The sequence below is a fragment of the Akebia trifoliata genome, chromosome 3 (assembly GCF_017979445.1).
Source record: "Akebia trifoliata isolate Shusen 1 chromosome 3, ASM1797944v1, whole genome shotgun sequence".
In the NCBI taxonomy this organism is placed as follows: Eukaryota; Viridiplantae; Streptophyta; class Magnoliopsida; order Ranunculales; family Lardizabalaceae; genus Akebia; species Akebia trifoliata.
Window position 1 is genome coordinate 406,961 of NC_141377.1, and position 133,668 is coordinate 540,628.

Genomic DNA, 133,668 nt, shown 5'->3' on the forward strand with positions numbered 1-133,668 from the left:
TAATGGATGATGGGAGAAATCTGATGGCTCTAAGCCATCGAATTGGGGAACATAAAAATTTCAACAGCCATAGGCCATCGAAATTCGGTTTTTAAAATTTGTGAGCTTTGACCCATCGAATTTTCTTGTCAAAATCTTCAGTTTCACGTAATGGGAAGTCCACTCTGCAATATTTTTAGTAGGCATTCTTAATCTTGGGTGTCAATGCTAAATGTAAAGTCCACCTATATACTCAGCCTTAGCTATTATAAAGTCTGGAGACTTAGTCTCTCTCTCTCTCATTCTAATTTTGTGTACACAAGATTAGAATTATAAAGAGATTAGAATAAGTATACAACCAACACTAAGTTTGGGGAGCCATTGAACCTCCATTATGTTTGTTTGAACTTCCCTCTCCCTACTATTGATGCCATTCCTCCCACCTCAAAGGATGCCTTTTCATCAAAAAATCATCCAGCTTAATTAGCCCCTCCTGATTAGTAACAAATCCCATTCATTAAAGTGGGGATCCTCTTTTTAAATTCAAATTGTTTCTAATTCAGTTGGACTCCTTGCCCAACGGATCTTATGAGGTAACGACATAAAAATAAAAAATAAAAATAACTTTCCAATTAAGCATTTGGACTTTTGAAAATCCAGAAAGAAGGAAGTATATCTATAATGATTTTGCATATATTATGGTTTTCTTGGGATGTTTTTTCTTATTCATTTTTTTTTAATAATGTAAGGTACCACACATCCCTTTTTTTTTTTTTTTTTGATATGAGACTAGTCCCTATGGTTGCTTTCTCGTTTTAATCTCACAGAGCTTTTTCAACGTGCAATAGGGTGAATTAGGAGATCACCATCACGTGGTCTGAAAAAAAAAGGAATAAATTCAACATCAAGGCCCATTCAATTTGATTAAATTCAATTAAATTTGGTGGATTTTGTTAATGAATTTATCCCTTTTTTATGTAATGCACACAATTTCAAACACAAGATCAAAGGGTGCAAACCCCTCTCGCTTGTTTTACCAATGAGTTATTGATCGATCTAGCACTGAATAACTCCAGACACGCAATATTTGACACACATTACTTCCACACCTTAAATCATGCCAAATAGATCTCTTATGAGAAGAAAGGATTTTCTCCTTTTATTACATTAATTCAGTGATACTAATTCTTAGGCATTATAGATATATCCCCACCCTTCAAAAGGCCTCATCCCTATTGGTGACTAAATACCAATTTTTGACTCCCACAGTTCACTTCCAACAAAAGCACGTGTAAGAACATGGACACCACACAAAGCTCTAACAAAACATTTTGACTGAAAAGTGAATCTAGGCGTCCATGGGCCACGGCTTAGACCAGAAGCTAGTTGTTAGTGAGTGGGTTCCTCCCGCCTTGCACGGTGAATGAGTCACTCACGTGTGATTGTTTCTGTGTTTGACCCCTAATTTGTCTTTTTTCGACGTGAATCAGAGATGCCAGCTCTTACCAAATGCCAGGCCTAACTGACAACAAAGCCACCATCTTTGACCATCGTCAACCTCGACAAAAATCCACCTCAAGTTCAATCCCCATGTTTCAAAATATGGACAACTTCATGATATGTAAGTGGGTCCATGCAGATTGATTATTATCAGTCCGATTGCCTAGCCTGATCCAACCCAACCCCAACCCCAAAAGGTTTAGGGCTTTGATGTTTAACCTATGAAGGTAAGGTGAGGCTTCAAAAGTTTTCAATGATGCATTGGAATGGGTTGGGGTCTTAACATTTTTCATCCAATCTTATATTGATGTTAACATTCTTTCAACAATCTTTCGATCAAATTTTTTGTGTGAGGTTTTTGTAAAAATAATTTGACAATCAAATTAATTCAAAATTTTAATTAAACAACAATTAGAATGTTTAAAACTACATACCTTTGCCTTCGCCTAATATTCCATTTATAGATTTTTTTTTCCCTTCTTGATATCCTTTTAGGTTTGAATTTATCCCTTAATTGTTTGTTTCTCTTAAAACAACAATTTCTTATTATCTGAGATATAAAGTAATTATAATGCCACATGACCCAACAACTATTTTAACACCTTCTAATGTGTGCAAGATCACACCCTTGATTTTTAGATACAAGTACATGGTTTCTTCGAGTTTGGTCAAGGGCGAATGACGTTCTCTTGTCCAGATTATAGGTTTGAAGAAGTCAGGGGTTAAAGTGATTCTTAATCAGGATGTTTACCTTTATAATTTATTATATGTATAATATAAAATAATAACATTAAAAAAAAAACTTTGAAATATGTATGAATTCAATTTTTTTTAAAAATTTTGAGGTCAATGGAATCCATTAAAACTGGACTTGGGATTAGTTAACTTAGGCTTGAAGCTACCCATTGATAGCCCTACAATCCAGTCTTGATTTATATAAGAGAGCTAATATTAACACACCAACTTTTACTTGTAATAGATCAATCTAGATATATACAACTGCTTAATTTTCTTAGGATTGGTGGATTGTAAGTAAAAGTTGGTGTCAATAAAATCTCTCTTTATATATGTATGATAAAACACAATTCTAAGGCCCACTTTATTATAATTTTGTGAGGGGAGATAATCATCATACCTATTTTATTGTCTCTCCTCTCCTCTCCCTTCGTTTTTTTTTTTTTTTTTCTTTTCTCATTTATCCCATTTTTAATAATATTCTTATAATTTTATTATATTTTATATTTTACTAATTTCATTATCTCGTGTCTTGTCACTGTCTTTCTTAATAACACCTCTCCAATTTTATCATTTTTCCTTTTTTTATTTCATAAATTTAATATTTTTAATAATCTCTCTCAAATTTTATTATTTTTCTATTTTTACCTCAGTGAGGATGTCCAAACCAACGATCTCTGGTATAATTATAAAATAAAATACGAACAAAACACAATTTTGCTTCTTTGATCCGGTATCCGGAGATAGACATGCCCAGCACACCTCAATTGAAAATGCAGCACATGTCCCCTCCATTCTTTGTAACACTTTTAAAGCTAAAATATATATTTTTTTAACTTCATAAAAAAAATTAGAATAACAAATTTTGATGTTCTGCAAAAAATCATAACGGCTATGTGAAGAGTGTTTGAATGATCTTAATTCTATGTATCATCATTTGTATAACTTAACCAATTTTACAAACTACATCACATATCAGATTCATATAAGAACCAGAAAGAAAAGAAAACAAAACTATATATTTGAAAAACAACAACTCTTTAAATTTTAGAACCCTTTTTTTCCTTTGATCTTGATCTACTACTACTCTTTGATGATGGAGTTGATGTGGGTAGAAGCTTTTCGGATATATGACTCGTTTGCATAACTTTCGATTGAGATTTCTTTCTTCTCTTAATCCCAAACGAAGCAAGTTTTTTTCTCTTAGGCTCTCTTATTGTCTCCAACTTCGGTTTCCATTGACGAGATCCAGCAAGTTGGATGTAATCCTTCTGTAACTGAGGTGTAGTACATATTCTACCTCTAGATTCTTCCCATCTCTCTTCTTCTTCATCTTTAATGTTTCCTTCTTCTATCAACTTTGATATGAAATCATCTGAAACGCGTATTTGAAGAGACCCAGATGAAGTTTTCCTTATATCGAACGGTTGACAACTCGCTGCCTTCTTTAAAATAGCGTTTTTTGAATTTCTCAATGAAGAAGATGGAGAGGAAGCAAATGAGGCTATTGTGACAAAAGAAAGAACAGATTGGAAGAACTGTTTGGGGAGAAGAAAGTAGTTTTGGCCAAGTTGGAGTTGATCTTTTTCAGAGAGAGATGGTATCTTCTGTCCTATGTAGAACGAATCAGAGGAGCAAACAAGGTGTTTAGGGAACTCGATCATGAGATCAGAAGCGTTGATGGGTTTGTGATAGATCTTGACAAGGCCATCTGATTTGATGAGCTTGATGGTTTTAATGGGTTGATCTTGGTTGAGGTCATTTATACAGGAGGACACGTGGCACCCCATCAAGTGGAAGCACCATGGGAACATTTGGAGGGTTAAAGACTTGATGCCCATAATTACCTTCAAAGAAGCAAGAATGGGTTGAGAGATCTGATGATGAGAAAGAGATGATTTTATGTGTGTCGTATTTAAAAGAAAGAAATGAAGGAAGAAGAGAAAAGAAATGAAAAGGTGGAGAAACCCATATCATATATGGGAAATAACAGGTTAATGTTTCTGTTCTTAAGTATTGGAGAAGGAGAAACGAATTGTATTTGTTGTTTAAGAAGAAATTGACAATTTTTCTATGTTCGGCAAGAGTGCCATCTGAGTTATTAATGAAGAGAGAGATGGGGGAGGAGAAACATAGCTGATAGGAGAGGTTCAAACTCTATATTTCTAACCATGTATTTTTGTAAGCGATATATAAAGTTGGTGTGAAATGTACATGGATGAGAGAGAGAGAGAGAGAGAGGGTTTTGAAAGTTGAAAGTTTGACTCTATTTGACTACTCATCTCCGCCGCCAAATGAGGCCAATAATTTTGAAATACACACAGTTGTCATGAATTGGAGATTAAAAAAAATGTGGGGTGTATATGGGAATAAAGAGACAACCAATAAAGTATAAAATACTTTGTACTTAGAAAAAAATATACAGGATAAGAATATGAGTGTTTTGTTGAAGTATCTTGAGATGAACAGTACTTCTTAATAAGTTAATTTCCTAGAGTGTGATATTCAAAGGCAGCTGTCTATGTTCTATTTTTTTTTATCTTTTATTAATTAATTTGTGAGTAATCGTGTTACATCCAACTTCTGTACTTGAACACATAAAAGAATTAATATTTCTACTTTTTTTTTTTATCTTTCATGCATTGTTAGACTTGGTCAACTAAGGAGAATGTGACAACATCTACAGGTCCCCATGTTTGGAGTCACCCATGTGTGGTGGGACTGGGAGAACCCATTGTTAATTTGTTTGGGATATAGGGTTTCTTATATATTTAAATTGAAAGTTTGATTATAGGTCCCAAGGTTTCACACTACTCCATACCTTGATCCCTTCATTAACATGTTTAAAGTATATGTTAGATACCGTGAAAGCCAAGGTGCTTATCACCTGGTGCCATTGTTTATTTACTCCAAAGTTTTGCTACGGATATAAACAGGGGTTTAAATTATTTAACAATATATTCTATGATTCCTTCCTTCAGTCGCCTTATTTATTCCGTGATCAATGGCCATTTTTGTTTAAGAACAAAATTAATTCTAATGGAGACAATCTTTTACTTGGGAAAGCATATCCTAGCTTTGTAATCTCCATCAAAATGATGGATTCCCGGCCCATGTCACATGGATTCCATAACATGGCAACGGAAGTTATGTTGTACCAAAAGAACTAGCATCTTATTGTTTACGTTGCGTAAACAAGTGTAACACTCACATACGAGAGCGGACCCTCTACAGTACTTTTTCCCTGCAGTTCCGTGTAGTAGATTTTTTTAATTGAAAGAGTGCCACGTCATACAGCCATAAAAATGTGTTTGTTAAAAAACTCAAGTTTAGGGATTGTTTGTTTTCAAAGCTATTGATCAGATTCAAAATCTTATTTATTTTTTCAATTTTTTAAAAATCTGATGAACATGATCCTCAAATGTTTGAGGTGTTAAGTCTTTCTTTTCAACTTGTCTAACTCTCCCATTTAAAATCAATTACAGTGAACAACAAGACAAAGTACTAGAGAGGATCCTCTTCTCTCACATACATAGTCACAATGTGAAAGTAAGCCTATATTTGACGGTCCAATACCGTCGAATTTTATAAAATTTGATGGATCAAGGTGTCAAATTTTTTATTGTAAAAATATTTTTTTTAACAAATCGAAATCATCAAATTAATGAAGGATGATAGAAATTTGATGGTTCTAAGCCATCAAATTGGGAAACATCAAAATTTTCAATGACCATGGTCTGTTGAAATTTAGTTTCTAAAATTTGTGGGTTTTGTGGTCCGTCGAATTTTCTTGTCAAAATTTTCAGTTTTCACGTAGTGAGTGTCATGTAGTGGTATAAGTTAGGGAATTTACCCCTTCGTATCAAGAACTCCTGAGAGCAATCATGCACTCGTGCATATATGTGTGTCATTGTATGTGTATAGCATTGGGCTTCTTTTATCTGGTTTATCTCGTCTTTCAAGTCTAGTGTGTTTGGCCTCGAATTTTAATTAATTTTCCCTTCTAAAAAGGGTGAAAGACTTAGTATCCTCTTTAATGGAAAGGATAACGATACAAACCAAACTCTAGCATAAGCTTATGAGATTTTCTAGTTCTAAGCAAGTAAGAATGCCCTTTGTGTGAAGTGTTAAGGTATTGAGTTGCCTTGTAATGAGACATGTATAAATTGTACCATGTAAGTTACCATTATGTATCAATAGAAGATTTGATTTGTTTTTTTTTTAATATCGTGGGTATCTCCTCTATTTAGGTGGGAATAATCCCGAGATCACAAACTCATATGTACCTCCCCCTAAGAAAGAGTACATGCAACAGGATGAGTCAAGGGTCAACAGGACCCTAAAGGATGGCCTCAAGTAATTCATAGTTTTGTGGGATTTCAAACACTTGACCTACTCTTTGTTGAGGAGCTTATCAAAACTCGATATGTTTTAGAAAAATCATCTGTCGAGACCTTAACAAATTAAACATGCCCAAGGGTAGTCATTTACACATGTGTCCCTTAAACACTTGATCTTGTTTGTGAATAATATTCAATTATTTATATTGAGTAAGTACAAGTCTACGAAATAACCAGTCAACCAATTTTGTGATAAGCCTTCATTGACAAATGAAAAAAACTTGTACGAGTGAAGTAAACCTTCAAAAAAAGAAATAAAAAATCCACTCGTGCGTGCGCACGAGAAGAACACACACACACACAGACTAGAAAGAGAGACCCAAATCACTACTTGCCAAACAATCGGCACTCACATCTTTGTATCCATCTCATATTTTAAAAAAAAGGTCAGAACAGGCGTCTAGTGGTCTATATCATGGAATGTATGACAGAAGGCGTGACATGGTTTTTACAAGGTAGTTTTGGTCTTTTTAGTGCTATATTTCAAGTCCTTGTTTAAGCCCACTATGATTATAATAACATTCCGTCCAAAGTCCAAACGTGCGGGTTATCTAATATGGTATTTTTGATTTTGTCTTTTTCATTTTGTTGATAAGGTGACTAACTTGCACTGAAAAGATGTGAGGTTTCTACTTTCTATATGAATTATTTCTTGTTGTTCTGTCAATTGTGCATTTATTTCAAGCACACTTGATTACATATAGCATTTGAATTTTGAAAGAGAAGCTTCTACTTTGACCCAAATCTCTCTCTCTCTCCATACATCACGCGCTTCACATGTTGGCTTTTTCAGTCGTTTATCATCAAATAAAGTAGGAAAATGCTGAAATGACAAATAGAATTTATTGCAATTCTCACAAATATTTTCTCGTGATACAAATAAAAATTATTTATGATTATGTATGCATATCCACATCAGAATTGTGAGAATCACAGTAAATTCTGTATCACCCCAGCACGACTCAATAAAGTAAGTAAACTACTTTTTGGTTCGAAAACATTAATAAGGTTTTAAAAAAGTTGAGAGAGAAACGCCTACCAATAATACATAAAGTGAAGAATGTGAGACATATGAAACAAATCTACATGGAGAGAGGGAGAAAAAGAGGTAGGTATCTCAACATAATTGAGATTGGGTGGGAGTAGCTTTATATTAAATATTTACCTTTTCTAAGTTGGGAAATTGAGACACCAACGACGTACGTATACCATACATGTAGTACACTGCAGCTACCAAAGGCTTACGTTTTTTTTTTTTTGTTGAAAAGTATAATATATTGAAAAAGAAGGGGAAACAAATTACAAGGAGGCCGAGGAAGTCTCGCAAATAACAAAAACAAGAGAAATAAAATCAAAGATTATAAACAGAGTTCCATCTAAAAACAAAATCATCAAAAAATAACCCTGCAAATTCTATATGTTGTTTTGACCATAGGTATAAGGAACCCAAGATCTCCAAATAGCTTGTATGAGAACTTCTAACCTTACCGTTGAACACCTTATTATTTTTCTCATTTCACACCCTCCAAACAATCGCCGATGGAAGCATAGCCCACAGGAGTCTTTTTCTGGGGTAAAAATCATTACTGACCCATTCGATTAATAAAGAGGAGAACTTACTAGGAAGGACCCAACTAATACGAAAAAGACCAAAGAAGATAGACAAAATATTATGGGTAAAAGGGTAGTGAATTAAGATATGATCAATGGATTCCCCATCCCTTAAGCAAAGGGGACAACAATTGGGTGTGATCCAACCTCGAACAATTAAGTTATCCATCGTAAGAATCCTACCAAGGGAGGCCAATCAAACAAAAAACGAATTTTTTGAGGGAACTGATTTGGACCAAATGATAGATCCCGAAAAGGATCGCCCAACAAGAGGGATGAGCCACTCATGGAAGGACCTTATAGAGAATCTCGTGTCCTTAGCCCACTTCCATTCCCACCTATCCTGTTCGTTTTCATTGAGATGAACCGAATGTAGGAGATCAAGGAAAGATGTCACCTCAATTAGCTCCCAATTATTAAAATTTCTCCTGAACCCCAAATCCCAGTTAGGATTGGAATCGATGCGAATCAAACACTACTGGATAGAACGGTTCTTCTTAATAGAACAAGTGTACAATGTCGGAAATTGAGTTGCCAGAGGAGATGTGCCACACCAGCTATCTTCCCAAAATCTAATTCTGTCTCCCGTCCCTACTTTGAAATTAATCCCTTTGTTAAAATCCTCCCTCACTTTAAGAATCCCCTTCCAAACACCACACCCGTAAGACTCTTTAGCCTTTCCACTATACCAACCTAGCCTCCTCTCCCCATACTTTGCCTTAATGACCTTCCTCCATAGACTACTCCTCTCCTCTCCAAACCTCCAGATCCATTTTCCTAACAACGCTCTATTCGCTACTCTAAGTCCCCTAATCCCCTATCCCCTCGTTCTTCTTGGGCGTACAAATCACCTTCCATCTAACCAAAGGCTCACGTTAAGCTGCATTAAATACAACTTGAAAATAAGTGTTAAACTGCATTAAATACACCTTGAAAATAAGTATTTGAGAGTATTTTTAATAAAATAAAATCTTTTAAAGGTAATTTTGGTAGGAAATTCAATTTTCGAAGTGTATTAACTGCAATTTAACATGTGCCCTAAGGGAACCCGTTAACAGGACCCTTCCATATTTTCACAAATAAGAACAGTGAAAAACTATCTGGAACATATAATTGGATGACAATTCTGAAATTGTCCAGTGAGCCATCCATACAAATAAAGTTAAGGTGTGATAGGAGAGCATACCATCCCATATCATTGAAGGTCCATGGGTTTTCAATCTTGGTTTGACAATACCAAGATGACTCGGACAAGCCATCTCACTATTATTTTGGATGAAACGAGACATTTTTCCATTAGTGAACCAAAAAATAGAAGGAAATGGAAGAACAGACGAAGAAAAAGGAGAAGCGGAAATGGGATTCTCTATGTATTCCTGTCTCATCTAGGTCATGAATTCAACCAAGATATGATGATTTTCGAACCATGGAAACATAAAACAAGCTGTTAAACAATAACAAGGACACTTAAAAAGTAACCAATAAATAATCTACTCAGTTTCACTTCCACAAGAAAACCGTCTATGTTATCTCTGCAAGGATTTGGCAGAGAAGCGGAGTTCCACCTTATTAATAGATTATATCAGAAAACAAAATCCCTCATCTCAAAAGTCTAAAACAAAAAGAAAACAAAATATTTAACTCTCTCCCTACAAGTTTCAAACATGCATCCGTTCTATTTTCCTAACAGTATTTGTGATCGATGCCTATAGTTTAGCTCTTCTGAGGCTACTGGAGTTGTAGATTTAGCGGCGGCCACCAGCTTTTCTAACAGGTGGACCAGAGTCCTCATCATCCGACTGGATGTCTCCATATTGCCACATTTTCAGCCTCTCACGCTTCGCTTTGGCCTGGAATTCCTCCAATTGATCGATGGCCGACTGTCTTTCCTTGGTGTCCCACCTTTTCCTTCTTTCTAACCTCGCAAGTCCTTCCTGAAAGTAATATAATAAATAAAATGTGTTAAAAAAAAAAGGCAGACAAATTAATGAATATGAGTACCGACTTGTTCCCATCAAATGCATACTACCGTATTCCAAATCAATCAGTGAGTTCACAACTCTTCTTTTTTTTTTTTTTTTGGATGGGTAAGCTAGACTAGAACCCATGACCTCAAAGTTGCTTTGCAATGTGTCAAACCAACTGAGCTATGGGTCTAAGCCCAAAAGCCGGAATTCAAAGAGAGAAAAAGAAAAGCGACAAGAAACTTGATGAGGTGAGTGATGCTATTTGTAAAATATAAAGAAAGCTTCTCATGACAAATCGATGAAAGTACCCTTGTGTTCGAGGATATGGAGCAAGAGATTCAGCAGCCTTACTAATTTTGTGGTGATGGTATTTCGCAATGATAGTTTTCAGAAAGCAAGATTTTCTACCAGTAAAAAAAAATCATGAAGTAATGGGGACATCAAAGCTTGAAGAGTATATTTTAGTTTTTATTTAGATTTCTGTTTTAAGGCTTATTTTGATGTTTTATTGACCCACGATCTTAGTATAATATTTAAGAGCAGTTTAGTAATTTTAGTTTGAAACTTCTTATATAACAAAAAAAAAAACGAAGGATGAGTGCTCAAACCTCTAGCATGGAAGCATTGATACTGGAACCAGCTTTCACATCAACGAGAGTTACAATAAGGATGGTCCCAGTTCCCTGTCCTTTCACTTTGCCTCCCGAAGTATCCCTTTCTTCAATCATAACCCTCAGCTCTCTGGAACTATTTAGTGTGCACTCGCTTAGATACTCGGCTGCTTCTTGCCCGAAATCCTCCTCTAAGGTTGGAACCTTTATGTATGCAAGGCTGCATAGCTGAGCAAGGCCAGGTGCATAAGATACTGAAGGATCTAGTGGCCGCAACCGACTGTAAGGAACAACTTCTTGGTTCCCATAGTCAACGTAGAAGACTTCGAATTTGTCATCTCTGGATTCTACAGCTGCTCGTGGAGCATTTACAATCTTTATACAATAGATAAATAAGTTAGTCGTGATAAAGAATAATGGAAATGCTAATCAAAATGTAATTGAATAATATTTTATTTATTCTAAAAAACTGGAAAATTAACTTTTAAAAATTACTCACTTTTTTTTTTTTTAAATTTTGCAATGTGAAACTTCATCATTTTTCTCACTTGGATGTAATATTAGAAGAACAACAAATACACAGTAATCCTATTGGAAACCAGACAATAAACAAAAAATTTATGGTTGGTGATTCACAATGGATGGAGGGACCTATTTTCTATATGCATAAACAGATGGATGTGCTCGACAGACTGCCCAATTCAATCATTTATTATATAGACAATGCCAAGAATCTCACTGACAGGATAATCAACCTCAAATTCATAAGTTTATTAGTGGTCTCTCCACGTATTTTTATTTGACCATCCAGAGGCCATGGTCCAACCAAAATGTTATCCATCAATATGCTACAGTCCACATCAAAGGCCACATTCCTCGTCTCCACTAGAGAAGTAAGGCCCTAAGCCCCTAACTCATTGTGGGGAGCCCCCACAAGTGTATAACTATCCAAGAAAAATATATAATCAGGACTCAGGAGAGAGCTCAGAGAAGCCTATTGTTCAGCTATTTTCCTCAGTGGGTGAAGTGGAAATTGTTCATCAAATAGTGTACGTGATATTAAAATTAGCCAAAATTTTAACAAACTTAACCTAATTCATTTAGCATATCTACATGTAATATTTTGGACAATTGTATCATTGGCAATCAAAACTTACAAGTCTTCAAAAGCATATTTACCCCCCATGTGTTTTTTTTCCATTTACTGGCTCTCAGGAGGTTTGTAAGTGAGAAATCCCTCTATTCTATAAAGGGTTCTTGAATCAAAAGTATCACATAGATCAAGCACTCCTCAGCTGTGTATTTTGAAGTTGTTCGTAGGTGAAATTCAGTTTATCTGTAATTTCATGTTTCTTTCATACATCTAAGCTACAATAGTGTTAAAAATATGAAAATACAATAGATCTATGAATATATGCTACATCAACAAAAAATTTATTTGTTATCTTTGGACTCTAAGGGATAAGAGAAAAAAAATGTGTAGAAAACCCCAATATCCTCTAATCAATTATCTAATTAAACATCATTTACTTAAATGACATCATTTAAAAACAATTAAATACAAATTTTGGCTCTCAAATCCCAGACTTTCAAATAAAGCTTTTAGGTGTGGGAATCCCTTTAGTCGTCATGTATTATTCCAATGTCGTATTTGTGTTATATAATAATGAGTTTTGAATGTTGTCATGATGTCTGCTGTTGTATCATTTCCTACAATATCAGTGGGTTTCTCTACACTTTGCAATAATTTGCTAAACTTCTCTAAATTGGAGAATTTTTACAAAACTCCATCTAAAATTAAACTTCCTCGAACATTTGATTTGTTAGCTTCAGTGAAACATAGGGTGAAGACAAAGTTTAGTATATTGACATTCCTCTCTAAGAGCTACTCCAAGGGGAATATCTAAAATGACTAGCCGATAATGTCTTGCCATTCCATTATGGATAGTCATCTTGGATATTCAAGGGATATGCGCTCCAACTGTGATATCCAAATGACTATCCATAAATATTTTTTTAATGGAGATGGAGATGACTAGTGCATTGGAGACCCCTAAAATCTAAAATAACTCTCTAAAATAACAGTTGGGGGATTGGAGAGCCCAAACTTGCTAGCCAAAATGGATAGTGAAAATCTCACTCTTCATTTTGAGGAGAGAGATGGATAGTGCGTTGGAGACATGTTTTGGATTTGGCTCTCCAAAACGACAGTTGGAGAGTGCATTGGAGTTGCTCTTAATGCTTAGAGACTAGTTTTAAAAGTATAACAATGAACAATTGAAGTGAGGATCTTAAATGAGTCATTTTTACCATGGCACGATTCCAGGAATTGTCCGCACTGAACTGAGCAAGTACCATATCACCTTTCTTGGGATTAAAAGCACCAATTACAGGAGCATCTTGTAAGTTCAATGACGCAAGCTGCTGCTGTATGGTAGACACTTTCTGATCTCCAACCGTTTGGATATAGAACTTACCACCACCCAGAACTTCTGTAACCACAACCTGAATAAGAAAAATTCACAAAGAAAAAAAGTTACTCACTCAGCAATAACAGATTTAAAATACAGTCCTAGAGTCCTACATCATGCACTAGTTTCATTAAGTACCGTGAGCACTTCCTTCTGTTTGTTTTCAGCAGTTGAACCATTGGAAAGTTCTTCCCCTTCAACGTAATTCTCCCATATCTGCAATAATAAATATCTAATATGAAGATCTGTAAAAAGAACTATTAGTCCTACCCACGGTTATCTAATTCGTTAGTATGGAACCGAACCAGTACATGGTACAGTTTGCTCTGGGTTCATCAAATGCAGCGAATCAAAACGAATTCTATTTTACTTTTAACTTTTTTACATCCCCCTCCACATGTTCATAATATTTGAGATATCCTCCTAAAATTTCAAATTGATAGTATGCCCCTTTGACCTTGGTCTTTATTAATAGACTAATTAAAAATGACCAAATACCCTCATCTTTAACATATAAATAAAAAAATATTGGTTTTTTTAGTCCAAAATCTGATATCTTCAAACTTTTTTTACCCTACTCATCACTTCAAACTTCAATGCCGTCATCTCTGTCTAACCCTACGAACCGGGTTCATTCTCGAGTGAAGAACCCTAATTCGAACCAAGCAAACCCACAAATCAGGTAACATAGGTCCAACCCCAACGTAGATAGATTTACATACTTTCAAACCCTGCCGTTTTGCTGATTGCTCAGCCTGCGCAAGAAGGTGAGCATCTGCAATTCTGTCACCACCAAAGGAAGTTTGAAGCTTTGCCAGTCCAGCTTCCAGAAGCTTCACAGCCATGTTGGTCTTTGACTCCCACAATGATCCCAAGAAAGTTCCAGTTCTATCCACGGTTTCTACTTCAATCTGCGTAAAAATGTAAACTATTACAAGAAGTGAAAAAAAAAAAAAAAAAATGGAAAATCTCAGGTTAATAGAGGAATGTGATACCTCAACGTCTCTCTGCAGTATCTTCCTTCTCATGAAAGCAATTGCTTCATCTGAATAAGGCTCATCACGACCAGGGCATCTAACTCCTGAGAATGAGAAGGCAATGCTGCAGGTTTCCTTGGGAATTAGCAATTTAAATCGATGACCACTGAGGACATAATCCACAGTAGCAGGCAGCCTCCTACTTCGTTGCAAAAATGGCAAAAAATCTTTCGTTTTCTTCGCTGATGCCTGAGAGTGACAGTTTATCACAAAATAATGATCTCAATAAGTCTTATTTTTATGGTAAAAGAGAAGGAACTCCACATAAGGAACACATGTCTAACCGTTAGCAGATCCATTATGTGCATCACAGGAGGGTCCCTTGCAGAATGGATCCCTTTCTTCCCAACTATGGCACGTGATTCAGCGGCTAATAGGGCATCATAATAGTTTGATCGTTCTTCAAAATCTCGGTGTCTGATGACGGTACCAAAGCCACGGGCAATCACCAACTCAGCAACATTCACCCCAGTTGTTTGGCTATCTACAGAAGGTGGACCATCAGTAGTGTCATCACCCTCAACTTTGGTTGGTGAGACCAAGAAAACTGATCCAAAATCCATAACCCTAGAATCCGTTGAGCCAGCTACGGGTACAGGTCCATCAGCCATGCTGACCTTTCTAGAATATTCCATTGAAACATTTACCTGAAAATACATTAAATGCAACAAAAAATTAGGTCTACTCCAAATTGATGCAATTAATTAGCTGTATAGAGAATGGCGTGAAAAATAGTGACACATACTTGACGACCGATAAGACGTGTCCTTAGGAACTCCCTTGCCTCACGGGCATAAGGAGCAGGTTTTTCATCTCTGCGAGGATTTCCCATCTTGGGAGACCTTATACTTGAAAGATTGACTCTCCGTTCTGCTAAGGGACTACCATAAGGGATAGCATCATCAGCAATGATGATGCAGTCTCCACTTACAACCTCCACCACCTGAAAAAAAAAAAAAAACAAACATGGAGAAACACAAAGTACAAGCATATTTAATGGAGACATAAATATGCTTGTCAAAAGTAGGGTATAAAATGGGTTGGATTTTATCCAAAATTCAAGTGATCCGAATTTAGCGGGTTTGACCATTGGAGTAGATCCAAATAAATAAAATGGGTCAGCTACGGATTCATCCCTATATCCCCCTAGATCCAAATGATATATTGCTTTGAAAAGTATATTTTTATGTTTTTCAAAACATCTTTTATCTACTACTTTAATATAACATGAATTCTTATAAAATAAATGAATTATTATAGTAGAATAGAATAATATATCAATTAGAAAAGAAATATAGCAAAAAAAAATGTTGACCAGTCCAAAATTATCCGACACGAATCAAGTAATTCGGTCGGATCAATACGGATTTAGTGAAAGCAATATGGTTCAGATATGGTTTTAGCTAATAAGATCCGAGTCAGATACGGATCAGGATGTGGATATATTCATATCTGGCCCGAACCCGACCATTTTAAGCCCTTGTCAAAAGCATCGCTTGACATAGACACTTACCTTCCCTGTGAAATTCTGATCTTGAATTGCCTTTGAATTTGTTGCAGGTGGTACATAGTTTGTCCAAAGCCTTAGTCGGTCCTTCTTTGCTTGAAGTTCAGCATCCTTAAGCTGCCGCTTGGCATCCTTCTCCATCATATTTGCACTCCACTCCACATATTTAGCTAGCCCCTATATGGTGAGGGAATAATATTATGGTATCTTGGAAATTATGGGGAATACTCAGTTGATGATAAATATAATGACTGAGTGACAAGAATAAACATCAGATTTAACATTTGTCAAAGCATGGAAAAGATGTAATGGCATTAGAAAGAAATTGCATAGAATTTATAGCATTAAGTTGTGAGGAAGATTCCATGCAGAAGTAAATATAGTTACAAAAGAAGTAACAGGGGGGGTGAAAATACAATATTCCAAAAAGGCAAGAACAATCAAGAATTAACAGTCTCAGAAAAAATATAAGGAGTAATTAATAAATAAATAATATAAGGAGTTTACGAGAAAACAAGAACTGGAACACACGATAGAGATGATTATCATCAAACTCAAAAACAGAAAAGAAAAAATTGCATTATTTTCCAGAACTAATCAGGAGAAATGATAAGAGAGCAATATCACCCACGCCGACAGAAAATGTGCAGAAGAGTCTACTTACGGTGTTTTTTTTCTCCCAATAAGGCTCTGTTTAGTTTGCTGCATTTAGTATTCAAGAAAATACTTTTGGCCTTAAAGAAACGTCAATTAACACCAATTTTTTTATTTTTTTAAATGTTGTGAATCCAACAAGAACGAAAACTCTTTGTTTTGTATAAGTTTTTTTTATTAGTGGTCCATAGGCCTTCCTGCAAAAGATACCTGAAAATAGTTATAGTTTATAAAAATAAATTCAAGGAATAGAAACCTATACTCAATGAGAACGTAAAATTAAAATAAGGAAACCAACATTTTTCCAGGAAAATTATCTTCAAACTAATCTGTAACATAGGCTTTCTTTGATCTTAATCATGCTTTCACAAGGAAGAAACCAAGAACATACATTTTGTACAAGCTCTAATGCCAAATCCTTTGCTGAATCACCATCCGGATAATATACTGAACCAATTATATTGTTGAATTTGTCAACACCCTCCAGTACAATACGGACCTGCACGTTTCACCACAAAGCTTAGACCATACGCAGAACATGTGAATCAAAAGGCATAATCTGAAAAGAGTAAGCCACTCACATCTCGATTTAAAACACGAATCTCTGTGAAATGCTTAGCTTCCCTCCCAAATGGTTCCGGGGTCACTTCAGTAGAAGATGTCGTAGAGGCTGCCAGTCTCTGTGCTGAAGTTAGTGGGGGTCGAGGTTCAGCAGAAGCTTCTCCATTTGGTTCTTCAGAGGTAACTTCAGGTTCAACAACAGCTTCTACCACAGCCCTTCTTCCCATGGATGGGGACTAATTAAAAAACATGAGTTATGAACATATGAAGTTATACTCCAAGGTATGGCATGGATGAAATTATTTCAAGAAGTCATGAACTAACACATTCTGGTATAAATTGTACATGAACTAAAAGAATAGTGATCAAATACTGAGGTCTTTTACCTGGATTCCAGCCACAGATACTTGAACAAATTGAAACTCTGGGAGCAAGTAAACTCGAACAGTACTTCCATCACGAACCTGTTCAACAATTCCTTGCATAGGCCTGCCCTTGTTTGCATCTAACAGACCCATTGCATCGAAGTTACTAGCATCTCCAATGGCAGAAGGAGGTAAGTCCCTGATGGATGCCTCGGAAGCACCGGGTACCTGCTTTGGGATTAAAACAAATGCAGATAAGCTTGCAATGCTAGATTTGTGATTAGGCTAAAATCCTTTCAATAAGGTTCTGTTAAATATTCTGAAGAGTGAAGAACTTAGCCCGCTTTAGAAAGAGCCTAATGAATCCCATTCAGAGTACAAAGATGTATAACATGCAAACACGCAAATGCTGTCAATTTGCTTGATAGATACGAGACAAGAAAACCCCAAGAGTCAGAAAGGATGTCTGCCACTAAGAGCACATTTAAGCAAGCCCCTCAATGAAACACATCCTTTTTCTCAAAAGAAAATGGAGTTCATGGTCACTAGGGGTGTCAATGGGTCGGTTCCGGTTCGATTCCTAAGGAACTTATAACCATAACCATTAATATTAGTCCAGTTCCGGGTCTTGTCAGTTCCAGGTCTGGTTCCAAAATAAATGGAACTGGAACCGGAACCGTCAAAAATCACGGGTATCCATCGGTTCCGGTTCTCAAGAATCGAATGAGAAAAAAAGTATTTCAAATCATTATAACAAAAAATTTAATTAAAAAATTAACATATTATCATCAAAATTATTAACTTGTTAATAATTTGTTATTCTAAAGATACAAATTAATGATTTTTTTCAAAAGTAAAAAAATTTATCTTTGTTAAAAGTAATAAATTTTTAGAAGAATAACTCATTTAAGCTTCAATTGATAATTTATACGAAAAATTGAAGAATTGTATATACATTGCATTTATTTTGAAATAAAAAATACTTTAAATCTTCTATAATATGGAAATAAATGACAAAATTAATCGATTCCGGGTACCCGCGGTTCGGTTCCGGTTCTATTTATTTTGGAACCTAACGGTTCCGATTCCTATCAGTTCGGTTCCATTTTAGAGCCAGCTCTAATCGGTTCTAATAAAAAGGGATCCGGAACCGGGGTTTTCAATTCCGGTTAAATGGGTACCCATTGACACCCATAATGATCACCATATAGACGAAGGTGGGGTTTTAAAACTATTTCTAATTTACTTCCATTGAATGAGACCACAAACAGGAAATGTAGACTAGCCTTGCTCCAACGGCCTAAACCTTGCTCCTTAGCTTGCTCTTCAAGGTGCTGCAGCTCAGCTAAGAAAGGGCTCACTTCTCCTTTCCGTATGCCCTGCTCCCTAATCTGCATGAATGAGATTCGTTCAGCTCAAAAAAACCAAGTTATATTGTATTTGAAGGAAAGAAATCAAAAGATGAAGTTCATAAGATGTACAGAAAGAAAACAGGCAGGACCTTTGCCCAGCCTTCAGAAACAACCAGCACCGCAACATTCTTATCACCAAGGAAAACAGAACCAAATTCCCGGCCTATGGATGGTACAGTATAATCTACTCTGAAGGTGACCTCCTGTAGTAATCAAGAGAACATCATTACCGGAATTAAATGAGAGTGATCGCCTTGTTCTGGAATGAAGAATAGCAATAGTGCAACATGAAGATGGAAGTTTCAACACAAAGCACCTTCCCTATGCAGAGCTTCCTCAAATACTCTCTGCTATCCCATGCAAAAGGCTCATCAACACCACCTCTTCGGGCCTACGATGTGAGCAAACATTCAACTCAATTGAACAGTCAGCATTAGCAACAAGTATAAGGCAACTGTGCTGGGTAGAAAATCTCAAACGAACACTTGACGTAATGTTAAAATTGCGAATGAAAACAAAAATTTACAATGAGAAAATCCATGTAACTCTATACAACCAAGGTTTCTGTCTTAGTCAATCATATCAAATTGACTTACAAACATATTAAGAAAAAAGAGTTCAACTTTAAAATCTTAGTGGATGGTGGCACTAGCAATGCTACAAGCTAGCTTTGAGGGGGAACTTGGGTATTTCAGGAACTCTCAGGCATCAGGAATCTTGCTTTATCCATGAACATCTTATTGTTGCCCATCTTGAGGTCAGCTAATGATCAAGTGAATGGTTTAGCTAAAGGAGTACATAAAGGAGTTTTGGCTGTGGCATACAGTTTCCACTGTAATCCATGTTTCCTTAACCCTTTTATAATTTATTTTGCTCTCTTGAAATTTTTTTTTACTTGTTATATATATGAAACAAAAAAATAAATTAAGGGGGGGGGGGGGGACTGAGCATGAAGCCATGAATAGAGTACCATCAAAATGGAGTGAGCTACAAATACAAATGAAAGTTGAATGCACAATAAGAAATCAGATGATGGGTATTACAAAAAAGGACAAAAAATGCCACAGCACATAGCGCCAAAGAGGGGAAAAAAACAAAATATTGAAAGTAAACCATGTCCAGAAATAATTGAATTCGTATATGATGAATATATCTATGACAACTTAAGAAGTCTGAAATGAAAATTTTCAAATGATCATTCCTCAGCAAGTAACACATCAGTTTTTTTTTTTTTTTTTGTCTGTCATTTTTCTTTTTTCAACTTGTTGCAAGGTATAATAAACTTTTCATTAGAAATAATACAAAAGACGAAAAGATTTCATGAACAGTCTGGTGGAGAAACGAAGTATAACGAAAATACAATAAATTAAAGCATAGTCAGGTCAGTTGAAATTTGAGATAAAAGTTTTCTGGAATTAAACATACCAGTCTGGGAGCAATAAGAGAAGACAGTGTAATAGTCTTCTCCGGTGGGATCTCTGCTTTAGTCATTGCCATAATCACCAAGCAATCCCCAGAAGGCACAGCCTTCACTCTTCCTCTCAACCATCCTGAGGCCACAGTGGTTGATGCCATGCAAACAGCTACAATCCATGCAAAAAAGAACATCCAAATAAAATATTATCAAAATGTTAAAAAAGAAAAGGAGCAGAGAGGTCAACATGGTTAAAAGATGACTCAGACGAGAGTATCCTAGTTTTGAGCCAACGGAGCAAGATAGTCAATCTGAATAGTCCATTACACTAACTCCCCTGAGATCCAAGATGACTCATCCGATCTTCTAAAAATATCAGCTGAGACAAACAGGTTACGTATTTTTCGTTATAAAGTACTTAATTTTTAATTATTTAAACATTGTTATCTATACAAAAAATAAGATTTTGTGCCTAGCATCTGCCAATCCACCTTATAATAATAAAAGGCATAATTATTTAAATATGGACATCAATATAAATATGTATATATATTAATAGATAATTTTGAACACATTTAAATGATTTGATTTGTCCAAGATGAGATGACTTGGATGAATCAACTCTCATGAAAACCATGGTGCTCAGTAATCTTTTTGTGACCCTTTCTTCTTCCATTTTCCTTTTATTTACTTTTGCCTGATCCTTGAAAGAAAATAGTACAGCACAAAGGGAAATGCAGGAAATAAAAACTTCAAAATAGAGAATTAGATCTCAAACAGTTGGTACTAGAAGATTGACACATCGAGGCCACATCCAATAAAATATAAATTCTCAATATCTCTTTATTACCGTCATATATTCTCAAACTAACTTGATTAACATATCCGTCGCAAAGATGGTATCTTTCAGTAATCCGATCACAGGAAACAACAGTTTGAGAACAAAATAAAAATAACTCCATTTCACTAATAACTCCATTTCAATAAAGCATCAAGAACATAAAACAGAGAAAAGACATTAAAATCAATCAGAAGAGGAACATCAAACTGTTGAATTATCAGATCCATCGAACATGACTCTACCAAAAGAAAATTTCAAAACTTTACATAAATCTTAACGAAATCCTACAAACTGAGCCATTTTTAGGAATTTTTTCGATCAATCCCAGCTAAAGTAAGAAATCAAAATGATCTAGATCAATCTACTCTTCAACGCATATCAGAAAAGATCTAATTTTTAATAAAACAGAGACGGTGAGATCGAGCGGATCGATATACAGTGGCATGAAAACAAAAAAAATCAAAAACTAGAGAAGATCCAAACAAATGAGAAAAAACGCCTATTTTCTACACATGAGTTGCAGATCTGAAATTGTTTTGGTAGAAAAACAGATCTAAAAACGAATTACCTCGATTAGGTCGAGATGACACCCGAAGAAGCACGAGGAGTCTCTTTGATCGATCAGAGAAAACGAAAATGGATCAAAGCTCGGTCTGTTTTAGATCACCAAAATTAATATGAGAAGAAGAGATACTGGGAATTTAGTTGATTACTCATTACAATAAAAGACTAAAGATACCCTCTTCTTTCCGTAATATAACTTAAACTACCATCATAGTCAATCTAGTTATTTTACCTCAAATAAGGAAACAAACACAAAGGAAAATTACTTAATGCACACCTAGATGGACTTCTTTCAAAATAACACCAATTTTTTGAGTCATAACTTGATGGGTCTATTTAGTAAATTTTTGGCGTCTAACCCGTACCAAGGTGAAATTACAACCGTCAAGATCAAAGATTGTAGATCATCAATCTCGATGTTTTAATATGAATCGTCGAGATGCCGATGTAGATGTTTCAACATAAATCATAGAGATCAACAATTTAAAATTGAATGTTTCAATTTTCGAAAAGATGAATACTTGTTAAATACGCACTGATCCCTAGGAAATCTGTGTTTTTTATCACATAAAAGTGCGAAAAGACGTGGACTTTTTTATTTGACACTTGTTCAAAGTATGGATCTTGTATTACATAAAGTTGGATAACTATCCAACTTCAATTTTCTTTCATAGGACACGTTGCATATTATGTCAAAACATACCTTCCATTAGTTGAATTTTAAAAAGGGTGGAGGAAAGAAAGATTCATTAGGTGATCTCTAGATCTAGTAAGTGGGTCCTATGGCCATGATCCAAATACGAGACCTGGCGTTTGGAGCCGGGTCTAATGTGGATCCAAATCAATAGGAATGGAACCAATAAGTTCTATATGCTTCTCATAGGTATCCAGAATTGATTTATTTTTGCATTATACATGATTTAAGGTTTTCTATATTTTAAAATTAATTTACGTGGAGGTCATTTTACTCACACCATATGATAGGAACAATGTCAAGAAAATAGAAATTAAGGGCCCATTTAGAAAGACTTAAATCATGTAGTAGATTATCTCTTATCCTAGAAGCATAGAACACAATATCAACTGAAATACCTAGAGGACAAAGTAGGAAATAATTTTAGGTAGAGTAGAACAAAAAAATGACTCATCAACAGACTTAAAAATTATTCTACATAAATCGAGCTTAGATCACAATCCTTAAACACACTAATAATAAGGCATACAACACATAAATGAAACCAAGGTATCACCTAAGGATCAAGCACATTGAAGATAAACTCAAACAAAGATTTGATTCTAATTGATAGGATATTATAGGTCAAAGATATTTTGCTTTGCATTTAATAAACCTACAACATTTACACATCTAGTTCAATCCCATTAATAAGCAATGGGCTCATAGCCCAAAACACTCAAGTTTAAAACACTCGGGTTAGTTATGTAGTGACATATGTCCCTGAGTAATTGTCTATATAAACCAAATCATGAACAATAGAAAGGATTGATTGAGGAAGGGAGAAAAGAGACAAGAAAGATATTAATAATTTGCTCTATAATTATACTATTTGTCATCTTCTTTGTTTATCTATTGTCTTTCGTACATGACTGTATTGACAAGATCGTTGGAGGAACCTTGATATACCCCTCATTGAGGCCCCATCCTTCTATCTTCTCACCTTTTGTCACTATGGAAACCTAAAGGTAGCAAAAAGATTCTGATTCACAACCCAAAAAGAGGAAAAGTTGAAGGAATTAGGTTGAGCCCAATGGAAAATTGGTTCTGTCAAACCACCTTCAAACATGAGAGAAGCTCAACACAAAAGGCAAAAGGGAAGTGTCAAGTTAGGAAGGGATGAAGGGAGATCAACCAACCAAAGAAGGAAACAAAAGAATGCAATTTAAAGTCAAATCTTTCGATTATAGGGAGACATTTGACCCAAAACTAGCAAAGAAGGAGGACCGAGCTCGCCAGGAGAAGGGGGACTCTAGTCATTTTAGCAACAAGTTGAAAGTGAATCAAGACGTGACTAAGGATGAAAGTTGAAGATCAAAGACGAAAGTCGAAGACATCAACTAGAGAGGTCAATTATAACATCAAAGTATGAAAGAAAAAACACTTTGGGTCAGCAACCAAAGTGAACGACGACTTGTAGCCCGAGGTGTAGAAGGCCAGAAGATAGGAACAAAGTTACGTAAACAGAATATGAAACCATCTAACTTTTACATATGAGCCATTCTAGAGTGAATTCCTATGTGCTCAACATTGTATTGACATGGTAATTTATGGTTACGTGCACACTACCACATCAGCACAGTGTTGAGCGCAGTGTCATATGAAGTGACTCGAGGATTTTCTTTTACTTATTTTTTTCTTCTTTTCTACTAAAGTTACTAAGGAAAATGTTTCTCTTCTATAAATAGTCCAAGAAATTGAAGACAAGGGTAATTAGGAAGACAAGGGTAATTAGGTCATTTCAATTAGCAACCATATCATCAATCATAAAAGAGAGAATAAATGTGAACCCACCACTTGTCCTCATGACTCTTCTTTCTTGCTACTATTGAGAATTTGAGATAAAATCCAAATTCAATGGCTTCTCCTCCAACCCAACCAATCTCCATTTCAATTCTCCTCATCTCAATCTTCTCTCTCCTCATCCCATCAAATTCAACTCCGACTCCAACTCCAACTCCAACTTCATGGCCCCATCAATTCCACTCCATACTCGTCATGGAATACAACGGATCATACCAAATCATCGATCTTTGGTACGATTGGCCCAACGGTCGAAACTTCAACATCATCCAGAACCAACTCGGTAAGCTTCAATACGACCTTGAATGGAACAATGGAACCACTTTCCTCTACACTTTGGACTCCAATAAAGAGTGCAGTTCGAATCACATTGAAGTCGGGATCCTTCGGCCCAATTGGTTAGATGGCGCAAACTATCTCGGGCAACAGTACATCGATGGGTTCCTCTGCAATGTGTGGGAGAAGGTTGAATTCATTTGGTATTATGAGGACGTTCTCACCAACAGACCTGTCCATTGGGTTTTCTACACAGGTAAAATAAATAAATAAATAAATAATCAATTTGGTTTTGCTCAACCCACTGAGTTGACTCAGTTCTTGTTTCATGGTGTCTTTGTTGTGCTTAATATGTCTACTAGTTTTGTGAATTTGGAGATTCCTATTCAATACGATTACAAAGAAAATTAAGAAGCAAACCAAAGAACACTAAGATTTACATGGTTGGACAATAATGCCTATGTCCACGAACAGACACAATCTTCTTCGCTAAGAAATCAAAGGAGAACAATATAAGAAATAACCACTCAAGATTTTAATCACAAATTCAAACCCTAAAACCCTTGTACATAATCTTGAGTTGGGCTTTAAGAGACTAGATCAAGAAAGGAAGCCTCGGGAACTTATATGTATTTTCAGGTTAGGGTTTTGTTTATAGTAATGAAGTTTGGAGTACCTAATCATTCAGTGGAGCTTCAATTTTGTTAACTGAAAGTTTGGTGAGAAAGTAGGGAACTTTTTGAAAAATATAGAAATTGTCTTTTATGAAAATGCATCGTCATCAACCTCTCTAAAATCCCTATTTTGTATAATTATAGTTAGAATAATGTTGAAGTGACCTCAAGATTAGGCGGAAAAGCATCTATGGTTCCTATCCACTTTCATGTCAAGATGTGCGATATGAGATCCAATCTTGAGGTCACTCTAGCACAACGGTTGTAGTTAACATTTCAATGTAAAAGATCTTAAAATTTTGAAGGTGAAGGTAAAAATTATATATATTTTGGGATTAGTTAATGAATCACCAATTAATTCATTGATTCGTTGATTTCATTGGCTGGGCTCTTATTCGGAGAATTTTATGAATTTGTGCACAAAAAAAAAAAAAAAATTGTGAGAGAATTATTCCTTGATTGCTCTACGAGGTTTCTTATAGTTCAGAGAATTAAGAGGTTTGAGAGCTTGTAACTGATCTTTATCATTGATAGTGGATTGATCTCCCTCTCCTGTGTAGACATAGGCAATTGTTGAACCATGTAAATCCTTTGTTCTCTGTTTATGTTATTTTGATTCTCGCTCTTACACTTTCTGCAACACTTTCAACTAATTCTTCGTTGTTGTTTTTGTGATATTTGTAGGAAGGACCGCTCATGTGATGACATTTGAGGTGGGAGCAGTGCTTGACGATCCAAAATGGCAAGCCCCAGTATACTGTTTTGAGAAGAAGGAAGAAAAAAATAAGCAAAATCTCGAATCTGTAGTTAGTGGGGGTCATGAACATGAAGAGAGGGGTTTAATGGAGAAAGGTTTTAGAGCTTTAATGGGGTTTGGAGCAATTTAATGTGAACTCTTACTTTTCTCCTTTAATTTCCTATACGAGAAATAAAGAATTGGTTTTGCTTCTTTGTTATTTGAATAGGTCTTAAATCCCACTTCACCACTAAAGTTAGTGTTCCCATGATGATTCGATTCTAATTTTTTATTATTAATTTTGTTATTTTATTAGTGAATCTAAACCAAGTATTTACGACTCAATATGAAAGGAACTAAAGGAACAACAGTGTTCGATCACTATGAACATGAAAAAAGATACAAACATTTAAATAAGTCTTAATCCCACAATTTTAAAAAAAATTAATTTTAAATGTTAAATCAAATTTTTAATGTTATTTTATTAGTGGATCTAAACAAAGTATTTACCTTTTGAAGGACTAAAAACATCAAGGTGTACTTCACATGAGGGTATTATGATTTTTTTATCTAACAAGGGAAATTTATTTTTACCAAACAAAAATCCAAGCTTGTGTAAGCAGTTTAAGGGTGTCAATGGGTACCCATTTAATAAAAATCGAACCGAAACCTGTAGGGCAGTTCTGGACCCCATTTTATTGGAATTGAACCAATTGAGAACCAAAACCGATTGGAACTGATAAAAACCGAGAACCAAAGCCATTTTAAGAGAATTTTTTTTATAACAGAAGCCGAAATCAATATAAACCAGAGCTGAGAACAATCTTCAGTTCCAATCCATTGAAACCCATGGTACATACACACGATACTATTTCTCACTAAAATAAATAAAAATAGGGTTACAAAGAACTAACCAATACTGCCCTCATGGCGTTTTCCAGGTAAAAACACAAATAATCAGCATCTCACAATGTTACAGACATGCTCCCATGAAATATATTAGGAATTTAAGATAAACAACCTGAACTGCTGATGCAATTCTTGAGATGGCAAATCTTGAGGAGCCACAAAGTGCAATTAGTGCCTGTTTGACATTTTTAAGGATTATTCACTGTTTGAAAATGCTTAAAATACATATAGAAGAGGCATGAAGCTTACATTTGAACATGCCATCAAGAAGTTATAGTACCCTGCTCTGCCTTCATCACCATTTCCTCAGTGGTGAGGCCGATGATCTCATTAGCACGCTTTAAACTCACGCAGTAAAATCGTCCAATAGAATCCTGGATTCACAAATTAATCTTTTCTTGTCAAAAGAGAGATGAAGTCGGGAATGCCTTTGCTTTGAATGGGTTAGCTACATAGGATTCACTATTAATTTAATTTAGTTTTTTTCTTGGATCTCATTGGATTCAAAATCTGATCCTACTTCAAGACTGAATGTGTAATAGGCTCAAAAAATTGGTGGCCTAGAAATATCCCGAAGTGGGTCTATTATTATACATGAGGATGGAGAGATTAAGGAAGATGTTAAGCATAAAATCAGAGTTGAATGGTTAAAGTGGATATACACTTCTAAAATACTATGTGAGGTACCAATCATCAAATTAAAAGGAAAATTTTATTAGACGGAGGTTGAGACCATCTATGCTTAATTGAGCTGAATGTTGGGCTCTCAAGAAGATAGTTATAAATTGAGTGTAGGAAAGATGGGGATGTTAAGATGGATGAGTGGAAAGACTACAAAAGATAAATCAAAACTAAATGTATTTGAGAAAATGTAAGAATAGCTCTAACAGAGGAAAAATAATTGAAAGTCAACCGAGATGGTATTGTGTTCGATGAAAGTCAATTATCCTCCCAATTAGAAGAAATATTCAAGCTGAAGGTATTAAAAAAGTGAAAGTATACCCAAAAGAACGTGGATGGGGATGGTGAAAGCATGTATGTCCTTAGAATAATCAAAGACCTAGCCAAACTTGGTCTTTGAAGGATTTTTTTGTTATTGTAGGGAGTGCAGGGTGGGTGGTGAAAGGGGTGACACATGGGATTTGACCAGATCTTTCCAGCTACATTAAGATTAAAAAAAATAAAAATAAAAATTCTTCATAAACACTCCCTCGCACCTTCCTCTACATTGACTTGAAGATCACATAAAACACCAAACTCAGTTAAAACTGAGAAAGATAGTATTGACAAACACAATGTTGAGCTTCTGGAGGACGTAACTTTTTTGGGGGTGAGTAAGCCGGGGTTAGGTAAACCCCGCCAGATTTATCAATCACAAAAAGAAGAGAGTACCAAGTTTTTACAAGCTCACTTTAGCTCCAATAATATGAAACAGATCATTAGAGAAAAAAGAAAATGTTACCATTATTAATTTTTTCTTTTGTGAAAAAATATACATTTAAGAATTACAGTTGAGAGGTTTATGAATGTCTCCGCGGTGGATTGGATTTTACCAAGGATGATGAAAATGTGAACTCCCAATCATTTATGCATTGGAGAGACCGTTTCCTATTTTGTGCACAAAGCACAATTTGGTTTTATGCTGAGAAGTCAATTATTGACTTAGAGAAAGCAAATGACAAAGCACCTACGAAGTTAATTTTGAGGGTATTGGGAGAGAAGATAGACGTTGCAATTGGTTCACATAATTTTAGTCGAAGAGACCATAGGAATCAACACAAATCTATAAGTATGCAAAGCTAGCAAACTTAATAATCACACACATAAAGAGGCACAATTATGTCCAGGAAATAACCCAAAGCAATCATTTTCTTTACCTTGGTTCTATTATCCATGAAGATGGGAGGTCAAGGAAGGCTTTGCTATATAAATAGAGGTGAATGGCTAAAGTGGCAGCGTGCTTCTCGAATACAATGTGACCGAGGCATTACAATCAAATTAAACAGAACTTTTTATAAAGATGACAATAAGATTGATTACATTTTGTGGAGTTGAATATTGGGAAATCAAGAAACATACTCAGATTGAGCGTAGTTGAGATGGATGAGTAGAAATACTAAGAAAGGTAAAATTAGAAATGAATGAATTATGAAAATGAAGGAGTAGCCCCAATTAATGATAAACTACGGGAGTCAAATGAAATGGTTTGGTCATGTGCAACAACTGATGATAACACCAGTTAGAAAGAACGTGCAAGTTGAATGTTCTAAAAGAGCGAGAGAGGGGGGGGACGTGGATTGGGGTATTGATAGCTAATATGAACACACTTGATTAAACAAAATATGTGGGCTTTAGAAGAAAAAAAATAAAACTGAATGGAGAAGTAGGGCTCACAGTTGAGCCCAAGATTTGGGTTTTTTGCCCTAGCTTATTTTACCAACTTGGCTGGTAAAGTCTGCATGGTAACACCACATATCTAGGTTCAAAACTCACTGTCACCCACTTGCCTTCCAAATAAAACAACAATAGAAATTCTAGAATAGTATACATTAAAAGAAAAGAAGGGGGAGGGGGGGTGGTCAAGGTTAAGAATGGCCATTATATTATGAATATTATTTACACAAAGTGTAATGGAGTATGATAGAAGGCCGTCATTAATACTTTTAATACTTACGCAGCAGCCATTGTAGAACCCCTTTCAATGGGTAAAGCCCATGGGAGTAGCAATGCCAACAATTTATATGTATGTGATGATGATGTGTGTGAGTGTGACAAAGATGTCTGAAATTTTCAGGTCATTAACCAAATACATGAGATTTCATTTTAAATAAAAGAGGAAAAGAAATATATATGTGAAACTCACCCGAGCAACAATGCCTAGCTTCTCTAACTTTTGGACGGCATCGTCCACATCAAAATTACAGTTCTCACCAAACTCTTCTTTAATTAATTCTTCACACCGAAGGTCGAGATCCTATGTATCACACAATCATTAAAAGAAGAAAGTAAAGCTCCATACAATTCATATGTGAATTCTCTATAGAGACTAGCCAATTGAAAGAAGGAAACGGGAAAGATTGAGATATCCATACATGTGTCGTAGCTTTACCCTGTTCCATCAATATAAAGAAACAAATAATCACTTCTTTGACCTGCACATTCAATTATGAGAAATAGTAAGCATATGCCAGAAAGTTGAAGATTATACTGAGGTTGAAGTGCTTCACTTTATTCAAGAATATTATTTAATAAATTCTTTTTGGTGCTATGTCGGGATTGAACCCATAAACTCGTTAGTCATAGTGCAGCACATCATGCAATTGAAATAAGGGCTCAGGCCTTCAATTAAAATCAAACTAATTATAATATATTGTAAAGGAGCTTTTACATTTATTACCAAGCGAGTTTGCTGTAAAAATCATGTACAGTCCTACTTTGAGTTCAAATTGGTATGGAATTTGGCAAGTCATGTACAAGTTAAAAACAATAAAATGTTTCCTATAGATTGATATAGCAGTTAGCACAGTCCAATGTATCCTATAGAAGCTTTGTTCCAGCTTGGTACCTACTTCCTGTTGAATCACGTCGTCACACAGATGAAGAAGCGTGCCCTTCCCACTATCTAATTGTTTGTCATACATGGACTGTGTGATTAAATTCTGATATGCGGCCATGTTTGCCTGAAACCTACAACAGTGGATGGAACTTTATCCATGTTAGTAATTAGTAATTCAAGAACTTTGAATTAAAATAACAAACCAAAAGAAATTCTATGACATCGGGGCTACACCATTAGGACAGTCTACCAATTGCATCACAACACAGTACAAATGCAGAGGGAGGAGGTGGACCCACCAAACATTGTGTCTAACAAGGAGATGTCCCGCATAAAAAAATTCTGATCTAATGATTGCAACCCGTCCTATATATACCATTAAAGGACAGAAAAAGTATTAAGGTGCCAACTTAGCTAAGTTGGTAGGGTTTGTGAGTGTTGATATCATGACCCAGGTTCAAAATCCACCTTCGTCCATTAATTGCTGACCACTAACCTGCATGCCTAGAAAGAAAAAAAAGATAAAGAGTATGGCAAATTCCCTTAAAGGACTCCAAAATGGATATTACAATCATTAGATATGGGGAGTTTGTGGCAACTCCTCCAACATGTGTGTAATGAGTATTGGTCGGTAAACTAGCTGTAGAAGTATACCAAATCCATCCTAAAAAAATAAACAATACTTAACGTGAAGTAGATTTTAGCACAATAGCCAATCAGTCCAGTGAAGATGGCCATAATGACCCAAATATCAGCTTTAGGCATCTCAAGTGAACCAACAAGAGCAACCTGGAAAGACAAGCCATGGCAGGTGCACCATCATAAGTTGCCAAAAAAAAAAAAAAAAAAAAAACTTAGGATTTCAAGGATATTAGACACTGACCATGCCAAGTACAGCAGAAACAAGGAGCTTGACCCAGTCCATCGGGGTTAAGCTCGGATTTTTCTTCTCTGGCTATCAGAATGTTCCAACATCAGGTGCTCAGTTAACATAAAATGTACGACAGAATCTGCAGAAAAGTTTGCATGCATAACAGACAAAAAGGAAGTAGCCAATAACTCACTAGAACTATTTCCATATCAGCCATGGGTATGTTTCTAAAATGTTTCACAGATATTCCTCGCTCTGTCTTGGATTTGGTACTTGCTTGCCTGTATAATTACCATTCTAGTCAGACATCATTGAAATTACTTTCATAATCTTCTGTATATGCGAAGCGCAAACTGAGGATCAGGACCCATCATTCAATAAATACTAGCAAGGAAATATCCGAGGTCAAAAATCAGCCAAGATGATCATAACCATCTAATCTACAGGTAACTTTGAATATCTTGAAATGTTTCTGCATCAAAAAATAACACTTGGATGATTATAACTATTTGATAGCTGGTTTTGGCTTAAAAGATCCTAGGTAGACCCATCGAATGGTGAACATGACCCAGCCTACACATGTGCAGCACTTATATAGAGTAGCTAGGGAAAACCGTGCTGAAAACCATTTACCCCAAAAGATTGATCTGACGAGGAAGGTGCAATTATGAATATAAGAGGGTCACAGGTCAAATTGCGGCACAATACGTGAGTACGTGACACCCGAGAGCAGAGGCGGATAACACAAAATTCAACACTCCCTCTCACCCACATAAGGGTGGAAAATTCCTTCGAGGAGACTTGAACTCGTGACCTATACGAACCTAGCACTCTGATACCATGTTGACAACCATTTACCCCAAAAGATCAATCTGATGAAGAAGGCAGAACTATGAATATAAAAGGGTCACGGGTCGAATTTGGGCACGATATGTGAGTACATGACTCCTGAGAGCGGAGGCAGATAACACAAAATTCAACAAACCGAACTCCTTTCTTCTCAAAAAGTCCTAGTTTCCTCAGGCAGAAAATGCTCTTTTATTTACATCAAGTTAAAAAAAAAACAAAAAATTGTGCATCGTTTAAAGTTCTTTTTTCACCAAACAACATCACATATTGTCAATCTCCATGGTAAAATACTACGGTATGTGTTATAAATTATTATTTTTCAGTGAAACCATTCATTGAATGTCAAAAATGATAATTAAAGAAAAGAGCCTGTACCTGTATACCACAATAATCCTGTCAAAGGTTGGTTCTTGTATTGTGATGTTGCTAAGCAGATTAGAAACACTGGAGGAACATAAAATATGGATGTCATAAGAATTCATTCCACTCAGTATCCAATTGTTTTCATAAGCAAATATTTCCAAATACAATAAGCACTGGACAATATGTACCACATTTTTGGACTGGAACATGAAACCACAAAGCAGCATATGGGTGTCACCTTCCATGATGCATGCTTATATAGAAGAATGCCTACTTCACTCAAGCTTTCTACCATACATACAAGAGGTGCATTTGATGAATGATCCAGACCACCCAAATTATGGCCTCACTTAGTGGATAGCATATCCAAAAACAGAATAATTGGATGTTTCTACCATCCAAAATTAACTTTTTTTTATATGATCTGTAGGAAGAAAACAAAATCATGTTTTGCTCCATGTGATCATGAGATGGAAGACATAATTTGGTCCATTAGATTGGCAAGCACGTGCCCCATGATATGGTACAGGTTTGAAGAAATTATTTGCACACATTCATGTCACTTGTTTAGAATGGTGAAACAAGAGACATGTAGCCTACCCCCAATAGATGGGACAAGATTTTCTGTTAGATTGAATGATCAATGTATCTATACAATTTCACTAGCGCGCTAGCGCACACACTAATGATTCAATTCTATGGAAAAACATTTCTCCACAAATATGATCCCATGCCTTTCATTTGACGTTGATGACTGATAAATGCCCCAACATTCAATCCTTGAGTATCATGAAGAATATGAGTTAATATAGTAATTTATTAAGAACTCAATCATTGAGATGCAAATGAGAACCTGAGTTCCATATTTTCTATTCTAATTCTTTCGACGTATAGATCTTCTGCATCTGCATCTGCATCGGTGCATATTTCGTCATTTTTCTTTGGATCGTTCCGGCGTCGTGTACTCTGTTTTCTAGACAGAACTCGTTGCAGTCTGAAAGCACCATAACCACACAAAAGAGGGGGTAAGTTGAACTTGCTTAAGAAGTTTTCATCAATAAAAATATAGTTCTAACAGGATTCAGTATAAAATCAAGTAACAGTTATGAGAAATATTATCCAGTTCATGACATCTTAATCTCTATTTTGGGACTGTTATTTCTTTGGAGCAAACTTTTCATTGAGTTTAAAAGGATATTTTTTGAAAAGTTTCTATTTAGGTGGGATTCTATATGTTCCTCTTGAGCTGTACTTGTTATTACTTTACTTCCAGGTAGTTCTTCTCAACTACCTTTGTAAATATCATTTTAATCAATAAATTTATACTTATAAAAAAATCCATTTACCTTCTAAAGTAAGACCTAATTTATAAATATATAGTTTGGTTATGACTTATGAGAGAACATTTATATATCCCAATATAGAACCTAGGGATTGAACCTTTGGCTCAATTATTGGACGGTGGTGTCACAACCATAAATTACAGGTTCAATACAAGATAAATAATTACCATATTGTAAGTGTAACATTTCAAATTTTAACTAATTTTAGAATGAATATCTTATGCTCTCTCTTTTTTTTGGGTAACAAGCAAGGTTATGAACACTTCAAATATGTAAAACTACTCTAATATAATCCCAAGAAAAATAACCTTTCATTAATATCCCGAGAAGAATTAATATTCTATTGTACAAACTAAGTAGTAACGTACCTAGTCACTCTAAGAAGCCATGCCCATAAACGTGCAATGATCATATCCACTTTCTCCATGAAAAAGTAATCGGTTGTGCGATCAATTCCAATGCCTCGACGGAAGATTATGTACTTTTCATGTACCATGCATCCATATTAGTATATGGTTTCAAAGATATAATATGAAATAATACCTTTAAAGTTACACAAAAAGTAGAAAGAAAGATCACAGAAGTATTTTAATATAAAAATAATATCAGATGAATCGAATGGGCTTAGACCCATAGCTCAGTTGGTTTGACACATTGCAAAGCAACTCTGAGGTCGTGGATTCAAGTCCATTTTATCCATCCAAAAAATTAAAATAGAAGAAGAAGATCAGATGGCACAATCATCAACATTGAGAAATTTGTTGCATTGCACTGTTTGTAACTGATGTTATAACATGATTCAAGTGTTTTACTATTTTATTCATAAAGATGAGCAAGCCTTTTTCTATTTTTCTTCTTTCCCTCCCCACATATGTTACATGAAGTCGAAAGGACAATTCAGCACTACTTTAAATTAGTAAAAAAGGAACCTGTAAGTTGCAAGGAACCTGTAGGATAGATCATAATAAAGGCCTAATATCTGCTTAATCAATATGTGTGACACACAGAGAACACGGACCCACAATTTTATGGGCCCCACCATGGAGATATCTCATGTTAGAAACATTCCAATTGGTTGATCAAAAGTTGAGAGATGTAGCAAAGAGCTCAAGTACTACTTACAGGTGTTGTAGGTTAGATGCCATCAACCAAATACCTGGACTGCTATACTCAGGTGCATAAAACTATTTTTCTGGCAATGATCGGTGGGGCCATAGAATGGGGTGGAGAGAAGAATGTTTGATGGTGATGAGGAATTTCTAATGTTGTGAACCCCTCTGTGAGTGAATGTGCACTCTAGAGGAAGGAAGGTGTTGCAGCCAACCCTATGTTGTAAGCAAGGATTTGCATGGATGTTTTTTGGTTTTGATTATTTATATTCTTAGAAATATGTAGCAGAGAATTCAGTACAAATGGTAATTATGGTCACCTGCTCAGTTAAATTTTTTGGCTTAGGATAACTCTTAGCTGATGGAATCAAATGTGCCAGCACTTCTTTTTTTTTTTTTTTGGAGGGGAGGTAAGTAAAGATATTTCATTAAAATAGTGATCGAGATGACCGGCTAAGCATACAAAGCAACACCCACAAACTTTACTACAAGGATGAGATACAGCAGACCCTATCCCATGTTACCAAGAAATCCTCAATAAGTACCCCTCTAAAATCCTTGAATACCTTACACCAGATAAACAAGAGACTCAAAAAATGTTATATTAGCCTCCTAAAGAGACTCGATGTAGGGCAGGTGTAATCTTAAGTGAGATAGATATCCTTATGGCAGGCCCAACAAGCACCTCATAACCCGTTTATGCCAAAAGCAATCAAACATCATGATGCTACAAGCTTCTAAAATCAGTTTTAAAGGAATACCTTATCGGCAAAATCAGGGAGATCTTCCCGAGGATGCTCCGCAAAATACCTCTTCAAAAGCTTGTTGTCAAGCTACACAAAATAGTAGGGTTACTTTGAGGAACATAATAAAACATCTCATGTCAAAATGGAAATTCTCATATATGCATTTAACAACAACGATATGTGTGTTTGTTCCCTGTAATTGGGATAAGATGTAGAGGATGATGATAATGCACCCATACATGTGCACAATGGAGTACTACAGATATATTGTATATTGTATACACCTTGGATTCATCTACTGTGATAGGAAGATTTAGGAGATATTGTGCGGCGTGTGCAACTTCAATCTCATCACGAGTAGTTATTTTGAAATTGCTCTTATCCATCACCTGCATTTAAAAAGAAACAAAAAAACAACATTTAACATTTAAAAAGAAAGACCAATAAGAAATCCATCCCGATAATTTTCCAAAAAACAAATGAGAAAACATAACTGATTCTATGGTGATGGATGGGGCAACAAAAGAAAATGAGGTGAACTGCAATACATAATTTATTGTGCGTCATTCATATTGACCTACTATATGGTTTTTTTTATTTTTTATTATCAGTAAGCTAAGGCTATAAAGGACCTACTATAGGTTATGTGAATCTAAATGTGTAGATAAGTCAATTTACATTCATTCGCAATAATTTTGATGGAGTAATGACACATCTTAGGTAGAAAGTGGTAGGATATTTGATTGAGAAACATTTTCCTTACTAACTTAGTAAGATTTTAAGCCTTACTAAGGGTCATTATGCTCCAATAGATTACCAAATCAGCAATCCAACACCACAGCCCTCTAAGTTTCTTCAAAAAACTCAGATAAAAAAAAAAATATTTCAATAAGCAATTTCTTTTGATCTTGATCCAAGGTTTTGAAAATAGACGGCTACCGAACTTCCACATAACTCCCAAACTTAAAATTGAAATTCAACAGTGAAAATAAACTTTTTTGGAAGAAGAAAAAATTCAAAGTTCATAGAATTTTGCCCTTTACAACCATGAAGAATCAAATCATGTTTTTGGATGCCAAAAGGTAAGCCCAAGGACCCTTAGTGAGGATAAAATCCGTACTAACTTAGTAAGGCTAGAAGGATAGAATCCCAATTGTAAAAGTTGGCGAGGGATTTTTTATGGAATGACAGATGTGGTAACCGAAAGTTTCATTTGATGAACTAGAAGTTGGTGTGTCAACCTAGGAAATTGAGTGGTCCGGGAATTAGAAGGTTTAGGTCTATTAATAAAGCTTTGTTGGGTAAGTGATTGCGGTATTTTTGCATTGAAAATGAGGAACTTTGGAGGAAGATTGTTAATGCAAAGTTTGGTGAGGATCCGCTTGGTTGGGGGTGTCGGCCAAGTAGATTACCATTTAGTTGTAGTGTTTAGAGAGGTATTTCAACCATGGGAGATGTTTTGGGGGAGCATGTTAGGTTTAAAGTGGGAAGAGGTGATCACATTCGTTTCTGGGAGGATAGATGGTGCAATGATACTCCTCGTTATTTTTTATTTCCCAGGTTGTATGCGTTTTCCTTGAGGAAAAGAATGCTTGTCTCTACCTTTTTGGTTCTTTATGAGAGGGGTGAGTCGTCGGATCTTGGTCTTAGAAAAAGATTGAATGATTGGGAGATTGCGGACGCTATCTCTATCTCGGATCTGCTAATTTCCATGGGAACTTTGCTGGATCGTCGAATTTTAAAAGACAATAAATAAGGTCATTTTTCTGTCAAATCTTTATATTCGATTTTGGAAGATAACAATGAGGTTTTTTTCCATCTTTCTTGATTTGGAACTCCAAGGTGCCTACAAAAGTGTCATTTTTCATGTGATTGGCGGCTTTTAATAAGCTTCCAACGATTAACTCTCATCTTGATTGATTTTTATTGCTTGTGCAAATCGAGTGGTGAATCTGTGGATCGTGTTTTTATTCATTGTGAGGTTGCCTTTGGTGTTTGGTCCAATTTTCTTTAATTGTTTGAGGTTCCATGGTGCCTTACGAGTTCGGTTCTCTCCATCCTATTTAGTTGGAAGGCCCCTTCTTCTTTTGGCAGGTGGAAGATTTTGTGGAAGCTAACTTCCTTTGCAATTTGTTGGGGTTTGTGAAAGGAAAGGAAACATGCGCACTTTTGAAGGGAATGAGAGTAACATGCAAGAACTTATTTTTAGTATTCTCGTTTTGTTATTCTTTTGGTGTAAGTAATTTAAGGAGTTTAAGGGTTTGTTTTTCGAAGATTTTCTGTTAAGATGGGAGAGTGTAATTAGGGAGTATTCTTTTTGTTTGTTTTCTTTGCTTGTCTGTTGTGCTCTCATTTGTGGACATCTTGTCTTCTTCTCAACAAAATTTAACTTATCAAAAATATATATATATATATATATAGTAAGGCTAGTCGGACTCTATTTGATTGGACAAAGTCTCCAACACCTGTAAATTGAAGACTCTCATAGTCTATGACAAAAAATTAGGTTCCCCTATATGTGATTGAGTGCTATATACACAACTAAAATAGAAGTTGCAATAATGTAGTGTCCCTTCTGCAAAAAAAACCTGAAAATGGAATGCAAAGAACCACATAAATTTTTTAAGTCTTGGTCAAATTGGCATCCTAGAATCAAAACTTGGACAACTTAAGTTAGATTTTCCTAGTACACACCAATTAACTCGAGAGCTAATTTGAAGTGTCAAACATATTGATCCTACAAACTCCAAAAGATAACATGCCCACTTCATACAGCTGATCCCATGTAGTAGGAGATAATTTTTAGTTCATAGATGTACATAACATAGAAAACATGTAAGTAGATAAGATGTACGTACCAAGATTATAAAAACAGCACAATAAATATAGCTGAAAGCATGCCGTTTGATAACTTAATATCAACTCTAAAAATGATTAAAATAGCATAAATGCAAGCAGACTGATAACTTAATATCAATTCAAAGGCAAGTGTCTTTGTGTCCAACATGCATAATGACACAGATGGATGAAGTGGAAATATTTTCAAAAAGAAGTCTACTTGTCACATCAGTAAACAAGTTGTCTTTTTTTCTTTTCTTTTTTGAGTGTGGGTGGGGGCCCGCCGGGGGCGGGGGGGTGGGGGGGGGGGGTGGGTTTGTTGTAGGGGTAAGAAAGTGGGTTAGTAGCTAGTAATTAGTAGGTGAAGGTGGGCTTTGAACCCAAGTTGTAGTATCTACACTCAAACTTTAACCAACTTAGCAAGCAGTCACCTTAGGAAAGTCCATTTTCTATGATATTGCTGTGTCACACACCATGTTGCACCCATGTATGATGAACCACACACATGCCTATATTTTACCAAAGAAATATTTAATTTATTCAAATATTTTTTTCAGCTATTATCTATATACTTTTATATGATTAGTGTGTATAAGCACATCTTAATACAAACTTTCTAATCGTATGCTAACATGAATCAAATTATTCAAAAGAATATGTCTCTTCAACATATGATATGAACTACAAGGATGTGTCAACATATAGAGCTTGTGGGCGTTAGTGTGTCCCACACTTTGTACCCACCCATGTCAGATACCGATACATGTCCCTCTCTTTGTTCCATAAACTCTTATAGATATGGTACACAGTTTGCTAACGTAGACAACTGACCTCAAATAAGTGCATCATGAAATTTTGTTCAAGAACGTCAATCTCTTGGGGAGATAGGTTCTGTTGCTCCAATTTTTTAGCTCCATGGATTGGATCGAAGAGGGAGTACAATTGCTACAAACACAATATGCACACAGTTCATAATTAAACACCAAACAGGAAGGAATCAATCACGAAACGTTTTTAACCATAGTTAAATATATGGATTAAAGAAAATGTAGGATTCAACCCATACCATCAGATCCTCAAATTGTAGAAGATACCAAGATCGAATTATGTACTCAACTCTCTTGCAGAGTTTCAGAAATTCGGCCCGGTCAGAACCATGTTCTGTAAGATAACCGAGAACTTTTAAACATCAACATCCAATTACCCAATTATGAGTAAAATGAGAAACATAAATCACAAACTGAACAAGTAAATCTTCACTTCAACATAGAAATTCTCAAGAAACTATTTCGAGTTTTAAATAAATAGTATCAATGGCCCTCATGATCACAAAGAAAAATGCATAAATTCCAACCCTATAGGGTGAAAATTTCTAAATTGAGGATTGCTTCAAGGGCGTGAAGGCTAAAACAATTGAAAAGCAGAATACCAAAATCAAACAGAAGCCACAATTCAAAAAAAAGGGTTATAATCTCAACAACTCATTTCGAAACTAAATAAATCTTCACTTCAACATAGAAATTCTCAAGAAACTATTTCCAGTTTTAAATAATATAGTATCGATGGCCCTCATGATCACAAAGAAAAATGCATAAATTCCAACCCTTTAGGGTGAAAAATTCTAAATTGAGGATTGCTTTAAGGGCGTGAAGGCTAAAACAATTGAAAAGCAGAATACCAAAATCAAACAGAAGCCACAATTCGAAAAAAAGGGTTATAATCTCAACAACCCATTTCGAAACTAAGAAAATCAAACAGAAATTGGCTCAAGAAGCCGATTTTGAATTTAAGAAAACTGAAAAAAAGTCTGCAAATAGAAACAATTCAAGATGAGAGTGGAGAAATCAGAATAGAATAAAACATAAGACACACATCTCAGAATCAACTAAATGATTGAAAATTCCAGACAATAAATTTAAATTTCAAAAGAAAGAAATAAATAGAGAGATCTGTACCAACAAGGTTAGCCAAGGTCATAACAAGCTTTGGCTTCATAATTGGAATAACGGATTCCCGCTCCAAACGAATCACATCTTTGTTCTTTTTATTCATCTCTGCAACAACTCTCTCTCTCTCTCTCTTAGACTACAGTAGAGTAACAAAGAGACAGATCAAACGAAGGGTTTTATTTTGAAATTTAAGGATTTCACGCTTAAAAATAACGCCCACAGACGGTGAAACGCACACTTGATTTAAACGAGAGACGTTTGTTTAGTTTCAGATTTTACATTCTGCCGACACGTTTTCCTGATAGATTAACACACCAAACAACCCCTCTGCATTTTGCATTTTAGATGAATAATGCTGAAGTGACTTCAAGCTAGGACCTCACATCACACACACATTGATGTGAAAATAGGAACCATAGATTCTTTTCCTCGAGAAATAAGTGAAAAATATCTATGATTCGTATCCACTTTCACATCAAGGTGTGTGATATGAAGTCCAATCTTAAGGTTACTCCAATACGACTCATTTTAGATTTATGCCTGAAAATGCCGGCTCTAAAGTTGATCTTTTGTTGGAATTATTGAATTATAATTTTTAATCAGCCATATCAACCATGGTTTTTAAAAACGTAATTAGGGGCACCAACCATATTAATAAGGCTACTCCAAACAATTGAAAACTAAACTCTTTTACTTAAATTTTACAATGATTAGAGCACCCCACCATGTTGACACACCTCCAAAAGTTTTTTTGGCCCATATCGACATGTCAACCAAAAAAAAATAAAAAATAGGGTATTTTGATTATTTGGGATGCCTGATCGTCAAAACAATTTATTGGGGTGCCTCGGGTTAAGGAGGTGCCCTAATTGATAATTGGCGTGCTTTCCATCAATGTTGAGTTGACTCATTTAAGATTTTAAAAATATCATCTCAATCATTTTGATCTTAAACAATATTTGTAATTATAATGCCATTCATAATTTTAAAATTTGTTCGAGGGACCAGTGTAAAATTGTAATTCATACATCATATTGATTCATTTGATTCGAGATGACTCATCCCAATTAATACGGATTGAATCAATTGGATTTGTTATTGTTTAATATAAAATAATTAATATTTTTATAAATCAAATGTTTAAAATCTATATAAAAAAATTTAAAAAAAAATATTGAGACTGAGTCCATATTAATTTATTGTAATTTTATTTAATAAATAAATATATAAATAGTTTTGAATTAATTTAATTGTGTAGTTTCAACCATAGAATGATCAGCTAATTAAGAAGTCAAAGCCATTATTGAGTGTCCCTGAAGCCACAAGTGTCGAGACTCTCATAGTTATCTAGTACTTTAAGCATAGGATTGGGTGCACACATCTATCCCATCTGTAGCGACACGTGGATTGTAAATTGTACATTGTGGACGTACCCTACAAGACCTATATGGGCTCTGTAAAGTGGGAACAAGAACCTAAAAGTAACTGTAAACTATAGTTTGAAAAATGGGAGAATTACTTACCAAACATGGATCAAGGGATGTTCAAATTGTGAAGATCGACAAATCGAATCATTGGGCACCAATCATCAGGGTCTAGCCGGGGTCTATATTTTACAATCATTGATCTCGACGTTTAAACTTTGAACATGAATTATAGAGATCAATGATACAATTTGCCGAGATGAGGAAATTTGAATCTTGATCTTGACTATTCGAGTTAACCATTTGTAGGCGTGAGGAGGCATTAAGAAATAAAGATTTTTACAAAGCGTGTCATTAAGATAATAAAAAAATAAAAAAGAATTATCAACGTATTTAGAAGCCTTTTGAAAATTGTTCAATACTGAGATGGTGCATTCTAGTATTCAAAAGCAAAGCCAGGATTTTCCTATTGAGGGGGGCAAATTATTGTTGTTCGATAGGGTTGAAGAGCATGAATTTGAGAAGAAAATTCAATGATTTTTATTAAAGGTTGAAGAAAAAGGTATTTAGGTCACTTATCATTAGTCTATGATAGAAGACCTGAGTAAAGGAGCAACAATCATCTTTCCGGATTAAGAGGGACTCTCTCTTATTTATTCTCGACACACAATTATCTATGAGTTAAAAGTACTTCTAAATGCCGAGGGCGTTGTCATGTAAGTTGTATATGCATGTACGTGAGACATTTGGGAGTATCACACATATCTTGCATGTTTATGTTTAAAAAAAATGAGATAATATATTTATTAGGTACTTGTTTACACATTATTAAAGAGTTTGATAATTCTTATGAAGTTAACTTGTTCTAAAGTGACAAGTTTAGCAAGGACAACTAGGAGCACCATAGTGGAGTACTTCCTCATATTCCGGGAGGCATTTAGGAATAACAACACCACGGAAATCTAAGATGGCGTTTGGATAGGATTCCTTTGTTACTTTTGACTCTTGCGGGGAGTTAGAAGTCGTTTGGATAATTTAGATAAACAACTCTTTCGAAAAATTACTCCGCGCAAGAACAAAAAATTGCTCTTTATGAAAAAGTCGTTAAAACCTACTTCTCAATTTCGCATCTTGCGGGGAGTAATATTCTAACAGCTTATTTTATCGAAATACCCCTAACTTTATTAAATTTTCTACGAAAATACCCCCATTTTATTTTCGCCCTAAATCAGACGAAGAAGGGTAACTCGCCCCCTTCTTCTTCTTTTTTCTTTGTTCTTCTTCTTCGTTCTTGCTTGCAGTCATTCGGCCAAGATAACAGGTGCTTCGCCCTCCCTCTCTCTCTCTCCCCAAATCAACTATCTGATTATGCTCTCCTCCTCTCATTCTTCCGATTTTTCTATTTTTTTTTTCACATATTTTTCTTTATTTCATCGTAGATTTTTTTAAATAAATAAATTATTTAAATTGTCTGAAAATTTACAGAGGGAGCTAAAGATCGATTCGTCTCCTCACCAATCTTGTTTCTCTTCAATCCCTGTAAGTTCATCTTTTTTTTTCTCTCTACCTTTTTATTCTTTAATTTGTTTTTTTTTTTTTTATAAAAAAAATTGTGATCTTTTATTTATTTAAACGATTTATTTGTTTCAATCATCTTTTGTGTGTGTGTGTGTGTGAATGAACTTTAGTTCTCTTGGGTGAAAATGAAGAAAAGATGATGTTGAAGAAAAAAAATTCTAGTCCTGTGAAGTGAGATTCAATTTTAATTGATTAACTGTAAGATCTAGAAAACTGGATTCAGGCTATATGCAGCAGTTGCATTAATCTTGTGGCTATGATTGAATGCCATTACTTTTGTTTGTTTACCCATAGCTCAGTTGGTTTGACACATTGCAAAGCAACTTTGAGGTTGTGAGTTCAAGTCCAGCTTTACTCATAAAAAAATGCCTTTACTGAAGTGAGAAGTAGTTTGTTTTTGTCTGTTCAAGAAAAAATATGCTATTTTTTAATTTTCAATTTGTATGTTTCAGATCAAGTCACCTAAGAAGAGCTTGAGGATGGCTTGGTGATAAACTTGCTTGACAGGCCAAGTGTTCTATTTCAGGTATATCTGCCACATATAATTAGTTGCTAGCTTCATCATTCACTACTTGCACTCGTGAGTTCTTTCCGAGAGGCAGATTATGAGAGAAATATTTTTGTTGTTGGTGATAGTTCTACTATTCCTCATGAGCTTGTGAAAATTATTTTCAATGAAGTAACATGTAACTATATACCCGAGTAATTGGTTTTCAGTAAAGATAATGATTAAGAGAATTATATCGATATAAATTACCTGAATATCAACATTAGATTCATAAACTTTTCGTAATTAGTATCACGGTGGCATTTTACATTTCCCCACATTCAACAATGACACATGCGAGTTTAGGACGGTTGGTAGGGAAAAGTGAGAGTATGTTGTTATATGACATGTTTTCCCTCAGTCTTCTCTTAGATTGAATCTAACAGTATTCTTGTGAGTTGTGAAGGATTGTACTTTGGGGAGGGCAAAAGAATTGGACCGGCTCTCCTAACCAGGACCCTAACACTTAGGTGTTAAAAGCACTGGCCTAGGCGTTGCACACAATATAGTGTTTTTCAATACACAAGTGAAACTCATAGATCCTTAAATAACTCCAATAAATTATTTTCAACTGATTCCCTTCTTTCATTCAGGTTAATCTTCAATATAAATAGCCTCAATAAATTATCTTCAACCAATTTCTCTCATTTATTCATGCTTGAAGCCATAACTATCCCATTTATCTATTTTCAGGAAGGATTGTCAGTAAAACATATCTCACTCCTTTCCAAGAGTGGGAACTATGTCCTTGAAACACAAAATATATCCTGTCTTTTTCTTGTTAGCATTCTATGGCAATGCTTATTATTACATTTTTTTTTTTTAAATTCTCGTCTACATATTATTTTTATTATTTAATTCGTCTGCAATATATAAACAAATAAATAAATCGATCAATTGCTCCTTAAACATTGTCTAGGCATCATCTAACGCTTTTGACTACACTGGCTTACTTATAATGTCATGTCCAAGTGAAGTGGGGATAATTCATTTCTGTCGCCATAGCTTTGTTAGAGAAGTGTGGAGCATCCTTTTTCCGTCCCGTTGGGAATATTTTGGACTATTCCTTATGTGATAAGGAAGCTTCACTCATGGAAAGAGAAAAAAAACATATTTTTCAAGGAATAGAAAAGGACACTGAGCCAATTGGGTAGAAAACAAAGCCCCTTCAATTTTTCTGGTCTTCTGTTTCATAAGAATGTAGAGTTCTTCATTTTAAGAACTTCCTTTTGATGATGGTTGTTGTAAGGCGACAAGGTTTGCACGTATTGTACTAAACACCAATGATGTCAGAACAATGTTAACCAAGAATATTGAGTTAAGCATTGACCTTGTACTTGACCACAATATGAACACTACAATTTTAAACTTTAACTGAATGTAATATTGTGACACTAATTTGTGGTTCCATCATAAAGGGAACTCCTAGTGTTACAAAGAAGACAAAGGGGGTACATAATTAATGCAATATAACCTGAAAATAGTAGAGAACTTACAAATAACTCACCTTCTTTATTGCTAGCCAACCTTGTTTCCATCTCTCATCACCATCATCTTCAGGCCAATGTATTCTTGAACTTTTCATTTTGCTCCTAAGTTCATTTATCTATCACAAAATAAAATAAATAATACCAAAATCAGAACCCAAGACTTCGTATCGCCGTATTTAATGTACCCAGGACTTTGCATTACCCTAATTAATGTGCCCTACTACTTGATGGACTTTGTAGTTAGTTGCTTTTTTATATAAGCTTAGGACTCATTGTATGTAATCAAATCTATTAACACTTGTGTTCATTTTTATCTTCCATAGTTATGTGTTCTAATTTATATTTCTTGATGAAAAGTTAGTTCTTCAAGTGTTGTGTAATATGAAGTTTTACTTGTTGGGATGAACAAGGACTTCTGATTTTTCAAGAAATCCTTATTATAACATGGGCTTGTGATTTACCAACAATGGATGAAGAAGGCACTCTAACCATATCCGTAGTTAGAAATCTCAGTATTATTTAGCAGTAAGATGATAGAAAATTATAGTGTGATACACTTGGAAAGGTAGAAAATGCTTCAGTATGCTTCAATTCAAAGATACATCATACTAACCCATGTTCAATATTGAAATGTTAAAAATAACATGTCGGTGACATAATAAAATAATAAAAGTTGAGGATATGATAAACCATCAAATACGAGACCTTAGAATATATATATATATATATATATATATATATATATATATATATATATATATATATATATTACCAATGGGGAAGGAGCTTTCATTTGTAAGATAGTTCCTTGTATTGCTTGGAGTTTTGAAAGGTCGCCGCCATTTACAAGCCTATTGAAAGAAGAAACCTTGTTTGCTAGATCCTATGAAAGACCAAATTAATATTCATAAAAGTCAACAGAAAGCCCATAATTAGAAAGTTGATCACATGACAATGCCAAATCAAGATGAGACAATCACATATAAAACGATTGATTTTTTTTATGTGCGTATAAAGGGTTCATATAAATGAGTGGAGCTAGCCCCTAATGATGTTGAAGGCACTCATAATTCTTGTTCTTGGAACCTTTGATATGGACTAAAAGAGTTTTATTTCATTATTTTTCATTTATGTGATTTCCCAGGCAAGGACAAACCCAATAAAATATTCAAAGGGAGCTAAAGATCGATTCGTCTCCTCACTAATCTTGTGTTCTCTTCAATCCCTGTAAGTTCATCTTTTTCTTTTTTTTCTCTCTATAGCTTTTTATTCTTTAATTTGTTTTTTTTTTTTTTTAAATTGTGATCTTTTATTTATTTAAACGATTTATTTGTTTCAATTCGTAATCTTTCTGTTATTTGTTTGAATTTAGTTTGGTAGAATAATTTGTGTATATATATATATATATATATATATATATTTTAAATTAAATCTTTTTTGTTGAAAAAGAGATCGAATTAAATTAAGTCCTGCTACACTTTCTATTAAGTTGTCCTTGCATTTATTTGAACATTGCATTTGTTTGTGGTCATATGATGAGTTCATCTGGACACTGACTCATTCCATCTCAGTTGAGGCAAGGGGTCGAAATGAGAAATTTTGATTTTTGTCTCGAGCTCATCTTATCATTGTCTCAATTTCTTCACTATTAGTCTATTATGAAACTACCTCCACCAAGAACATGTTGATCCACAGTTACCATTATGGAGGTGAGACTTGCATAGCCAGCAACTCAACCAAGATAAACAACTCTTATTGTACCTATGTTTCACTCCAACACCAACACCACCTTAGCAACCTCATCATTGTATTTAATTACTATGCAGACTGCAACGCATCACGAGGCACAATGACATGCGATTCCACACCCTTTTCAAACATCCAAGAGTACTCCAATTCATGTGATAAACCCGACATATCTATCATTTCTCTTCTTTTTTTCTTCAAATCTTTATGTTTTAAATTTATTTTGATTAGTTTTCCTGGTTGTTTTTCTGCCATATCTCTTCATAGATTTTTGATTTGCCCTTAAAAATCTCATTGTTGTAATAGGAAAAAAAAGTGTCCCTGAATTTATTATCGTCCAAGTTTTGTCAATTTACTTTAATTGTTAACAGAAAATATCTGAAAACCAACGTAAGAGAAAAGAGTTGACTACTGAATCAGACAAAGCAAAATTTGTTTGGACTCGAGAAATTCACAAGACATTTATCGATATATGTCTTGAATTTGTCCAACAAGGTCGTAGAAATGGCCCTACTTTGGAGAAACAAAGTCGGAAAGACCTTTGACAGGAGCTTAAGAATAGAGCAAATGTACACGTTGAATTGAAACTACTTAAAAACCATTGGAATAAAACCAAGCTTGATTGGAAGAGTTGGAATGGTTTGATGAATATGAGTGGTATTGGATATGACAGAGTAAGGAATGTCATTGTTATGGACGATGCTTGGTGGGCTGATAAGTTGAAGGTAATACTCTAACCTAGTTTATCAAATTGTAATTATTCTATCAAATATTTATATTAATATTTATTCTTTTTTATAGACCCATTCAACTGAGAGTAAATTTCGTTCCAAGGGACTCGAATTTGTTCATGAGCTGGACCTTATATTCGGTGGGACTACATCTACTAGTTCTCATGCCCGATCTCCTGTAATGAATTATGAGTTTATTGAAGAGAATTTGGATGATGATAGTCCTAATTTGGTTTCTGAGACTCAATCAGAAGTGCAATCCGAGACCCAACTTCCACCAAATATATCTCAAAATACAGATAATCTTCAAAGTGAGAACATAACTCGTGCACCTTTAAGAAGAACATCATCTGGTAGGGAATCCCAGTTACGAAAGAAGAAGGCAACCAAAAATAATTATATATTTGAAGAACAGTTTGGTCAACTTGTTTAGGCTATTAAGGATAAGGGAAAGACTAATATCGCAGATTGCGTTGCGTTATTAGATGAATTATCAAATGATATTTCATCCATGAGTGAATTATATGGTTGGGCATGCGATAACTTTGAAAAAAAGAAAGGATTCAGAGATATGTTCTGTTGTTTTAAGATGAAAGAGGCGCGCCTACAGTGGTTAATGGGTAGAAGGCAAAGGGCAATTGGTGGTAGTTCTGGTGGTCATAGCGATATGAAGGATTTATCTATGTCGGATGTTTTTCATCTTTATCTATGTCAGATGTAATGGAGATATTTATGTTTTTTTTATTGGATGTTTTTTATCTTTATCTATGTCGGATGTAATGGATATAGTTATGTTTTTTGTTTGATGTTTTTTGTCTTTACTTATGTCGGATATTTTTTATTTTTATCTATATCAGATGTAATAGAGATATTTATGTTACGTTTAAATCCGTATTGATTATTGGTAGATCATGGTATTTTGGTTATTTATAAGTTTGATTTTTGATATTTTATAATATATTTGAAAACAAACAGACTTGATGGATTCATCGTCGGATGCATTTTTTATGTATTCATCATCAGATGAAGAGGTGATGGATTTATCGCTAGCTGAGAAAGATTCATTTTCGGATGATGATTTTGAACTATTAGCAATTGGTATGGTAGTAAGCCAGATTTTACCTCAACGAGAACATATTTTAAATAAACAACCAAAGGCAAATTGTGATTTTACTGGGGAAGATTATATAAAATATGTTTTATCAGGAAATAATTCTATATGTCATAAACAATTTAGAATGGAGAAACACGTTTTTCACAAATTATTATCATTTTTCGCGACGAGGCAAACCTAAAAAGCACGAGACGCGTTTCTTTACAAGTCTCTTTGACAATGTTCCAATGATATTAGGACAAAATGCAAGTATGAGATTGACTGCTAATCGATTTCAACATTCAGAAGAGATTGTAAGCAGACATTTTCATAGAATTTTGGAGGCGGTTCTACGTTTATGTAGGACTCTTATCGTACCCCGATATTTGAATGAGATCCCTCCTGAAATTCAGACTAGTCGAAGATACTAGCCTTTATTTAAGGTAATTTATTACATTTTTTATTATTAACATCAATATATATTTTTTTAATTGATGCATTGTCTTATACATTATTATTTCAACATGAAGGATTGCGTGGGAGTGATAGATGGTACTCATATAGGAGCACGTGTTCTTGCAGTAGATCAACTTCGTTTCTTAGGTCGAAAGGGCATAATATAGAATGTGTTGGTTATATGCTCTTTCGACATGTTTTTTTCGTATGTCATGACTGGTTGGGAAGGACAAGCAAATGACTCAAATATATTGTTGAAAACTATCACTAATCTCAATTCAGGATTTCCACACCCACTAGAAGGTCGGTATTTAAAGTATTAATCTAAATAGTACTTTATTTACTTAAATAAGTTTATAATGATTATAGTTGTTCATTTTGATTGTTAGGTAAGTATTATCTAGTTGACTCTGGATATCCATTGATGGACGGGTATTTTGCACCATATAAAGGTATTTGTTATCATCTACAAGATTTTCGGAGAGGGGCATGGGAGAAAGGGAAGAAAGAATTGTTCAATCATCTACATTCTTTCCTACGCAATGTCATTGAAAGATGTTTTGGTGTTTTGAAGGCGCGATGGACAATTTTACGTGACATACATTCATATTCATTTGATACGCAACGAGATATTGTGATTGCCTGTATGAGATTACACAATTTTATTCGAAAAGAAGGTTTATCAGATGTAAAATTTGCCCAATATGATCAAGATGATTTTATAGAAGAAGGATTCACATCTTTAGATCATAGAAATCCAATTGTGCATTCACATCGTCAAACAAATAGGGTTATGGAACAAAAAAGAGAAGTCATAATAGAAGCTATAAAAGAGGCCTATAATCGGCATGATATTAATGTATAAGAATGACTTGTCTTAAATTTAGTACTTTAATTTAAACGCTGTTAAACATTTGACTTGTTATTCTTGTAAGTTGTTTTAAATTTATCTATTTTGATTTTTTTATGCATTTGAAATCTTTGATTGTAGTTTTAATGACACTTTGTTGTTCGTGTGGTTGAGAGTTGGTTATTATTACTGCTAGAAATAAAGAAAATAAAGGTAGAAAATTTTATCGGTATCCATCTTGGAAGGTAATAATTGTCAATAAGACATATGAATTTATCATATTTCTTTTACAATATATATATTTTTATTATAACCTAATGAAATTTATTTATTCTTTAATTCTATAATCATACTGGAGGATTTTTATGGACTGATGAAGTTGAATCTATTGACGAAGTTGATGTAACTGATATACTTGTGAAGAAAAATAGACAACAAAAGACCATGAATGATTTATTTTTTATGCATCAATAAGATGTAATATATTGCAGTTTATAACAATTTTAATTTTAATAGCTGTGTTAGTTATAATGTTATTTCTTAAATAGATATATGTAGATTGTATGTATGAGATTTGTTTAAGTATGAATATATATATATATATATATATATATATATATAAGGATTTGGTATGTTTGAGACATCTTTTATATATATGGTAATTCAACAGGTGATAGGTTAAACCATCCAATTTTTAAGGGAGGTGTTGTCAATTATTTTTTTAAAATTTGAGTATAATGGATTTAAACACATTATATTAATATTTAATATTTAAAATATTATATTATATTATATTAATATTTATAGTTAAAATGTCAAAAACAATATAGTTTGAAGGCATATTATGATACTAAAAAACAAAAAAACAGTAACTGGTATAATATAAGGGTATTCTGATTTTTTTTTTCTAGAAGTCATGAGAAGTCAGTATGGTTCCCAAACAGACTTCCAGCACAAAAGTACTTCTGCCAGTACTTCATAGAGTTGATTGCCAAACGCCCTTTCTGCACAGAATTACTTTTCCAGCTCCTCCACAGAGTACCCCAGCTCTTACTTTTTGGAACAGTAGTTCTACTCCTGGTATCCAAACACACCCCTAGGGTAATTCCTTCAATCTCTAATGATGGAATAACCATTCCCAAGATGGTAACTTCTGCTTCAACGATGCAAATTTCCCTCGGATTTACAATATTAATATGCGGCAAGAACTTCTCCCAACCTTTACTATCGTCCCATGTTGTGAACCAATTAGTAGCTGCAATATAAAAACAATAAACTTCTAAGCATACATCCATCCCAACAAAAAAACATAAATTGAATATATATATATATATATATATATATATATATATATATATATATATAGGGTCACGTTCAATGGCTAACTTTTTGGCAAAACATTTTTCAAAACATGAGTTAAAAGTTTTGGAATGGGCTGGTTTTTGGTGAGCATGATCTCTACAGTGAGGAGATCATCCTCACCAAAAATCAGCCCATTCCAAAACTTCTAACCCATGTTTACAAGTTGAAAAATCGTGGATCGTCCATTTTTTGTGAACTGTTTTTGATGGGATTAGAAGTTGTGGAATGGGCTGATTTTTGGTGATGATGATCTCCTCACTGTAGAGATCATCCTCACCAAAAACCAGCCCATTCCAAAACTTTTAACCCATGTTTTGAAAAATGTTTTGCCAAAAAGTTTGCCATTGAACGCTACCCATATATATATAGGGTCCCGTTCAGCAACAAACATTTTGGCAAAACATTTTTCAACACATGGGTTAGAGGTTGTGGAATGGGCTGATTTTTGGTGATGATGATCTCCTCACCGTAGAGATCATCCTCACCAAAAATCAGCCCATTCCACAACCTCTAACCCATGTTTTGAAAAATGTTTTGCCAAAATGTTTGTTGCTGAACATTTCCCTATATATATATATATATAAACCGGGGCAAGAAGTTTTGGAATGGGCTGATTTTTTGTGAGGATGATCTCCTCACCGTAGAGAACATCCTCATAAAAAATCAGCACATTCCAAAGCCTCTAACCCATGTTTTGAAAAATGTTTTGCCAAAATGTTTGTTGCTGAACGGGACCCATGCCATATATATATGAAAAAACAATTTAACATTAATAAATTTTCAAAATATGGGTTAGAAATTTTGGATTGAACTGATTTTTTGTGAGGATGCTCTCTATGATGGGAAGATCACCCGAAAAAAAAAAATCAGTTGAATCTGAAACTTCTAACCCCATTAAAAGTGATTTAGAATGTGGACCGTCGATTTTTTACCAATTTTTGTCAATAATTTGTAAATCACTTTTGATGGATTTAGAGACTTTGGATTGAGCTGATTTTTTGTGAGGATGATCTTCTCATCATAGTGACCATCCTCGCAAAAAATCAGCTCAATCCAAAACCTCTAACTCATATTTTGAAAGACCATTGTTTTTACATATGTTTTTACATATGTCCCTTGAACCACCCTCATATATATACCTCATGTGCCATAAGCTTATTAACAAGCTCGGGTATGAGATTCTAATCTACATTTTAAAGTTTATAAAGTCACTAAATAAAACTCAAGCCAAGTTGATTCAGTGCTCAAATTCATTTGAACCAACTCACTACGTAGATTAAAAACTTCATGTTATATGTTATATTCTTTGATTTAAAAAGAGGAATTAAAATAGAATAATTATTAATTTTAAAAAGATTAATTTTACAAACTTAATTTATTTGACTCATAAAAATCAACTTGTGACTTGACTCAACTCAGATCGATGAATTTTAAAACATGGGATCTATGCATATTGTTACCACTAGCTTGTTGTTTCTTGAGGTTTCGGTCCATTAGGCTCAAGGTGAAATCCACAAGCAGTTTTGTACCAACAGAATGTCTTGATGAATCAGCCAAAGCTAAAAACATAGAAACACTATTTCCATTTCCCTCCCCACGTCCATTTGGATAGAGCTCAATCTTCCTACAAAATATATACCAATTAATTGCCAACAAATTAAATTAACTAGTACTAATATGTATGTATGTATGTATGTATACCATTCGTGATTTCCAGCCATGAATACTTCAGACTCCGAACGACATTGCTTAAATCTTCTTTCATATAAAAGGTTATCAATCTTCCAAGTGTGCTTACTAGTGCTTGCTCCCTTTATCATTGAAAGACACTCGCCTACGCCTCTACTTCTTTCCTTGCAGACAAACACCTCCGCTCCAAACACACACACATCATCTACAAGGTATCCATTAGAAGGATCATTGAAAGTTCTAAGTGGGATGAATTTGTCGAAACCCCATTCAGTCTTCGTCGCATGGAAGCATCTTCCTGTCTCCTTGGTATCTAGGTAAGGTAATACCGATTAAAGAATATTTCCAAAAGAACCAAAGCACATCACCATGTCATCAGGTTTTTAAAACTTTGTCCGAGTCAATCGGTTAGGATTAGTTTCAATAATAAAAAAAATCATTTATATAAATAATTATTAAGAGCTTAATGTGTGATTTTCTTGGTGTCATATAATTTTATTTGATTTGCTTTCACTCAAAAGTTCAATCTTTTATAATATTCCTTTAGTATCCTGGCTCTTAAAGATCTTTCACCAAGTTAACATGGTTTTTGATTTTCCTAAAACTTAAAAATCATTATGATTGGTACAAAATGATATTTGGTGGAAGAGGATAGATACCTTGGACGGTTAAATACCATTCTCGAACTTGATTGATCAAAAATAACCTGAAAACCACGTTGACATCCCAATCAGGGGGTAGGGATTTTGTCTCTGATATTACCAAGTAAAGTGAGATATAGTCCCTAGCATTTTTCTTCTCATTTCCTTTTGGGTAGAGACACAAACTCCTGTAATTAAACACTAAATATATTTACCAAATATAATCTAATAGAAATTAAGATCCAAAAATATAATGAAACTTACTTCAATGATTCTGTCAGGTGCAAAAATAATTTAGTGCAGGATTGCTCTATTTGCACCTACCATTCAACGTAAGTACACCAACTTTATAACTGCACCTTAAATAATTATAACACTTTAACATACACATCTACACTATTAAGTGCACCTACTCAATTTATCTACCTGATTTCTTCTTCCTACCATCTTCATCTCCCTCTCATCCCATTGTTCTTTCTTCTCTCCTAACAAATGAACCAATCCCTTTCTTTGCTACAAATTCTTCTAGTTTTCTACTTTTTACCATGTATTGTAATGGTAAAGGGGTAGAAATTTATTTGAGATAAGATTTTACGGTTTTCCTTATTCTTCTCCTCTACTTTCAATTTTATCAGTTTTAAAATATAATTGAAAGTTTTAGTTATTTCATGTCAATAGTTCAGTGCATAGTTCGCAATTTGGTGGACGGAAAAAAATGATAAGGAAATAAATCGGGTACCATTTAGAATAGTGATGCACCGGCCGGTTCGTTGGAAAATTTGGCGAAAAAATGTAGCACGGTGAAAATACAATACGGAAAAAAGTTCGAGAATGATTCGGATACAACAACTTTTAAAACTTTCAAAAATTCGGATATATATATCATATCATATGAACTAATAATTTTAATCTACTAATAAAATTATCAATATTTAAATTAAAAATACCTTAAGTAAACAAATAAATAATCCACAATCACGTGCATCCAATAAAATTTATATTCACAATTAAAGATTTAGTTGTAATCCATCTAATAATTAATGTAAATGAAAAGTATAAAACATGATAGACTAATAAATGCCAAAATCATCATATCCCATGACCGAATTAAATTTAAAAAAAAAAAAAAAAAAAAAATTCTTGTCGTTTTTAAAAAGTTTTTACTGCGAAGTAGACAGAAATTTCACCATACGACGGACGGTCAACGAGTAAATTCCACGATGGGTCGATGGGGGCGATTTTCAACTTAAGATTTTTTTTCCCTTCTCTTGAGTCTTGAGTTTTGAAGTGAGAATAGGGAAATACAACGTGTTTTAATAAAACACTTATGGAATATATGTACAAATCACGATTTAGTCGTTGGAATTCAAAGGTCCGCGAATTAATCTGAATCTTTGAATCCAATGGCAGTTTTGATCGAGAAGAGTAATATACGTCTAATTTGTGTTTAATTCATGAATCAACCGCAAATTTACTAACTATGGTCCAATGTCGACATGGACTAAGCCATGAATCATGTATCTCAGGTAGTTTGACCCAAATAAATGAAAAAATTAAAATGATTGTGAGTCACATTATACAAATTATATAGTTTTAATGAGGAGTGAACCAACTTGATCAACCTGACTGACCCGTCGGGTTGAGGATTTCATACCCGAGGTCAGGTTAGGCGTGGGCACAGGTTGATACTCAACTCGGCCCAACCACCTGAGTTGCAACCCTACTATCTAATCAGTCAGCAAGGAAAATTGTACCACATGGCACAATAAAGAGATCTGGAATTGGGTATCCACACCCAACTTCCTCGAGTATAGGATATCATTATTGTAAACGCTAGTCAACAGCCATCATCAAACAAGAAAGAACATAAGAAACTGTACCATTTGTAACCACCAGCATCAAAAGTAGTTGTGTTGTATCTCTCTATAGAAGCCTTTGAGAGTAACAAAAATGACTCAATTTTGAATTTGTAGTGAGTTGGTAAAGCATCTCTAAACGATTTTGCTACTCCTGCCAAATAATAAATTAGATGTGTAAGTTGCATCTTGATTTTTTATGCGATGGACTTGAGTTCAAATCCCCACTTAGGGTCACCCTTAGGGATTTATCTCGAAAATTATCTGGCGCAGCTGGGTGGGGGACTGCATATGCCCGAAGTATTAGTCAGTTTCAAAAGAAAAAAAATTGAGAGGAATTCACTCGATCAGGCGAGTCAATCCAAGTACCGGTTCCTGCAACCTCCTACGAAATAAAATAAAATAAATATACCTTCTCCGTCGTCGGAAATAAATTCGGTGTTCATCATAGTGTTCCAGCACATGACCTCAATCAGAATGTTTATGTTGTTCTTATAAAGAAAATGGAAAGCCTTTTATTCTGCCTTGTGCTAATAAAAGCTTTCATTCTTTCTATATTCTTCCCTTCCTTAGCAAAGTTTTTCATTCTATCCTTGAGATTTAAGAAAAACTTTTATTCTATGTTAGGCTGAGTTGGACTGTACCTACCTTCTGATCATAAATAAAGAACTGAATTAATTTTGAATGGCTCAGGTCCCTTCACAACTCAATTTCTTTTCTAAAATAACGTCACCTTTGGATTCATGCATATATTATAATAGAAAAATCAATTAATTTTAGAAATCTGATAATATTTTAAATGGAAAGTAGAATTAATTTAATCAGGTGCATCCATATAGAACCATGATTTCCAAGTCAATTTGTGAGTTTTAGATTGACTCTATATAGGGGTGTCAATGGGTAGTCCAAAATTCGGATATTGGATTCGAATTTGGAGAGTTTTATATATTCAAATCCTTACCGGGTACGGATTCTAATATTAACATATCAAATCCGATTCGAAATAATATATAATATATATTATTTGATTTATTTATTTTTTATATATATATATATATATATATATAAAATAGGATTTTTTGAAATAATGAAAAATCAGTTGGATAAGGAAAAATTGTGTTTTTTATTTTATTTTATTTTAATGTTCAAATTATTCGAATTCTAATCGGATATTATCCAATATCCGATATCCGATAGGATAATCGGATTTGAATTCGGATGGAGTTTTAGACAATTCGTCGGTGTCAAATTCAAATTCGGATATTAGATAAAAATTTCGGATTCAGTTTTGGATATTACTATATGCGAACCGATAAACATCCGTTGACAACCCTAACTCTATAGGCATTTGAGTCAAAAAAATAAATAGGGTTGGTGTGCTGACTCCTTCCTTGTACCAACTAAGTTTGAATCCCCAACCAATCCTAACAAGTCTACTCATCATTTTTTTTTTTTCTTGTAGCTCCTTATAGTACTTTTGGTACAGTTGAGAGAATGCCACATTGAACATAAAATACCACCACAACCATCTTGGGTTCGTGCTTTGGATGAGATTTAGAAGTAAAAGAATCAACGGCCACTAAACTTTCAAATTTAAATGATTAGATTTAGTTTGTCTGTCGATGTGGTGCTCTTTCAACCATTCAAAACACTACGTCATATTGTGTGTTTTGTGACCGCACGATTGCGCTAAAAACGACTGCTAAAGGCTGTCGTTAATTGCGACAGTTTATAGCAGTCGTTTAACCGTCATTTCTACTCACATATAAATTATTAGCTATATATCAAGTATACTATATCAAATCTCTCTCTCTCACAGCTCGATCGTTATCTGTCTCTCGCTCTCGGACTCCTCTCTCTCTCTCTCTCTCTCAAATCGCTCGATCATATTCTCTCTCTCTCTCTCGCTCTCACTTTCCCACACTCATCTCTGTCTCTCACTCATCTCTGCCTCTCTCGATCACACTCGATCTCTCGTTCTCGCTTTCGATCTCTCACTCTCTCGCACTCTCTCGATCTCTGTCTTTGTATTTGTCTCTCGCATGCACTCTCTCTCTGCAACATCCAAGATCTAGGGTTTGTGAACTCGCTCCTAGATGTATCTCAAATCTACGAATCTTAAGTTGAAATTAGATCTAGGGCTTACGCACTCGGGTTGGTTTTAAGGTCTGATTTGCTTATTTTTCTATTGGTGGAGCTTTATATATGGTTTGATTGTTTTCAATTAGTGAAAAGAGATAGAATCGTACTTTAGTATTTGGGGCTTTGTTCTAGTTTTCACGTTTTTTTCCTTTCCTTTATTAGATTACTGTTTAGATAGCTAAAGTATTGATATAATGACCTGATGCTTGTTGTTCTTTTATTTTTCTGTCTAAATTTATCTTTTCCTTTTTTGTTTATCTATTTTATTCAAAGGTTGCATATTTTGTATGGTTCTTTTTGAATTGAGAAACATCTGTAACTTGCATCCATTGCAGAATGGGGGTTTCTCCAATCACCAGAGACTTAGTTTATTACTATTCAAAATTTAAATATGTTGAGGATGTTTTAATATTTTATATAGAGGTGACATGTGGGTGCACAAACCATATTTTGAGTTGGTTAAAAGGCCACTTTTTTATGAGTATTGTGGGATCAAACCCAGTGCATTATTGTCCATAGTTATGGCCATAAGATAACATCCTTGGTTTTTAGTTTTTTTTATTCAAGAGGTTCTGATATTTCTGTTTCCAGTATAGAAGAAAATTTAGAATAATGCAGGATAATTAATGATTTAAATTGTACTTTTGAACCCAAAAAAAAGACATGGAGTCCAACATTAGGTATCTGATAAGCGCCTTTGAGAACTCTACAATGCCAACACATCTATAATTCAAATTTATTAAACTATGAAGGTGATTTTTTTTTTCCTTTTAATTTGATCAATAATAAAAAGCAATATAAGAAAAGTAAAGCTTGATCGTGATTAACGACATAATAAATTAGCGTATTAATATCGATCAAAAAAATAAATAAATTAGCGTATTAAGGATGTTTTATGATAATTGTATGTATGAAGTCATTTTTCCCCAGAAAATCATCAAAATAAAATGTTGACACTACCTTTCTGGTTAGGATGTGTTTGTTGTTGATATGTAACCAACAACAAGAATCTTAAAAAGTGCCATTTACTTGTTATGAAGGTTGTGTCTTGTTTCTTGTTTTGGGTTTCTCTAGAATGAGCTGCTATGAGTGCTTGAGGGTTCATGTGCTCTAGGCAAAAGCCTTAGCAATGTAATGCGCTGCGTAATTATTCAACTTGACTTTCTTTCCTATTAGTTTCATTGTGCCTCAGGTTCTCGTCACAATTCATTGACGAGGTTGTTAACATATGTTTTTATTTAGAGGTGATTCCCTCTTTGGTGCTAATGTTATTGGTTATTTTTTTCCTCTCTTTTTTTTATTTTATCAGATACCATTTTGTTAGGTAACTTGAAGGTTAATGTAACTGTTACAAGTTTACCCTTGACTATACTGTACATTGCCTGGCTATAATTTGATGAATAGGAAGGCTTTGTGCCATTTGTTTTTTATTTATGATGCATGTTTTCTTCCTTTTTTCATAATGAAGGTCTCAAGGATTCAGGTAGACGTTTTGAAGAATTAAAGAGTACTTTACCAATATAGATATGCCTACTGATATTTTAATATTTAAGCAGAAATAGTGTATTTCAAATTTTATTGTTTCCATCAATAACTCTTCACTTATATGAAAACTTAGTTGTAGCAATCCTAACAGAACATTTGGAACATAGAAATACAGCACACATCTAATAAATTAGAAGCAACGTGTTTGTACGAAACCATAAATTGAAATGGTAAAAAATGGTTGAGGTGGAAAATTACCAACTTGAACATTTGACACATATTCAGTCCTCTAAATTGGAAAATTCCAATTTTATTATAAAACCTTATTTACTTCTAGTAGTATTGGCAGTTCAGAGTGAAAATGCTAAGAAAGTGTTAATTGTTGATTGGGTATCACCAATAACTCATCTTAACTATCATTGTTCTGTTCTGCTTTATGTATAATGTACTTGTTGTTTGTCACTAATGTTTATTTACATGTATGATTGAATTAGCTGAAATATGATGGGCAACCTTGATTCTATAAGTAATACTGAAAACTAGATGTATAGCTTGAGTTGCTTTAGTAATTTCTATTTCGTTTATAGGTAGCATTGAGTGTGGGCACAATGTATTTTCCTCCCTACAAAACAACATAAATTGTTGATCAGGCTTGGATAAATTTAGTTTTTCTCTTTGTTTACATTTTTCTGGAGGAAATTATATATATTTGTTTAAAAGAACTTCAGATTGTGCACTATTCTCATAGTTCTCCTTGTTTTTGCATTGCCTCCTAGCACATGAAATCTAAATGTTTTTGAATGTCTTATGCCACATCGAAATCTAATGGAGCTGTCCATAACAAGGTACAAGGGAAACAATGGTAATGATTTCCAAACAAGGAAAGGTATCTTATAACTTACGAAAACTATGATTTGAAATGCTGCCAAATTGAATAAAAAAGAGGACCCACTTGGTATCTATAACCATTAAATGGTCTCTTAGTGCTCCTCTTTATCCTGCACTTTGTCCATGTTTTGTTCCTTTTTTTAGGTTGGCCAAACTGGAAAGATTGTTGCTCCGGAATTGTACATGCCATTTGGTGTTTCTGGGGCTATCCAACACTTGGCAAGAATGAGAGATTCTCGTTCGTAAATTTTATGAATTGTAATCTTTGTACAAGTGTAGTGTCTTTAACTTAACTTTTACCATGCTCATATCAATTATAATTATTTTCCCCATTGTTCTCTTTATCAATTCATTGTCATTGAATCTGATTACATTTCTTCTTGTTTTTTAACTAGATTTTCTGTCAAACATATAACCATTATGGTTGAGTCAGAACTACAAGATTAAATTGGGCATCCCTGGATATCTACTTCATTTCATGATTTCAGTTTCAGTTTTATTGCTTTTTGAACTACCGAATCTTTCAATTAATACTATAAATAGAGAAATTAAGATTCCTATTATATTTGATTGTAGCACTATGGATCAATTTAGTGGAGAAAGCACACATGGTACTTTCTTTGGATGATAATCATGTCAGTTCTGTCATGAACACCATTACAATCTCATGTTTTTATCCATTCGGATTCATGTTTCTCACATTTAATTTTGTTTGATTTTGTGTAGGGGTCACATCTAATACAGATGCAGCTCAGCTTGCCAAGACATTTGCAGATGCAAAATGCAAAACAAAGGTACTTAATATATTTCAGATTAAGATTTCTCTTCCAACTTATGTTGGCTTATGGACAATGGAAACCTTGTATTGTATTGATTTGAACAAAATGATGTTCTCATTTGTTTCATAGGTGGTTGGTGTTCATGTTACCTTATGTGGGGATCTGAAAAACCAGTTTGTTGAAGCTAATGTTGGATTCGATACAATATGCAAGGTATATGATGATTATTGTCACTCACTTTGTTGTTATCTTATTAATTAGACTATATTAGAGATGTTGACTATGGAATGATTTTTGTCTTTCTTTTTAAATTGTAATAAAGGTCTAAGAACAATAACAAAAACAAAAGCCTTAACCGAAGATTTGGGGTTGGCTAAACAAATCATGTTCCTCCATTTTGTTCTGTCTAAATTCAAGTCTTCTATTATCGTTAGACATCTGTATATAAATTAATTACTTAAGATAAATTTTCTGAGGTTCATTGAAAATGTCACCAAAACAGTAGCATTAGGTTGAACATCAGCATCGATTGTCTTCGAGTTTACAATTAATCTCCAGTGTAAAGTTGTAATTCATACATCATATTGATTCATTTGATTCGAGATGACTCATCCCAATTAATACGGATTGAATCAATTGGATTTGTTATTGTTTAATATAAAATAATTAATATTTTTATAAATCAAATGTTTAAAATCTATATAAAAAAAATTTTAAAAAAAAATATTGAGACTGAGTCCATATTAATTTATTGTAATTTTATTTAATAAATAAATATATAAATAGTTTTGAATTAATTTAATTGTGTAGTTTCAACCATAGAATGATCAGCTAATTAAGAAGTCAAAGCCATTATTGAGTGTCCCTGAAGCCACAAGTGTCGAGACTCTGATAGTTATCTAGTACTTTAAGCATAGGATTGGGTGCACACATCTATCCCATCTGTAGCGACACGTGGATTGTAAATTGTACATTGTGGACGTGCCCTACAAGACCTATATGGGCTCTTTAAAGTGGGAACAAGAACCTAAAAGTAACTGTAAACTATAGTTTTGAAAAATGGGAAAATTACTTACCAAACATGGATCAAGGGATGTTCAAATTGTGAAGATCGACAAATCGAATCATTGGGCACCAATCGTCAAGGTCTAGCCGGGGTCTATATTTTACAATCATTGATCACGACGTTTAAACTTTGAACATGAATTATAGAGATCAATGATACAATTTGCCGAGATGAGGAAATTTGAATCTTGATCTTGACCATTCGAGTTAACCATTTGTAAGGGTGAGGAGGCATTAAGAAATAAAGATTTTTACTAAGCGTGTCATTAAGATAATAAAAAAATAAAAAAGAATTCTAAACGTATTTAGAAGCCTTTTGAAAATTGTTCAATACTGAGATGGTGCATTCTAGTATTCAAAAGCAAAGCCAGGATTTTCCTATTGAGGGGGGCAAATTATTGTTGTTCGATAGGGTTGAAGAGCATGAATTTGAGAAGAAAATTCAATGATTTTTATTAAAGGTTGAAGAAAGAGGTATTTAGGTCACTTATTATTAGTCTATGATAGAAGACTTGAGTAAAGGAGCAACAATCATCTTTCCTGATTAAGAGGGACTCTCTCTTATTTATTCTCGACACACAATTATCTGTGAGTTAAAAGTACTTCTAAATGCCGAGGCTGCGCTGTCACGTAAGTTGTATATGTATGTACGTGAGACATTTGGGAATATCACACATATCTTGCATGTTTATGTTTAAAAAAAAATGAGATAATATATTTATTAGATACTTGTTTACACATTATTCAAGAGTTTGATAATTCTTATAAAGTTAACTTGTTCTAAAGTGACAGGTTTAGCAAGAACAACTAGGAGCACCATAGTGGAGTACTTCCTCGCATTCTGGGAGGCATTTAGGAATAGCAACACCACGGAAATCTAGGGTAATTCCTTCAATCTCTAATGATGGAATAACCACTCCCAAGATGGTAACTTCTGCTTCAGCGATGCAAATTTCCCTCGGATTTACAATATTAATATGCGGCAAGAACTTCTCCCAACCTTTACTATCGTCCCGTGTTGTGAACCAATTAGTAGCTGCAATATAAAAAACATAAACTTCTAAGCATACATCCATCCCAACAAAAAAACATAAATTGAATATATATATATATATATATATATATGGGAAATGTTCAGCAATAAACATTTTGGCAAAACATTTTTCAAAACATGGGTTAGAGGTTTTGGAATGGGCTGATTTTTGGTGATGATGATTTCTACAGTGAGGAGATCATCCTCACCAAAAATCAGCCCATTCCAAAACTTCTAACCCCATCAAAAATGGTTTACAAAAAAATGGATGGTCCATGATTTTTCAACTTGTAAACTGGGGCTAGAAGTTTTGGAATGAGCTGATTTTTGGTGAGGATGATCTCCTCACCGTAGAGATCATCCTCACCAAAAATCAGCCCATTCCAAAACCTCTAACCCATGTTTTGAAAAATGTTTTGCCAAAATGTTTGTTGCTGAACATTTCCCATATATATATATATATACCTCATGTGCCATAAGCTTATTAACAAGCTCAGGTATGAGATTCTAATCTACATTTTAAAGTTTATAAAGTCACTAAATAAAACTCAAGCCAAGTTGATTCAGTGCTCAAATTCATTTGAACCAACTCACTAAGTAGATAAAAAACTTCATGTTATATGTTATATTCTTTGATTTAAAAAGAGGAATTAAAATAGAATAATTATTAATTTTAAAAAGATTAATTTTACAAACTTAATTTATTTGACTCATAAAAATCAACTTGTGACTTGACTCAACTCAGATTGATGAATTTTAAAACATGGGATCTATGCATATTGTTACCACTAGCTTGTCGTTTCTTGAGGTTTCGGTCCATTAGGCTCAAGGTGAAATCCACAAGCAGTTTTGTACCAACAGAATGTCTTGATGAATCAGCCAAAGCTAAAAACATAGAAACACTATTTCCATTTCCCTCCCCACGTCCATTTGAATAGAGCTCAATCTTCCTACAAAATATATACCAATTAATTGCCAACAAATTAAATTAAATAGTACTAATATGTATGTATGTATACCATTCGTGATTTCCAGCCATGAATACTTCAGACTCCGAACGACATTGCTTAAATCTTCTTTCATATAAAAGGTTATCAATCTTCCAAGTGTGCTTACTAGTTCTAGCTCCCTTTATCATCGAGAGACACTCTCCTATGCCTCTACTTCTTTCCTTGCAGACAAAAACCTCCGCTCCAAACACACACACATCATCTACAAGGTATCCATTAGAAGGATCATTGAAAGTTCTAAGTGGGATGAATTTGTCGAAACCCCATTCAGTCTTCGTCGCATGGAAGCGTCTTCCTGTCTCCTTGGTATCTAGGTAAGGTAATACGGATTAAAGAATATTTCCAAAAGAATCAAAGCACATCATCATGTCATCAGGTTTTTAAAACTTGGTCCGAGTCAATCGGTTACGATTAGTTTCAGTAATAAAAAAAATCATTTAAATAAATAATTATTAAGAGCATAATGTGTGATTTTCTTGGTGTCATATAATTTTAGGCAGATTTACCAAAACATGCACAACATTTCGAATATTTACCAAATCGGTACACTATAGCAATTAATTTTGAAAACGGTAAATTTACCATTTTCGGAATTAATTTTTTTACCAAAACAGTAAAATGTATTTTTTTTAATACCGAAAAATGCCCTTTTTTATTTTTTGACTGAAATTACGAAAATAAAATTGATTCGGTAAAAAAAAAATTGTAAATACATATGATTGTTGGATTACGGAAAGTGAATCTTTTTAGTTGGAATTTAATTTTTTTAAGGTTAAAATTGTAAATATATTTGTAAAACAAAAAAAGGGTATTTTCGGTATAAAAAAATTATATTTTACTCTTTTTACCATTTTGGTAAAAAATATTAATTCTGAAAACGGTAAATTTACCGTTTTCGGAATTAATTGCTACAGTGTACCGTTTTGGTAAATTATTCTATTTGATTTGCTTTTACTCAAAAGTTCAATCTTTTATAATATTCCTTTAGTATCCTGGCTCTTAAAGATCTTTCACCAAGTTGCCCTGGTTTTTGATTTTCCTAACACTTAAAAATCATTATAATTGTACAAAATGATATTTTGGTGGAAGAGGATAGATACCTTGGACGGTTAAATACCTGCCTCGAACTTGATCGAACAAAAATAACCTGAAAACCACGTTGACATCCCAATCAGGGGGTAGGGATTTTGTCTCTGATATTACCAAGTAAAGTGAGATATAGTCCCTAGCATTTTTCTTCTCATTTCCTTTTGGGTAGAGACACAAACTCCTGTAATTAAACACTAAATATATTTACCAAATATAATCTAATAGAAATTAAGATCCAAAAATATAATGAAACATACTTTAATGATTCTGTCAGGTGCAAAAATAATTTAGTGCAGGATTGCTCTATTTGCACCTACCATTCAACGTAAGTACACCAACTTTATAAGTGCACCTAAAATAATTATAACACTTTAATATACACATCTACACTATTAAGTGCACCTACTCAATTTATCTATCTGATTTCTTCTTCCCACCATCTTCATCTCCCTCTCATCCCATTGTTCTGTCTTCTCTCCTAACAAATGAACCAATCCCTTTCTTTGCTACAAATTCTTCTAGTTTTCTACTTTTTATCATGTACCGTAATGGTAAAGGGGTAGAAATTTATTTGAGATAAGATTTTACGGTTTTCCTTATTCTTCTCCTCTACTTTCAATTTTATCAGTTTTAAAATATAATTGAAAGTTTTAGTTATTTCATGTCAATAGTTCAGTGCATAGTTAGCAATTTGGTGGATGGAAAAAAATGGTACGGAAATAAATCGGGTACCATTTAGAATAGTGATGCACCGGCCGGTTCGTTGGAAAATTCGACAAAAAAATGTAGCATGGTAAAAATACAATACGGAAAAAAGTTAGAGAATGATTCGGATACAATAACTTTTAAAACTTTCAAAAATTCGGATATATATAACATATCATATGAACTAATAATTTTAATCTACTAATAAAATTATCAATATTTAAATTAAAAATACCTTAAGTAAACAAATAAATAATCCACAATCACGTGCATCCAATAAAATATATATTCCTAATTGAAGATTTAGTTGTAATCCATCTAATAATTAATGTAAATGAAAAGTATAAAACATGATAGACTAATAAATGCCAAAATCATCATATCCCATGACCTAATTAAATTAAAAAAAAAAAAAAAAAATCTTGTCGTTTTTAAAAAGTTTTTACTGCGAAGTAGACAGAAATTTCACCATATGACGGACGGTCAACGAGTAAATTCCACGATGGGTCGGTGGGGGCGATTTTCAACTTAAGATTTTTTTTCCCTTCTCTTGAGTCTTAAGTTTTGAAGTGAGAACAGGGAAATACAATGTGTTTTAATAAAATACTTATGGAATATATGTACAAATCACGATTTAGTCGTTGGGATTCAAAGATCCGCAAATTAATCAGAATCTTTGAATCCAATGGCAGTTTTTAACGAGAAGAGTAATATACGTCTAATTCGTGTTTAATTCGCGAATCAACCACAAATTTACTAACTATGGTCCAATGTCGACATGGACTAAGCCATGAATCATGTATCTCTGGTAGTTTGGCCCAAATAAATGAAAAAATTAAAATGATTAGGATTCACATTATACAAATTATATAGTTTTAATGAGGAGTGAACCAACTTGATCAACCTGACTGACCCGTCGGGTTGAGGATTTCATACCCGAGGTCAGGTTAGGCGTGGGCACAGGTTGATACTCAACTCGGCCCAACCCACCTGAGTTGCAACCCTACTATCTAATCAGTCAGCAAGGAAAATTGTACCACATGGCACAATAAAGAGATCTGGAATTGGGTATCCACACCCAACTTCCTCGAGTATAGGATATCATTATTGTAAACGCTAGTCAACAGCCATCATCAAACAAGAAAGAACATAAGAAACTGTACCATTTGTAACCACCAGCATCAAAAGTAGTTGTGTTGTATCTCTCTATAGAAGCCTTTGAGAGTAACGAAAATGACTCAATTTTGAATTTGTAGTGAGTTGGTAAAGCATCTCTAAACGATTTTGCTACTCCTGCCAAATAATAAATTAGATGTGTAAGTTGCATCTTGATTTTTTATGCGACGGACTTGAGTTCAAATCCCCACTTAGGGTCACCCTTAGGGATTTATCTCGAAAATTATCTGGCGCAGCTGTGTGGGGGACTGCATATGCCCCAAGAATTAGTCAGGTGGTCCAAGAGCATATATCTCAGTTTCAAAAGAAAAAAAATTGAGAGGAATTCACTCGATCAGGCGAGTCAATCCAAGTACCGGTTCCTGCAACCTCCTACGAAATAAAATAAAATAAATATACCTTCTCCGTCGTCGGAAATAAATTCGGTGTTCATCATAGTGTTCCAGCACATGACCTCAATCAGAATGTTTATGTTGTTCTTATAAAGAAAATGGAAAGCCTTTTATTCTGCCTTGTGCTAATAAAAGCTTTCATTCTTTCTATATTCTTCCCTTCCTTAGCAAAGTTTTTCATTCTATCCTTGAGATTTAAGAAAAGCTTTTATTCTATGGTTAGGCTGAGTCGGACTGTACCTACCTTCTGATCATAAATAAAGAACTGAATTAATTTTGAATTGCTCAAGTCCCTTCACAACTCAATTTCTTTTCTAAAATAACGTCACCTTTGGATTCATGCATATACTATAATAGAAAAATCAATTAATTTTAGAAATCTGATAATATTTTAAATGGAAAGTAGAATTACTTTAATCACGTGCATCCATATAGAACCATGATATCCAAGTCAATTTGTGAGTTTTAGATTGACTCTATATAGGGGTGTCAATGGATAGTCCAAAATTCGGATATTGAATTCGAATTCGGAGGGTTTTATATATTGAAATCCTTACCAGGTACGGATTCCAATATTAACATATCAAATCCGATTCGAAATAATATATTATATATATTATTTGATTTATTATATATATATATATATATATATATATATATATATATATATATATATATATATATATATATATATATATAATATGATTTTTTTAAATAATGAAAAATCAGTTGGATAAGGAAAAATTGTGTTTTTTATTTTATTTTATTTCAATGTTCAAATTATTCGAATTCTAATTGGATATTATCCAATATCCGATATCTGATAGGATAATCGGATTTGAATTCGGATGGGAGTTTCAGACCATTCGTCGGATTCAAATTCAAATTCGGATATTTGATAAAAATTTCGGATTCCGTTTCGGATATTACTATATGCGAACCGATAAACATTCGTTGACAACCCTAACTCTATAGACATTTGAGTCAAAAAAATAAATAGGGTTGGTGTGCTGACTCCTTCCTTGTACCAACTAAGTTTGAATCCCCAACCAATCCTAACAAGTCTACTCATCATTTTTTTTTTCTTGTAGCTCCTTATAGTACTTTTGGTACAGTTGAGAGAATGCCACATTGAACATAAAATACCACCACAACCATCTTGGGTTCGTGCTTTGGATGAGATTTAGAAGTAAAAGAATCAACGGCCACTAAACTTTTGAATTTAAACGATTAGATTTAGTTTGTCTGTCGATGTGGTGCTCTGTCAACCATTCAAAACACTACGTCATATTGTGTGTTTTGCGACCGCACGATTGCGCTAAAAACGACTGCTAAAGGCTGTCGTTAATTGCGACAGTTTATAGCAGTCGTTTAACCGTCATTTCTACTCACATATAAATTATTAGTTATATATCAAGTTTACTATATCAAATCTCTCTCTCTCTCTCTCTCTCTCTCACACAGCTCGGTCGGTATCTGTCTCTCGCACTCTCGGACTCCTCTCTCTCAAATTGCTCGATCATATTCTCTCTCTCTCTCTCTCTCTCTCTCGCTCTCGCTTTCCCACACTCATCTCTGTCTCTCTGTCTCTCACTCATCTCTGCCTCTCTCGATCACACTCGATCTCTCGTTCTCGCTTTCGATCTCTCACTCTCTCGCACTCTCTCGATCTCTGTCTTTGTATTTGTCTCTCGCATGCACTCTCTCTCTGCAACATCCAAGATCTAGGGTTTGTGAACTCGCTCCTAGATGTATCTCAAATCTACGAATCTTAAGCTGAAATTAGATCTAGGGCTTACGCATTCGGGTTGGTTTTAAGGTCTGATTTGCTTATTTTTCTATTGGTGGAGCTTTATATATGGTTTGATTGTTTTCAATTAGTGAAAAGAGATAGAATCGTACTTTAGTATTTGGGGCTTTGTTCTGGTTTTCACGTTTTTTTCCTTTCCTTTATTAGATTACTGTTTAGATAGCTAAAGTATTGATATAATGACCTGATGCTTGTTGTTCTTTTATTTTTCTGTCTAAATTTATCTTTTCCTTTTTTGTTTATCTATTTTATTCAGAGGTTGCATATTTTGTATGGTTCTTTTTGAATTGAGAAACATCTGTAACTTGCATCCATTGCAGAATGGGGGTTTCTCCAATCACCAGAGACTTAGTTTATTACTATTCAAAATTTAAATATGTTGAGGATGTTTTAATATTTTATATAGAGGTGACATGTGGGTGCACAAACCATATTCTGAGTTGGTTAAAAGGCCACTTTTTTATGGGTATTGTGGGATCAAACCCAATGCATTATTGTTTATAGTTATGGCCATAAGATAACATCCTTGGTTTTTAGTTTTTTCTATTCAAGAGGTTCTGATATTTCTGTTTCCAGTATAGAAGAAAATTTAGAATAATGCAGGATAATTAATGATTTAAATTGTCCTTTTGAACCCAAAAAAAAGACATGGAGTCCAACATTAGGTATCTAATAAGCGCCTTTGAGAACTCTACATTGCCAACACATCTATAATTCAAATTTATTAAACTATGAAGGTGATTTTTTTTTCCTTTTAATTTGATCAATAATAAAAAGCAATATAAGAAAAGTAAAGCTTGATCGTGATTAACGACATAATAAATTAGCGTATTAATATCGATCAAAAAAATAAATAAATTAGCGTATTAAGGATGTTTTATGATAATTGTATGTATGAAGTCGTTTTTCCCCAGAAAATCATCAAAATAAAATGTTGACACTACCTTTCTGGTTAGGATGTGTTTGTTGTTGATATGTAACCAACAACAAGAATCTTAAAAAGTGCCATTTACTTGTTATGAAGGTTGTGTCTTGTTTCTTGTTTTGGGTTTCTCTAGAATGAGCTGCTATGAGTGCTTGAGGGTTCATGTGCTCTAGGCAAAAGTCTTAGCAATGCAATGCGCTGCGTAATTATTCAACTTGACTTTCTTTCCTATTAGTTTCATTGTGCCTCAGGTTCTCGCCACAATTCATTGACGAGGTTGTTAACATATGTTCTTATTTAGAGGTGATTCCCTCTTTGGTGCTAATGTTATTGGTTATTTTTTCCCCTCTTTTTTTATTTTATCAGATACCATTTGGTTAGGTAACTTGAAGGTTAATGTAACTGTTACAAGTTTATCCTTGACTATACTGTACATTGCCTGGCTATAATTTGATGAATAGGAAGGCTTTGTGCCATTTGTTTTTTTATTTATGATGCATGTTTTCTTCCTTTTTTCATAATGAAGGTCTCAAGGATTCAGGCAGACGTTTTGGAGAATTAAAGAGTACTTTACCAATATAGATATGCCTACTGATATTTTAATATTTAAGCAGAAATAGTGTATTTCAAATTTTATTGTTTCCATCAATAACTCTTCACTTATATGAAAACTTAGTTGTAGCAATCCTAACAGAACATTTGGAACATAGAAATACAGCACACATCTAATAAGTTAGAAGCAACGTGTTTGTACGAAACCATAAATTGAAATGGTAAAAAATGGTTGAGGTGGAAAATTACCAACTTGAACATTTGACACATATTCAGTCCTCTAAATTGGAAAATTCCAATTTTATTATAAAACCTTATTTACTTCTAGTAGTATTGGCAGTTCAGAGTGAAAATGCTAAGAAAGTGTTAATTGTTGATTGGGTATCACCAATAACTCATCTTAACTATCATTGTTCTGTTCTGCTTTATGTATAATGTACTTGTTGTTTGTCACTAATGTTTATTTACATGTATGATTGAATTAGCTGAAATATGATGGGCAACCTTGATTCTATAAGTAATACTGAAAACTAGATGTATAGCTTGAGTTGCTTTAGTAATTTCTATTTCGTTTATAGGTAGCATTGAGTGTGGGCACAATGTATTTTCCTCCCTACAGAACAACATAAATTGTTGATCAGGCTTGGATAAATTTAGTTTTTCTCTTTGTTTACATTTTTCTAGAGGAAATTATATATATTTGTTTAAAAGAACTTCAGATTGTGCACTATTCTCATAGTTCTCTTTGTTTTTGCATTGCCTCCTAGCACATGAAATCTAAATGTTTTTGAATGTCTTATGTCACATCAAAATCTAATGGAGCTGTCCATAACAGGGTACAAGGGAAACAATGGTAATGATTTCCAAACAAGGAAAGGTATCTTATAACTTACGAAAACTATGATTTGAAATGCTGCCAAATTGAATAAAAAAGAGGACCCACTTGGTATCTATAACCATTAAATGGTCTCTTAGTGCTCCTCTTTATCCTGCACTTTGTCCATGTTTTGTTCCTTTTTTTAGGTTGGCCAAACTGGAAAGATTGTTGCTCCGGAATTGTACATGGCATTTGGTGTTTCAGGGGCTATCCAACACTTGGCAAGAATGAGAGATTCTCGTTCGTAAATTTTATGAATTGTAATCTTTGTACAAGTGTAGTGTTTTTAACTTAACTTTTACCATGCTCATGTCAATTATAATTATTTTCCCCATTGTTCTCTTTATCAATTCATTGTCATTGAATCTGATTACATTTCTTCTTGTTTTTTAACTAGATTTTCTGTCAAACATATAACCATTATGGTTGAGTCAGAACTACAAGATTAAATTGGGCATCCCTGGATATCTACTTCATTTCATGATTTCAGTTTCAGTTTTATTGCTTTTTGAACTACCGAATCTTTCAATTTATACTATAAATAGAGAAATTAAGATTCCTATTATATTTCATTGTAGTACTATGGATCAATTTAGTGGAGAAAGCACACGTGGTACTTTCTTTGGATGATAATCATGTCAGTTCTGTCATGAACACCATTACAATCTCATGTTTTTATCCATTCGGATTCATGTTTCTCACATTTAATTTTGTTTGATTTTGTGTAGGGGTCACATCTAATACAGATGCAGCTCAGCTTGCCAAGACATCTGCAGATGCAAAATGCAAAACAAAGGTACTTAATATATTTCAAATTAAGATTTCTCTTCCAACTTCTGTTGGCTTATGGACAATGGAAACCTTGTATTGTATTGATTTGAACAAAATGATGTTCTCATTTGTTTCATAGGTGGTTGGTGTTCATGTTACCTTATGTGGGGATTTGAAAAATCAGTTTGTTGAAGCTAATGTTGGATTCGATACAATATGCAAGGTATATGATGATTTTTGTCACTCACTTTGTAGTTATCTTATTAATTAGACTATATTTGAGATGTTGACTATGGAATGATTTTTGTCTTTCTTTTTAAATTGTAATAAAGGTCTAAGAACAATAACAAAAACAAAAGCCTTAACCGAAGATTTGGGGTTGGCTAAACAAATCATGTTCCTCCATTCTGTTCTGTCTAAATTCAAGTCTTCTGTTATCGTTAGACATCTGTATATAAATTAATTACTTGAGATAAATTTTCTGAGGTTCATTGAAAATGTCACCAAAACAGTAGCATTAGGTTGAACATCAGCATCGATTGTCTTCGAGTTTACAATGAATCTCTAGAGGAGTATAACTGTTTAATTAACAAATAATTGGCTTGTGATATGATCCCAGACGAGTAATACCCCTAGGATAAGGATATGTGCAACAAGAATAAGCATCCTTACTGCTAAGCATGATTTAAAGTTTCGTACCATTTCAAAATGGTTTCTGCCAAGGAAGTAATATGGCAGCCACAAATGAAGTAGCTTCTGAATATTGTAAAAAGGGTCAGTCATTTTTGGTAGTTGCTTTCTGTATACAACCAAAACTTAGACGACAAAGGAATTGTGTATCTTCTATTAGAAGCTTTGGTTTTAATTCTTTGTACTTGTAATTATATCCTATTGAGAAATTGGAAATTATGTTTTTAGCAATTAGGTGTTGAGATCTTTCTTCTCTCTTTTTTAGCGATTTATGTTTGTAGCTTACAATTTATTTATTTCTTTTTTTGTTTTACCACTTAAATGGGTTGTTAAAGTTGTTACTTTTATGAATGCCTGGGCTATCTAATTAATTCATGATTCTCTTATTGCAATTGCCTGCTTGAAATTTATATACACTTTTATGCCCTTCAATAATTGGAGAAAATATGGTTCATATTTTCTTACGCTTTTCTTTAGGTGAACTCTCAACTTGTCAGCAATTTATGTACTGATGCGCTCTCTGCGGAAAAGGTATAACTTCACATTTCATTCATGTGCTTATAGTTAGATTTTGTTTCTACAGATTTTACTCTCTCTATCTCTCTCTTTCGTGGTCTTCTGCTCTTTTTTTTTTCCCCGTGTGCCATGATTTTGAAAATCTACATACAAGGGGAAGACCCCAGTAAGGACTCTAAAATGTAACCATATATTACTTCACCCACTTGCACCCAAATTGTATAAATGATGTGTTATAACATTAACTATGTTATTCCCTGAAACATCAAGAAGTTTAGCATACCACTCCTCCTCAAAGGACCCTCCCGGTGCTAAAAGAAACGGTTTTTTGTGAAAGTTTTTGTTGTACCATCTTATGCTCCTTAGGTGGACTAATCCTTGGATAAAATTAATTTATCCAACACTGCTATAGAAAGTACTCTTCCTATCACTCTTGATATTGGTAGTTCACAAATCACAACTCAAAGTGATCACTTTTTGCCTACAGATGAAGTAGCTACTGTATATAACGTTGTTCCTATCACTCCTGCTTGTGGTAGTTCATCAATTATGACTCAAAATGATCATTTTTTGCATACAGATGAAGTAGTACCACACGTGCACACACACTGATTTTATAATTGAAGGTATGGATTAAATGAAATCATTTTTAGAATAAGAATGTTATTATCCTTGTTAATTGTTATTGTAAGTTTGGTTATTTTAAGTGAAAGCTCTTGCTTTGTTAGGAGATTAAGATGTGATCCTCTTGATCGGAAAAAAAATCCAATTGATCACTTTTTGTTTCTTGAATTTTTTTTCTTTTTCTCTATTTGAGTTTAGGAGACTTATGGTCCTTTATTGCAGTGCAAACTTGAATTGCTTTGTATTTTACTTCAACACATAAAGCAAGCAAATGGGTGGTGGTTGATATGAGATTGATTCCCAAATAAGTAAATGCCATTGTTCACCCAATATTTGTATGGAGTATAGATGATGTTGATGCAGTTTTCAAAATTCAATTCACTATGTTTTATGTAGGTAATTGCCTTCTACTAGGAAGAACTATATATATTCTTCCTGAAACTAAGGTAACTTGCCCCTCTCTCTCTCTTGTCCTTTTTGTGTCTCCCATTTGATACAAGTTGTCCCAATGGACTTTGTGATGTGGGATTCTGCAGTCCCTGATCTCTTATATATTTCCTTTTAGAAGTGGATTAGTCATATGAAGCCAGCATCTATTTAATAAATCTTCTTTGTTTCAGTACTTTTAATTGTATTTTTTCCTATCAAAGATAGTGTTCAAGTACCTAAACCAATATGCCAAATGGTCTAGACCTGTTGAAATGATGTCAAATGTAAGCTCTTAATGGACGTTCGTATGTCATACAAGGAGTTCCCTCTGTAATTTGTGGTTGGTTTGTGTTAGGTTGGTGCGAGCGGTTACAAGAGAGGAGTAGTGGAAGCAAAGCTGAAAGTGGCAACGGGTTTGGGAGGAATTTCTTGAGCATGCCAAGCAAAATGCTCTCTCATTCCAAGAGGTGCATGCATACAAATAAAGACATGTTAGTAGAGTCGAGCTAACAACATTCAACTTTCACTAGAACTGACTAGTATTTGGTCTTTTCTTCCTCTATAAGCATCCTCTTTATGATTGGCATGAGTAATCCAGATTCTTACAGCCGGATGTTGAACTAATGTTTAATTATTTTGTGCAAGAAAATCTTAGTACTTTAATTACATATTTAATTGATTCTTTCTAGAAACAATTAGCCGAATTTGAGTGCCTATCGACTATCCATGGACTAAAAGTTAAATATGAGCAGGTCTCTCCTCTCTCTCTCTCTCTCTCACACACACACACACACACACACACACGAGAGGCATAAAAAAGAGACAATATCAAGTTTTTAAGACTAGAACCACTGACAATTGTTGGGTTTTCAATTATTTTCAAGTGTGATTTATAAATTATTAATTCCCCATTTACCGTATAATCATGACTTAACTTTTGTGATATTAGTGGTTCTATCTTTAATGGCATTATTCGGGTGCTAAGGGAAAATGTTGTATTGACTAGAAATATTCAAATTGTACTTTTTGATTGTCTACTTTTTGTATAATTAGATCTGCATCTCTTTTGATTTGGCAGGAATCCAAGCTAAAAGCATCAATAATGCACATCTATATTGGAAGAGGTGGTCCAAACTATCATACTGGTTTATCTAAAATGCGTGCATTGGGAGAGGAACTTGGTGTACCCCTTGAGGTATGAGATGACATTCTTCTTTTTGACAGGAAAGCATTTTAATTGGGCTCAACTTGTAAGAATTATTTTTATATTTGACACCATAATTGCAAGATTCGTAACTATTTTTATCCCACCTCTGTTTAATTGTGATTTGAGCTTACTATTTGTTGATAGTATTTCATAAAGATTAATTCATTGGCTAGGTATAGTTCACCATTTTGTATCAGTGTGACATTCATGGGCCCATTGGCTTATGGATACTTGGTTCACTTTTGGTACACTATAGAACAAAAAGTTGAATAATTGCTAGCCATTGTTGGAACCATTAAAAAGACAATAAATTAAGAGAAAACTGATAGAAATGGTTTGGACACATTTTATTAAGGCTGATTGCAACTTCAGTTAGAAGCATTATACAAGAAGGTTATAAAGTAGTGAGAAGAAGATCCACAATAACAAAGACGTGGCTTTGAACATATTTGAAGGGAGGAAAATGATCGGTTTAGCTGACCCTAAACAATTTACATAGCTTTATTATTGGGTGATAAAAAAATTGTTTTTTATTTTTATTTTATTAAGTTCCATTTTAATGCATTTGGTTCAATGAGATGGGTGAGCAAATGGACATTAATTATCTTTTAATAATGAAAAGCCTAAAAATATGGGATTAGAAATTTTTATTGTAAAATGCAATGATGCTTTTCTTTAGTGGATTTGTAACTTTTCTTTGTAGTATTTTGATTCTTTCGTCTCCTTTTTTGGAGATCATACTATTTTGGATTTGTTTCTTGAGTTGCGATTTAGTAGTAATATTGTGAATTTGGACTTTTTATAGTTCTGATGTTGATTTAGATCTCATAAACTTTGTGATTAAGACATTTGTCATGTAGGAAAAATCTATAGACAAAGCACCAACTTTGTAGCTATGATTTTCTGTTTCTTTTACCTTCTTATCTTGTTTTTTTTGTTGAAATTTTACTATTTCTTTGTGTTTGAAATCGATCTGTCATATCTTGTTAATGTGGTTTGTTGTGTTGTAGATGATCAATCTGGCTGCTATTTGTACTCCAATGGATTACAATACGCGTCCTCTTGATACGATTTACAGCTATTTCAATGATGCACTCCCTTTGGTAAGCTTTTAGATCATCTGCTTTACTGGATTCATGTGTGTGTGTGGAAATTGATGAATATGGATGTGTGTGTGGAAATTACTTCCATTTGTTTTGTGGCGTTGAACACCTCATACGTGAGAACCGCTAACTTCAGTTCCTTTATTCAAATTCCATTTGTTTTGTGGTGGTAGTGATGCTTTTGGCAGAGTAACTCATACCTCAATGGGCAGAGTCTCTCCTTCCAAGTCATCACTAGCGATGGCAGGACCGTCACCAGCTACTATGTGGTACCTTTTGGTTGGCAGTTTGGACAGACTTTCAAGGGGGCCAATTCTAGAGTTCCAACTACAAGAGATATAGTACTAGGTTGATATGGAAGCTAGTGGCTGTATGCTGTGGTAGCACCCGCTAGGACTTTATATACAAAAGGTTGTGGTTGTTAATTGTTTGACAAAGTTAAATTTGCATAATTGTTTGACTTTACTTTCTAAAAATAGATAATTTACAGTATGTGGTTCCGAAAATAGTTAGATTTATGAAAGTTGAAGATGAGGGGCATTTGGGTCTTTTCATGTTGTTAGTTGGGGTCTAGGTCATCAATGTCAAAACATAGGGGTACCTCCAACATTCAGCAACATGTGAGGGGGTCAGGTGTAAAATAAATTTTTTTTAAAAACAAAATACCCTATAGCGACGGTCGGCGACCGTCGCTATATCCCTATTTTACTGTCGTTTTTTCTGACTATCTTGGACAGTCGTTTTTAAAAAACCACTCCTTTTAAAACGACTCGTTTTGCGACTGTAGGGGTAGTCATTTTTTTAAAAAACGACTGTCCAAGACAGTCGTTTTGAAATTGCTCTTATCCATCACCTGCATTTAAAAAGAAACAAAAAAACAACATTTAACATTTAAAAAGAAAGACCAATAATAAATCCATCCCGATAATTTTCCAAAAAACAAATGAGAAAACATAACTAATTCTATGGTGATGGATGGGGCAACAAAAGAAAATGAGGTGAACTGCAATAAATAATTTATTGTGCGTCATTCATATTGACCTACTATATGGTTTTTTTATTTTATTTATTTATCAGTAAGCTGAGGCTATAAAGGACCTACTATAGGTTATGTGAATCTAAATGCGTAGATAAGTCTATTTACATTCATCCACAATAATTTTGATGGAGTAATGACACATCTCAGGTAGAAAGTGGTAGGATATTTGATTGAGAAACATTTTCCTTACTAACTTAGTAAGATTTTAAGTCTTACTAAGGTCATTATGCTCCAATGGATTACCACATCAGCAATCCAACACCACAGCCCTCTAAGTTTCTTCAAAAAACTCAGATCCAAAAAAAATATTTCAATAAGCAATTTCTTTTGAGCTTGATCCAAGGTTTTGAAAATGGACGGCTATCGAACTTCCACATAACTCCCAAACTTAAAATTGAAATTCAACAGTAAGAATAAACTTTTTTGGAAGAAGAAAAAATTCAAAGTTCATAGAATTTTGCCCTTTACAACCATGAAGAATCAAATCATGTTTTTCGATACCAAAAGGTAAGCCCAAGGACCCTTAGTGAGGATAAAATCCATAGTAACTTAGTAAGGCTAGAAGGATAGAATCCCAATTGTAAAAGTTGGCAAGGGATTTTTTATGGAATGACAGATGTGGTAACCGAAAGTTTCATTTGATGAACTGGAAGTTGGTGTGTCAACCTAGGAAATTGAGTGGTCCGGGAATTAGAAGGTTTAGGTCTGTTAATAAAGCTTTGTTGGGTAAGTGATTGCGGTATTTTTGCATTGAAAATGAGGAACTTTGGAGGAAGATTGTTACCGCAAAGTTTGGTGAGGATCCACTTGGTTGGGGGTGTCGGCCAAGTAGATTACCATTTAGTTGTAGTGTTTGGAAAGGTATTTCCACCATAGGAGATGTTTGGGGGAGCATATTAGGTTTAAAGTGGGAAGAGGTGATCACATTCGTTTCTGGGAGGATAGATGGTGCAATGATACTCCTCTTTATTTTTTATTTCCCAGGTTGTGTGCGTTTTCCTCGAGGAAAAGAATGCTTGTCTCTACCTTTTTGGATCCTTACGAGAGAGGTGAGTCTTGGGATCTTGGTCTTAGAAAAAGATTGAATGATTGGGAGATTGTGGACGCTATCTCTATCTCGGATCTGCTAATTTCCACGGGTACTTTGCTGGATCGTCGAATTTGAAAGACAATAAATAAGGTCATTTTTCTGTCAAATCTTTATATTCGATTTTGGAAGATAACAACGAGGTTTTTTTTCCATCTTTCTCGATTTGGAACTCCAAGGTGCCTACAAAAGTGTCATTTTTCTTGTGATTAGCGGCTTTGAATAAGCTTCCAACGATTTACTCTCATAGGCAAAGGGTCTCATCTTGATTGATTTTTATTGCTTGTGCAAATTGAGTGGTGAATCTGTGGATTACGTTTTTATTCATTGTGAGGTTGCCTTTGGTGTTTGGCCCAATTTCCTTTAATTGTTTGAGGTTCCATGGTGCCTTACGAGTTCGGTTCTCTCCATCCTATTTAGTTGGAAGGCCCCTTCTTCTTCTTTTGGCAGGTGGAAGATATTGTGGAAGCTAACTCCCTTTGCAATTTGTCGGGGTATGTGGAAGGAAAGAAAACATGTGCACTTTTGAAGGGAATGAGAGTAACATGCAAAAATTTATTTTCAGTATTCTCAGTTTGTTATTCTTTTGGTGTAAGTAATTTAAGGAGTTTAAGGGTTTGTTTTTCGAATATTTTCTGTTTAGATGGGAGAATGTAGTTAGGGAGTATTCTTTTTGTTTGTTCTCTTTGCTTGTCTATTGTGCTCTCATTTGTGGACATCTTGCTCTCTTCTCAACCAAATTTAACTTATAAAAAATAAAAATAAAAAATACACACACACACACACACATATATATATATATATATATAGTAAGGCTAGTCGGACTCTATTTGATTGGACAAAGTCTCCAACACCTGTAAATTGAAGACTCTCATAGTCTATGACAAGAAATTAGGTTCCCCTATATGTGATTGAAAAGTGCTATATACACAACTAAAATAGAAGTTGCAATAATGTAGTGTCCCTTCTTCAAAGAAAACCTTAAAATGGAATGCAAAGAACCACATAAATTTTTTTAAGTGTTGGTCAAATTGGCATCCTAGAATCAAAACTTGGACAGCTTAAGTTAGATTTTCCTAGTACACACCAATTAACTCGAGAGCTAATTTGAAGTGTCAAACATATTGATCCTATAAACTCCAAAAGATAACATGCCCACTTCATACAGCTGATCCAATATAGTAGGACATAGTTTTTAGTTCATAGATGTACATAACATAGAAAACATGTAAGTAGATAAGATGTACATACCAAGATTATAAAAACAGCACAATAAATATAGCTGAAAGCATGCCGTTTGATAACTTAATATCAACTCTAAAAATGATTAAAATAGCATAAATGCAAGCAGACTGATAACTTAATATCAATTCAAAGGCAAGTGTCTTTGTGTCCAACATGCATAATGACACAGATGGATGAAGTGGAAATATTTTCAAAAAGAAGTCTACTTGTCACATCAGTAAACAAGTTGTCTTTTTTTTTTTTTTGAGTGTGGGTGTTGGGGGGGGGGGGGGGGGGGGGGGGTTGTAGGGGTAAGAAAGTGGGTTAGTAGCTAGTAATTAGTAGGTGAAGGTGGGTTTTGAACCCAAGTTGTAGTATCAACACTCAAACTTTAACCAACTTAGCAAGCAGTCACCTTAGGAAAGTCCATTTTCTATGATATTGCTGTGTCACACACCATGTTGCACCCATGTATGATGAACCACACACATGCCTATATTTTACCAAAGAAATATTTAATTTATTCAAATATTTTTTTCAGCTATTATCTATATACTTTTATATGATTAGTGTGTATAAGCACATCTTAATACAAACTTCCTAATCGTATGCTAACATGAATCAAATTATTCAAAAGAATATGTCTCTTCAACATATGAAATGAACTACAAGGATGTGTCAACATATAGAGCTTGTGGGCGTTAGTGCGTCCCACACTTTGCACCCACCCATGTCAGATACCGATACATGTCCCTCTCTTTGTTCCATAGGCTCTTATAGATATGGCACACAGTTTGCTAATGTAGACAACTGACCTCAAATAAGTGCATCATGAAATTTTGTTCAAGAACGTCAATCTCTTGGGGAGATAGGTTCTGTTGCTCCAATTTTTTAGCACCATGGATTGGATCGAAGAGGGAGTACAATTGCTACAAACACAATATCCACACAGTTCATAATTAAACACCAAACAGGAAGGAATCAATCACGAAACGTTATTAACCATAGTTAAATATATGGATTAAAGAAAATGTAGGATTCAACCCATACCATCAGATCCTCAAATTGTAGAAGATACCAAGATCGAATAATGTACTCAACTCTCTTGCAGAGTTTCAGAAATTCGGCCCAGTCAGAACCATGTTCTGTAAGATAACCGAGAACTTTTAAACATCGACTTCCAATTACCCGATTATGAGTAAAATGGGAAACATAAATCACAAACTGGACAAGTAAATCTTCACTTCAGCATAGAAATTCTCAAGAAACTATTTCGAGTTTTAAATAAAATAGTATCGATGGCCCTCATGATCACAAAGAAAAATGCATAAATTCCAACCCTATAGGGTGAAAAATTCTAAATTGAGGATTGCTTTAAGGGCGTGAAGGCTAAAACAATTGAAAAGCAGAATACCAAAATCAAACAGAAGCCACAATTCGAAAAAAGGGTTATAATCTCAACAACCCATTTCGAAACTAAGAAAATCAGACAGAAATTGGCTCAAGAAGCCGATTTTGAATTTAAGAAAACTGAAAAAAAGTCTACAAATAGAAACAAGTCAAGATGAGAGTGGAAAAATCAGAATAGAATAAAACATAAGACACACATCTCAGAATCAACTAAATGATTGAAAATTCCAGACAATAAATTTAAATTTCAAAAGAAAGAAATAAATAGAGAGATCTGTACCAACAAGGTTAGCCAAGGTCATAACAAGCTTTGGCTTCAAAATTGGAATAACGGATTCCCGCTCCAAACGAATCACATCTTTGTTCTTTTTATTCATCTCTGCTACAACTCTCTCTCAATATCAAACGAAGGGTTTTATTTTGAAATTTAAGGATTTCACGCTTAAAAATAACGCCCATAAACAGTGAAACGCACGCTTGATTTAAACGAGAGACTTTTGTTTAGTTTCAGATTTTACATTCTGCCGACATGTTTTCCTACACTTCTTCGCCTTGTAAATCTCCGCTCTGTACTAGGTCCACGTGTGCCCCAACTTTGTACTTTGGTTGCACTTATAACAACCCCTCTGCATTTTACATGAATAATGCTGACGTGACTTCAGGCTAGGACCTCACATCACACATACATTGATGTGAAAATAGGAACCATAGATTCTTTTCCTCGAGAAATAAGTGAAAAATATCTATAATTCGTATCTACTTTCACGTCAAGGTATGTGATATGAGGTCCAATCTTGAGGTCACTCCAATACGACTCATTTTAGATTTATGCCTGAAAATGCTGGCACTAAAGTTGATCTTTTGTTGGAATTATTGAATTATAATTTTTAATCAGCCATATCAACCATGGTCTTTAAAAGTGTGCTTAGGGGCGCCCACCATATTAATAAGGCTACTCCAAACAATTGAAAACTAAACTCTTTTACTTGAATTTTACAATTATTAGAGCACCCCACCATGTTGACACACCTCCAAAAGATTTTTTGGCCCATATCGACATGTCAACCAAAAAAAATAAAAATAGGGTGTTTTGATCATTTGGGATGCCCCTGTTCGTCAAAACAATTTATTGGGGTGCCTCGGGTTAATGAGGTGCCCTAATTGATAATTGGCGTGCTTTCCATCAATGTTGAGTTGACTCATTTAAGATTTTAAAAATATCATCTCAATCATTTTGGTTTCAAACAATATTTGAAATTATAATGCCATTCATAATTTTAAAATTTGTTCGAGAGACCAGTGTAAAGTTGTAATTCATACATCATATTGATTCATTTGATTCGAGATGACTCATCCCAATTAATACGGATTGAATCAATTGGATTTGTTATTGTTTAATATAAAATAATTAATATTTTTATAAATCAAATGTTTAAAATCTATATAAAAAAGATTTTAAAAAAAATATTGAGACTGAGTCCATATTAATTTATTGTAATTTAATTTAATAAATAAATATATAAATAGTTTTGAATTAATTTAATTGTGTAGTTTCAACCATAGAATGATCAGCTAATTAAGAAGTCAAAGCCATTATTGAGTGTCCCTGAAGCCACAAGGGTCGAGACTCTGATAGTTATCTAGTACTTTAAGCATAGGATTGGGTGCACACATCTATCCCATCTGTAGCGACACGCGGATTGTAAATGGGAAAATTACTTACCAAACATGGATCAAGGGATGTTCAAATTGTGAAGATCGACAAATCGAATCATTGGGCACCAATCGTTGATCTCGATGTTTAAACTTTGAACATGAATTATAGAGATCAATGATACAATTTGCCGAGATGAGGAAATTTGAATCTTGATCTTGACTATTCGAGTTAACCATTTGTAAGGGTGAGGAGGCATTAAGAAATAAAGATTTTTACAAAGCGTGTCATTAAGATAATAAAAAAATAAAAAAGAATTCTAAACGTATTTAGAAGCCTTTTGAAAATTGTTCAATACTGAGATGGTGCATTCTAGTATTCAAAAGCAAAGCCAGGATTTTCCTATTGAGGGGGGCAAATTATTGTTGTTCCATAGGGTTGAAGAGCATGAATTTGAAAAGAAAATTCAATGATTTTTATTAAAGGTTGAAGAAAAAGGTATTTAGGTCACCTATTATTAGTCTATGATAGAAGACCTGAGTAAAGGAGCAACAATCATCTTTCCTGATTAAGAGGGACTTTCTCTTATTTATTCTCGACACACAATTATCTGTGAGTTAAAAGTACTTCTAAATGCTGAGGGCGCTGTCACGTAAGTTGTATATGCATGTACGTGAGATGTTTGGGAGTATCACACATGAGATAATATATTTATTAGATACTTGTTTACACATTATTAAAGAGTTTGATAATTCTTATAAAGTTAACTTGTTCTAAAGTGACAAGTTTAGCAAGAACAACTAGTAGCACCATAGTGGAGTAGTTCCTCGCATTCCGGGAGGCATTTAGGAATAGCAACACCACGGAAATCTAGGGTAATTCCTTCAATCTCTAATGATGGAATAACCACTCCCAAGATGGTAACTTCTGCTTCAGCGATGCAAATTTCCCTCGGATTTACAATATTAATATGCGGCAAGAACTTCTCCCAACCTTTACTATCGTCCCATGTTGTGAACCAATTAGTAGCTGCAATATAAAAAACATAAACTTCTAAGCATACATCCATCCCAACAAAAAAACATAAATTGAATATATATATATGGGAAATGTTCAGCAACAAACATTTTGGCAAAACATTTTTGAAAATATGGGTTACAGGTTTTGGAATGGGCTGATTTTTGGTGAGGATAATCTCTACAAGGAATAGATCATCATCACCAAAAATCAGCCCATTCCAAAACTTCTAACCCATCAAAAATGGTTTACAAAAAATGGACGGTTCACAATTTTTCAACCTGTTAACATGGGGCTAGAAGTTTTGGAATGGGCTGATTTTTGATGAGGATGATCTCCTCACCGTAGAGATCATCCTCACCAAAAATCAGCCCATTTCAAAACCTCTAACCCATGTTTTGAAAAATGTTTTGCCAAAATGTTTGTCAAAATGTTTGTTGTAGAAAGGGACCCTATATATATATATATATATATGAAAAAACATACGTAAAAACAATGTAACATTAATAAATTTTCAAAATATGGGTTAGAAATTTTGGATTGAACTGATTTTTTGTGACGATGATCTCTATGATGGGAAGATCATCCGAAAAAAAAATCAGTCCAATCTGAAACTTTTAACCCCATTAAAAGTGATTTAGAATGTGGACCGTCGATTTTTTACCAATTTTCATCAATAATTTGTAAATCACTTTTGATGGGTTTAGAGACTTTGGATTGAGCTGATTTTTTGTGAGGATGATCTTCTCATCATGGTGACCATCCTAGCAAAAAATCAGCTCAATCCAAAACCTCTAACTCATATTTTGAAAGACCATTGTTTTTACATGTCCCTCGAACCACCCCAATATATATATACCTCATGTGCCATAAGCTTATTAACAAGCTCAGGTATGAGATTCTAATCTACATTTTAAAGTTTATAAAGTCACTAAATAAAACTCAAGCCAAGTTGATTCAGTGCTCAAATTCATTTGAACCAACTCACTAAGTAGATTAAAAACTTCATGTTATATGTTATATTCGTTGATTTAAAAAGGGGAAGTAAAATAGAATAATTATAAATTTTAAAAAGATTAATTTTACAAACTTAATTTATTTGACTCATAAAAATCAACTTGTGACTTGACTCAACTCAGATCGATGAATTTTAAAACATGGGATCTATGCATATTGTTACCACTAGCTTGTCGTTTCTTGAGGTTTCGGTCCTTTAGGCTCAAGGTGAAATCCACAAGCAGTTTTGTACCAACAGTATGTCTTGATGAATCAGCCAAAGCTAAAAACATAGAAACACTATTTCCATTTCCCTCCCCACGTCCATTTGGATAGACCTCAATCTTCCTACAAAATATATACCAATTAATTGCCAACAAATTAAAGTAACTAGTACTAATATGTATGTATGTATGTATGTATACCATTCGTGATTTCCAGCCATGAATACTTCAGACTCCGAACGACATTGCTTAAATCTTCTTTCATATAAAAGGTTATCAATTTTCCAAGTGTGCTTACTAGTGCTTGCTCCCTTTATCATTGAAAGACACTCGCCTACGCCTCTACTTCTTTCCTTGCAGACAAACACCTCCGCTCCAAACACACACACATCATCTACAAGGTATCCATTAGAAGGATCATTGAAAGTTCTAAGTGGGATGAATTTGTCGAAACCCCATTCAGTCTTCGTCGCATGGAAGCGTCTTCCTGTCTCCTTGGTATCTAGGTAAGGTAATACGGATTAAAGAATATTTCCAAAAGGATTAGTTTCAATAATAAAAAAAATCATTTATATAAATTATTCTTAAGAGCTTAATGTGTGATTTTCTTGGTGTCATATAATTTTATTTGATTTGCTTTTACTCAAAAGTTCAATCTTTTATAATATTCCTTTAGTATCCTGGCTCTTAAAGATCTTTCACCAAGTCGTCCTGGTTTTTGATTTTCCTAACACTTAAAAATCATTATAATTGGTACAAAATGATATTTGGTGGAAGAGGATAGATACCTTGGACGGTTAAATACCTGTCTCGAACTTGATCGAACAAAAATAACCTGAAAACCACGTTGACATCCCAATCAGGGGGTAGGGATTTTGTCTCTGATATTACCAAGTAAAGTGAGATGTAGTCCCTAGCATTTTTCTTCTCATTTCCTTTTGGGTAGAGACACAAACTCCTGTAATTAAACACTAAATATATTTACCACATATAATCTAATAGAAATTAAGATCCAAAAATATAATGAAACATACTTTAATGATTCTGTCAGGTGCAAAAATAATTTAGCACATTATTCAGAAGGATTGCTCTATTTGCACCTACCTTTCGACGTAAGTACACCAACTTTATAAGTGCACCTTAAATAATTATAACACTTCAATATACACATCTACACTATTAAGTGCACCTACTCAATTTATCTACCTGATTTCTTCTTCCTACCATCTTCATCTCCCTCTCATCCCATTATTCTTTCTTCTCTCCTAACAAATGAACCAATCCCTTTCTTTGCTACAAATTCTTCTTGTTTTCTACTTTTTATCATGTATTGTAATGGTAAAGGGGTAGAAATTTATTTGAGATAAGATTTTACGGTTTTCCTTATTCTTCTCCTCTACTTTCAATTTTATCAGTTTTAAAATATAATTGAAAGTTTTAGTTATTTCATGTCAATAGTTCAGTGCATAGTTAGCAATTTGGTGGATGGAAAAAAAACAGTACGGAAATAAATCGGGTACCATTTAGAATAGTGATGCACCGGCCGGTTCGTTGGAAAATTTGGTGAAAAAATGTAGTATGGTAAAAATACAATACGGAAAAAAGTTCGAGAATGATTCGGATACAACAACTTTTAAAACTTTTAAAAATTCGGATATATATAACATATCATATGAACTAATAATTTTAATCTACTAATAAAATTATCAATATTTAAATTAAAAATACCTTAATAAACAAATAAATAATCCATAATCACGTGCATCCAATAAAATATATATTCACAATTAAAGATTTAGTTGTAATCCATCTAATAATTAATGTAAATGAAAAGTATAAAACATGATAGACTAATAAATGTCAAAATCATCATATCCCATGACCTAATTAATTAAAAAAAAAAAAAAAAAAAAAATTCTTGTCGTTTTTAAAAAGTTTTTAATGTGAAGTAGACAGAAATTTCACCATACGACGGACGGTCAACGAGTAAATTCCACGATGGGTCGGGTTGAGGATTTCATACCCGAGGTCAGGTTAGGCGTGGGCACAGGTTGATACTCAACTCGGCCCAACCCACCTGAGTTGGAACCCTACTATCTAATCAGTCAGCAAGGAAAATTGTACCACATGGCACAATAAAGAGATCTGGAATTGGGTATCCACACCCAACTTCCTCGAGTATAGGATATCATTATTGTAAAAGCTAGTCAACAGCCATCATCCAACAAGAAAGAACATAAGAAACTGTACCATTTGTAACCACCAGCATCAAAAGTAGTTGTGTTGTATCTCTCTATGGAAGCCTTTGAGAGTAACGAAAATGACTCAATTTTGAATTTGTAGTGAGTTGGTAAAGCATCTCTAAACGATTTTGCTACTCCTGCCAAATAATAAATTAGATGTGTAAGTTGCATCTTGATTTTTTATGCGACGGTCTTGAGTTCAAATCCCCACTTAGGGTCACCCTTAGGGATTTGTCTCGAAAATTATCTGGCGCAGCTGGGTGGGGGACTGCATATGCCCCAAGTATTAGTCAGGTGGTCCAAGAGCATATATCTCAGTTTCAAAAGAAAAAAAATTGAGAGGAATTCACTCGATCAGGCGAGTCAATCCAAGTACCGGTTCCTGCAACCTCCTACGAAATAAAATAAAATAAATATACCTTCTCCGTCGTCGGAAATAAATTCGGTGTTCATCATAGTGTTCCAGCACATGACCTCAATCAGAATGTTTATGTTGTTCTTATAAAGAAAATGGAAAGCCTTTTATTCTGCCTTGTGCTAATAAAAGCTTTCATTCTTTCTATATTCTTCCCTTCCTTAGCAAAGTTTTTCATTCTATCCTTGAGATTTAAGAAAAGCTTTTATTCTATGGTTAGGCTGAGTCGGACTGTACCTACCTTCTGATCATAAATAAAGAACTGAATTAATTTTGAATGGCTCAAGTCCCTTCACAACTCAATTTCTTTTCTAAAATAACGTCACCTTTGGATTCATGCATATACTATAATAGAAAAATCAATTAATTTTAGAAATCTGATAATATTTTAAATGGAAAGTAGAATTACTTTAATAACGTGCATCCATATAGAACCATGATATCCAAGTCAATTTGTGAGTTTTAGATTGACTCTATATAGGGGTGTCAATGGATAGTCCAAAATTCGGATATTGAATTTGAATTCGGAGGGTTTTATATATTCAAATCCTTACCAGGTACGGATTCCAATATTAACATATCCAATCTGATTCGAAATAATATATAATATATATTATTTGATTTATTATATATATATATATAATAGGATTTTTTTAAATAATGAAAAATCAGTTGGATAAGGAAAAAATGTGTTTTTTATTTTATTTTATTTTAATGTTCAAATTATTCGAATTCTAATCGGATATTATCCAATATCCGATATCCAATAGGATAATCGGATTTGAATTCGGATGGAGTTTTAGACCATTCATCTGATTCAAATTCAAATTCGTATATTAGATAAAAATTTTGGATTCAATTTCGGATATTACTATATGCGAACCGATAAACATCCGTTGACAGCCCCAACTCTATAGACATTTGAGTCAAAAAAATAAATAGGGTTGGCATGCTGACTCTTGTACCAACTAAGTTTGAATCCCCAACCAATCCTAACAAGTCTACTCATCATTTTTTTTTTCTTGTAGCTCCTTATAGTACTTTTGGTACAGTTGAGAGAATGCCACATTGAACATAAAATACCACCACAACCATCTTGGGTTCGTGCTTTGGATGAGATTTAGAAGTAAAAGAATCAACGGCCACTAAACTTTCGAATTTAAACGATTAGATTTAGTTTGTCTGTCGATGTGGTGCTCTTTCAACCATTCAAAAGTGATACATCTCCCTATAGGAAAAAAAACGCTACCATCTAATAGTTGAACCTAATGTAATGCTCTTTCAACCATTCAAAAGGGATACATGGAGCTATAGGAAGAAAAACGCTACCATCTAATAGTTGAACCTAATGTAATCTATCTCATGAATGCAACTTATTAAAATCCCATCCCTACCACATAAGACCTTTGAGATCGGTTAATACATATTAATCATAGTTAAAGACATAACATTAGTTAGCATACCGGCATCCATACAGGCGACATTGATAACCTATAGAAATGACATCAGTTTATAATTGATGTAAAAAATGACGTCCATATTAAATATAAGAATCGGTCATGTCTTATACAATAGTCATATAATGATGATTATTATTATCATCATGATGAATATACAATGATGCTAATAATGACTATCTTTACATGAATATTATCATCCTTATGGTAATTATCATCGTCATGATTGTAACGCCTCAAGTCCACAATAGTACAATATTGCCTGTTTTGGGCCAAAGCCCACATAATTTTAAAGTATGTTGTACTATGTAGGGTTTAGTTTGTCCTTATAAACTAAGATTTGAAGGTTTTTGGGACCGATGTGGGACTAATCGCACTCCTCCCTACCATTCCACCTTGTCACGTGACGACTCCACTTTGACCCCCCAATCTTCACAGTCCTTTCCACATCTAATTAGTAGTACACCGACGAGGCCTTGACAATGGTATAAGAGCTGAGGATGACTTTTCTTGTGTTGGTGAGGATATTGTCATGGCCTCGCCTGTATGCCATTGGTTGGACGTGGAAAGGGCTACAGAGACCAAAGGGTCAAAGTAGAGCCGCCACGTGACAAAAACGGAATGACAGAAAGGAGTATGATTTGTCCGGCATCGAACAAGAGAATGTTTAGATCTTGGTCTATAAGGACAAACAAAATCTACATTATACAACACGTTCTACCTGAGGGTAAGACCTGCCAGTGAAAAACAAAACCTTGAGGAAATGGTTGCCTTTGAGATATGTGGAGTCGCGATAGAGGGCAATAATATGAGTAGGGCCCAGGCTGTTATGTAACTCTAATACAACGTGTTCTACCTAGGGGCAAGACCTGGCAGTGGGAAATAAAACCTTGAGGAGAAGGTTGTTTGTGAAATAGGTAGAGCAACCAAAGAGGACAATATTGTGAGTGGGGCCCAATCCATTGTGTAACTTTGACATGACACGTTTTAAATTCGTTCGGACTTCAGCCCAAAGCAAATAATATTATACTATTGTGAGCCTATAGTGTTACAATGATCATTATAAACAACCTCATCACAAGTATTATCATGAACATGGTCATCAATGCGATCATCATTATCATGCTTATTATGATGATGATCATCATGACTTGAACCCATGACCTCAAAGTTGAGGTTGTAACATATCGTTATCATGATGAACATACATGATCTAATAATGATGGTCATATGGTGATAATGATGAGTCACCCAATATACTATTGATTAAAGAACCGAAGTCAAAGTCACAGAAAAAATCCTATAGATAACTTATAGTTATATTGCTCAAGATGGATTTGAATGGAAAGAACAATACTCACATTGCAGATCCCAAAATGGTTGGACTGGGTTCAAGCCTTCCCCCATAGAAAAATACAATCTCTGATCTTGGTTGAATATTCGATTCTAAATCGTTTATGAACCTGTTTGAATCTTCCATTCTTCCAACTGTTAATATATCAATAAATGGTAATAATGGTAACAATGGTAACAAGTCTACTCATCATTTTTTTTTCTCGTGTAGCTTTTTATAGCACTTTTGGTACGGTTGAGAGAATGCCACATTGAGAATAAAATACCACCACAACCATCTAGGGTTCGTGCCTTGGATGAGATTTAGAAGTAAAAAATCAACTGCCACTAAAAACTCAAACCATACACACACTGCACCCATAGACCAACTCCAGATCATAATCCTCGGTTACTGAAATGGAAGGAATTAGCTTAGGGGCAAAGGTCAATTTTATTTTGATTATATATGATTGAAATCTGCCTAAAAAATTCGAGATCCTAGTTGGATTTTTTTAATATGAAATTTAAAGCCCTTAACTTAAAAATTAATAAAGGTATTATAAAATAATTTAGGGGGGAGTATAGTTGAAGTTGAAAGTGATATAGCTCTTATTATAAAAAATAAAAAATAAAAATTATGGGAACATTCATTAACACAGGACTAAACTTAGAATAAATGCTTTTCTTAATCCCAAGGATAGAATGAAAAACTTGGTTAAGGAATGGAAGAATATACACAAGACTAAGCATAGAATCAATGCTTTTCTTAATCCCAAGGACAGGATGAAATACTTGATCAAGGAATGGAAGAATATAGAAAGAATGAAAGCTTTTGGGTGACTAAAAGCTTTCCATTTTCCTTATAAAAACGGCAAAAAAATCTGATTGTGGCCATGTGCAGTAACATTATGAGTTCCCAATTTATTTCCGACCGAGAAGAAGGTATAATTCTACTTTATTTTATTTTGTAGGTGTTTTCAAGAACTAGTTCTTGGATCGACACTAGTTGCGAGAATTCATCGATCTCAAATTGATTTTGATTTCAAGAAATAATTGTTTCTTTTTTTTTCCTGGTAAAATCACTCTCCCACTTTACATACTAGATAATAAATTGTTAAATTCTTTACAATCATTACTCGACCGAGTTTCACAAAAATGGCTGAGTGAAACCATGATTTTAGAACTCATCCCAAGTCGACTCGTGTGAAAAGGAATGAAATTTATCATTGGGATACGTATCCTAAAGATATGTGTTTTTATCGAAAATGGAAGAATACATATAGAAAGAACGAAAGCTTTTGACACTTTAAGACAGAATCAAAGATTTCCATATTCGTTTGTAATAAAAGTAGCAAAACCAATATCACACACATCATGAATGACGGGAAAGACGCTAATAAGTTCTTTTGAGTCTGAAACTTGCAGACAACAACACAACCAAATTATGGCAATAAAGATGAAACTTAACAACATTTGATTTATTATTTTAATAATAATTTTGCAGAAGTTATAAAGTCGTTTAGAGATGCTCAACCAACTCACTACACATTCAAAATTGAGTCATTTTCGTTACTCTCCAAGTCTTCTATAGAGAGACACGAAACAGCTACTTTTGAAGTTTCGGGCTACAATTGGTATGATTGTTTAATTCTTCTGAATTATTTTTTATGTTTTTTTGTTTAAGTTTTTCCATGAAATAGAGGGTTATGGTGTTGGATTGCCAATTCAATAATCCGTTTGATATGGATTTAAAATCATACTAGCGTAGTAAGGAAAGTGTATCTCTTAATTAATTTTAACTGTTGAGTTGATCATCCAACCCAATTACACACGGAAGCCTATCCTCTGTAGCACACTTTAGAATGTGACATGTTACTTATTTTATTGTTAATTATATATTTGATCTTAATATCGTTGAGCATTTAAATGTTTAATTACAGGAAATTGTGTTTCCACCCAAAAGGAAACAAGAGGAAAAATGTGAGGGAGCATATCTCATTCTACTTGGTAATATCAGAGACAAATTCCCGACCACGAAGTTGGGATGTTAATGTGATTTTCAGATTATTTTTATTTGATCAGGTTCGAGACAGGTATTTAACCGTCCAAGGTATAACCCTCCCTCTTCCACAAGATATCTTTTAATATTACTTAGTAGATTTACGTGGCAAACCTAACTGTTGTATTTTTATTAAAAAGCTGCCTTATTAATTAGTAATTATAATTAGAGAGGTTTAACTGACAGACCTAAACGTTGCATTTTTATTACAAAAACTCCCTTGGAGTTCTAACAATTCCAAGGGAACCTTACATTATGAAGTTTGTTACCCAACAAACCTTGAAGTCACTACGTGAAAATTGGAAAATTCAACATAAAAACTTGACGGGCCAAGGCTCACAAATTTTAGAAACTAAATTTTGACGGTCTAGGACCGTCGAAATTCTTGATGTTCCCAAATTTGATGGCTTAGAACTGTTGAATTTCTCTCATCCCTCATTAATTTGACATTTTCAACCTGTCAAAAAAAAAATTAAATAAATAAAATTTGACAATGAAAAATTCGACCTCTTGATCCATCAAATTTTATGAAATTTGACAGCCCAAGACCGTCAAATTTAGGATTTTTTCACATTGTGAGTGGGGATCTACATCATAAAATTCAAATTGATGTGGTTAATTTGTTACTTGACATGTCTGGGAGTGGATCCTAAGCACATCAATTTGTGGCATTCAAAAACATGATTTAATGCCAGTGTTATAGGGACAAAGGTATGAGAACTTCGAAAACAATATTGAAAAAAAAAAAAAAAAAAATTAGTTCCAATGTTGAATTTTAGTTTAAAATTTGGGAGTTCTATAGCTATCATTTTCAACACATTTGACCAAGCTCAAAAAGGATTTATTTTTTTATTTTTTAAATCTTTTTCATCTAAGTTTTTTTAAATCTTTTTTGTAATAAAATTGCAACAAATAGGTTTGCCTGGTAAATCTCTCTTATAGTTATTTATATAAATAGAAAATTTTTCTTTTATTGAAACTCATCATTACCGATTGTCTCAGACCTAGTTTTTTTTTTCTTTATATATATATAACACCAAGAAAAATTCAGTTATTTCTTGATCGTGTCCAGCTAAAGTTACATTTCCATTAAAGAGCCATAATAAGTACTGATTTGAGTTTAGTAGTTCCTCATAAAATATTATTGACTATTTAGTTGAGTGAAAAATGGGGTCCCATTTATTCGTATTATCCTTTGTAAGTTAAAGGTTGGAGTCGTCTCTTAAAGTTGTACGATTTTTATTTTTATTTTTTCTAATTTTAGTGACCTCCCTATAATCAAGTGAAGAAATGTTTCATGGTTGATCATTTCTTGTTACCGAACCTTAAATGTATTTTTAAGGTTTAGTTTCTCATGTAAATTTTTATAATACATACTTTGCTTATTTTACCCAAAAAAAAAAAAAAATGTTGTATGTTAGTAATGAGTATTACTTTGCTTAGATACCAATGAGACAGGAAGACGCTTCCATTGGATGAAGACTGAATGGGGTTTTGACCAATTCATCGATCTTAAAACTTTCAATGATCCTTCTAATGGATACCTTGTTGATGATGTATGCGTATTTGGAGCGGAGGTGTTTGTCTGCAAAGAAAGAAGCAGATGCATAGGCGAGTGTCTTTCGATGATAAAGGGAGTTAGTACTTGTAAGCACACTTGGAAGATCGATAACACTTTAGATGATGATAGTTTGAAGGAATGTCTTTTGGAGTCTGAAGCATTCATGGCTGGAAATTACAAATGGTAGTTTGTATCTTTTCATCCAGTTCTTTGATTTCTTGGCTTGGCTTCACTTACTAAGTATTATTTAGAGAAATTTATCAAAGAGGTACAGTTTTCATAATACTACCAAAACGGTAAGTTGTAGTAATTAATCCTAAAAACAGTAATTTACCATTTTCGGAATTAATATTTTTTACCAAAAGAATAAAATGTAATTTTTTTTTATCGAAAATACCCTTTTTTGTTTTACATATGCATTTACTATTTTAACCTTAGAAATAAATCAAAATTCAACTAAATCTTTCTCTTCTTTTTAATATTCCCAACACTAACAAAAACTTGTACTTCGTCTTCTCCATCTTCTCAAATCTAACCCAATATAAACGGCACCAAACAGAAATATGAAAGTGGAGAGGATTTTTTCGTAATTTCAGTCAAAAAATAAAAAAAAAGTATTTTCGGTATAAAAAAAAATTATATTTTACTGTTTTTACCGTTTTGGAAAAAAATATTAATTCTAAAAATAGTAAATTACCATTTTCGAAATTAATTGATACAATTTACGATTTTGATAAATAGTCAAAATGTGGTGCATGTTTTGGTAAATTTGCCATTTATTTATTGCCTACATTTGCAATTGTTATTTTGTATAGGAAGATTCAGCTCTATCCAAATGGAATTAGTAAGGGAAAGGGAAATAGTGTTTCTCTCTTTTTGGCTTTGGTTGATTTTGCAACACTTACTCCTGCTCAGAAACTGCATGTCGATTTCACCTTGAGACTAGTGGACCAAAACCAAAAGCACCTCCGAGAATTTACATGTGAGTTACATTTGAAAATACTTAATAATTTCTAGACTTTTCCTCTTCTGGAAACTTTGCAATATTGGATCAATGTGGTTCACTACATCAAAATAATTTTTAGCATTGAGTCAACTTAGCTGAGTTTTTTAACGATTCTATCTTTCTATCTATCGTCAAAATAAAATCAATGAGTCGACATTGATAAATTGAAGGTGGCCTCTAAGTCAATCCAAACATTCGATTTTTAAAAATCATGGTTATATGAAGGATTCTAATGAGTTGATAAAAAATAATGGAGAATTCTTAATTATGACGTTCTAGATTTGTGACTCTTAGAAGTCATTGCTATTAATTAGTTCTATTTATTCAATTTGTTGGATTTGTTTTTTCGTTTGTTAGATGGATATATGTATTATCTTGCAGGCAATCAATGCTTCGGTGCTTCAAGCTTCTCTTGGGGGTTGCAGAAGTTCTTGCAATTTATTCATATTGGAAATAAGAAGAATATATGCATGGCTGAAGCAGAGGTTACTATCTTAGGAGAGGTTGACAAATTACCATAAAAAAATAGTTGTTGATTAATCTTACCTATTTTAATTTGAGAGTGAACACTTCTTTTGTTTTATTAAAGCTTTTGAAAATATTACAAGGAAGGGACTGAATTTTGTTTATTTAGTTTTTTCTAATTATATTTTACTCGAATGAGACTCAATATAGATGGGTTCATTGTTAGTGATAGAGAGAAGGTGCATGCAATATAATATAGAATAAATTATCAAAACGGTAGATTTTTAAAAATTATTTATCAAAACGGTACATTGTTCAAAATATTTCCGAAAAAGGTAAAGTTACCGCTTTTGAAAATAATTTTTTTACCAAAATGGTAAAAATAGTAAAAACAATGAATTATGTACCGAAAATACCCTTTTTTGTTTTAAGTGTGCATTTACACTTATAACCCTCACAACAACATAAAATCCAAAAAAGTTTTGAGAAAAAGTTGAACTTCATCTTCTTCACCTCTCAAATCCAAAAAAATGCAAAAAAATGTAGGAATAACTCTCTTGGTCGATGGTTAAAGTAGGGAAAACTCTCAATTTCGTTTTTTCCATCTCTCAAATCCATAAATGTACTTGGATCTACTCGTCTTCTCCAACTCTTGGTGGACTGCACTTCGTCTTCTCCAACTCTTGGTGTGAAACAGAGAGAGAGAAAGGGAAAGTTGCAACCTTTTCAAGATCTCCCCAACGCCCCAACAGAGAGAACAAAGATAGAGAGAGAGAGAGAGAGAGGGAGCGAACTTGCAAACCTCTTGACGTCTTTGACCTCTTTTGCAACAAAAGTCCATTAGAGATGAAACATACCTCTATTAATGAAAAGAAAATGACAGATTCGTAATTTGAGTCTAAATTAATAAAATGGTATTTTCGAAATAATTTTTATAAATTTATTGTTTTTACTGATTTCGTAAAAAATATTAATTTTGAAAACGGTAAAATTACCGTTTTCAAAAATATTTTGAACAGTGTACCGTTTTGGTAAATAAACGAAAAGTTGTGCATGTTTTGGTAAATCTGCCTATAATATAACTAGTTGATGCAAATCTAAACTCTTTAATGTATGTGATGAGAGACACCATATATGAACAAAAGCAAACTTCATTGAAATTAATTTCAGATGTCATGAAGAAAATCAAAACGTTAAATTCGTAATAAGGTATTCATTTAACCCAATACATTTTTATTCAATTTTCTTTTAAATTTAAAATCTTATACATATTTCTAAAAATGGGACGGTTTTCAATGCAAAGAAAATGTCACATTAAACATTATGATATCGTTAAACATGTACATTGGACATTTACTATATATTAAAAAAAAATTTGCTGGCAAAGTTACAAATGTCAGGTATTAAAAGGGTATTACGGGAAATAAATAATGAAATGAGAAAAATCTAAAATACATGTAAATTACGGTTGGACATACTGTAAAATTTAGTAATTATTTGAGAATTTACCCTTGTTAATATTATAAATCAGAAAGGAGATACTGTAAAATTTAGTAATTATTTGAGAATTTACCCTTGTTAATATTATAAATCAGAAAGGAAATTTGCATCGCTTAAGGAGAAGTTACCATCTTAGGAGTGATTGATAATTTATCAACACCATTTGATCCTTATACTATTCCTACATAAAATAGTTACCATATGACAACTTTATTTGCTTAATTTGCATCTATTTCAAATAAATCACTACAGTAAAATAGGGATAGAGCGACGGTTGCCGACCTAATGTTTTGTCCCGAGTCCACCCCAATTTTAATCTTTTATTTTTCCCCAAACCCAAGTCGAAACCCTAGCTAATTGTGTGCCCAAACCTGACACAAGATTGGGTTGAACCCTCCCAAGTTGCAGGCGTAGATGTTCAACCCATGTTTTGGTTGACTTGTGCACCAATCGCTTATAAACTGTCAACTTTGGATTGTGCACATGGATCACAAGGAAAAAAAAGAGAGGAGAAAAGTTGAATCCAACAACTAGAAATCACCAATCAAGTTAGATTTAAGTGTATAGCTCGATCAAATATTGGGATAGAGACTTATGAGAACCTTCCTAGTTATGTGAAGTGAAGATACAATTACCCAGCCAATAGAAAAAAACCCAAGCAAATATATGTATCAATTTATCAAACACATAGTTAATAAACCACAATGTCAAGATACTTGAAAAAAACACTACGAATAAAAGAAGGAAAAACTACGGTACAACTCCGAGAATAATCCATTATTTCAACATTTTCTGAATGAAAGATACAAATTATGATCATGCTTGGTACACAATTTTTAAATAATTTGCGCTTTGAATGTTTTTAAGTGAAAAATTTACTATTATGTGGAGTGCACCAATGGTTTTTTGTTCAAATTACATGTGAAAAAAATCTCACTTATTCGACCTCATCTTTGTTCTAATGTAAGGAAAAAAAAAAGGTTATATGCCAATTTTTATAATAAAAAAATAAAAAAATTGAATTGATTCTGAGTTAATGAATTGACTCACCTGTGCCATCGAACCATTGGGACCTAAAGACTAGCCTTTTCCATAGGACTAGTCCCCAAACCACACACCATCCCACCTTGTTACGTAGCCACCTTAATGGTTCAATTATAGAGATTCAAAGTCACGATCTGGGGTGCACACCCAGTCGCTTCCTTACCATGTTGGCTAGACCCCGGTGGTTTAATTTCCCAAGTTTAGTTGGATTGGTTCTATACCTAATCATATGGCTGAGTTTCGAGTGAATTTGAGAAGTTTTAAATTTATGATAAAATAGGGGTTTTGTTAATATGTGCCCTAAGAGCAAATGTTAAACTCCATTAAATACACTTTTGGAATTGAAATTTTTTTTTTTTTTCAAAATGTGCCATCAATTTGTTTTTTTATTATAAAAATAAAAATACATTCTTTCCAACGTGATAAGGGCTTTTATTGAGAAATTCTATTGTCACACCAAATTTTATCACGTCCTTCGAAATTAAACTGATATGTCATAAGTAAAAGTTGGTGTGCTAATAGCAGGTCATTTTTCACCCCTAAATTACATGTTAATCGACCATTCTAAAAAAATCAAAAATAGAAATTCCCGACAGCTGGCATTATTAACTTACCGTTGGAACTTGGGTTCAAAATTAGAAAGTCCCGCACATTCCTCCTGTCTCCCTATATAAACAACGCAGAGACTCTGTAGATCGGTGTTCCTAATCTAGAGAGAGAGAGAGAGAGAGAGAGATGGAAGGTTTAATGAGTAGAAGCTTAAGGACGCAGAGAGGTGGGCGAGAGTGCAGTGTAGATTGCAAGAGACGGAGGGTTTGTTTCACTGGAAAGAGAAGGTGATCGATGAAGGTGAGGGATGAGATTTGAGGAAAGAAGATGATGATCTCCAACTCTACAACTACAACTAGGTTCGTAAATCTGTCTAAGGCCATTCGATTTGAGTTTCTCTGGTAAATCTGTCAATCGAAATCCATGATGCAGATCCAAAACTCCCTAATTAACTAGTTAAATATTGAATCAGAGAGAGAGAGAGAGAGAGGCTTGTTTCACTGGATCTTCAACTGTAGATTAATGGAAGGAGAAGATGACCAAGGAAGCCGAAGAGAAGGTGAGGAATGGGATTGGAGGATAGAGAAGATGATGATTTCCAACTCTACAACTACAACTAGGCTCGTTTGCTATAATATGAATCTGTCTTAGGCCATTTGATTTGAGTGTCTCATGTATTATACTGTGTTTGATGAATTTTTTTAATCGGATTGAAATTTTTTATTTTACTTGTATTTTAGCCCTAAATGTTATGTAAACTCATTCAAAATCAGGTTTTCTTCAGACTTATTAGAAATTAGGATTTTTCAAAAAACCCACATTTGAATTTCCCACTGTGACTGTGTTCTTCTCTATTGTTTCAACATCCAGTTTAGGCCTCTCTTCTCTCTTTCCTTCATGTTCACAGAGAGAATTCTCTCATAAGATTTTTGTTTCCTGAAATAGAACAAAGTTTTATCCCACACATCTGTCTGTCAATGTTTTTTTTTTTCCTTTTAGGTGATAGGTTAGGTTTCTTTTTTTCTCTTTTTATTTATTTATTTAATTTTTTCTGGTTTTGTTGGTGGATTTAATTATAAATATATGATTTTTTTTTAATGGGTTAGTCTTGTATTTTGTGTTCATAGAAGGTATGTATAAGAACCAGTTGCAACTTGCAAGAACTAGTACAGGGAAGCTATTTCAACCAAATTACCGCACCACACTGAGACAGGCAGCGCAATAGTTTTGTAAGTTCTTTAATAAAAAACAAAGAAAACCCACTTTTGAATTACTATTTTGATCTCATTTACCTTAAATTGAACTAATTGTATTGAAAATTCCCACACACAGGCTTATTTACAGCACATCTACTAGAATTTCCAATTCACATTGCGGTCCAAACATATGAATAATATGAATGCTAGATCCAGGAAAATTTTGGACAAGTAGTACCAAATGGATCTGAATTGTATACCGTCTTAGATCAAGGTAGCACGTTTTTATACTTACATCTGTTGTGCCATATCTTGTTTCATCGGGTTATAGGGTTCTATGTAACATGTATAAGTGGTAATTGTTGAAAGAAACTTAAGGGCGTGTCAGTCATCACCGGGCCAAAATGTTCAATTTATGCCAAAACGTGTTGGTTCTTAAAAAATTCAGTCCATCTCATACCTTGGAATATTACTTCGTATTTTCATAACTCATGTTTTTGAATTAGTCCCCATCCATGGGAAAGAAGGGTTGTGGTAGAAATTGTTGTTGAACCTGAAGTAACCTCTGATCAACCAAATGGAGAAGCTTCTGCAGAACCTCGACCACCACTAACTTCAGCACAGAGATTTGCAGCCTTCACATCTTATATTAAAGTGAGGGAAGCTAAGACTTGCAGGTCCATGTTTTCCTGGACGGTGTTGACAACTTCAGCAATCTAATTGGTTCAGTATATTATCTGGATGGTGATTCAGCGAAGGATTTGGCGCTAGAGCTTATACAAAATGTATGTTCTTGGTTTCTTCCTTATGGATGCATGAATAAAGGCTATATTATAGATTATTTCAAAGGTAATTTTCATGGAAAAATGTTGATTTCCTTAGTTTGTTTTATGTTCTAATTGAGTTTAGGTTTCTATTCATTGAATTTAGTTAATAAGCTATTATTTTCAGGTGTCTTGCAGGGAGGCCTATGGATCACTAATTAAAAAGCCTGTACAAAACAAAGAGTTTTCTTTTCACAGGGAGGCCACGGGTGGATATTGTTCCGGCCTTCGCTCCTTACTATTCTCCTCAAGCTGAGGTATATTATTCGCAGCTAGATACTGAACACCATAGTAATAAATGAATTTCTCGATGTTCTTTTTCGTTAATAAATTGTTACGTGTTGTAATTCTCTTCGTTGTGTCGCACATTATAATCTCTTCTTTGTAGGCAAACAATGCAGAGAAGTGGACGAGAGTGCTGCGTAGATTGCAAGGGACGGAGGGATTGTTTCAATGGATCTTTAAATGTAGATTAAATGGAAAGAGAAGATGATCAAGGAAGCTGAAGAAGGTGAGGGATGAGATTTTATGAAAGAGAAGATGATGATCTCTAACGCTACAACTACAACTATGTTCGTAAATTTGTCTCAGGCCATTCGATTTGAGTTTCGCATGTATTATATTGTGTTTTATGATTTTTTTCAATTGGATTGAAATTCTCAATTTTACATGTATTTTAACTCTAACTGTTATGTAAACTCATTCAAAGAACCCTTATTATAAATTAGGATTTTTCAAAAAACCCATATTTGAATTTCCCGCAATTTTACTCGATACACTGGCTAGGTTTGATCTTTTATAGGGTTGCATTTAGTTTCCATAGTGATACAACTGCATATTGGCCTAATATTTATATCTAATCTAGAAAAGTTTAGCTCACCATTTCACCCAGTGATAACTAATGTTTAATATTCTTCTAATCAATTATTCATTGACTCTAAAACATCCATTGTTGGCTTTATGGTCTCTTTTGCCTTTGTTTACTATTTATTAGGGTGAAGGTATGATCTATACTTATAAGGGGGTTTTAAGTATTGCATATAATTTGTGTGGGTTTCATTGATAAGGGGAGATGTTATGTGAAATTTATTGATTGAAAGAAGCTCTGTTTGTTTTTCGACAACTAGCTTTAATTAATGGGAAGTATTTTTGTGTAGGTAAACAGAATTGTTCTCTTATTTCACACTTTTCTAAAATAAGTCACAAACCTTTGCAATCAAGCCGGAGCTATTTATTGTAAAATATTTGATTAATAGCTATTTACAAGTTAAAATATAAATTTTACCCCTGAAAAGAAATATAATTGGAACATAAAGATTAATTGGTTTTTAACTTGCATATAATAAATTGTGTGTATGCGTTTGTAGACAGATCGACATATCTAACGACAATAAATGCAAACTTCTATATAATCGTTTTATGCATAAATTTGCTCATGTTAGTTTCCGTAGAAAGTGTTTTACATGTATTGAAGAATGCATTAACTTAAAATTTTGATAAACTAGCCAATTTTTTTTTTATAATTTACTTTTGAGTTGTGAAAAGACTTTTTTATATAATTACATACAAATACAAATTCAAAATTTAAATATTAGAAAATGTTAATTTATCACTAGACTTGGTATTGTGTGTTTGCTATGTACTTTTATCGATTGCCATATACCTCTATAATCATCATCATCATTATCATCGTTACTTGCATTGCCATCATTCAACGAATCATCCACAGCTTCAACATATTTTTGCTCTTCTTCGATTTTACTTGGATTTTAACTGTTATGCAAACTCAGTGTAGCAGCAGAACCCACATTCAAAATCAGGTTTTCTTCAGACACCCCTATTAGAAATTAGTTTAAAAAAAAAAAAAACATTTGAATTTCTCACTGTGATTGGGATCTTCTCTATTGTTTCAAAATCCTGTTTAGGCCTCTCTTCTTCTCCGTTTCCTTCACGTTCAAGGAGAGAATTCTCTCCTCATAAGATATTTGTTTCCTGAAATAGAACAAGGTATTAATGCAAAAGTGAATAACTAGGTAGTTTCACACATCTGTCAATGTTTTTTTTTTCTTTCCTTTTAGGTGACAAGTTAGGTTTCTTTTCTTTTATTTTTTTATTCAATTTTTCTTGTTTTTGTGGTGGATTTAATTATAAATATATGATTTTTTTAATGGGTTAATCTTGTATTCTGTGTTCATAGAACTTATGTATTATAACCAGTTGCAAGAGCTAGTACAGAGAAGCTATTTCAACGATCATGCACCTAGGTTCAAAGATTCTGTGAACTTCAATGGTGAGATCTTGGAAGGACCCAATTACTGCACCTCACTGAGACGGGCGGGCAGCACAATAGTTCTTGTAAGTTCTTTAATAAACAATATCACAATATAAGTTTACTATTTTGATCTCATTTACCTTAAATTGAACTAATCGTATTGCAAATTACCACACACAGGCTTATTTACAACACATCTGCTAGAATTTCCAGATCACATTGCGGTCCCACTAGATGAATAATATGAATGCTAGATACAGGAAGATTTTCGGCAAGTAGTACCTCTCAAGGATCTCCTCATGGATCTCAATTGTAGTCTTGGATCAAGGTAGTGTGTTTTTATACTTACATCTGTTATGGCATATCTTGTTTCATCGGGTTATAGTGTTCTATGTAACATACATAAGTGGTAATTGCTGAAAGAAACTTAGGGTGCATGTAAGTCATCACCGGGCCTTTGCTGTGTGCGCTTGCATTGCAAGTCAAAAATTCCTAAAGAAATACTGTCTTTTTTTGTTTACAGGAATGATCACATGGGGGGTCTCCCTTTGGTTTGCTGTTTCCTGGTCTTTTTTTTGTTCTATGCATTCTCAAATCTCACATTGAAAAGAAACTCATGGATTGCTGCTGTTAAGGAGTAGTTATCTGTTTGTAAACAATAAATCTTAAGCCATATCACAACTTGAGAGGTACATTGCATACCCTCAATTAATGACTTCTTTTAATGAATTATGTACATTGAATTAATAAATGCATAGATTCAAGTAATCAGCTAAGTACTCTGCAGCTATTTATTCATCCTTCGTGAAAGTTTTGTATGTGGGAAAATTGAGATCCACTGCACTGCCTTCCCTTCTATGATTCTATACAATACTCAGCACCACTGCTATTTATTCTTTTAGAGCCCATGTACAATTTATGCCGAAAAGTGTTGATTCTTTAATAATTCAGTCCATCTCACATACCTTGGAATATTACTTCATATTTTCATAACTCATGATTTTGAATTAGTCCCCATCCTTGAGAAAGAAGGGTTATGGTAGAAACTGTTGGTGAACCTCTGATCAACCAAATCGAGAAGCTTCTGCTGAACCTCGACCACCACTCACTTCTACACAGACACTTGCAGCCTCTAGGGCATCCATTTGGGAGGGAAGCTAATACTTGCAGGTCCATATATTCCTGGAGGGTGTTGACAAATTCAGCAATCTAATTGGTTCAGTGTATTATCTGGATGGTGATTTTGCAAAGGATTTGGCATCACGCTTATACAAAATGTATGTTCTTGGTTTCTTCCTTATGGATGCATGATTAAGATCGAATAAAGTCTACATTATAGGTTACTTCAAAGATAATTTTCATTGAAAAATGCTGGTTTCCTTAGTTTGTTTTATGTTTTAATTGTGTTTAGGTTTCTATTCCCCATTCAAAATCAGATTTTCAAGTAGGTTTGTGTCCTATGAATCATCTTTTTTAAACCATATTTTTTGGTGGATTTAATTATAAATATATGATTTTTTTAATGGGTTAGTCTTGTATTCTGTGTTCATAGAACTTAGGTATTAGAACCAGTTGCAAGAGCTAGTACAGAGAAGCTATTTCAACCTGATCATGCACCTAGGTTCAAAGATTCTGTGAACTTTAATGGTGAGATCTTTGAATGACCCAATTACTGCACCACACTGAGACAGGCAGCACAATAGTTCTTGTAAGTTGTTTAATAAACTATATCACAATATAAGTTTACTATTTTGATCTCATTTACGTTAAATTGAACTAATTGTATTGAAATTCCCACACACAGACTTATGAACAACACATCTACTAGAATTTCCAAATTACATTGCGGTCCAACTAGATGAATAATATGAATGCGAGATACAAGAAGATTTTGGGCAGGTAATACCTCTCAAGGATCTCCTCATGGATCTCAATTGTAGTCTTGGATCAAGGTAGTGTGTTTTTATACTTACATCTGTTATGGCATATCTTGTTTCATCGGGTTATAGTGTTCTATGTAACATACATAATTGGTAATTGCTGAAAGAAACTTAGGGTGCATGTAAGTCATCACCGGGCCTTTGCTGTGTGCGCTTGCATTGCAGGTCAAAAATTCCTATAGAAATACTGTCTTTTTTTGTTTACAGGAATCATTGCATGGGGGGTCTCCCTTTGGTTTGCTGTTTCCTGGTCTTTTTTTTTGTTCTATGCATTCTCAAATCTCACATTGAAAAGAAACTCATGGATTGCTGCTGTTAAGGAGTAGTTATCTGTTTGTAAACAATAAATCTTAAGCCATATCACAACTTGAGAGGTACATTGCATACCCTCAATTAATGACTTCTTTTAATGAATTATGTACATTGAATTAATAAATGCATAGATTCAAGTAATCAGCTAAGTACTCTGCAGCTATTTATTCATCCTTCGTGAAAGTTTTGTATGTGGGAAAATTGAGATCCACTGCACTGCCTTCCCTTCTATGATTCTATACAATACTCAGCACCACTGCTATTTATTCTTTTAGAGCCCATGTACAATTTATGCCGAAAAGTGTTGATTCTTTAATAATTCAGTCCATCTCACATACCTTGGAATATTACTTCATATTTTCATAACTCATGATTTTGAATTAGTCCCCATCCTTGAGAAAGAAGGGTTATGGTAGAAACTGTTGGTGAACCTCTGATCAACCAAATGGAGAAGCTTCTGCTAAACCTCGACCGCCACTAACTTCTACACAGACACTTGCAGCCTCTAGGGCATCCATTTGGGAGGGAAGCTAATACTTGCAGGTCCATATTTTCCTGGATGGTGTTGACAAATTCAGCAATCTAATTGGTTCAGTGTACTATCTGGATGCTGATTCTGCAAAGGATTTGGCATCATGCTTATACAAAATTTATGTTCTTGGTTTCTTCCTTATGGATGCATGATTAAGATCGAATAAAGTCTATATTATAGGTTACTTCAAAGATAATTTTCATTGAAAAATGCTGGTTTCCTTAGTTTGTTTTATGTTTTAATTGTGTTTAGGTTTCTATTCCCCATTCAAAATCAGATTTTCAAGTAGGTTTGTTTCCTATGAATCATTCTTAGGCCATTCAATTTGAGTGTCTCATGTATCATACTGTGTTTGATTTTTGAATCGAATTGAAATTTTCAATTTAATATATTAAATCATCTTTTCTAAACCATTTAGGTTTTTCCTAGAGTCCTAAAGTGCTAAAATCCTAACAAGTTATTCTGAATTTCTTAATCTATTGGATGTTTTTTTTTGTTCCTTTTTTTTTCTGGTGCAAACTGAAAAAGAATTTTCAATACAAAAAATATTTACCCATTGCAACAGGTATTAATAGATACATTATTGTCATTGTTATTTGTACTAGTTCACTGTTAGTGGAAAATTGCACTTACAGCTAGTTCTTCTTAGAGTTGAGATTAAAGCTATTAATTCTGGAGGTTTTTTTTCATTTAAATCAATTAAAATGACAATTTTTAGTTAAAATTTTTATTTTTTATTTTTTATTATAAAATTTATTTAGATTAAGAAATCCAAGAAGTCGAGATGGCCCCCATACAAGAAGAAAGAAAACAAAAAAGGAAGATACAATTACTAACAGTCGACCCTAACCAAACTAAGAACTACACAAAAACTCCCACTTAAATACAAAATCCCCGAAGAAGACTCCTTCAAAATCTTTGCACAAATTGGATAGATTCTTGGTTTTAAATAACCAGTAGATTCCTATTCTAAACTAACTGGATAGAATCTTGGTTTCGACTAGCTGGGAGGAGCATTTTTCAGAGGTTAGCCAAGAGCCTTTAAGCAAATAAAAAAAAAAAAACAAAGTCCAACACAACCCCAAACTAGTGTTTTTGAAACCTAATTATTGCTAATCCACAAACCTCTCTAAAGATTAATATGTTCAAATTCGATCTGGATGATTTTTGTTGCTTAAGAACAACACTGGGGACAGAAGAAACATCACCTGGGACACAAGAAACATCACCAACACAGTCTATCTACTGGGTCTGCTCATTCTTCCTCTGCCTTCGTCCATTCGAAGTAGTCTTCAATCCCCTCAAGGTACCTCTCTAACTTGATTCGATAACGATTAAATTAGCTAACATTGAATCAAGGTTCTTGAATTATATAGTGTTTTTTGCTATCTTGTGTTTGTTTGTATAGAATTATGTGAGTCCTGCCACAACTGTTTCTCTATGGCCTTAGCAAACAAAGAAAAGTTTAGTTGGGAAGATAATGGCAATGGGAATGGAGATGACTGCAACTTCCTTAATAGGTAAGAATGGAAAGGTTGACTCCCTTCTTTCACTCTTAAATGGTAGAAAATAGGGAGTTTTACCAGATATATCAAATACCTGATGTTGCCTTAAATTTCCCATTTTAGTTTGTTTGTGCTCCTCTGCTTGATGATTTATTCCATCTAATTTTATCTATTAGCAATATGGAGCACAATCTTCTTAATAGTTCGTTTGCATCACCAACCAAATCTAGTGAAGACCCTTCTTCAGTCTTTACCACTATAGTAGACACCTAGAGGAGTGTCGCGCGGCTTCCACCACCTCTTCTTCATCATCATCATCATGTTGCCAACCACTTCGACTCGGGACATGGCTTCTTTTTCCAGGTATGATAATTCAATTTGTGTGTTTCTTGGTCTCATGTTTGTTCTATATAAACAAGAGCCTCTTTCTTCCTTCTATGTAGATTGCAAGAGACGGAGGGTTTGTTTCACTGGAAAGAGAAGATGAAGAAGGTGAGGGATGCGATTCAAGGATAGAGAAGATGATCTCCAACTCTACAACTACAACTAGGTTCGTTTGCTTTAATATAAATTAGTCTCAGGCCGTTTGATTTGAGTTTCTCATGTATTATACTGTGTTTGATGATTTTTTTTTAATAGGATTGAAATTTTTGATGTTAATTGTATTTTAACCCTAAATGTTATGTAAACTCATTCAAATTAGGTTTTCTTCATAACCCCTATTAGACATTAGGATTTTTCAAAAAACCCACACTTGAATTTCCCATTGTGATTGTGTTCTTCTCTATTGTTTCAACATCCAGTTTAGGCCTCTTTTCTTCTCTCGTTCCTTCATGTTCACAGAGAGAATTCTCTTCTCAAAAGATTTTTATTTCTTGAAATAGAGAATTCTCTTTTGTTTCAACATCTATCATTGTTTTTTTTATGGCCTTTTAGGTGACAGGTTAGTATTTTTTTCTTTTGTTTAATTATAAATATGTGATTTTTTCAATGAGTTAGTCTTGTATTCTGTGTTAATAAAAGGTATGTATGAGACCAGGTTCAAAAATATATAGGATGATATTGTGAACCAACAAAAACAAAGAAAAACCCATTTTTGAAATTTAATTCACATTGCGGTCGAACTAGATCTAGGATGATTTTGGACAAGTAGTTCCAAATGGATATGAATTGTATACAGTCTTAGATCAAGGTAGCATGTTTTGATAGTTACATCTGTTGTGCCATATCTTATTTCATCAAGTGACAGGGTTCTATGTAAGATATATAAGTGTTACTTTCCCATTTTAGTTTGTTTATACTTCTCTCCTTAATGATTTATTCCATCTAATTTTATGTATTAGCAATGTGGAGCACAGTCTTCCTAATGAAAGTCCCTTCCCATCACCAACCAAATCTAGTGAAGACCCTTCTTCATTCTTCACCCCTACAATAGTCACCAAGAGGAGCGCTGCCGCGGCTTCCACCACCTCTTCTTCTCTTCATCATCATCTTCTTGCCAACCACTTCGACATGGCTCCTTTTTCCAGGTATGATAATTCAATTTGTGTCTTTCTTGGTCTTATGTATGTTCTCTAAAAACAAGAGCCTCCTTCTTCCTTCTGGTACCTTTCACTATCTCTCTCTTTAATGGGAAGTTTAAGAGTTTTGAATAGAAATAACAAACCAAAATTAATTTTGAAAGCTTAACTTAGCTCATCCCACTGTTATACCTAGGCAAGTATTTGGTATGGTAGATTCTACATCGACATAAACAACCAATTCGTGTTTTATGGGCATCAATCAATGTTACTGCAATAGCAGTTCCAAATGCTGCCCAAGTTATAATTGTTGTGACACTCATATCTACATCTCTAGCACTTTATTTCTTTGTAATTGGTGTGGTTGATTTATAGCACTAGAAATCTTGTTTTAATATTTGGTTCTTGTGACAGAAGCCCAAGATACATTCTGTTGCAGCTGAAACTTTTGAAGGAATCTCTGCAAATGTAGGAGAGATGGGAGATGATTATAGTGGATACACTTTTGGGAACATGAAACACATACACGCATTGGATGATGATTGCGCGGTATTTTATTTATTTCCCCGAGAAGTACAAAGGGTGTAAGATTTCTATCTTGATGATATTTCTTAATTGATTCACTTGCATACTCAATTTAATTAGAGATCTTAGGTTCAATTTGGTTCTTAATTGTTTGTCTTTCGATGAATCTAGGAAATTGTATAGGTTTTTTTTCTTGATGTATCATTTATTAATTATAGGTTTTTAGTGTTGTCCTCATTTAATAATTTTTTTCATATTTTACTTATTTCTTCATTTCATATGAAGATTTTGTATTCGCCTTTAATACATCTAGCAAGTTCTAAGTCTCTTCTTCCTCTAATTCATGTCAACTTGTCCCTAGTACACAATTTGTTGCATAATGTAATATGCCTTACGCTTAGTTTCACTAAATATTTTTCATGTGGCAATATGAAACCTTGACTGGACTAACATCTTTTATCGTGATCTTCTAGTTCGATTCTATTATTCTTGCCTATTTCTATAATTCTTATTTTGTTGTTGTTGTTGGTCACCAATCATTTGAAGATAATAGTTTATCCATAATTTAGTTATTTATTTATTTTTTTCTGATTTCTCTAATTTATTGTAGGGTTTATTGGATTGCTCATCATTGATTTGATGGAGATAGACAATATTGTCCTGTTAGAGTTGGTTATGAAATTATGAATTTGTTGTTAGGTTCACAAGTTACCATGCTACAATCATTCCTAGTAGGTTGATCTTCTACCGTGCTACATGATATTGGATAAAAAGAAGAGAAGAATAAATTAGACCCGTATGCTTAATTTATTAAAAAAACACCAAGAGGAGGGGGAGATGAAGATAGGCACCCTACGACTTAACCAAAAAATAAAAAAATTAGAAAAGGATTGGCTTCAGAAGAATGATGAGTTGTGTTGGGATTTGTTTTTAAATAAACTTTGGAATACTTGTCAAAAATTAGCTAGTTCATACGAGCATTCTCATATCTGCAATAGACTTTTCTCATATTCCCACTCATGTTATTCTTAATGCATTCTTGGACCTCAAATTATTTTACTTGCATCATCTTTGGGAACTGTGCACAAGGTTTGGGTTTTCCTGTCTAAAAAAAGAGCTTAGAGAGAATGGGCGTGGAGTCAGCAGCGGAGGTGAACATAGTTCAATGGGTTATCTGTTTTGATAATGGCAAGGCAAGGCTTCAAAATGTATCAATGAGTGAATTTGGAAGCTTATTCGCTAAACTATTGGAAGTTGTCAATTTTGAATCTGGAGCTGACTTGACCAGTAGTTTGGTTGTAAGGTGGGGCTATCGTAGTGTAATTTTGGTGGTATATGGCAACGCTGCAAGCGATCTGGGACAATTTAAATAGATATTTGATCTGGAGGGATCTTTGGCTAAACTTCTTTATTCACCATCTGATGGAAAAGAACTTCATATTGTTTTGATTGAATCTAGAAATGGGGTTCTTGAACTTCATAAAATGCTTCAAAATGAATCAATGAGTGAATCTGGAAGTTTATTCGCTAAACTATTGGAAGGTGTCAATTGTGAATCTGAAGCTGACTTGGCTACTATTACTGTTATTGAACAATTACTAGATGTTCTCAGTCAATTAGTAACTAGTTGTTTGGCTGTAATGAGTAGCTATCATAGCGTTACATTGGTAGTATATGGAAAAATTGTGAGGGATCTGGAACAATTTAAAAAGGAATTTGATTTGGATTGTTCTTTGGCTAACCTGCTCTATTCACCATCTGAGGGAAAAAAACTTCATATATTTTATGACTGAATCTAGAAATGGGCTTCTTGAACATCATAAAATTTTTCAAAATGAATCAATGAGTGAATCTAGAAACTTATTAGCTAAATATTGGAAGGTGTAAAATTTGAATTGAAACTAACTTGGTTATTACTTCTGCTATTGAATTGTTATGAGATGTTCTCAATCAATTAGTGACTAGTAGTTTGGTTGTAAGGAGTAGCTATTGTAGCGTTACTTTGGTGGTATATGGCAACACTGTGGGGGATCTGGGACAATTTAAAAAGGAATTTGATTTGGATGGTTCTTTGGCTAACCTGCTCAGTTCACCATCTAAGGGAAAAGAACTTCATATTGTCCGACTGAATCTAGAAATGGGCTTCTTGAACTTCATAAAATGCTTGAAAATGAATCAATGAGTGAATTTGCAAGTTTTTTTCGCTAAACCATTGGAAGGTGTCAATTTTGAATCTAATCTTACTTGGCAAGTACTACTGCTGCTAAACTGTTACGAGATGTTCTTAATAATTTAGATACTAGTAGTTTGGTTGTAAGGAGTAGTTATCGTAGCATTACATTGGTGGTATATGACAACACTATGGGGGATCTGGAAGAATTTAAAAAGGAATTTGATTTGAACGGCTCTTTGGTTAACCTGCTCTGTTCACCATTTAAGGGAAAAGAATTTCATATTGTTCTAATTGAATCTAGAAATGGGCTTCTTGAACTTCATAAACTTCTTCACAATGAATCAATGTGTGAATCTGCAAGCTTATTTGCTAAACTATTGGAACGTTTCAATTTTGAATCTGAAACTGACTTGGCTACTACTGTTGCTATTGAATTGTTAGGAGATTTTTTTAATCAATTAGTGATTAGTAGTTTGGTGGTAAGGAGTACCTATTGTAACGTTTCTTTGCTGGTATATGGTAATACTAAGGGAGATCTGGGAATTTAAAATGGAATTTGATTTGGAGGATTCTTAGGCTAACCTGCATTGTTCCCCATTTGAGGGAAAAGAATTTCATATTGTTTTGATTGAATCTTGAAATAGACTTCTTGGACTTCACAAAATGCTTCAAAATGAATCAATGATTGAATTTGTAAGCTTATTCTCTAAACTATTGAAAGGAGTCAATTTTGAATCTGAAGCTGACTTGGCTACTACTACTTTTGTTGAACTATTCTGAGATGTTCTCAATCAATTAGTGACTAGTAGTTTGGTTGTAAGGACTAGCTATCATAGCATTACTTTGGTTGTATATGGCAACATTGCGGGGGATTTGGGACAATTTAAAAAAGAATTTGATTTGGATGGTTCTTTAGCGAACATGCTCAGTTCACCATCTAAGGGAAAAGAACTTCATATTGTTTTGACTGAATCTAGAAATGGACTTCTTGAACTTCATAAAATGCTTCAAAATGAATCAATGACTGAATCTGCAAGCTTATTCACTAAACTATTGGAAGGTATTAATTTTGAATCAGAAACTGACTTGGCAAGTACTACTTTTGCTGAACTGTTACGAGATGTTCTCAATCAGTTAGAGAATAGTAGTTTGGTTGTAAGGAGTAACTATCGGAGCATTACATTGGTGTTATATGGCAACACTGCAGGGGATCTGGAACAATTTAAAAAGGAATTTGATTTGGCTAACCTACTCCGTTCACCATCCAAGGGAAAATAACTTCATATTGTTCTGATTTAATCTAGAAATGGGTTTCTTGAACTTAATAAAATGTTTCACAACGAATCAATGAATGAAAATTTAAACTTCTTCGCTAAACTATTGGATAGTGTCAATTTTTTATCTGAAGCAGACTTGGCTACTACTACTACTGTTGAACTGTTACGAGATGTCCTCAATCAATTAGTGACTGGTAGTTTGGTTGTAAGGAGTAGCTATCATAGCGCTTCTTTGGTGGTATATGGTAATACTGTGAGGGATCTGGGACAATTTAAAAAAGAATTTGATTTGGATGGTTCTTTGACAAACCTGCTCTGTTCACCATCTGAGGAAAATAACTTAATGTTGTTCTGACTGAATCTAGAAATGGGCTTCTTGAACTTCATAAAATTCTTCAAAATTAATCATTGAGTGAATCCGCAAGCTTATTCGCTAAACTATTGGAAGGTGTCAATATTGAATTTGCAGCTGACTTGCCCAATACTATTATTGTTGAGCTGTTACGAGATGTTCTCAATCAATTAGTGACTAGTAATTTGGTTGTAAGGAGTAGCTATTGTAGCGTTACTTTGGTGGTATATGGCAACACTGTCGGAGATCTGGGATAATTTAAAAAGGAATTTGATTTGGAGGATTTTTTTTAGCTAACCTGCTCTATTCACCATCTGAGGGAAAAAAACTTCATATTGTTCTGGTTGAATCTAGAAGTAGGCTTTTTGAACTTCATAAAATGCTTCAAAATGAATCAATGAGTGAATCTGCAATCTTATTTGCTAAACTATTGGACGGTGTCAATCTTATTAGCTACTACTATTTCTACATAATTATTACAAGATGTTATCAGTCAATTAGTGACTGGTAGTTTGGTTGCATGCAGTAGCTATCGTAGTATTACTTTGTTGGTGTATGGCTATACTGCGGGGGATTTGAGACAATTTAAAAAGGAATTTGATTTAGATGGTTCTTTGGCGAACCTGCTCTGTTCACCATCAAGAGGAAAGGAACTTCATATTGTTCTGACAGAATCTTGAAATGGGCTTCTTGAATTGCATAAAATGCTTCAAAATGAGTCAATGAGTGAATTTGGAAGCTTATTAGCTAAACTATTTGAAGGTGTCAATTATGAATCTGATGCTGACTTGGCAACTACTACTGTTGTTGAACTGTTACGACATGTTCTCAATCAATTAGTGACTACTAGTTTAGTTATAAGGAGTAGTTATTGTAGCGTTACTTTGGTGGTATATGGCAACACTGCTGGGGATCTAAGACAATTTAAAAAGGAATTTGATTTGGATGGTTCTATGGCTAACCTGTTCTGTTCACCATCCTAGGAAAAATAACTTCATATTGTTTTGACTGAATCTAGAAATGGACTTCTTGAACTTCATAAAATGCTTCAAAATGAATCAATGAGTGAATCTGGAAGCTTATTTGCTAAACTATTGGAAGGTTTAAATTTTGAATCTTAAGCTGACTTGGTTACTACTACTACTACTATTGAACTGTTACGAGATGTTCTCAATCTATTAGAGACTAGTAGTTTGGTTGTAAGGAGTAGCTATCGTAGCATTACATTGGTGGTATATGGCAACACTGCAAGGGATTTGGAACAATTTAAAAAGGAATTTAATTTGGATGGTTCTTTGGCTAACCTGCTCTGTTCACCATCTGAGGGGAAAAAAACTTCATATTGTTCTGGTTAACCTAGAAATGGGTTTCTTGAACTTAATAAAATGCTTCACAATGAATCAATGAGTGAATCTACAAGCTTATTTGTTAAACTATTGGAAAGTGTCAATTTTGAATTTGAATATGTCTTGGCTACTAGTACTACATTTGAACTGTTAGGAGATGTTCTCAATCAATTTGTGACTATTAGTTTGATTGTAAGGAGTAGCTATCGTAGCATTGCTTTTGTGTTATATGGTCACACTGCGGGGAATTTGGTCAATTTAAAAAGGAATTTGATTTAGACGGTTTTTTGTCTAACCTGTTCTATTCACCATCAGAGGAAAAAAACTTCATATTGTTCTGACTGAATCTAGAAATGGGCCTCTTGAACTTCATAAAATGCTTCAAAAAATTATCAATGAGTGAATCTACAAGCTTATTCGCTAAACTATTGGAAGGTTTCAATTTTGAATCTGAAGCTGACTTGGTTACTACTACTGTTGTTGAGTTGTTACGACATGTTCTCAATCAATTAGTGACTAGTAGTTTGGTTGTAAGGAGTAGTTATTGTAGCATTACTTTGGTGGTATATGACAACACTGCGGGGGATCTGGGACAATTTAAAAAGGAATTTGATTTGGGGGGTTCTTTGGCTAACATGCTCTGTTCACCATCTTAGGGAAAAAAATTCCATACTGTTCTGATTGAATATAGAAATAGGCTTCTTGAACTTCATAAAATGCTTCAAAATGAATCAATGAGTAAATCTGGAAGCTTATTCGCTAAACTATTGGAAGGAGTCAATTTTGAATTTGAACCTGACTTGGCTACTACTAGTAGTGCTGAACTGTTACGACATGTTCTTAATCATTTAGTGACTTGTAGTTTGGTTGTAAGGAGTAGCTATTGTATTGTTACTTTTGTGGTATATGGTAACATTGCGGGGGATCTGAGAGAATTTTGAAAGGAATTTGATTTGGATGGTTCTTTGGTTAACTTGCTTTGTTCAACATCTGAGGGAAAAGAATTTCATATTGTTCTGATTGAACCTAGAAATAGGCTTCTTGAACTTCATAAAATGCTTCAAAATGAATCAATGAGTGAAATTGGAAGCTTATTTGCTAAACTATTGGAAGGTTGTAATTTTGAATCTGAAGCTGACTTGGCTACTACTACTGCTGCTGAATTGTTACAAGATGCTCTCAATCAATTAGTGACTAGTAGTTTGGTTGTAAGGAGTAGCTATCATAGTGTTACTTTGGTTGTATATGGCAACACTGTGGGGGATCTGAGACAATTTAAAAAGGAATTTGATTTGGTGATGGTTTTTTGGCTAACTTGCTCAGTTCACCATCTGAGGGAAAAGAACTTCATATTGTTCTTACTGAATCTAGAAATGGGCTTCTTGAACTTCATAAAATGCTTCAAAATGAATTAATGACTGAATCTACAAGCTTATTCGCTAAACTATTGGAAGGTGTCAATTTTTTATTTGAAGTTGACTTGGCTACTACTACTGGTGCTGAATTTTACGACATGTTCTCAATCAATTAGTGACTTATAGTTTGGTTGTAATGAGTAGCTATTGTAGCGTTATTTTGGTGGTATATTGCAACACTGCGGGAGATCTAGGACAATTTAAAAAGGAATTTGATTTGGATGGTTCTTATGTTAACCCGCTCTGTTCACCATCTGAGGGAAAAAAAACTTCATATTGTTCTTATTGAATCTAGAAATAGACTTCTTGAAGTTCATAAAATGCTTCAAAATGAATCAATGAGTGAATCTGGATGCTTATTCGGTAAACTAATAGAAGTTGTCAATTTTGAATCTGATGCTGGCTCGGCTACTACTACTGATCCTGAATTGTTATGAGATGTTCTCAATCAATTAGTTACTAGTAGTTTGGTTGTAAGGAGTAGTTATCGTATCGTTACTTTGGTGGTATATGGCAACACTGTGGTGGATCTGGGATAATTTATAAAGGAATTTGATTTGGATGGTTCTTTGGCTAACCTGCTTTGTTCACCATCTGAGGGAAAATAACTTCATATTGTTCTGACTGAATCTTGAAATGGGCTTCTTGAACTTCATAAAATGCTTCGAAATGAAGCAATGATTTAATCTGCAAACTTATTCGCTAAACTATTGGAAGGTGTCAATTGCTGACTTGGCTACTACTACTGTTGCTGAACTGTTACGAGATGTTCTCAATCAATTAGTGACTAGTAGTTTGGTTGTAATGAGTAGCTATCATAGCGTTACATTGATGGTATATGGAAAACTACGGGGGATGTGGAACAATTTAAAAAGGAATTTGATTTGGATTGTTATTTGGTTAACCTACTCTGTTCACCATCTGAGGATGAAGAACTTCATATATTTTCTGATTGAATATTGAAATGGGCTTCTTGAACTTCATAAAATGCTTCAAAATGAATCAATGAGTGAATCTACAAGCTTATACGCTAAACTATTGGAAGGTGTCAATTTTGAATCTGAAGCTGACTTGGCTACTACTATTGATGCTGAATTGTTACGAGATATTCTTAATCAATTAGTGACTAGTAGTTTGATTGTAAGGAATAGCTATCGTAGCATTACTTTGGTGGTATATGGTAACACTGCGGGGGATATGGTACAATTTAAAATGGAATTTGATTTGAATGGTTCTTTTGCTAACCATCTCTGTTAACAATCTGAGGGAAAAGAACTTCATATTGTTTTGACTAAATCTAGAAATGGGCTTCTTGAACTTTATAAAATGCTTCAAAATGAAACCATGAGTGAATCTGGAAGCTTATTCGTTAAACTATTGGAAGGTGTCAATTTTGAATCTGATGCTGACTACGGTACTACTTTTGGTGCTGAAACGACATGTTCTCAATTAGTTAGTGACTAGTAGTTTGGTTTTAAGGAGTAGCTATTATTGCGTTACTTTGGTGGTACATGGCAACACTGCGGGAGATCTGGGACAAATTAAAAAGGAATTTGATTTGGATGATTCTTTGGCTAACCTGTTCTGTTCACCATCTGTGGGAAAAGAACTTCATATTGTTCTGACTGAATTTAGAAATGGGGTTCTTGAACTTCATAAAATGCTTCAAAATGAATCAATGAGTGAATCTGGAAGCTGATTTGCTAAACTATTTGAAGGTGTCAATTTTTAATCAGAAGCTGACTTGGCTACTATTACTGTTGTTGAACTGTTATGAGATGTTCTCAATCATGGTTGAGTGTGGTTCTTTTATTGTTCTCTGGGAACGAGAGTTGGATTTGTGCATTTTTTTAATCTTAAGGCACTGAAATCTACTACTGTTATGTTGATGCTACTTGGTGTTATTGAACGGGCTACTCAATTTAGGATGGTGGCCTCTTAAAGATGAGAAGAATGTGTTTGTGTTTTGTAGTAATGATTATAGTTGAATAATGAAGTTATTACAAAAAAAACAGTGACATATGTCCTACATCACACCTGCGTTCTTATGAAGTGTTGCATCCATATATGAGGAATGCTGTTAGACTCTTTTGTAAGAGTCATAGCTTCTTTGTTGGTATATCATTTTACTTTGTTGGCAGTCTCTTGTACTATCTTTACAAGTATTAGTATCATGCTTGTGAATGTTAAGTTGCAGCTCAAAAGCACTTGGTCAGTTGAAAACCCTCTATAATCTCTCTCAATTACTATTTCTTTTCTGAATATAGTAGCTCTTCTATTTGATCAATCTTATATTGAAAATTGCTCTTCTTATTTCATGTTTGGTGACATGGATTGATGCTGAAATTGTTAAACTCAACTAAGTCTATTCAAGATCCTTCACCAGTGGCTCCATGCCAGCAGATCATTGATTTTGAGTTAAACTGATGGAATGTTTATCTTAAAAGCAACAATTAACTTGATTGCATTATCTGATTGTTGTTTTTTGAATTTTGATATTGATCCCCATTTACTATTTCTCCAGATGTACATTATATTAACTGTTTCTCATCTTCTAAGTTGCATTGCTGGTCTATGGAAACCACATAGAATTTTTTTGTTTTTTATATAGAAATTGGCATCGTTCGCTAATAACTTATTTTATTTTGAGAGATGTATCCCTTGATAGATGAGGTTGGAGAGGGATAGACGGAACAAGAAGGGATAGAGATAGAAAAGGAAACAAGAGAAACACTACTCTTTGAGGGATAAGAGAACTCAAATTAAAGATAAAATGGATGAGGAACGAGACAAGCAAGGAATCTTATCTTCCAAAGGACCTAGAGCTGAAGAGAAAATAGGCAAACGGAAATTAGGGATAAAATCAATGAAAGTTTTGTATTAAAAAGCTGAAATTCGAGAAAATATCCAAACTGCAACTCTTAGAACAAGTTCATATCATTTTCCATTATTATTCGATTGAGTAGAATTAGTTTCCATGCCAAGTCCTCCATTATGTTTCCATTTGTTCCTTCAATATGTCATGCTCTTTCGGACTCATCCTATAATAGGACATACATGGGAGACTTGCAGAGGGCACTCAATCGATGTGGTGTTGTATATTTCTCATGGGAAGCAATGTCCGACAATTCCGAAGGAAAGAACACAATAAAATTCCTTAAGGAGAGGTTGCACTTGATGAGGAACTTGAGTAGGAGGGTCCCGGTTGGAAGGTTGCACTACCACTGTGAACACTTGGCTTGTTTCCTGTAAGTCCTCATGAATGTTGGTAGAAATAAGAATGTTATCTTCTCCTTGGCTGGTTGGGTTGTGATGGCCCCAAACGACACTCATCTAGATAGGCCGGGTCACTTTCAGATTCTTGATTTTAGTCATCAAGAATTTTCTTGAAACACATGTCAAGACCCGTGACTATACAAGTGAACAAGCGAACAAAGAACTTGTAGTTTAATTGTTTCATGTTACTTCATTGGTTATGCAACTATTAATCTCAAAAGGAATTATTATACAATCATAACTACGTCTTTCAGTAATTCCTCGAGATACATGCTAGGATTAGATAAAAATTAAAGGTTAACCAGGGAATTAACCAAGCAAACAAACATCACCCATGATTACTCGTCAAAAATATTTAAAAAAAATTACTTAGGATGGATTATAAGATCACCTAGGTTGAAGTTGAGACGAATCTTAAGGAATTACCTCGAGATACGTGCAAAATGATCTGATTGGGTATGACCAATAGAAAGATATAAATAAATCAAACAAGATAAACAATTAGATCGCATAAATCGGATCATGAGACATTGCCTCAAAATTAGCATAACTAATTGTAAGACAATCCTTGATCGGAGCATCATCGATGAGATCGAACTACACCATTGTGTAGATCTCGTCGAATAGATGAAAATCGACTATTGGATCATCAAAATTGGACTTAAAATGAGGCTAGAAGAGCGATCCACAATCTCGTCCATCGGGAGTAATTTTGTATGTTACTATATCTGGCATACAATAAAAAAATATGCCCCTTGTTACCTCAAACAGATGGCTTATATCAGCAACATCATTGTTGCAAATTATTACATATGGTCTTGCATATAGGACTTGGTTGCCAAATCACACTTGTCACTTAATAATTGAATCCTTTCATTTCTATCCACCTCACCATAGCTGCCACATCAGATTTCCACTCAAAGACACTATATCTTTAGCTGAGAGACAAGTGTCTAGTTAACCCCCATGTAATACCCGTAGTTAGAACTTAACTTGATCATGGTTGTTTGAAACTTTAACCAACCCGAAACACCCCTTAATTAGGGTGAAATTGTAACTAATCTTAGTTAACTAATTTGACCCTAGTTAGTTTATCTCCACCCATGATTAAATCTTAGCCTAATCTATATGATCCTATACACGCACTTTTTTACGACTTGACCCTCTACTTAGTCCATATGGCTCTATATTACCACCTCAATTCATAGTTCTCTCCATTATATAAAAATTAGGTAAATCTCTGTCTCTACTCTTTCATGCATTCTCCATTGCCTAAGCATCTCTAGAGACCTCTCATCCCCCACAATTACCTCCACAAATCTTCATAACTCAAGTCTAATGTATATGACTCTATTAAAGCACTTCTCTCAACACCATTAAGAAGTTCTAAGGTATTCTAGAAGAGAAAAATCAACAACCTTCTTATGTTGGCTTGGTATTTGAGAAGAAGCCTTCATTTAATACTTAATAAGGTAAGTGGTTTCCCACTACATATTCTTCTATCTTTTTAATTTTTTTATCCAATTCTTATTTCTACACCATTCTTGCTTATTAGGTTCTCCCTTTACTTAGAAACTATAACCTCAACTCTTCTAAGAGAATCCACCTTCAAACATTCTTGAAAAGAAACACATACAACCTTAGGTAAGATATATTAATAAAGGAAACTTTAGTTAGAATATGAACCATAGACATTCATACTTAATGAAGTATTTTTGTATTTCAGCCCAAAAAGAACTCAATGTAGTAGAATCGGAGCACGGAACCGAGACTGAGGAATGGTTTTTGTGAGTTGTGCTTGCGGTTTGAGAATGTACCTTCTTACCCTAGGTAGGCCACCCAACATGTTTTCTAAAATATTTGTATTGTTGATTTTAAAACTAATAGTTTTTCAAAATCTACTTCATTCAACTTATTTGACATAGAGAAAAAAGTTTCATCCTTAAATGTTTATATACTTCTAAATTATGGACTGTTTTCACTATCTTGTTAGACACTAGGAACATAACTATTCGAAGAAAGAACATCACTAGAAATCTTACAACCTAACTCTCATAATTGTTATGTAATATTTCTATTTTATAACATAGAAAACTCTTATGTCATTCATGTAATATTTTTGTTTTATAATATGGAAGTACATCATTGTTACCATGAAATGTTAATATGAAGTGTGTATGTTTTATTATATCTACAAAGTTCTCAATATTTCTATTTTGCTATATAAATATACATCATTTTACCATGAAATACTTATGTTTTATTACCTAGAAAGCTCTCAAACATTTCTGTTTTACATCATACAAATACCTCATTTTTATCAAGAAAATTTATATTTTGTAACATGATTTGTAATCTAGAACCATTCATCTCACCCGTGAAAGGTTTTGTTTTGAAAATCGTAGTAATGTTTCCTATTTACCATAAGAACTTTATAATTTAAAACTTAAAAACCTCTTATGTTTATTATGAGATATCACGTTTAGTAACTTAAAAATATCTAATTTTCTTATCAAATGTTTCTGTTTGGGAAACACAGAAACCTCTTCTATTTTCATAGATTCTATACTATAAGTATGTGCATTTACTAAGTATATATAGATGACTGTTGTTATATGTACTCGTCACATGGATACCCGGTGGCTTAGTTTAGGAGTGATAGAGTGGACAATCAATTTTGGACATGGATAATACATTGTTTATGGTTATGGATGGGTTATTCAAGGAGTACATCGAGATGAAACACGACATTGGGATTGACGGGCAATTTCTGGGTATCCATGGAACGAGTTGTAACGTTTTATTTTGTATTTTGATTTTCTTTTTAACAAACCGGAATTAAAATAATTATTATACCGATGATTTAACATCTCACCGAGTTCTTCAGGATTTCTTCCAAATAAAACGCATATTTATATTATTTTAGTACAATTGGTGAGCCGGAAAAGGACCGTGAAACTACCTTGCAGGTAATCTCTTGGCTCTTCTAGAAACGAGGAATTACCTAAGATGTTGATGGATTTGACTTGCTCCCTGATGGTATGGGACGCCTTGGAGACAGTCGCAACTATCAAAGTTTGGGAAGTACTGGTTATGTCTTTTTTCGATAACCTTTGATTTTGGTTGTAAAGAGGTTGAGGTCAATAGCTAGAGGGATTTGAGATTGCACGTACGTCTGATAGGCATTAGATGTGAGGTTCACACTTGGTTTAGACATGGATCCATCCTAGACTGTAGTCGTTGAATAGTTGATTGCCATTAGGTTTAGTTGGGTCATTGACCATATTGTCAAAATGTAACCTAGGCTGAAAAAATGGCATATTGAGAACAACTCCATGCTTTCCATGGGAGCCAACAGTTACCGTGCCAGACTGGAAAATAAGGGTAGGTGAAAACGCCCGGCCCGTGTTAAAAGGCCAACGATGTTAGGATCCCTCATCGGTAAATTAATGGGAAATCGGTTCCATTCTATGCCGGTACATAGTAGAGCTCTACATAACTGGGCAGGCCGGTTTTGATCGGAATATCAATCGCAAGCTTTGACGTACTAGAGATACTCCTCACCTCATGTATTGTAATGCGATGTTGTGTGCATATTTATTATGTAATTACATGACTGTAACTGAACTAAAATCAATTGATTATCATTGTAATGCTCTAACTATGTGACTATCATGAGATTTGTTTGCTTTCTTCTATTAATAGATAACATATGGTCAATGCATTTAAACATAGTTAGATATAATTCTCGATTTATGTATCATAGTTTTCATAAATAAAAATTAATTTCACACACCGTATTTTAAAGATACAAAACTTAGAAATTAGATTGTTTTCTCACCCTTAGGTGATTAGCTTAGGGTTAGTCGATACGTGTTGGGCGACTTTGTAGCTCATACAATTTTTTTTCCACCTTTCAGGTTTCCCTTTAGAGGACACCTTCTTGGTGGAGGAGTATGTTGAGGAATAGCCATACTGGGAGTCGGAGCCAGAGGCACTACGAGCCAGACTTTGATTCAAAGGTCGTGCCCTATGGAGCTATCTGTTTGCCGCTGCTACAATCTGTTTTCTCCAATTGTAAGTCTTTTGTTGGATGTTGGGATATTTTTATTTATTTATGTATATTGTCCTTCGAGACTTACTTGGTTTTTTACTTTTGTTATATCATGTGTATTACTCTTTTGTTATCGCCATGAGATAGTATGTCACTAAACATCTATATATGATAATATCACCTATGCTTTAGACAAAATTCTCGTGTTACAAATTATTAGCTTGTAGAATAATTAATTATATTGCTAAGTAATTTGAAATTTCTTTGGGTAAAAAGGTCTTTGAGTTACCTTGACTCTCAACCCATACCTTGGGAATCACAGGAGTCAAAAAGCGTGGTTTCTAGACCAATAAGATTTAGGTCTTAGCAGAGTTCTCCCTCACATTGTATTGAGGTTTATGTTCAAGTTTCGGGTTTGGGCTGGGGGTCGAGTATCCCTCAGTCATGTTGTCGAGTCGACGATAGTTGGATTTGGGCGTAACATGGGAAGCATTGGGTCTAGCATCAGAAGGGTGTAGGATCACTTTGACACCATTATGCATGAAAGAGCTAGTGGTGGCTTTACCCCGGTAGGCGACATCATTATTATGAAGCCAAGGCCTTCCCAAGAAGATGTGGCATGCTTTCATTGGGGCGATGTCACAAATAACCTCACCTTTATATTGCCCAATGTGAAAAGAAAGGGAGCATTAGTTGGTCACACTCTTCTTGCATTCATCGTCAACCCAACCTATAGAATAAGTCCCCCAAGGTGTTGTGTAGTGAGTATCTTGAGTGCACATCAACCATGTGACTTGAAATTGTATTTTCCGAACTTTTTTGTTTTTTATCCTTTGTTTATTTTGTCCCATCTCACATCCTTTCTTTTTCAGGGAAATTCCATTCGTTGAACTAAAAAATTAGTTTAAAAAGATCATGTTGCCAAAAAAGGCTTGTAAAGGTTGGGAAGATGGAATATGAAGTTTCTTCCAAATAGATAAAGCGATTATTAATGAACTTAAAGCCAGTTACTACTACATATAAGAGATTGCATTCGAATTACTACTACTTATCTCTACAGTAGGCATTCATATAAGGAAGTTTGGCCTAAGAACCATTTTATTTGCCTCGACAGATAAGTAGTTTGATAATTATTGATTGGGTTGAAGTGATCTGCTAAATTTTCACCATAACTTCATTTACTTTAAAGTTATTTTTGTTCATGTTTCCATATGACCTACCTCCATAACTAAAAAACAACTTTCCTTTTTGATATTTTCATAGTTGCAATCGAATGATGAAATTACCCCCCAACCCTTATGTTTTGCCCTCCTAGTGTTGAAATCTTTTTGCAATCATCACAACTTTCTTTTGTCATTTTCTTATGTGCAATGAAATTCATTTTCCCATTTGAAGAACAATGATGATTAGTTTAGCTTTCCTACAAAGAAGGAGAAGTTTTAATTTTTCCAGTACTTTAATTTTCATATTTATTCCATGTTATTGTTGGGGTTTTACTGTTTATGAATTTTTCCAGCTATAGGCTGGAGAAGTTTTTCAACAAAGACCTGTATGAGGATTTTAAATTGATAGTGTACAATAAAGCAATTTGTATGCCTTCAAGAAATACTAGTAAGTGATAAAACAATATTTATACCGTTTATGTTTACAAAGTGGTAATACCCTTTATGTTTACAAAGTGGTGATGTGCCCTTCCTAACCTAGGTTTACTATAATTGACTAATGACAAATGACGAAATTACATTTGGATTCTTTTTTGTTTTAAAACTTAGGTTGAAATTGCAAAGTGTTGACTAATAATTGACTAATGATGATGTAGATGATGATGATACTAAAATATAAGTTTTGAAAGCCTCATAATTCTTATTTTCAACCTCTTGTAAAAACTCTTTGCAAAAAAGTAACGGGCATATAATTAAGGTATGGGATACATCTCATGTGAAGTGGATGGTTCCTCCAAAATTTGAGAGAAAAACTTGGTATTTTCAGGCAAGTTTGAGGTTTTTTTGTTTTCCTTAATTTTAATCACTCCACTTAATATATCTGTAAGGTCGATATTTTGTGTACCTAAGAGTAGGCTGAACATTCCAAGTTGAACGAATTGTTTATAATTTAGGTTCAGAGGTTGACTCATTTAATATGAGATATTTCCTCGTTTCCATGTGGGGATTGATAACCAGTAACATTAGTTTCACACATTGCAAAACAACTTTGATGTTGTAGGTTCAAGTCCATTTTATCTATACAAAAAGAAGATAATATAGTAACCTGAGACTAGGAAAAAGTTTTCTGAAGAGTTGCTCCAAACCCCTTCATTGCACTAGCGGGTTTCCCTTTTGCTTGTTGAGGTGGACACTTGCAATCTTGATCTCCCTGTCCATGTTGACATCACGTGCATGGATCTTCCCTTTGAATGGTGACCAATAGTCTCTAATAAAAAAATTACAAAAGAAACATAACTTCTTTTTTTCATGTGGTAGAAGTTTGGAATGGAACCTCAGAATACCCATTTTCATCTGAAAGATAGTCACATTTTAGGCATATATATCTTTTTCCTTTATTTGTTATATTTTTTTATTTTTATTTTTTTTAATGGTAAAATCTGGCCTTAAAAACAATGTGACATTTCCTTATATGGGAATTTATGAATCTATTTCTTTACCATTGAAATTATATTTCATTATTTCAGTTATTAATGATGTTTCTTATTTATGTTATATTGATCTTCTTAGTTGAGAAGCGAATTGTGGATGAAGTGAGAAAAAATGACACACAGATAATAGTGGGTGAAACTGGAAGTGGAAATGTAATCCATAAGTTCTATAGTCCACCATTTATTATTATATATAGCTTTCCAATTTTCAAGGTAGGACTTGCTAGTAATGGCTATGAAATTAGATTGGCAAGCTCATTCAGGTGGAGTCTTAGTTTGCTCAAGGTTATCTTGCATTTTAAGTATCGATGTTTTTTAGTACCATGCTAGCATGCACTGATTAAAAACAAGTACTATGCCAAAATGACATCAAGTACAAGGCGTCGTCATCGTCATCAAGATTTTAAATCTTATTTCAAGGCAATGTTTCGGTTGAGAGAAAAATCGAAATCGAAATATTTTGAGACATACCAAAGTCAAGTTAAAAAGAGATAGGGTTAAAAAGAGATAGGGGTGTAGTGTCCTACATTATTTCAGAATTACCATAATTTTTATTCAATGGGGGATTTTGTCGCGATGGTAAAGCTATCAGAATCACTCAACGTCGACATGTTGGTTTTGTCACTATTGTGAAATGTGTGGCAAAGGATTGAGGTGTTGAGTTAGGCCAGAAGGTTGGCTATTCCATTAGATTTGATGATATGACCTTCCAGCTCAACAAAGATCAAATACATGATAGATGGATTGCCCCAGCTATGTGAGTTTAGCTAAACAAAATACGTGTAATTGATTATCTTATTATATCCACGATCGGGAATGAAGAGTTCGTCAGGGCTCTAAAGATGGTTCTATATTATATTTTTCCAATGTTTTTTTATGAGTAAGGACTTGATAGAAAAGATGGATCTAGAGGAGAACAAGTCATTTATAGGCTATAAATATGAAAAAACAAGGTGACAGAACAATGAAGAAGCTAGGTCTATAATTTTAGGGTAAAGAAGGATTCATGTTGTGGAGGTGATGGATGGCATGTTTGAAATTTGTAAATTATTGGAAAATTGGGAAAATCAATAATTGCTAATCCACAAACCTCCCTAAAGACTAATATGTTCAAATCCGATCAGGATGATTTTGTTGCTTAAGAACACCACCAACACAATCTCCCCACTGGGTCTTCTCATTCTTCCATTGTCTTCGTCCGATCGAAGTAGTCCTGAATTCCCTCAAGGTACCTTACTAACTTAATTCAATAATAATTAAGCTGCCTAACATTGAATGAATCAAGGGTCTTGAATTATTTAGTGTATTTTTTTCTGCCTGGTGTTTGTTTGTAAAGAATTATGTGAGTCCTGCCACAACTGTTTCTCTATAACCTTAGCAGACGTAGAAAAGTTTAGTGGGGAAGATAATGGCAATGGGAATGGAGATGACTGCAACTTCCTTAATAGGTTAGAATGGAAGAGATGACCCCTTCTCTCACCCTTAAATGTTGGAAAAGAGGGAGTTTTACTAGATATGGCAAACACCTGATGTTGCTTTAAATTTCCCATATAGACTAACATCTTTTATCACGATCTTCTAGTTCAATGCAATAACTTGCCTACTTCACACTGTCACTGCAATTATGCGTCATAACTTAGGGCTTTTTTACTGTTATGTGTTTACTAATTGCATTCTTTATGATTGTGATCCACCCTTCAATTCTTCCCAGTATTAAGAAAAGTAGATTGATACCCAACTGAGGTGCCAAGTGCTGGCTTTTGGCCTGTCGGGTTGATGACATTCTCCAGAATCTCTGAGCAGATTAAAAAAAAAAAAAAACAGTCCAACACTACCCCAAACCAGTCTGAATTTTGTTTTCGAAACCCAATTATTGCTAATTCACAAACCTCCCTGAAGATTAGTATGTTCAAATCCAATCCGGATGATTTTTCTGGCTCAAGAATAGCATTGGGGACACAAGAAACACCACCAACACAGTCTCTCCACTGGGTCTGCTCATTCTTCCTCCATCTTTGTCCGATCGAAGTAGTCCTGAATCCCCTCAAGGTACCTCACTAACTTAATTCGATAACGATTAAGTTAGCTAACATTGAATCAAGGGTCTTGAATTATATAGTGTTTTTTGTTATCATGTGTTTGTTTGTAGAAAATTATGTGTGTCCTGCCACAACTATTTCTCTGTGGCCTCAACAGACATAAAAAAGTTTAGTGAGGAAGATAATGGCAGTGGGAATGGACATGATTGCAACTTCCTTAATGGGTAAGAACGGAAGGGATGACCGCCTTCTCTCACTCTTAAATGCTGGAAAAGGGAGAGTTTTACCAGATATGGCAAATCCCTGATGCTGCTTTAAATTTCCCATTTTAGTTTGTTTGTGTTCCTCTTTTTGATGATTTATTCCCTCTAATTTTATCTATTAGCTATGTTGAACACAATCTTTGTGATAGTCCGTTTGCATGACCAACCAAATCTAGTGGAGACCTTTCTTCAGTCTTCACCACTATAGCAGATGCCAAGAGGAACGCCGCCGCGGCTTCCACCACCACCCCTTCTTCTTCTTTATCATCAACATCTTGTTGCTAGCCACTTTGACTCTTGACATGGCTTCTTTTTCTAGGTATGATAATTCAATTTTTGTCTTTCTTGGTCTCATGTATGTTCTATAAGAAAAAGAGCTTCTTTCTGCTTTTTGGTACCTTTCATTATCTCTCTCTCTAATGGAAAGTTTAAGTGCTTAGAACAGCAATAACAAATCAAAATTAATTGTGAAATCTTAACTTAGCTCATCCCACTATTATAACTCGGCAAGTATTTGGTATGGTGGAATCTACATCGACCAATTATTGTGAAATCTAAACCAATTATTGCTAAACTAGAAACCCCCTTAAAGATTAATATGTTCAAATCCGATCCGGATGATTTTTCTTGCTTAAGAACAGCACTGGGGACACAAGAAACACCACCAACACAGTCTCTCCACTGGGTCTGCTCATTCTTCCTCCGTCTTCGTCCGATCGAAGTAGTCCTGAATCCTGTCAAGGTACTTCACTAACTTAATTCGATAACAATTAAGTTAGCTAACATTGAATCAAGGACCTTGAATTATATAGTGTTTTTTGCTGTCAGGTGTATGTTCGTAGAAAATTATGTGAGTCCTTACACAACTGTTCTCTATGGCCTCAACAAACATAAAAAAGTTTAGTGAGGAAGATAATAGCAATGGGAATGGACATGACTGCAACTTCCTTAATGGGTAAGAATGGAAGGGATGACCCCCTTCTCTCACACTTAAATGCTGGATAAAAAAGGGAGTTTTACCACTACAGCAGATGCCAAGAGGAACGTCACCGTGGCTTCCACCACCACCTCTTCTTCTTCTTCTTCTTCTTCTTCTTCATCATTATCATCATCATCTTGTTGCTAGCCACTTCGACTCTGGACATGGCTTCTTTTTCCAGGTATGAGAATTCAATTTGTGTCTTTCTTGGCCTCATGTCTGTTCTATATAAACAAGAGCTTCTTTATGCTTTTTGGTACCTTTCATTCTCTCTCTCTCTCTAATGGAAAGTTTAAGTGTTTAGAACAGCAATTACAAATCAAAATTAATTGTGAAATCTTAACTTTGCTTATCCCACTATTATAACTTGGCAAGTATTTGGTATTGTGGAATCTACATCGACATAAACAACCAATTCCTGTTTTATGGTCATCAAGTTTAATGTTACTGGAATAGCAATTCCAAATGTTGCCCAAGTTATAACTATTGTGGCACTCATAGGTACATCTCTAGCTCAATTATTTCCTCATAATTGGTATAGGTGATTTATAGCACTAGAAATCTTGTTTTAATATTTGGGTCTCGTGACAGAAGCCCAAGATACATTCTTTTGCAGTTGAAGCTTTTGAAGGAATCACTACAAATGCAGGAGAGATGGGAGATGATTATACTAAATTCACTTTAAGGAACATGGAATGCATACACGCATTGGATGATGATTGTGCGGTATTTGATTTATTTCATCGAGAAGTACAAAGGGTGTAAGATTTTTACCTTGATGATATTTCTTAATTGATTCACTTGCATTCTCAGTTTAATTAGAGATCTTAGGTACAATTTGGTTGTTAATTGTCCGTCTTTCAATGAATCTAGGAAATTGTATAGGTTCTCTTTCTTGATGTATGATTTATTAATTCTAGGCTTTTAGTGTTATCCTCATTTAATAATTTCTAATTTTGTTTTTCACCTTTACCTTATTTCTTCATTTCATATGAAGATTTTGTATTTGCCTTTAATACATCTAGTAGCATGATCTAAGTCTCTTCTTCCTCTAATTCATGTCAGCTTGTCCCTAGTGCACAATTTGTTACATAATATTATATGCCGTATGCTTAGTTTCACTAATTATTTTTCATGTGGCGATATTAAACCCATATTCACTGGATTAAACATCTATTATCACGATCTTCTTATTTGATGCAATAATTCTTGACATAGACTTGAATAACAAGCTTGCTAAGTCGGTTAAGGTCCGAGTATCGTTATTTGATATCCCAACCTGGGTTCTAAACCTGTCTTCTCCTATTAATTTCTTACCACTATAAGTAGTCTACTTTAGGGAAAAAAATGGATTTTGGGAACCAATAGTTCTCCTCTAAATTGGATTTTACTTAGGCAAAAGGACATTGGGATGAATCAATTTTTTTCAAATTGGTTGAAACAGATTTTGACATCAATATAAGAATATCTATGTATTCCTAAGATAAAGTATATATATAGCGTCAGGATCAAGGGACATATGAAAAAACATATGTAAAGACAATGTAACATTAGAAGTTTCGGATTGAGCTGATTTTTTGCAAGGATGATCTCTATGATGGGAAGATCATCCAAAAAAAAAAAATCAGTCTAATCTAAAACTTCTAACCCCATTAAAAGTGATTTAGAATGTGGACCGTTGATTTTTTTTCAATTTTTGTCAATAATTTGTAAATCACTTTTGATGGATTTAGAAGTTTCAGATTGAGCTGATTTTTTGTGAGGATGATCTTCTCATCATAGTGACCATCCTCTCAAAAAATCAGCTCAATCCAAAACCTCTAACCCATATTGAAAAATCATTGTTTTTTACATCTGTCCCTTGAACCGTCTCATATATATATATATATAGGGTCGGGTTCTTACAACCCCTATTACGACTCACATTGCGACACACCGTTTTGTCTTATATGGGCAAAAATGTTTGGAATGGGCTGATTTTTTGTGAGGATGATCTCTATGATGAGGGGATCATCCTTGCCAAAAATCAGCTCATTATGAAACTTCTAGACCGTCCAATTTTTGTAAATCAATTTTGATGGGGTTAGAAGTTTTGGAATTGGATGATTTTTTGCCAGGATGATCTCCTCACCATAGAGATCATCCTCACAAAAAAATCAGCCCATTCCAAACATTTTTGCCCATATAAGACAAAACGGTGTGTCGTAATGTGAGTCGTAATAGGGGTCGTAATAACGCTGTTCACATTGCGACACACTGTTTTGTCTTATATGGGCAAAAATGTTTGGAATGGGCTGATTTTTTTGTGAGGATGATCTCTATGATGAGGGGATCATCCTTGCCAAAAATCAGCTCATTATGAAACTTCTAGACCGTCCAATTTTTGTTGAAAAATTATAGACCGTCCAATTTTTGTAAATCAATTTTGATGGGGTTAGAAGTTTTGGAATGGGATGATTTTTTGCCAGGATGATCCCCTCATCACAAAGATCATCCTCACAAAAAATCAGCCCATTCCAAACACTTTTGCCCATATAAGACAAAACGGTGTGTCGCAATGTGAGTCGTAATAACACTGTTCTATATATATATATATATATATATAGGGTAGCGTTCAATGGCAAACTTTTTAGCAAACTTTTTGGTAAAATATGAGTTAGAGGTTTTGGCATGGGCTGATTTTTGGTGAGGATGATCTCTATGGTGAGGAGATCATCATCACCAAAAATCAGCCCATTCCAAAACTTCTAACCCCATCAAAAACAGTTTACAAAAAATGGACGGTCCACGATTTTTCAGCTTGTAAACATGGGTTAGAAGTTTTGGAATGGGCTGATTTTTGGGGAGGATGATCTCCTTACCATAGAGATCATCCTCACCAAAAATCAGCCCATTCCAAAACCTCTAACTCATGTTTTGAAAAATGTTTTGCCAAAAAGTTTGCCATTGAACGCTACCCATATATATATATATATATATATATATATATATATATATATATATATAGGGAAATGTTCAGCACCCTAAGTTTTACCACACACTTTAACAAACGTTTTTTATCCTACATGGGTTAGAAGTTTTGGAATGGGCTGATTTTTGGTGAGGATGATCTCTATGATTAGAAGATCATCCTCCCCAAAAATCAGCCCATTCCGAAATGTTTAGCCCATGTTTACAAGTTGAAAAATCGTGGACCGTCCATTTTTTGTAAATCATTTTTGATGGGGTTAGAAGTTTTGGAATGAGCTGATTTTTGGTGAGGATGATCTCCTCACCATAGAGATCATCCTCACCAAAAATCAGCTCATTCCGAAACTTCTAACCCATGTAGGACAAAACGCGTTTGTTAAAGTGTGTGGTAAAACTTAGGGTGCCGAACGGGACCCATATATATATATATAGGGAAATGTTCAGCACCCTAAGTTTTACCACACACTTTAACAAACGTTTTTTGTCTTACATGGGTTAGAAGTTTTGGAATGGGCTGATTTTTGGGGAGGATGATCTCTATGATCATCCTCCCCAAAAATCAGCCCATTCCGAAATGTTTAGCCCCATGTTTACAAGTTGAAAAATCGTGGACCGTCCATTTTTTGTAAATCATTTTTGATGGGGTTAGAAGTTTTGGAATGAGCTGATTTTTGGTGAGGATGATCTCCTCACCATAGAGATCATCCTCACCAAAAATCAGCTCATTCCAAAACTTCTAACCCATGTAAGACAAAACACGTTTGTTAAAGTGTGTGGTAAAACTTAGGGTGCTGAACGGGACCCATATATATATATATATATATGGGAAATGTTCAGCACCCTAAGTT

General features: G+C 34.1%; 8 protein-coding genes and 2 long non-coding RNA genes across 65 annotated transcripts; 6 read left to right on the forward strand and 4 right to left on the reverse strand.

Moving 5' to 3' along the window:
- Positions 1 to 9,692: 9,692 nt before the first annotated feature.
- On the reverse strand, positions 9,693 to 21,794 carry LOC147405310 (ribonuclease TUDOR 1-like). 2 transcript variants are annotated; one of them, XM_086432984.1, is made up of 17 exons: positions 21,634 to 21,794; positions 20,236 to 20,393; positions 19,127 to 19,201; positions 18,900 to 19,013; positions 18,685 to 18,789; positions 17,420 to 17,626; positions 17,054 to 17,269; positions 16,864 to 16,971; positions 15,825 to 15,995; positions 15,057 to 15,254; positions 14,596 to 14,958; positions 14,270 to 14,500; positions 13,997 to 14,185; positions 13,413 to 13,490; positions 13,114 to 13,308; positions 10,801 to 11,178; positions 9,693 to 10,159 (listed from the first exon to the last, which is right to left on the reverse strand). In XM_086432984.1, the coding sequence occupies exons 2-17, from the start codon at positions 20,383 to 20,385 to the stop codon at positions 9,971 to 9,973; spliced, it is 2,967 nt and encodes a 988-aa protein (XP_086289110.1). In that variant the 5' UTR covers positions 20,386 to 20,393; positions 21,634 to 21,794; the 3' UTR covers positions 9,693 to 9,970. The 2 variants fall into 2 exon arrangements, with proteins under 2 accessions (XP_086289110.1, XP_086289111.1); XM_086432985.1 differs by lacking the exons at positions 9,693 to 10,159; positions 10,801 to 11,178 and adding an exon at positions 11,219 to 13,056 and having other exon boundaries at positions 13,093 to 13,308.
- Positions 21,795 to 24,148: 2,354 nt separating this feature from the next.
- Positions 24,149 to 26,071, forward strand: LOC147405311 (uncharacterized protein At4g14100-like). The gene is made up of 2 exons (XM_086432986.1): positions 24,149 to 24,697; positions 25,800 to 26,071. Exons 1-2 carry the CDS (start codon positions 24,220 to 24,222, stop codon positions 26,000 to 26,002), a joined length of 681 nt encoding a protein of 226 aa, XP_086289112.1. The 5' UTR covers positions 24,149 to 24,219; the 3' UTR covers positions 26,003 to 26,071.
- Positions 26,072 to 26,654: 583 nt separating this feature from the next.
- Positions 26,655 to 82,267, reverse strand: LOC147405312 (uncharacterized). 3 transcript variants are annotated; one of them, XM_086432988.1, is made up of 16 exons: positions 82,156 to 82,267; positions 39,502 to 39,596; positions 39,267 to 39,380; positions 35,882 to 35,986; positions 35,613 to 35,684; positions 34,111 to 34,223; positions 33,253 to 33,393; positions 32,412 to 32,480; positions 31,381 to 31,468; positions 31,200 to 31,271; positions 31,005 to 31,105; positions 30,330 to 30,447; positions 29,853 to 29,912; positions 29,624 to 29,734; positions 27,010 to 27,134; positions 26,655 to 26,935 (listed from the first exon to the last, which is right to left on the reverse strand). In XM_086432988.1, exons 1-15 carry the CDS (start codon positions 82,250 to 82,252, stop codon positions 27,024 to 27,026), a joined length of 1,467 nt encoding a protein of 488 aa, XP_086289114.1. In that variant the 5' UTR covers positions 82,253 to 82,267; the 3' UTR covers positions 26,655 to 26,935; positions 27,010 to 27,023. The 3 variants fall into 3 exon arrangements, 2 of the variants coding, with proteins under 2 accessions (XP_086289114.1, XP_086289113.1); XM_086432987.1 differs by lacking the exon at positions 82,156 to 82,267 and adding an exon at positions 40,391 to 40,738; XR_015175843.1 differs by lacking the exons at positions 26,655 to 26,935; positions 82,156 to 82,267 and adding an exon at positions 40,391 to 40,749 and having other exon boundaries at positions 27,103 to 27,134; positions 30,326 to 30,447.
- LOC147405313 (uncharacterized) lies at positions 42,977 to 48,807 on the forward strand. Of its 3 annotated transcripts, none has more exons than XR_015175845.1 (6): positions 42,977 to 43,129; positions 43,294 to 43,347; positions 43,839 to 43,912; positions 46,568 to 46,650; positions 47,541 to 47,894; positions 47,971 to 48,807. It is a non-coding gene; the product is annotated as an uncharacterized LOC147405313 (long non-coding RNA). The 3 variants fall into 3 exon arrangements; XR_015175846.1 differs by having other exon boundaries at positions 42,978 to 43,129; positions 47,665 to 47,894; XR_015175844.1 differs by having other exon boundaries at positions 42,980 to 43,129; positions 47,843 to 47,894.
- On the reverse strand, positions 51,142 to 67,783 carry LOC147405314 (uncharacterized). Its single transcript, XM_086432685.1, has 12 exons — positions 67,619 to 67,783; positions 67,207 to 67,336; positions 65,350 to 65,519; positions 64,259 to 64,559; positions 64,026 to 64,189; positions 63,004 to 63,242; positions 56,260 to 56,338; positions 55,872 to 56,001; positions 54,010 to 54,179; positions 53,363 to 53,663; positions 53,122 to 53,285; positions 51,142 to 51,554 (listed from the first exon to the last, which is right to left on the reverse strand). The coding sequence occupies exons 1-12, from the start codon at positions 67,668 to 67,670 to the stop codon at positions 51,214 to 51,216; spliced, it is 2,241 nt and encodes a 746-aa protein (XP_086288811.1). The 5' UTR covers positions 67,671 to 67,783; the 3' UTR covers positions 51,142 to 51,213.
- LOC147405315 (pyrophosphate--fructose 6-phosphate 1-phosphotransferase subunit alpha-like) lies at positions 57,208 to 63,121 on the forward strand. Its single transcript, XM_086432990.1, has 5 exons — positions 57,208 to 60,360; positions 60,507 to 60,620; positions 61,089 to 61,156; positions 61,271 to 61,354; positions 62,993 to 63,121. Exons 1-5 carry the CDS (start codon positions 60,282 to 60,284, stop codon positions 62,993 to 62,995), a joined length of 348 nt encoding a protein of 115 aa, XP_086289116.1. The 5' UTR covers positions 57,208 to 60,281; the 3' UTR covers positions 62,996 to 63,121.
- Positions 69,120 to 77,662, forward strand: LOC147405316 (pyrophosphate--fructose 6-phosphate 1-phosphotransferase subunit alpha-like). The gene is made up of 10 exons (XM_086432989.1): positions 69,120 to 69,340; positions 71,734 to 71,775; positions 71,922 to 72,015; positions 72,504 to 72,571; positions 72,686 to 72,769; positions 73,714 to 73,767; positions 75,161 to 75,272; positions 75,884 to 76,000; positions 77,023 to 77,115; positions 77,289 to 77,662. Exons 2-7 carry the CDS (start codon positions 71,749 to 71,751, stop codon positions 75,236 to 75,238), a joined length of 405 nt encoding a protein of 134 aa, XP_086289115.1. The 5' UTR covers positions 69,120 to 69,340; positions 71,734 to 71,748; the 3' UTR covers positions 75,239 to 75,272; positions 75,884 to 76,000; positions 77,023 to 77,115; positions 77,289 to 77,662.
- Positions 82,268 to 84,206: 1,939 nt separating the features above from the next.
- Positions 84,207 to 88,540, reverse strand: LOC147405317 (uncharacterized). Of its 2 annotated transcripts, none has more exons than XM_086432993.1 (6): positions 88,429 to 88,540; positions 88,017 to 88,146; positions 86,555 to 86,601; positions 85,968 to 86,268; positions 85,727 to 85,890; positions 84,207 to 84,558 (listed from the first exon to the last, which is right to left on the reverse strand). In XM_086432993.1, the coding sequence occupies exons 1-6, from the start codon at positions 88,478 to 88,480 to the stop codon at positions 84,317 to 84,319; spliced, it is 936 nt and encodes a 311-aa protein (XP_086289119.1). In that variant the 5' UTR covers positions 88,481 to 88,540; the 3' UTR covers positions 84,207 to 84,316. The 2 variants fall into 2 exon arrangements, with proteins under 2 accessions (XP_086289119.1, XP_086289118.1); XM_086432992.1 differs by having other exon boundaries at positions 84,212 to 84,558; positions 86,555 to 86,724.
- Positions 88,541 to 92,081: 3,541 nt separating this feature from the next.
- Positions 92,082 to 96,448, forward strand: LOC147405318 (uncharacterized). The gene is made up of 6 exons (XM_086432994.1): positions 92,082 to 92,155; positions 92,718 to 92,847; positions 93,154 to 93,323; positions 94,716 to 95,016; positions 95,649 to 95,815; positions 96,221 to 96,448. The coding sequence occupies exons 1-6, from the start codon at positions 92,107 to 92,109 to the stop codon at positions 96,358 to 96,360; spliced, it is 957 nt and encodes a 318-aa protein (XP_086289120.1). The 5' UTR covers positions 92,082 to 92,106; the 3' UTR covers positions 96,361 to 96,448.
- A 3,074-nt stretch (positions 96,449 to 99,522) lies between these two features.
- On the forward strand, positions 99,523 to 131,762 carry LOC147405319 (uncharacterized). Of its 50 annotated transcripts, none has more exons than XR_015175871.1 (21): positions 99,525 to 99,756; positions 99,870 to 100,017; positions 100,525 to 101,378; positions 101,545 to 101,674; positions 101,806 to 101,928; positions 103,635 to 103,772; positions 103,870 to 104,017; positions 104,213 to 104,966; positions 105,101 to 105,137; positions 105,242 to 105,397; positions 105,494 to 105,588; positions 105,837 to 107,779; positions 107,882 to 107,993; positions 108,155 to 108,341; positions 108,422 to 108,528; positions 109,322 to 109,507; positions 109,913 to 110,082; positions 123,783 to 129,613; positions 129,700 to 130,031; positions 130,226 to 130,351; positions 130,442 to 131,759. It is a non-coding gene; the product is annotated as an uncharacterized LOC147405319 (long non-coding RNA). The 50 variants fall into 50 exon arrangements; XR_015175858.1 differs by having other exon boundaries at positions 123,783 to 128,618; positions 128,719 to 128,832; positions 128,994 to 129,613; positions 129,700 to 131,758; XR_015175895.1 differs by having other exon boundaries at positions 99,523 to 99,756; positions 99,870 to 99,956; positions 100,528 to 100,626; positions 101,100 to 101,378; positions 129,700 to 131,762.
- Positions 131,763 to 133,668: the final 1,906 nt, after the last annotated feature.

Excerpts from the sequence above, each read along its gene's own strand:
- LOC147405310 (XM_086432984.1), bottom strand. The coding sequence starts at position 20,385 with ATGGCATCAACCACTGTGGCCTCAGGATGGTTGAGAGGAAGAGTGAAG. Across the intron at positions 17,270-17,419 it reads TATCTGTGGCTGGAATCCAG|TCCCCATCCATGGGAAGAAG; the intron begins GTAAAAGACCTC and ends TTTTTTAATTAG. Across the intron at positions 13,491-13,996 it reads CAAAACGGCAGGGTTTGAAA|ATATGGGAGAATTACGTTGA; the intron begins GTATGTAAATCT and ends TTATTATTGCAG.
- LOC147405311 (XM_086432986.1), top strand. The coding sequence starts at position 24,220 with ATGGCTTCTCCTCCAACCCAACCAATCTCCATTTCAATTCTCCTCATC. Across the intron at positions 24,698-25,799 it reads CCATTGGGTTTTCTACACAG|GAAGGACCGCTCATGTGATG; the intron begins GTAAAATAAATA and ends TGATATTTGTAG.
- LOC147405315 (XM_086432990.1), top strand. The coding sequence starts at position 60,282 with ATGCCACATCGAAATCTAATGGAGCTGTCCATAACAAGGTACAAGGGA. Across the intron at positions 60,361-60,506 it reads TGATTTCCAAACAAGGAAAG|GTTGGCCAAACTGGAAAGAT; the intron begins GTATCTTATAAC and ends TCCTTTTTTTAG. Across the intron at positions 61,157-61,270 it reads ATGCAAAATGCAAAACAAAG|GTGGTTGGTGTTCATGTTAC; the intron begins GTACTTAATATA and ends TTTGTTTCATAG.
- LOC147405314 (XM_086432685.1), bottom strand. The coding sequence starts at position 67,670 with ATGTGCTGGAACACTATGATGAACACCGAATTTATTTCCGACGACGGA. Across the intron at positions 64,560-65,349 it reads CAGGTATTTAACCGTCCAAG|ATACCAAGGAGACAGGAAGA; the intron begins GTATCTATCCTC and ends TACCTTACCTAG. Across the intron at positions 63,243-64,025 it reads CAAGAAACGACAAGCTAGTG|CTACTAATTGGTTCACAACA; the intron begins GTAACAATATGC and ends TTTATATTGCAG.
- LOC147405316 (XM_086432989.1), top strand. The coding sequence starts at position 71,749 with ATGGTAATGATTTCCAAACAAGGAAAG. Across the intron at positions 72,016-72,503 it reads GGCAAGAATGAGAGATTCTC|GGGTCACATCTAATACAGAT; the intron begins GTTCGTAAATTT and ends GATTTTGTGTAG. Across the intron at positions 72,572-72,685 it reads ATGCAAAATGCAAAACAAAG|GTGGTTGGTGTTCATGTTAC; the intron begins GTACTTAATATA and ends TTTGTTTCATAG.
- LOC147405312 (XM_086432988.1), bottom strand. The coding sequence starts at position 82,252 with ATGAATAAAAAGAACAAAGATGTGATTCGTTTGGAGCGGGAATCCGTT. Across the intron at positions 35,685-35,881 it reads TCACAGTAGATGAATCCAAG|CTTGACAACAAGCTTTTGAA; the intron begins GTGTATACAATA and ends TATTTTGTGTAG. Across the intron at positions 27,135-29,623 it reads AGCTAGGCATTGTTGCTCGG|GATTCTATTGGACGATTTTA; the intron begins GTGAGTTTCACA and ends TTGTGAATCCAG.
- LOC147405317 (XM_086432992.1), bottom strand. The coding sequence starts at position 88,480 with ATGTGCTGGAACACTATGATGAACACCGAATTTATTTCCGACGACGGA. Across the intron at positions 85,891-85,967 it reads ATGGCTGGAAATCACGAATG|GAAGATTGAGGTCTATCCAA; the intron begins GTATACATACAT and ends TATATTTTGTAG. Across the intron at positions 84,559-85,726 it reads CAAGAAACGACAAGCTAGTG|CTACTAATTGGTTCACAACA; the intron begins GTAACAATATGC and ends TTTATATTGCAG.
- LOC147405318 (XM_086432994.1), top strand. The coding sequence starts at position 92,107 with ATGTGCAGTAACATTATGAGTTCCCAATTTATTTCCGACCGAGAAGAA. Across the intron at positions 93,324-94,715 it reads CAGGTATTTAACCGTCCAAG|ATACCAATGAGACAGGAAGA; the intron begins GTATAACCCTCC and ends TACTTTGCTTAG. Across the intron at positions 95,017-95,648 it reads ATGGCTGGAAATTACAAATG|GAAGATTCAGCTCTATCCAA; the intron begins GTAGTTTGTATC and ends TATTTTGTATAG.